The 108,857-nt window shown below is 39.5% G+C and overlaps 1 protein-coding gene across 1 annotated transcript; it reads left to right on the forward strand.

Annotated features, from left to right (window-relative positions):
- Nucleotides 1-13,931: 13,931 nt before the first annotated feature.
- On the forward strand, nucleotides 13,932-99,755 carry LOC121509045 (potassium voltage-gated channel subfamily H member 1-like). Its single transcript, XM_041786243.1, has 11 exons — nucleotides 13,932-14,033; nucleotides 27,522-27,645; nucleotides 27,719-27,825; nucleotides 31,547-31,675; nucleotides 31,950-32,068; nucleotides 41,270-41,662; nucleotides 55,756-56,185; nucleotides 67,414-67,613; nucleotides 67,834-68,086; nucleotides 79,404-79,600; nucleotides 97,434-99,755. The coding sequence occupies exons 1-11, from the start codon at nucleotides 13,961-13,963 to the stop codon at nucleotides 98,277-98,279; spliced, it is 2,871 nt and encodes a 956-aa protein (XP_041642177.1). The 5' UTR covers nucleotides 13,932-13,960; the 3' UTR covers nucleotides 98,280-99,755.
- The last annotated feature ends 9,102 nt before the right edge of the window (nucleotides 99,756-108,857 follow it).

The following is a 108,857-nucleotide window of genomic DNA, read 5'->3' on the forward strand; positions in this document are numbered from 1 at the left end:
TACTCTATTTGGTCATCTTTACTACTCTATTTGGTCCTTTATACTACTCTATTTGGTCCTTTTTACTACTCTATTTGGTCCTTTTTACTACTCTGTTTGGTCCATTTTACTACTCTATTTGGTCCTTTTTACTACTCTGTTTGGTCCATTTTACTACTCTATCTCATCCTTTTTACTACTCTATTTGGTCCTTTTTCTACTCTATTTGTCCTTTTTACTATTCTATTTGGTCCTTTTTTTTACCACTCTCTTTGGTCCTTTTTACTACTGTATTTGGTCCTTTTTTCTACTCTATTTGTCCTTTTTAACACTCTATTTGGTCCTTTTTACTAATCCATTTGGTCCTTTTTACTACCCTATTTGGTCCTTTTTCACTACTCTATTTGGTCCATTTTACTACTCTATTTGGTCCTTTTTCACTACTCTATTTGGTCCTTTTTTAACCACTCTATTCGGTCCTTTTTACTACTCTATTTGGTCCTTTTTCACTACTCTATTTTGTCCTTTTTTCTACTCTATTTGGTCCTTTTTACTACTCTATTTGGTCCTTTTTACTACTCTATTTGGTCTTTTTTTACTACTCTATTCGTTCCTTTTTACTTCTCTATTTGGTTCTTTTTACTACTCCATTTGGTCCTTTTTACTACTCTATTTGGTCCTTTTTACTACTCTATTTGTTCCTTTTTACTTCTCTATTTGGTTCTTTTTACTACTCTATATGGTCCTTTTTACTACTCTATTTGGTCCTTTTTCTATTCTATTTGTCCTTTTTACTATTCTATTTGGTTCTTTTTTTTACCACTCTCTTTGGTTCTTTTTACTACTGTATTTGGTCCTTTTTTCTACTCTATTTGTCCTTTTTATTACTCTATTTGTCCCTTTTTACTTTTCTTTTTGGTCCTTTGTACTACCGTATTTGGTCCTTTTTTACCATTCTCTTTGGTCCTTTTTACTACTTTCTTTGGTCCTTTTTACTACTCTATTTGGTCCTTTTTACTACTCTATTAGGTCCTTTTTTAACCACTCTATTTGGTCCTTTTTACTACACTATTTGGTCCTTTTTTCTACTCTATTTGGTCCTTTTTACTACTCTATTTGGTCCTTTTTCACTACTGTATTTGGTCCTTTTTACTACTCTATTTGGTCCTTTTTTACCACTCTATTTGGTCCTTTTTACTAGTCCATTTGGTCCTTTTTACTACTCTATTTGGTCCTTTTTCACTACTCTATTTGGTCCATTTTACTACTCTATTTGGTCCTTTTTCACTACTCTATTTGGTCCTTTTTTAACCACTCTATTCGGTCCTTTTTACTAGTCTATTTGGTCCTTTTTCACTACTCTATTTGGTCCATTTTACTACTCTATTTGGTCCTTTTTCACTACTCTATTTGGTCCTTTTTTAACCAATCTATTCGGTCCTTTTTACTACTCTTTTTGGTCCTTTTTCACTACTCTATTTGGTCCATTTTACTACTCTATTTGGTCCTTTTTCACTACTCTATTTGGTCCTTTTTTAACCACTCTTTTCGGTCCTTTTTACTACTTTATTTGGTCCTTTTTCACTACTCTATTTTGTCCTTTTTACTACTCTATTTGGTCCTTTTCCACCACTCTAATCCTTTTTACTACTCTATTTGGTCATCTTTACTACTCTATTTGGTCCTTTATACTACTCTATTTGGTCCTTTTTACTACTCTATTTGGTCCTTTTTACTACTCTGTTTGGTCCATTTTACTACTCTATTTGGTCTTTTTCACTACCCTATTTGTTCCTTTTTACTTCTCTATTTGGTTCTTTTTACTACTCTATTTGGTTCTTTTTACTACTCTATATGGTCCTTTATACTACTCTATTTGGTCCTTTTTACTACTTTATTTGGTCCTTTTTACTACTCTGTTTGGTCCATTTTACTACTCTATTTGGTCTTTTTCACTACCCTATTTGTTCCTTTTTACTTCTCTATTTGGTTCTTTTTACTACTCTATTTGGTTCTTTTTACTACTCTATATGGTCCTTTTTACTACTCTATTTGGTACTTTTTCTACTCTATTTGTCCTTTTTACTACTCTATTTGGTCCATTTTCTATTCTATTTGTCCTTTTTACTGTTCTATTTGGTCCTTATTTTTTTTTACCACTCACTTTGGTCCTCTTTACTACTGTATTTGGTCCTTTTTTCTACTCTATTTGTCCTTTTTATTACTTTATTTGGTCCTTTTTACTTTTCTATTTGGTCCTTTCTACTACCGTATTTGGTCCTTTTTTACCATTCTCTTCGGTTCTTTTTACTACTCTATTTGTTCCTTTTTACTACTCTATTTGGTCCTTTTTACTACTCTATTTGGTCCTTTTTACTTTTCTATTTGGTCCTTTCTACTACCGTATTTGGTCCTTTTTACCATTCTCTTTGGTCCTTTTTACTACTTTCTTTGGTCCTTTTTACTACTCTATTTGGTCCTTTTTACTACTCTATTTGGTCCTTTTTCTACTCTATTTGTCCTTTTTACTATTCTATTTGGTCCTTTTTTTTACCACTCTCTTTGGTCCTTTTTACTACTGTATTTGGTCCTTTTTTCTACTCTATTTGTCCTTTTTTAACCACTCTATTTGGTCCTTTTTACTAATCCATTTGGTCCTTTTTACTACCCTATTTGGTCCTTTTTCACTACTCTATTTGGTCCTTTTTACTACTGTATTTGGTCCTTTTTACTACTCTATTTGGTCCTTTTTTACCACTCTATTTGGTCCTTTTTACTAGTCCATTTGGTCCTTTTTACCACTCTCTTTGGTCCTTTTTACTACTGTATTTGGTCCTTTTTTCTACTCTATTTGTCCTTTTTAACACTCTATTTGGTCCTTTTTACTAATCCATTTGGTCCTTTTTACTACCCTATTTGGTCCTTTTTCACTACTCTATTTGGTCCATTTTACTACTCTATTTGGTCCTTTTTCACTACTCTATTTGGTCCTTTTTTAACCACTCTATTCGGTCCTTTTTACTACTCTATTTGGTCCTTTTTCACTACTCTATTTGGTCCATTTTACTACTCTATTTGGTCCTTTTTCACTACTCTATTTGGTCCTTTTTTAACCACTCTATTCGGTCCTTTTTACTAGTCTATTTGGTCCTTTTTACTACTTTATTTGGTCCTTTTTCACTACTCTATTTGGTCCTTTTTTAACCACTCTATTCGGTCCTTTTTACTAGTCTATTTTGTCCTTTTTACTACTCTATTTGGTCCTTTTCCACCACTCTAATCCTTTTTACTACTCTATTTGGTCATCTTTACTACTCTATTTGGTCCTTTATACTACTCTATTTGGTCCTTTTTACTACTCTATTTGGTCCTTTTTACTACTCTGTTTGGTCCATTTTACTACTCTATTTGGTCCTTTTTACTACTCTGTTTGGTCCATTTTACTACTCTATCTCATCCTTTTTACTACTCTATTTGGTCCTTTTTCTACTCTATTTGTCCTTTTTACTATTCTATTTGGTCCTTTTTTTTACCACTCTCTTTGGTCCTTTTTACTACTGTATTTGGTCCTTTTTTCTACTCTATTTGTCCTTTTTAACACTCTATTTGGTCCTTTTTACTAATCCATTTGGTCCTTTTTACTACCCTATTTGGTCCTTTTTCACTACTCTATTTGGTCCATTTTACTACTCTATTTGGTCCTTTTTCACTACTCTATTTTCTCTACTCTATTTGGTCCTTTTTCACTACTCTATTTTGTCCTTTTTTCTACTCTATTTGGTCCTTTGTACTACTCTATTTGGTCCTTTTTACTACTCTATTTGGTCTTTTTACTACTCTATTCGTTCCTTTTTACTTCTCTATTTGGTTCTTTTTACTACTCCATTTGGTCCTTTTTACTACTCTATTTGGTCCTTTTTACTACTCTATTTGTTCCTTTTTACTACTCTATATGGGTCTATTTACTACTATATATTGTCGTTTTTTCTAGTCTATTTTGTCCTTTTTCTATTCTATTTGTCCTTTTTACTATTCTATTTGGTCCTTTTTTTTACCACTCTCTTTGGTTCTTTTTACTACTGTATTATGTCCTTTTTTCTACTCTATTTGTCCTGTTTATAAATATATTTGTCCCTATTTACTTTTATTTTTGTTCCTTTGTAATAAAGTAATTGTTCCTTTATTACAATTCTCTTTGGTCCTTTTTACTACTTTCTTTGGTCCTTTTACCACTCTTTTTGTTCCTTTTTAATACTCTATTATTTCCTTTTTTAACCACTCTTTTTGGTCCTTTTTACTACTCTATTTGGTCCTTTTTTCTAATCTTTTTGGTCCTTTTTACTACTCTATTTGGTCCTTTTTCACTACTGTATTTGGTCCTTTTTACTACTGTATTTGGTCCTTTTTTCTACTCTATTTGTCCTTTTTAACACTCTATTTGGTCCTTTTTACTAATCCATTTGGTCCTTTTTACTACCCTATTTGGTCCATTTTACTACTCTATTTGGTCCTTTTTCACTACTCTATTTGGTCCTTTTTTAACCACTCTATTCGGTCCTTTTTACTACTCTATTTGGTCCTTTTTCACTACTCTATTTGGTCCATTTTACTACTCTATTTGGTCCTTTTTCACTACTCTATTTGGTCCTTTTTTAACCACTCTATTCGGTCCTTTTTACTACTCTATTTGGTCCTTTTTCACTACTCTATTTGGTCCATTTTACTACTCTATTTGGTCCTTTTTCACTACTCTATTTGGTCCTTTTTTAACCACTCTTTTCGGTCCTTTTTACTACTTTATTTGGTCCTTTTTCACTACTCTATTTTGTCCTTTTTACTACTCTATTTGGTCCTTTTCCACCACTCTAATCCTTTTTACTACTCTATTTGGTCATCTTTACTACTCTATTTGGTCCTTTATACTACTCTATTTGGTCCTTTTTACTACTCTATTTGGTCCTTTTTACTACTCTGTTTGGTCCATTTTACTACTCTATTTGGTCTTTTTCACTACCCTATTTGTTCCTTTTTACTTCTCTATTTGGTTCTTTTTACTACTCTATTTGGTTCTTTTTACTACTCTATATGGTCCTTTATACTACTCTATTTGGTCCTTTTTCTACTCTTATTTGGTCCTTTTACTACTCTGTTTGGTCCATTTTACTACTCTATTTGGTCTTTTTCACTACTATTTGTTCCTTTTTACTTCTCTATTTGGTTCTTTTTACTACTCTATTTGGTTCTTTTTACTACTCTATATGGTCCTTTTTACTACTCTATTTGGTACTTTTTCTACTCTATTTGTCCTTTTTACTACTCTATTTGGTCCATTTTCTATTCTATTTGTCCTTTTTACTGTTCTATTTGGTCCTTATTTTTTTTTACCACTCACTTTGGTCCTCTTTACTACTGTATTTGGTCCTTTTTTCTACTCTATTTGTCCTTTTTATTACTCTATTTGGTCCTTTTTACTTTTCTATTTGGTCCTTTCTACTACCGTATTTGGTCCTTTTTTACCATTCTCTTCGGTTCTTTTTACTACTCTATTTGTTCCTTTTTACTACTCTATTTGGTCCTTTTTTTACCACTCTCTTTGGTCCTTTTTACTACTGTATTTGGTCCTTTTTTCTACTCTATTTGTCCTTTTTAACACTCTATTTGGTCCTTTTTACTAGTCCATTTGGTCCTTTTTACTACCCTATTTGGTCCTTTTTCACTACTCTATTTGGTCCATTTTACTACTCTATTTGGTCCTTTTTCACTACTCTATTTGGTCCTTTTTTAACCACTCTATTCGGTCCTTTTTACTACTCTATTTGGTCCTTTTTCACTACTCTATTTGGTCCTTTTTCACTACTCTATTTTGTCCTTTTTTCTACTCTATTTGATCCTTTTTACTACTCTATTTGGTCCTTTTTACTACTCTATTTGGTCCTTTTTACTACTCTATTTGTTCCTTTTTACTTCTCTATTTGGTTCTTTTTACTACTCTATATGGTCCTTTTTACTACTCTATTTGGTCCATTTTCTATTCTATTTGTCCTTTTTACTATTCTATTTGGTCCTTTTTTTTACCACTCTCTTCGGTTCTTTTTACTACTGTATTTGGTCCTTTTTTCTACTCTATTTGTCCTTTTTAACACTCTATTTGTCCCTTTTTACTTTTCTTTTTGGTCCTTTGTACTATTCTATTTGGTTCTTTTTTTCCATTCTCTTTGGTCCTTTTTACTACTTTCTTTGGTCCTTTTTACTACTCTATTTGGTCCTTTTCCACCACTCTAATCCTTTTTACTACTCTATTTGTCCTTTTTACTACTCTATTAGGTCCTTTTTTAACCACTCTATTTGGTCCTTTTTACTACTCTATTTGGTCCTTTTTTCTACTCTATTTGGTCCTTTTTACTACTCTATTTGGTCCTTTTTACTACTGTATTTGGTCCTTTTTACTACTCTATTTGGTCCTTTTTTACCACTCTATTTGGTCCTTTTTACTAGTCCATTTGGTCCTTTTTACTATTCTATTTGGTCCTTTTTCACTACTCTATTTGGTCCATTTTACTGCTCTATTTGGTCCTTTTTCACTACTCTACTTGGTCCTTTTTTAACCACTCTATTCGGTCCTTTTTACTAGTCTATTTGGTCCTTTTTCACTTCTCTATTTGGTCCTTTTTTAACCACTCTATTCGGTCCTTTTTACCACTCTCTTTGGTCCTTTTTCACTACTCCATTTGGTCCATTTTACTACTCTATTTGGTCCTTTTTCACTACTCTATTTGGTCCTTTTTTAACCACTCTATTCGGTCCTTTTTACTACTCTATTTGGTCCTTTTTCACTACTCTATTTGGTCCTTTTTACTAGTCTATTTGGTCCTTTTTACTACTTTATTTGGTCCTTTTTCACTACTCTATTTTGTCCTTTTTACTACTCTATTTGGTCCTTTTCCACCACTCTAATCCTTTTTACTACTCTATTTGGTCATCTTTACTACTCTATTTGGTCCTTTATACTACTCTATTTGGTCCTTTTTACTTCTCTATTTGGTCCTTTTTACTACTCTGTTTGGTCCATTTTACTACTCTATTTGGTCTTTTTCACTACCCTATTTGTTCCTTTTTACTTCTCTATTTGGTTCTTTTTACTACTCTATTTGGTTCTTTTTACTACTCTATATGGTCCTTTTTACTACTCTATTTGGTCCATTTTCTATTCTATTTGTCCTTTTTACTATTCTATTTGGTCCTTATTTTTTTTTACCACTCTCTTTGGTCCTCTTTACTACTGTATTTGGTCCTTTTTTCTACTCTATTTGTCCTTTTTATTACTCTATTTGGTCCTTTTTACTTTTCTATTTGGTCCTTTGTACTACCGTATTTGGTCCTTTTTTACCATTCTCTTCGGTTCTTTTTACTACTCTATTTGTTCCTTTTTACTACTCTATTTGGTCCTTTTTCTACTCTATTTGTCCTTTTTACTTTTCTATTTGGTCCTTTGTACTACCGTATTTGGTCCTTTTTTACCATTCTCTTCGGTTCTTTTTACTACTCTATTTGTTCCTTTTTACTACTCTATTTGGTCCTTTTTCTACTCTATTTGTCCTTTTTACTTTTCTATTTGGTCCTTTGTACTACCGTATTTGGTCCTTTTTTACCATTCTCTTCGGTTCTTTTTACTACTCTATTTGTTCCTTTTTACTACTCTATTTGGTCCTTTTTTCTACTCTATTTGGTCCTTTTTACTACTCTATTTGGTCCTTTTTACTACTGTATTTGGTCCTTTTTACTACTCTATTTGGTCCTTTTTTACCACTCTATTTGGTCCTTTTTACTAGTCCATTTGGTCCTTTTTACTACTCTATTTGGTCCTTTTTCACTACTCTATTTGGTCCATTTTACTGCTCTATTTGGTCCTTTTTCACTACTCTATTTGGTCCTTTTTTAACCACTCTATTCAGTCCTTTTTACTAGTCTATTTGGTCCTTTTTCACTTCTCTATTTGGTCCTTTTTTAACCACTCTATTCGGTCCTTTTTACCACTCTCTTTGGTCCTTTTTCACTACTCCATTTGGTCCATTTTACTACTCTATTTGGTCCTTTTTCACTACTCTATTTGGTCCTTTTTTAACCACTCTATTCGGTCCTTTTTACTACTCTATTTGGTCCTTTTTCACTACTCTATTTGGTCCATTTTACTACTCTATTTGGTCCTTTTTCACTACTCTATTTGGTCCTTTTTTAACCACTCTATTCGGTCCTTTTTACTAGTCTATTTGGTCCTTTTTACTACTTTATTTGGTCCTTTTTCACTACTCTATTTTGTCCTTTTTACTACTCTATTTGGTCCTTTTCCACCACTCTAATCCTTTTTACTACTCTATTTGGTCATCTTTACTACTCTATTTGGTCCTTTATACTACTCTATTTGGTCCTTTTTACTTCTCTATTTGGTCCTTTTTACTACTCTGTTTGGTCCATTTTACTACTCTATTTGGTCTTTTTCACTACCCTATTTGTTCCTTTTTACTTCTCTATTTGGTTCTTTTTACTACTCTATTTGGTTCTTTTTACTACTCTATATGGTCCTTTTTACTACTCTATTTGGTCCATTTTCTATTCTATTTGTCCTTTTTACTATTCTATTTGGTCCTTATTTTTTTTTACCACTCTCTTTGGTCCTCTTTACTACTGTATTTGGTCCTTTTTTCTACTCTATTTGTCCTTTTTATTACTCTATTTGGTCCTTTTTACTTTTCTATTTGGTCCTTTGTACTACCGTATTTGGTCCTTTTTTACCATTCTCTTCGGTTCTTTTTACTACTCTATTTGTTCCTTTTTACTACTCTATTTGGTCCTTTTTCTACTCTATTTGTCCTTTTTACTTTTCTATTTGGTCCTTTGTACTACCGTATTTGGTCCTTTTTTACCATTCTCTTCGGTTCTTTTTACTACTCTATTTGTTCCTTTTTACTACTCTATTTGGTCCTTTTTCTACTCTATTTGTCCTTTTTACTTTTCTATTTGGTCCTTTGTACTACCGTATTTGGTCCTTTTTTACCATTCTCTTCGGTTCTTTTTACTACTCTATTTGTTCCTTTTTACTACTCTATTTGGTCCTTTTTCTACTCTATTTGTCCTTTTTACTACTCTATTAGGTCCTTTTTTTACCACTCTATCTGGTCCTTTTTACTACTCGATTTGGTCCTTTTTACTACTCTATTTGGTCCTTTTTACTACTTTATTTGGTCCTTTTTTACTACTCTTTTTCACTAATTTTCCTTCCATTTTCCCCATTTCTAACCCATTTTGGCCCCTTAAACCAATTTTTACTATTAGTCTTCCCTTAAAGTCTTGACGATTCCTCCTTTTTAATTTTCTAGCGTCATGTCTTATGCTCTTCATGGATTGGCTATGCAGTCTGACATTACTTTCCTCATTTGTAGTTCAGAGTGTCCATCCACTTAGTTCACATTATAAAGGTGACATATGAGTTTAAAGGCTATACCGTACTACAGCATAAATAAGATCTATTTTTTTTTGCTTTGATGAATGTTACTTTACCAGTAAATATAAATATGGTTATCACAGATCAGCTTTACAGAGGACCACCATTTTGCTGACCTCCACGGGCCCCTCCTTTGGCGGGGCCCCAGAAAGCTCTCGTACTTACCCATGAGACCTGTTTGACTTTTAGAGAAAACAGGACTTGCAAAGAAAAAAATCCCTCTGCTTCGTCTGCAGGGGGCGCCAGAAATGCACGAACTAGACGGTCCTCACAGAGCTTTCTGTTTTTAACAGTTGTGTCTGTTAAAACAGGAATCAGAGGTCTGCCCCAGTCTTTATCTCCAGATCAGACATTTTTCAAGCTTCAATAAATGAACAGAGATGGGATTGTTTTGATTATGGAATATTTTACAGTCTCAAAAATAAAAAAAATGACAACCCCTGTATGTTTCATGTTCAATTAAATACTCTCGAAAAACATTACAGAAACATTTCATGAAACAAACAAATAAATCAATAAATGAATAAATAAACAAGGAAATCAATAATAATAATTAAAGCCACACAGAACGTTTTATGGGACAAAACATCGTGTGAAATGTAAAACCATTTTGTAACATGCCACATGTGATGAAATAAAAAAAAGAATCATGTCTACAAAAAAATGTAATATAAGAAAAAAGAAAAAAAAAGAAATCCAAAAATATGTATTAACATGAACACCTTAAATGAAAAAGAAAAAAATGTAATAAAACATGATAAACATTAAAAAAAAATGCAAAAAAGACCAAAAAACAAAAAAACAAAATCAGTTAATGACTTGCACAAACATTGAATGACACAAAACATTTTAAATCAGGAAAAAAAAATTTGAACAAAATGCAAAATCACTGATGAACACAAAAACAGAAACAGGCAGAATACAGAAATACAACAAAGATCATACTTTTTACACATTTAATGGAATATAAGGACACCTGATGACATGCCTCAACATTTCCTTATTGCAGAAACATTTCATAAAATATGATAATCATTTCATAATCAATATTCGTTATCTGTTATTTATTATTATAAATCATGAAAAAAAGCATAAAAACTAGTGGAAAAACAACATTTAATGAAATGGGAAAAACAGCTGATGTAATCCAAAAACAATTAGGCCTTCAAAAATTAAATGAATTAAAAGAATAATAGTTTTTGAAACTCAAAAACTTATAAGGCAAACAACATTTTGTAAACAAGCAAAATAAATAACGCAAAAATATTTCATAGAACAAAACTTTTGTACACGACATATTCTATATATCTCAAACTTTTGGGTATTTACATCATATTTTCCACCTGACCTTCAGGGCCTCCATACATTTAAGATAAGGTCATTATCCTGCTGGACATGTGACCTGACGTCTGCAGGAAACCCCGTCTTTTATTTAAGGTGGAAAAATCTGATTTCTTGCACTCACTCGATACTGTTGAACATATGAGCCGCTCTTTAATATTTTTGTATTTCGCTATCCTGTAGTCCAGACGTTGATTTCCTCCAGACTCAGGTGTGAGACTCGCATACCTGTTGGTAAATTAAAGGGAACTGAGCCTTTAATGATCCCTGATTCAGTGATGTAATGACCGAGCACCACCAGAGATCTGTGCTGGGAAAGTGGCTCCACCTCTCTCTCTCTCTCCTGATTGTCCCTAGGTGTCTCTTTCTCTCTCTCTCTCTCTCTCTCTCTTGATTATCCCTAGGTGTCTCTCTTTCTCTCTTGATTATCCCTAGGTGTCTATCTCTCTCTCTCATCCTCTCTCTCTCACTTTCTCGATTGTCCCCAGGTGTCTCTGTCTCTCCCATCCCCTCTCTCTCTCTTGATTGTCCCTTGGTCTCTCTCTCTCTCCCATCCTTTCTCTCTCTCTCTTGATTTTCCCAAGGTGTCTAACTCTCTCTCCCATCCTCTCTCTCTCTATTGTCCCTAGGTGTCTCTCTCTCTTTCTTGATTGTACCTAGGTCTCTCTCTCTCTCCCATCCGGTCTCTCTCTCTCTTGATTTTCCCAAGGTGTCTTACTCTCTCTCCCATCCTCTCTCTCTCGATTGTCCCTAGGTGTCTCTCTCTCTTTCTTGATTGTCCCTAAGTCTCTCTCTCTCCCATCCGGTCTCTCTCTCTCTTGATTTTCCCAAGGTGTCTTACTCTCTCTCCCATCCTCTCTCTCTCTCAATTGTCCCTAGGTGTTTCTCTCTCTCCCTTCCTCTCTCTCTCTCTCTCTTGATTATCCCTAGGTGTCTCTCTCTTTTTCTTGATTTTCCTTTGGTGTCTCTCTCTCTTTGTTGATTGTCCCTAGGTGTTTCTCTCTCTCTCCCATCCTCTCTCTCTCGATTGTCCCTAGGTGTGTTACCCGCTATCCCATCCTCTATCTCTCTTTCTCTTGATTGTCCCTAGGTGTCTCTCTCTCTCTCTTGATTGTCCCTAGGTGTCTCTCTCTCTCCCATCCTCTCTCTCTCTTTCTTGATTGTCCCTAGGTGTCTCTCTCTCTCTCTTGATTGTCCCTAGGTGTCTTACTCGCTCTCCCATCCTCTATCTCTCTCTCTTGATTGTCCCTAGGTGTCTCTCTCTCCCATCCTCTCTCTCTCTCTCTCTAAATTAAAGGGAACTGAGCCTTTAATGATCCCTGATTCAGTGATGTAATGACCAAGCACCACCAGAGATCTGTGCTGGGAAAGTGGCTCCACCTCTCTCTCTCTCTCCTGATTGTCCCTAGGTGTCTCTTTCTCTCTCTCTCTCTCTCAATTATCCCTAGGTGTCTCTCTCTCTTTCTTGATTGTCCCTGGGTGTCTCTCTCTTTCTTGATTGTCCCTAGGTGTCTCTCTCGCTTTCTTGATTGTCCCTAGGTGTCTCTCTCTCTTTCTTGATTGTCCCTAGGTGTCTCTGTCTCTCTCTCTCTCCCATCCTCTCTCTCTCTCGATTGTCCCTAGGTGTCTTACTGGCTCTCCCATCCTCTATCTCTTTCTCTTGATTGTCCCTAGGTGTCTCTCTCTCTCTCTCCCATCCTCTCTCTCTCTTGATTGTCACTAGGTGTCTTACTCGCTCTCCCATCCTCTATCTCTCCCTCTCTTGATTGTCCCTAGGTGTCTCTCTCTCTCTCGATTGCCCCTAGGTGTCTCTCTCTCTCTCCTATCCTCTCTCTCTCGATTGTCCCTAGGTGTCTCTCTCTCTCTCATTCCCTCTCTCTCTTGATTGTCCCTAGGTGTCTCTCTCTCTCCCATCCTCTCTCTTTCTTGATTGTCCCTAGGTGTCTTTCTCTCTTTCTTGATTGTCCCTAGGTGTCTCTCTCTCTCCCATCCTCTCTCTCTCTTTCTTGATTGTACCTAGGTGTCTCACTTGCTTTCTTGATTGTCCCTAGGTGTCTTACTCGCTCTCCCATCCTCTATCTCTCTCTCTCGATTGTCCCTAGGTGTCTCTCTCTCCCATCCTCTCTCTCTCTCTAAATTAAAGGGAACTGAGCCTTTAATGATCCCTGATTCAGTGATGTAATGACCGAGCACCACCAGAGATCTGTGCTGGGAAAGTGGCTCCACCTCTCTCTCTCTCCTGATTGTCCCTAGGTGTCTCTTTCTCTCTCTCTCTCTCTCTCAATTATCCCTAGGTGTCTCTCTCTCTTTCTTGATTGTCCCTGGGTGTCTCTCTCTTTCTTGATTGTCTCTATGTGTCTCTCTCGCTTTCTTGATTGTCCCTAGGTGTCTCTCTCTCTTTCTTGATTGTCCCTAGGTGTCTCTCTCTCTCCCATCCTCTCTCTCTCTCGATTGTCCCTAGGTGTCTTACTCGCTCTCCCATCCTCTATCTCTCTTTCTCTTGATTGTCCCTAGGTGTCTCTCTCTCCCATCCTCTCTCTCTCTTGATTGTCCCTAGGTGTCTTACTCGCTCTCCCATCCTCTATCTCTCCCTCTCTTGATTGTCCCTAGGTGTCTCTCTCTCTCGATTGTCCCTAGGTGTCTCTCTCTCTCTCCTATCCTCTCTCTCTCGATTGTCCCTAGGTGTCTCTCTCTCTCTCTCATTCCCTCTCTCTCTTGATTGTCCCTAGGTGTCTCTCTCTCTCCCATCCTCTCTCTTTCTTGATTGTCCCTAGGTGTCTTTCTCTCTTTCTTGATTGTCCCTAGGTGTCTCTTTCTCTTTCTTGATTGTCCCTAGGTGTCTTACTCGCTCTCCCATCCTCTATCTCTCTCTCTCTTGATTGTCCCTAGGTCTCTCTCTCTCTCCCATCCTCTCTCTCTCCCAGCTTGATCGAAGCTCTCTCGACCAGTCAGCCTCACCGTGGCTCATCTCGGAGCTCGTGCTGCAACCATCTGCCAATAACGATCCTGCTGAGAGAGCGCGCGCAGAGAGAGAGAGAGGGGGAGAGAGAGCTGGTAGTCTACGGCGCGCGGGGCTCGTGCAGCATCAGATATGTGAGCGGCGGGAAACGGCTCTGCCTCGCGCTGCAGGAGGACGGCAGGATGGCGGGAGGACGGCGGGGTCTCGTGGCCCCTCAGAACACTTTCCTGGAGAACATCGTCCGCCGGTCCAACGGTAGGATCCGGTTCCGTCTGGGTTTAAAACCGTCAGAGTCTGTTTCTGATGTGGAACGGCTCGTGGCTGTGTCCGGCTGTCTCACCGTTAGAAAGCTCCTCTGTGATTGGCTCCTTCATTTCAGAAAACCTGCACGTGTGTTTTTCCTCGTTGTTAGGTTTTTAGGCTAACTCCTCCACCCTAAGCTAACAGCATCTGTCTTTACTTCAGCATGTTTGTTAGCCATGAGGGTTACCTGGTTTATTTAAAGCCTAGCAGCCACAGTTACCTTTATTTAAATACATTTACTCTGTTAGAAGCTTTTTAAACAGTCACCTGAGTTTATTTAAAGCCTAGCAGCCACAGTTACCTTTATTTAAATACATTAACACTGTTAGAAGCTTTTTAAACAGTCACCTGGTTTATTTAAAGCCTAGCAGCCACAGATACCTTTATTTTAATACATTAACACTGTTAGAAGCTTTTTAAACAGTCACCTGGGTTTATTTAAAGCCTAGCAGCCACAGTTACCCTTATTTAAATACATTTACTCCGTTAGAAGCTTTTCAAAGAGTCACCTGGGTTTATTAAAGCCTAGCAGCCACAGTTACCTTTATTTAAATACATTTACTCCATTAGAAGCTTTTTAAAGAGTCACCTGGTTTATTTAAAGCCTAGCAGCCACAGTTACCTTTATTTGAATACATTAACACTGTTAGAAGCTTTTTAAAGAGTCACCTGGGTTTATTAAAGCCTAGCAGCCACAGTTACCTTTATTTAAATACTTTAAAACTGTTAGAAGCTTTTTAAACAGTCACCTAGGTTTATTTAAAGCCTAGCAGCCACAGATACCTTTATTTAAATACATTAACACTGTTAGAAGCTTTTTAAAGAGTCACCTGGGTTTATTAAAGCCTAGCAGCCACAGTTACCTTTATTTAAATACATTTACTCCTTTAGAAGCTTTTTAAACAGTCACCTGACTTTATTTAAAGCCTAGCAGCCACAGTTACCTTTATTTAAAGACATTAACACTGTTAGAAGCTTTTTAAACAGTCACCTGAGTTTATTTAAAGCCTAGCAGCCACAGATACCTTTATTTAAATACATTAACACTGTTAGAAGCTTTTTAAACAGTCACCTGGGTTTATTTAAAGCCTAGCAGCCACAGTTACCTTTATTTAAATATATTTACTCCATTAGAAGCTTTTTAAACAGTCACCTGGGTTTATTTAAAGCCTAGCAGCCACAGTTACCTTTATTTAAATACATTAACACTGTTAGAAGCTTTTTAAAGAGTCACCTGGGTTTATTAAAGCCTAGCAGCCACAGTTACCTTTATTTAAATACATTTACTCCGTTAGAAGCTTTTTAAACAGTCACCTGACTTTATTTAAAGCCTAGCAGCCACAGTTACCTTTATTTAAAGACATTAACACTGTTAGAAGCTTTTTAAACAGTCACCTGAGTTTATTTAAAGCCTAGCAGCCACAGATACCTTTATTTTAATACATTAACACTGTTAGAAGCTTTTTAAACAGTCACCTGAGTTTATTTAAAGCCTAGCAGCCACAGTTACCTTTATTTAAATACATTTACTCCATTAGAAGCTTTTTAAAGAGTCACCTGGTTTATTTAAAGCCTAGCAGCTACAGTTACCTTTATTTAAATACATTTACTCCGTTAGAAGCTTTTTAAACAGTCACCTGGTTTATTTAAAGCCTAGCAGCCACAGTTACCTTTATTTAAATACATTTACTCCGTTAGAAGCTTTTTAAACAGTCACCTGGGTTTATTTAAAGCCTAGCAGCCACAGATACCTTTATTTAAATACATTAACACTGTTAGAAGCTTTCTAAACAGTCACCTGGGTTTATTTAAAGCCTAGCAGCCACAGTTACCTTTATTTAAATACATTAACACTGTTAGAAGCTTTCTAAACAGTCACCTGGGTTTATTTAAAGCCTAGCAGCCACAGTGTCCTTTATTTTACTACATTTACACTGTTAGAAGCTTTTTAAACAGTCACCTGGGTTTATTTAAAGCCTAGCAGCCACAGTTACCTTTATTTAAATACATTAACACTGTTAGAAGCTTTTTAAAGAGTCACCTGGGTTTATTAAAGCCTAGCAGCCACAGTTACCTTTATTTAAATACATTTACTCCGTTAGAAGCTTTTTAAACAGTCACCTGACTTTATTTAAAGCCTAGCAGCCACAGTTACCTTTATTTAAATACATTAACACTGTTAGAAGCTTTCTAAACAGTCACCTGAGTTTATTTAAAGCCTAGCAGCCACAGATACCTTTATTTTAATACATTAACACTGTTAGAAGCTTTTTAAACAGTCACCTGAGTTTATTTAAAGCCTAGCAGCCACAGTTACCTTTATTTAAATACATTTACTCCATTAGAAGCTTTTTAAAGAGTCACCTGGTTTATTTAAAGCCTAGCAGCCACAGTTACCTTTATTTAAATACATTTACTCCGTTAGAAGCTTTTTAAACAGTCACCTGGTTTATTTAAAGCCTAGCAGCCACAGTTACCTTTATTTAAATACATTTACTCCGTTAGAAGCTTTTTAAACAGTCACCTGGGTTTATTTAAAGCCTAGCAGCCACAGATACCTTTATTTAAATACATTAACACTGTTAGAAGCTTTCTAAACAGTCACCTGGGTTTATTTAAAGCCTAGCAGCCACAGTTACCTTTATTTAAATACATTAACACTGTTAGAAGCTTTCTAAACAGTCACCTGGGTTTATTTAAAGCCTAGCAGCCACAGTTTCCTTTATTTTAATACATTAACACTGTTAGAAGCTTTTTAAACAGTCACCTGGGTTTATTTAAAGCCTAGCAGCCACAGATACCTTTATTTAAATACATTAACACTGTTAGAAGCTTTTTAAACAGTCACCTGGGTTTATTTAAAGCCTAGCAGCCACAGTTTCCTTTATTTAAATACATTAACACTGTTAGAAGCTTTTTAAACAGTCACCTGGGTTTATTTAAAGCCTAGCAGCCACAGATACCTTTCTTTAAATACATTTAACACTGTTAGAAGCTTTTAAACAGTCACCTGAGTTTATTTAAAGCCTAGCAGCCACAGATACCTTTATTTAAATACATTAACACTGTTAGAAGCTTTCTAAACAGTCACCTGGGTTTATTTAAAGCCTAGCAGCCACAGTTACCTTTATTTAAATACATTAACACTGTTAGAAGCTTTCTAAACAGTCACCTGGGTTTATTTAAAGCCTAGCAGCCACAGTTTCCTTTATTTTAATACATTAACACTGTTAGAAGCTTTTTAAACAGTCACCTGGGTTTATTTAAAGCCTAGCAGCCACAGTTACCTTTATTTAAATACATTAACACTGTTAGAAGCTTTCTAAACAGTCACCTGGGTTTATTTAAAGCCTAGCAGCCACAGTTTCCTTTATTTTAATACATTAACACTGTTAGAAGCTTTTTAAACAGTCACCTGGGTTTATTTAAAGCCTAGCAGCCACAGATACCTTTATTTAAATACATTAACACTGTTAGAAGCTTTTTAAACAGTCACCTGGGTTTATTTAAAGCCTAGCAGCCACAGTTTCCTTTATTTAAATACATTAACACTGTTAGAAGCTTTTTAAACAGTCACCTGGGTTTATTTAAAGCCTAGCAGCCACAGTTTCCTTTATTTAAATACATTAACACTGTTAGAAGCTTTTTAAACAGTCACCTGGGTTTATTTAAAGTCTAGCAGCCACAGTTACCTTTATTTAAATACATTAACACTGTTAGAAGCTTTTTAAACAGTCACCTGGGTTTATTTAAAGCCTAGCAGCCACAGTTTCCTTTATTTAAATACATTAACACTGTTAGAAGCTTTTTAAACAGTCACCTGGGTTTATTTAAAGCCTAGCAGCCACAGATACCTTTATTTAAATACATTAACACTGTTAGAAGCTTTTTAAACAGTCACCTGGGTTTATTTAAAGCCTAGCAGCCACAGTTTCCTTTATTTAAATACATTAACACTGTTAGAAGCTTTTTAAACAGTCACCTGGGTTTATTTAAAGCCTAGCAGCCACAGATACCTTTATTTAAATACATTAACACTGTTAGAAGCTTTTTAAACAGTCACCTGGGTTTATTTAAAGCCTAGCAGCCACAGTTTCCTTTATTTAAATACATTAACACTGTTAGAAGCTTTTTAAACAGTCACCTGGGTTTATTTAAAGTCTAGCAGCCACAGTTACCTTTATTTAAATACATTAACACTGTTAGAAGCTTTTTAAACAGTCACCTGGGTTTATTTAAAGTCTAGCAGCCACAGTTACCTTTATTTAAATACATTAACACTGTTAGAAGCTTTTTAAAGAGTCACCTGGGTTTATTAAAGCCTAGCAGCCACAGTTACCTTTATTTAAATACATTAACACTGTTAGAAGCTTTTTAAACAGTCACCTGGGTTTATTTAAAGTCTAGCAGCTACAGTTACCTTTATTTAAATACATTAACACTGTTAGAAGCTTTTTAAACAGTCACCTGGGTTTATTTAAAGCCTAGCAGCCACAGTTACCTTTATTTAAATACATTAACACTGTTAGAAGCTTTCTAAACAGTCACCTGGGTTTATTTAAAGCCTAGCAGCCACAGTTACCTTTATTTAAATACATTAACACTGTTAGAAGCTTTCTAAACAGTCACCTGGGTTTATTTAAAGTCTAGCAGCCACAGTTACCTACCTTTATTGAAACACTGTTAGAAGTTTTGTTAATGGACTATAGCTTCATGTAGGTACGGGGATCATTTAAAGTGCTGGTAAGGAGATTTGGACCAATAAAATGAACAGTGAAACTTCTTTATAACCTTAAACGACAAACAAGACCATTAATGACAAGACGGACTAGGTTATGTTTTATACTTTTATTATAAACAAGCTCAGCAGCAGTTTTATCCAGAATATTTGTGATTTTAGCCATAATGTCAGAACCATCGAAGGAAGACTGCACAAGTTTCCTTGGTGATAATATTTGCTGATGTAAACTAAACTTTAATAATATCGAATTTTTTTTTATCAACAAAGAAGGTTTATTCATGATCTTAAGGAAAAGGACTACACTACCCACAATCCTTGAGTGTCAAAGCAATCTCTCTGATTGGTGGAGCCCGATGTTACCATTTGGCTGTCGGAGGTTGATGATGACTGTACACATTGTACCACTCGGGGTTCCTGTGGATCCTTGAAGAGTCTTGATTAGGGCTGGGCAATCAATCGAAAATTAGATTAAATCCCAGTATGGCCTGTTTCAATTTTTAAATCGCAGAATGTGCAATATTTCATTGACCTGAAATTCTAGTCAAAATACCAGTTTTAATTTCTTTTTTGCTGCAGAGATGTCATGCATGACATATCATGCAATCATTCAGGTGCCCTTTTTTTTAGAAAAGTCTGCAAAATATCCTACCTTCTTCATTTCTGTACTTTTTTCTTATTAAATATGAGAATGACAAAAACCCTTCGATGCAACAATTCATATCCAGTTTGCAACGGGAGTCAAACTCATCAGAATTAGGTTTTTTCAAAGCCGGGTTGTAGAACTCGATCACAGCAGGTGATTCTGGATTCAGGTTTAACAGGGTCACCTTTTTAACCATAAACTGTCAACCTTGTTTCACCGGAAATAAAATATGAAAAAAATTTTAACACTGATGATAAACGATTTTAACATTTTAAAAGTTAAAAGATAAGTTTAAAGGCTCAGAATCAGAGAAAAGCAAATTTGTTAGTTCAAAATGGTCAAAACATGACACTGATATTGCAATATGTTTTTTTTTAAATCAAATATATTAGAAAGTCAAAATCTTGAGTTTAAAAGGTCAAAATATGAAATAAAATTTGTAATCATGAAATTAAAAGTCAAAATATGATTCAGAATTCTAAATTGTGAGTCTAAAAGGTCAAACTATGGGATTATGAAGTCAAAGTTTGGAGTTGAAAATATGAGGTAAAATGCAAAATAACTGGTTAAAAAGGTCAAAATAGGACATAAAATATAGAATTATCAATCTTAAAGCTTAAAATATTGTATGAGAAGTCAAAATTATGAGTTGAAATTCTCAAAGTATGAAATAACAGGTAAAAATCCTAAATTTAAGTCCTAATTGTGAGATGCAGTGTTGATTTTGTCAACTAAACCTTTCTTTCAATGACTAAAACTAGACTAAAGGACCAGACATACTCGGGCGGAATGGACTCCATGGAGGTCTGCATGGACTCAAAGCGGACGTCCGCAAGGCCCGTGCTTGCAAGCTCAATTTTTACGACCACGCGGACTCTGCTCCGCGTACTGGTGTCACACAAAACACTGCTCGGCATGTATTTTCACATCGACCCGCATTAAATGTGACACCGACCTGCATTTTGTTCCTCTGTGCAGCGTTGACGGGTGAGCGGTGACACCCAGAGTGGAGAAGGAGTGGGGCTAGGCACCCAACTAGATCATCTAACTTTTTACGTGTCAAAAAATACTTCAATGCTTCCGTATCATTCGGAAGTATTAAAAATGTTTTTCTATGTCAATACTTTGCATGGCCTTCACCAACATGGCATACTCCCCTTGTCTCTTGTGGCATTTTAAGGCCATACATACCAGCGTCTGTTAATTTTATTGCTTTGCAAAGCCAGCAGGCTTCGGCAGTGAAGGACGCCATGACAAAAAAATGTAAACATTTTGAGTTTTTGTCGACTAAACCTAGACTAAAATGATTTGAGTTTTCGTTGACTAAAACTAGACTAAAATGTTTTGAGTTTTCGTTGACTTAAACTAGACTAAAACTAAAAAGGGAGGAAATGACTAAAACTTGACTAAAACTAAAATACATTTCATTTAAAGACTAAAATTAAGGCTAAAATTAAAAAATGCTGCCAAATTTTACACTGAATCACACCCTGTTTACATTTATGCAGATGAGCGTCTTCAACATGTGTGAGTATCTTTGATTATTGTAAAGTCTTAGTTTTTTTTTTTTTAAAGATTGATTTTTGGGCTTTGTCATGCCTTTATTTGACAGATGAAGGATAGTGGATAGATTCGGAGACATGGAAGAGAGTGGGGAGAGACATGCGGTAAAGGGCCACAGGCCGGGTTTGAACCCAGGCTGCCCGTGTACATGGGTAGCACCTTAAACCACTCGACCATCTGCGCTCCGTAAAGTCTTAGTTTTAACACGGTTGTATAAAAGAAAAGGAATTTGTAAATTTCAGATGTCGTGTATTAAAATCAACATGATAGTTTTACCTTATCACCATTGAAGAGATTATATACAGATGAAACTAGAATATTCCAGAAGATTCTCTGAAGTCTATTGAAGCTTAATACTAACTTTAAAGGGTAATTCCCCCCAAAATGAGAGAATACAACCCCCCCATCAGATCCCCATCAGACTGCACACAGGTAAAAAAAAGGTAATTCTGTTGTTTGTCCATCATTCGTTGAGTTTTTTCTTTTCTTGCTTTGTGTTTCTGCTCCATTAACTGGTTTTCTTTTCACCTTTTCAGTTTGGACATTATCACATAGACAGACAGGTACAGACCGCTGTTTCCACCTCCTGTTGTCTACATGTTTCCCTCCCCATCCAGTGTTTGAGTATACGTGCTCTCCTACAGCTTTACTGCTTCATAATAATCCTGTGAGAAATACTTTCAAGCTGTGTGCTTTATAGATCATCTACAGTTAACTTTATGATGTTTGGCTCTGGATCTTCTTTGGCTTTTTGAACAGGTTTCTAGGTGCTACAAGTCTTTGTAGAAAAAGTAGAATATCCCTTTTAAACTGTAAACGACCAGGGCTAAGGGAGAGTCCTTTTCTGGATATTATGAGCCCTTAATGAATTAAAGTTTTTCCTAAGGCCCTGATTTATGCATGGCTGCAGTTTGTGGACCAAACCAGAAGTCAGCATGGAATGGGTTTGATAAAGATGGGTTTTGGGGTTTTTGCTGAAAATGGACCTATGGTCTTATTTGACCCAAGGTTGCCTTTACCAACCTTTACACTCTTTTATCATTGCTGCTGTGGTTGAATCAGTCAGGTAGAGCAATCATAGCTGCTTATAGCAGTAACATACAAAAATATATTTAAAAACAGGACAAAAGCTTATAAAACACTGCATTACCGTTCTCACGTCTGAACGCTGGCAAACCCCACAAGTAAGGTGACCAAATTTAGAGGAGAGAAAGTTTGAGGATTTGACAGAAAAATGAAATGTGATACCCTAAATACTCACTAATGTGCATACCGCTAACTAAGAGGAGGAGCAGTATTTGTGTTCGTCCCAAACCGCCATGGTTTGGTGCAGGCAGTCACATGACCAAAAGAGAAACACACAAGGCCTCCATGCAGTATCCACACATTAATCCAGGGGGCGCTAATGCTCCTGTCCACTAAGAGCAAGTAAAACTATTGAAAGTGACAAAATTAGAAAAAATACAGGTCCATTTTTAGTCATTTATTTAGTAATCATCTTGTACTGAATATCACTGCTCAAACACAGCTCACTCTACTTTTTAACAGTACCAGTGAATCTGAAAACTTTAGAATATCAGGAAAGAGCTCAATTTTTCAGTGATTTAACTCAAAAAGTTAAACTTCCATATATTCTAGATTCATCACACGGAGAGTGAAAATTTTCAAGACTTTTTTATTTTCATTCTGATGATTACGGCTTTCATGAAAAAAGAAATCTACCATCTTAGAATATTAATAAACACTGAGTAAAAGGTGTTTATAATACTAAAGCTATGTTTATTTATTTTTTATTTACTAAGTCAGGGCTCCTTTTACATGAATTACTGCATGAGAGTTTTAAAGGATGACATCATGATGACATCATCAAGACAAGATGGAATGTTTTATAAACTTTACAGGATGATATTTTCAAAGGCAGAGGAAGGAATGTAGGTGAAGCTGGGATAATTGGAGCCTTTTTCTCTTCCCCTTTTTGCAGAATAGTAGGCCATAATTGGCAACTCTTGTAGAAGTGGGCGGGACTGGCGAGTTCTCCAAAGGTTGCCACTAAAGGACAGTCAGCCTAAGGGGGAGACTGTTGCTATATCTGTGATCTAATGATGATAGGGAGATGAAGAACGCTGAATTTTGTGACTAACTTGTCTTTTACGCCTGTAATGAAGCCTGCATGTGGAGGGAGTCAGTGAATGTTTTATAGACGTCTGTGAGGTCAGCAGTGATAGTGTTTGTGTGAACTGAAGTCTGAAGGTGTTCTCTTCCCCTTTGTGTGTGATGAATCCAGAATAAATGTTTAAAAATGCACATTTCTGAGATGCACTAGCACTTCAGATTAAATCCTATATTGATGGATTTGTATTATTCCGTAACTGTAAGTGTATTTATCGTAGACAGCTCCATAGTTCAGTGGCAGGTATTTTCATCATTAACAGCTGGAGGCTGACGGTCCCAGGCACAGACAACACCTCCAATGGTACCAGCTGGCTCCACTGATAGGAGATGTTGCTAGAAAACCTGAGGATTGTGGGTAGTCATATACATATTTCCTACATATTCCAGGGTCAGAAAGCTGGGGGTGAGTCTACCTTGGATGGTTAGGACGTCATGGCGAATAATCAAATCCACTCTAGAGGAAATAAACGTTACCCCTCCCTCAGAAACCACGCTGCTCAGCTCTGTTTCCTCCTGATGTCTTCTTCAGCCGTGTGGAGCTCAGATTCAGTCATGACCCCATAAATGGTCTCACATTAAGGACAAACTACCAGAGTAATTAGGGCATCTCCTAATGATGCCTCTGACCCCTGACCTCCCCTCTGGCGCCACCATCAGGCCTGTGTGGTGTAATGAACGGTGCAGCCTCTTGGGGCAGCCAGCAGCCCGTTAAAGTTTCAGCCTGACTTCACTCTTTATAATCTGGTTAATTGGGGTGAATTAGGCAGAGCTGTAAATGTCAGCTTCATTAATCCAGTTGATTTTTACACTGAATTAAACAGACGCCCGACAGCAGCTGATCCAACATCTACGAGCTGACGGCCACTTAGAGATGAATCTGTGTGTGCTGATATTAAGAGGAGGGGTGTGGCAGTTCACAGACGCCACGGTACCTCAGTTTAATGGTCACGGTTCAAAACGGGTTCAGTTCTACTGAGAAAAAGCAGCAAACAGTGGTGGATGAATACTTCCAGGTCTGTCTTATTGATTATGTTGACCTGTTACACCTCTATCTACCTGTGATAGCTGCTACGGTCTGTCTGAGAGGGGGCATTAGAGGGTAACTAAAGCCCAGAGCTCCAGCTGAGGGTCTGAGGGCTGCTTCTTACAGCTATTGTCAAAACCAATCAAGGCAGACTTACCACCAGCCACCTGAGGGAGAAACCAGGACAGATGGTTATAGAGAAGACACCTTTCCATGTGTTTTATTCCTGATCTTCTTTGAGTGCAAAACTTCCACACAGAATCCAGAGCTGCCACTCAAACAGGGCTGGGCAATCAATCGCAAATTAGATTAAATTGCAATATAGCATTATGCAATATTCAAATCACTGACAGTGCAATATTTCTTTAACCTGAAACGTGTCAAAATACCAGTTTGATACAATCTGTTTTTTCTTTTTTTATGCTTTATACCAGTGTTACTCAACCCTGCTCAACCAAAGAGCCAAACTGTTGAAAAATACCTTTGCAAGAGCCACAATCTAAGAGGTGAAAAGTGGTAAAAACAGCTTGAGGTAGCAATAAAAATAAGTTAAAGGTGGCAAAAATGGTAAAAAGCAGCAAAAATGGGTGAAAAGGGGCAAAAATGGGGAGTAAAAGTGAAATAAAGGTCAGAAAGTAGCAAAAATGGGTGAGAAGTGACAAAAATGAGTTACAGTTGGCATAAACTGGTACGAAAGTGGCAAAACCGTGAAAAAAACTGAGTGAAATGTGACTAAAATGGGCAAAAAGCAGACAAGATTGGCTAAAATAGACAACTAGGAAAAAAGTGGTATTTAATGAAAATAAGTAGCTTAAATGGGAAAAAATGCAGAGAAAAAAGGTGAAAAGGGGCAAAAAATGGGATGGAAGTGGCAAAAACGGGTAAAAAGTTGTAACAAAGTGTGAAAATGGGCCCAAAAAGTAGGGAAAAAGTGGTATTCAATGGCAAAAGGTGTCTTAAATGGGTGAAAAGTGAAGAAATGGCTGAAAAAGTGCAAAATAGTTTCCATTTTTTAAGGTTTTGTGGGGGAATAATTTTTAAAATGAAGACATAAAAGAGCCACACGCTGAGTATCACTGCTTCATACATTATTAAAACCTTCAAGTTTTTTATTTCATTTTATTTTTTACAAAAATCTTACTTTTCTTGCTCATGTGTTTATTTTTCTTCATCAAAATGAGAAGAATATGAGAAATGATCATCCCCTTCAAGAGAGCAACTGATATCAGATTAGCTTTAGTAGCCAAAATCACAGAAAGATATTTTTTCTACATTTAGCCCTAGTTTAAGCTCATCTAATATTGTACTTGTTATAATACAGAATGATTTCTTGCTCATGTTTGTTAAGCAACAGAAAAACTGAAGAACCTAAATAATCGCATTTCAAATTGCAATATTGTAGGAAAAAAATTGCAATTCAATTATTTTTGCGAATCGTTCAGCCCTAGTGTAGAACTTGTTGAATAGATTTGAAATGAATGAAAGGATAGAGAGGCAGTGACTGTAAATCTGTAAACGGAGCATCCTCATCTCGTCCATCCCTGACGTTCCTCTCGGTGTGTTTGGTCTCACTCCGCCTCTCTTGTCGTGACTGTGCTGTGTGCATTTGTGGTTCTGATAACAAATCTCAACCCCTAACTACAGGACATTAAACTGTCTCATGGATTTTTTATGGTGCAGTAACATTGTTGAAGTCCTCCGAGGGTTTTTTTTTTTTTTTTTTTGCAGCTGTTGGAGCCTGCAGGCTGGGACCAGACTCACGCTTTGTTTGAAAGATGGATGCAAAAGTGTGAAATATTCAGGACGTAGTCGCTGACTTTAACAGTGGAAGCTTTAGTGATGTTATAGTTTAACTGTAGGAAATCAAACAGAGTCTGTTTTAGGAATCAGGCGTGTTCACTGTTTATAGAATTATTCACAGCTGCATGACAACGGCACCCTTCATCACACACTCTTCTATTATTAGATATGGTTTATGTGGTGCAATTAAAATAACATCGATACTACCACAATTAAAATAGAAGTCAAAGGCACCCAATAGTAGAGAAGCTCTTACAGGAAACAGGTAGAGGATGAACTAACCAATAGGAAGCAGGCAGAGGATGGACCAGCCAATAGGAAACAGGCAGAGGATGGACCAGCCAATAGGAAACAGGTAGAGAGAGGATGGACCAGCCAATAGGAAACAGGTAAAGGATGGACCAGCCAATAGGAAACAGGTAGAGGATGGACCAGCCAATAGGAAACAATAAAAAAAGGCACAAAAATGGAATAAAAGTGGCTAAAAGAAGTGGCAGTAAGGAGGAAACAAGTGATATTTGATGGCAAAGGTTAGCTTAAATGGGCCAAAAGTGGTGAAAAAATAGTGAAGAGGGGCAAAAATGGTTTGAAAGTGGCAAAAATGTGGCATTAAATGAGAGAAAAGTGACTTAAATGGGCAAAAAGCAGTCAAGAGTGGCAAAAAAGGGCAAGGAAATGAGAACCAAGTGGAATTTAATGGCAAAAGGTAGTTTAAATGGGCCAAAAGTGGTGAAAAAATAGTGAAAAGGGGCAAAAATTGGGGGAAAACGTGTGAAAAAGCATCAGCAAAAATGGGCAAAAAAGCAGGAAAAATGTATTTAATGGCAAAGGTAGTTTAATTGGGTGAAAACTGGCAAAAATGGTAAAAAGCGCAACAATGGGGAAAATGGGACAATGAAGTTTGACAATTAAAGTGTTCTGTATAAGTCTGGGAAACAAACTGATTACTGTGACTAACTTCTGAGGTCAAAGTTTCCCTTTTTAAGGTTTTCTGGGGAATATTATTTCAGATAAGACATAAAAGAGCCACAGATAATCACAGAAGGGCCATATGTGGCTCCAGAGCCAGTCGTTGAGTATCACTGCTCTAGCTGTTTCTTATTGGTCGGTTCATCAGAGAGTCTAAGAGCAGAAATACGTTTGGATGTTTGTGCACAGAGATAAAACAAAGAGAGTTGGAGGAAAGGGAGTTAGAGCAGAAAGGCAGGTTTTAAAGTCTGAGCCTTAAATCAAAAAGTCATAATCTGAAAATGTTCAGATGTGCTAAACTATAAAAATATTTCACTGAAAACATGAAAAATTCTAACATATTCCAACCACAGAGGCAGACGTAGAGACAGACATGGAGGAAACGAGTGTCTGATATTTCAGATGTCAGAGATGAATGAATAAAGCTGATGGTCACTGGGCAGTCCTCTCATGCACAGAGTGTAGTGATGGTGCATTTGTGGTCCCATGATGCCGAGCAGACTCCAACCCTCCCGTTTCTGTGCTCAGATACCAACTTCGTCCTGGGGAACGCTCAGATCGTGGACTGGCCCATCGTCTACAGCAACGATGGGTTCTGCAAACTCTCCGGATACCATCGAGCCGAGGTCATGCAGAAGAGCAGCACCTGCAGGTTTGAAAACATGGATAAAAACACCTGATTGGCCCCGGAGCAGTAAGATCTGATGAATATGTTCTTCCTGCAGCTTCATGTATGGAGAGCTGACGGACAAAGAGACCAGCGAGAAGGTTCGCCAGACCTTCGAGAACTACGAGATGAACTCCTTTGAGATCCTGATGTACAAGAAGAACAGTGAGTAGTTGGGTTTTTCACAGTTCTGCATGATCAGGACCTTCAGTACCCTCAGCTGGAGGTGCTGGTCCTTTATTTGAAGCAAGCTTGTGTTAGAGACAGGCCTTAGTAGTGGAGTCAAAATAAATTTGTAAGAGAATTACTGCCACAAATGTGCACCACAGTCTGCAAGAGCCTTGTCAAATAATTTCTTTATTTTCATGTCTCCAGCATTTACTTTCACATCCACATATACATTCAGCGGTATTTGCTCATATATACCTGCAGGGTCATACTGTAAGTGTACTTCCTCATATCCCTACCTTAATGCCTACTCTTTCTCCATTCTCTTGCCTTTATTTTCCAGTAGATCAGCTGAGCTAATGCTATTGAGCTTAAAAATATGGAGCTCTGATTTTTGATCCGTATCGCCCAGCCCTACTGTCAGCACTCCTGCAGTCATTCTAATGTAGTTTAGTAAATTTCTCTTTAACCTGTACAGTATAGAATCAGTCCTGATGACTGTCATACAAATTTTAACCCTTCATGTTCCAAAGCTGCGACTGCCTCTCAGGGAGAACAATGACTTACTAACACGTAAACATTTAAAGGTCACATATTTTACCCCTTTAAGGGTGTTTTCACACCTGAAAGTCTGGACCAAGGTCTGTGTTTTTGTTACATTGTCTACATTTGGTTCGGTCTGTTTGGGTTTCACACTGTCATTATTGCAAACAGACTAACAGACTTTACATGACGTACCTACGTGATATCGTCATCAACTACGTGGTTTGCGTGTCTCTGTAGTTTACATTAATTGGTCATTTGGCTGGCGGGCATCTGATGTCAACACGTTGAAAAACGCGAGTCTTGAATGTTGTAAACAATGAATGAAATGGTCATTCCTACCACCATATTATTGTTGGTTTTCTACTACCAAAAGTGACAACTTGAAGAGCTGTAAATAAGGCTGGTGTGAGTTAGTCTTATGAGTTTTATCATTAGACAACAACTTTATCGTCGTCGATAGGAAAGGAGAAGAAAGTATGCAATCCTGCGAAGCCATTGCAACACCGACTCAGGAGAGAAGGTATGTGTTGTAAAACTCTTAAAAAGATGAGCTGTCAGTAGTGAGGTATAACTTTATCTACAATTTTATGAAATTTTCCATGATTGGACCATCTCCATTTAACATAATTACAGACACTTCTACTGTGTCCGGGAGGTGATGGGTTTTTCTGATTCTTGGGGGGATTGTGGACAGGCCTGGGGCACATTTTTTTTTTTGCGTTTGCATTTTTGCATAATATTTGACCTTTAAAGTTCTCAGATGCAGATGTAAAATCAGGTAGTAATCCTATTTAATAATCCTAATCTCAGCTTCAATCAGAATAATCCTGATTAAGATTTTTTACTAGAATAGAGCAGCTCTAAGTGATGCTTTCTCTCTGCTCTTCATCTCAGCGTTGATCGCCCGTCTCTGCCGTCACAGAGGCGTCAGCCTGACGGTGTGACTGCTGTTTCTGTCCTAACTTCGTTTTCTTCTCCTCTATTAAAAATTTCATGTATTTTTAAAACTCCTGTTCCTGAACGTATCAAAACTGTGGACAACCTTAGCAGCGACCACATCCCACATGGTTATATAAGCTCTTAATTTTAGAAAATACTGTACGTCACTTTCTGTGCGTTTGAAGTGTTTGACCTGGATACCCAAAAACCCAGAAACCCCGAGTCCTGCAGACCTGGAGACCCAGATCAAGTCTGTGATCGGGGACACAGCTGACTGTGGGCGTTCTTCCAGAGACGGAGCCAGCTCGTTATGAATCAGCATTTTCTCTCATTCACTGCAGCTTCTCTTAATGTTTCACATGCATCTCAGTGTCCTTGTGTTTGTCTAACTAAAGCATCTCCAGCATGAATATCAAACAGCAGCTGCTGCTCTAAATCATCAGTATTCTCAGCTCACTCTTAAAACATTATCCAAACCGCCCACTGTACCAGCAGAACTGGAGGAAGTAGCTGAAATGAAGCATGCTGTTGTCTCTACTGCTGTTATTTTCATACTTTACATAAAGTATTCTAATTTGACTTTACTGTAAGCCCACTTTCATTTGTAAGAATGACTTTTTACTTCACTTCTGCATAAAAAGACACCGCTGCTTCTGTGATGAACGGACGAGTGAGGATTAAACGGTGGTACAAACACTCCTGCCACAGCTACAGAGTTTACAGCATCTACGCTGCTGGTTGGACTGACACAGATTAGCCCAGTGAGCCTTTGATGCTAACTGCTAATTAGCCTATGAAGACTGGTGTTGCTGCAGTGTTTTACCTTCTTTATTGCACAGCTTGCATGTATGGATAGATAAATTGATAGATGCATGAATGATGGATGGATGGATAAATAGATATATTGGATGGATGGATGGATGATGGATGGGTGGATGAATAAATATATTGGATGGATGGATGATGGATGGATGAATGAATTTATGGATGATGGATGAATGGATGGATGCATGGATGGATGGATGGATGCATGGATGGATGATGGATGAATGGATGGATGCATGGATGGATGGATGGATGCATGGATGGATGATGGATGGGTGGATGGATGGATGGCATAGTGAAGGATATGCTGAAGTTTTATAGCGTATTCTTCGTTCAGTGTTTTGGTTATAGTAGGAGGTTTTAAGTGCAGCCTGACTCTAACTCTCTGTGTGCTGCCATGAAAGGTGTTATGTCAGACCCTCGGGAGAAGTTCTAGTCTCAGCGGGACACTCGGACTTGCAGACACGTGTCATTTCCTTTCCTTATTAACAAGTTAACAGTTCTGAGCTGTCAGCAGAGAGAAACACACAGATCCACAGCTGGAAACAAACCAGAGATGACACGTTCAACACCCCCAACACCTTGTATGTTACTGCAGACAGAGGTCATCATTTTAAACAGCCAAAAATACAGATTAAATGGAGAAAGTCCTGGTTTTAGTAAGTCAAACCAAAGACTGAAACCCTCCATTAATGAAGAACATGGACCTGTTTATGGTCAAAATAAAACCTGATCTAATACTGAGCCTGTTAGAGCCAAAGAACAGCTGACTCACTGCAGCGCTATAGGACAGATTTATGCTGGGATTCCTTAACAACCAACAGGCATAAAGGTACTAAAATAACTCTGAATTACGCTGATTTACTGGAGTATGTAAAGCAGTCCTGGATCCTTTCTCTGCTCATCAGAGGTGACAGAAGTTCCTCTAAACATCCAAACATCTCAGTAGAGATGAAACTGATGGGAAATCTCACGTCTCTGAGCACTGGACCCTCCTTTTTTTTAACGTTTTAGGTCCATGACAAAGACAGAACTGTACAAAACTCTCACTGTCCTTACTCAGATTGTACAGTAATAGTAGTATGCAGCTACAGGACCTTTTAAAGGTTGTTTATAACATCATGAGGGAGAAAAGCTGTTAAAGAGGCACTGCTATCAGCTACAGACACAGGAGGATAAACCCTAGCTGATTGTGGCTACACATATTCAATCTTATGTCTCACTTTTAGCAGACAATGATCGGTTCCTGGTGAGCTGGGGTTTGTATCTAACTTACTCAAGGACCTAAAGTTAGTAACGTCTCATCTCCAAAGTTTAACCAATATTTCTACGTTTGTGATTAAGCTGCAGACGTTAAAGTCACATGTAGCCCCATCATTGGTTAAACTCCCCCCTTTTTGTGTTTCAGGGATGCCAGTTTGGTTCTTCGTGAAAATTGCACCGATCAGGAACGAGCAGGACAAAGTCGTCCTCTTTCTCTGCACCTTCAGTGACATCACGGCCTTCAAGCAGCCAATCGAGGACGACTCTTCCAAAGGTGGGAGGGAGAAAACGTCAGCTTTTACTTAAACCACTAACGGGGCTACACACAGAACAACAGACTTGTCTTCTGTTGGCTTATAAATGATTTTTTTACTGCTGTTTTTTTTGTCAAAATTGATCTACAATCGTAGACTTTATTTAAAACTTACACTGCGTCCCAACTTTAATGGGACTGGGGTTGTATAAGGCTGCCTACATGCTCAGTCTCTCGGTGTTTTATACATTCCTGTCCATCAGTCTGCTGACTCTCTTCTCTCTCGGGTTGCCAGGTTGGGGTAAATTTGCCCGTCTGACTCGGGCGTTGACAAGCAGTCGAGGAGTTCTTCAGCAGCTCGCTCCGGCTGTGCAGAAAGGAGAAAACGTCCACAAACACTCTCGACTAGCAGAGGTAAGGACTCAGATCTCAATCATATTTATTTATTTTAACTGATTTTATTTATGGGAACTGTTAGGGATGGCGAGCAAAGGCAGGAGTCAAAAGTCACCATGAATTCCTCTATTTCAGCGTTCCTCAATGTAGTGAGAGTGTGTACGAGTAGGAACAGTGTAAGGGGTAGGAATTAGAGGACGGACCGGATGTGTGGATATACAATGAAAGGTGTCAATAAAGGTTCAGACAAAGGCTATGCACGTCTCCCGTCCTGCTCCTCATAGAAAGCCCGAATACAACATACTACACTCAACCCTGCTCCACCAAAGAGCCAAAGTGTTGAAAAATGCCTTTGCAAGAGCCACAATGCAAGTGGCAAAAACTAACTAAAGTGGCTATAATAATAAGTGCAAAGTGGCAAATAATGGTCAAACAGCGGCAACAAGGGGCAAAGTAGGAATACAATGGCAAATAGTGAGTGAAAAGTGGAAAAACAGGGAGAAAAAGTGGCAGAATAGGGCAGTAAGTGGCAAAAATGGGTGAGAAGCTACCAAAAAATGAGTTAGAGGTGGCAAAAAAATGGTCAAAATGCAGCAAAAATGTGGCGAAGAATGAGTGTAAAAGTGACTGAAATTGGCAAATATGTGGGAAAAATTTTTAAAAAGCAGCAAAAACATGGCAAAAAAAGGTGTTAAAGTGACTAAAATTGGCAAATATGTGCGAAAAGAGCCAACAAACAGCAAAAACATGGCAAAAAATGAGTGTAAAAGTGACTAAAATTGGCAAAAATGTGGGAAAATGGTCAAAAAGCAGCAAAGAGTGGCAAGAATGCTGAAAACAGTGGCATTTAATGGCAAAATGCAGCTTAAATGGGCAAAAATTGGCAAAAAAGGGAAAATTGCAAATAGCAAAAGCAGGGTAAAAGGGGCAAAAAACTAGTAGCAAAAATGGGATTGAAGTAGTAAAAATGGGCAAAAGTGATGCCAAAAATGGACTTAAAGCAGTAAAGATCGATTAAAAGTAGCAAAAAAAAAAAAAAAAAAAGGCAAAAAAATTGCAAATAAGGGAAATGGAAATGTACAGATTAAAAAATAAAAGTTGAAAATTAAAGCCAGCTGTATAAATGTGGGGATTCAAACTGATTAATGTGACTTGCAATGGATATTTTCTGAGGTTAAAGTTTTCCTTTATTTAAGGTTTTCTGGGGGAATAGTATTCAAATTAAGAAATAAAAGAGCCACAAATCTTCACTAAGGAGCCACGTGAGGCTCCAGAGCCATGCGTTGAGTATCACTGCTCTAATTAGATTGATTAAACCTCCATTAGTGACAGAATCAGTGCACAGGAGAGGATAACAGCCGTCATGAACTACACACAAACTCCTGAACAAACATGTTTCCGATGCTTTGTGCAAGTTAGATTTTAACACTGCCGTGTGGTGGCAAAAACTCGAGAAGGACCCAAATGCAGATCTAGCAAAAAACTAACTTAATCAACAAAATAAAAAAAAAAATTTAATAACAAAACTTGACGACTGAATCCAACTAAAGGGTAAAAATACATGGGGGGTTTCACAAGGAGTGATGTTGGGGGGGGCGTACGACTATCTGAAACACTGAACCTAAAACACAGGGAGTGATTACAGACAGAGAGACAGGTGTGACCAACCAGACACAGGTGTGACAATCACAGTGGAGGGAAACTCAGACAGGAAGAAAAGTGGAATCACACACAAGGGAAGGCAACTCTTCAAAACAGGAAACTCAAACACAGGTAGGCACGAGGATTAACAAAATAAAACACTAATAAAGTCAACAACACGACAAACGTTCCCTTTCAGAGGCTTAAAAACAGGATGTTTCCCAGTATTGTGGGGCTTGTATTTTCTTGCTTAAACAGGTTCACTGTTGTCTGAATGCTAAATCATATCTAGGGTTGAATAGCTGCTATAGTGAAGGAAAATGTCCTCTGCTTTTAAACTCTCTCTCGTCACAAACAAACCAATGGTTTTATGTGAGAGCAGCAGGAAGCCCCTTCAGGTGTGCTCACCTGCATCCATCAGAAAGCTTTAGAAGGTTTCTGCTCTCCGTCTGAACCTGCTGTATAATAGATGAGGGCGCTCTCTCTGAGCCGTTTTAATGGTGTTTGTACAGGCAGAGCGATAGGAGCTGAAAAACGAAGAACATGAACGTCTATGAGAGAATCAGCAGCTCCGCTCTGCCTGAGTGTTCAGACAGATGGAAGCTCTGGTGAAGTCTACCTCTGCTCTCAGACCGTTACGACGTCCTGCTGTTAAAGAGAAAGAGCCGGTCTACATTATAGATGAGAGCGAGTCATTCACACTGTAGCTCTGGGTCCAAACTCTGCTTTAACAACCAGACTCATATCAGAACGCTCAGTCCCTCCTCCGACTCTAACAAACATCCCAGACATCGTCTCTGTGGTCTACATGCTGATGAGGATGAACAGGGGTGGATCAGTGTTAATTCTAGTCTTTAAATTAGATGCATTTTAGTTTTAGTCACATTTTAATCATTTCTATCCTTTTTAGTTTCAGTCTAGTTTAAGTCGACAAAAGCTCAAACATTTTAGTCTGTCAGTCTAGTTTTAGTCATCACAGATCTATTTTTGTTGGTCTCAGTCTAGTTTAGTCATCACAGATCTATTTTTGTTGGTCTCAGTCTAGTTTAGTCATCACAGATCTATTTTTGTTGGTCTCAGTCTAGTTTAGTCATCACAGATCTATTTTTGTTGGTCTTAGTCTAGTTTAGTCATCACAGATCTATTTTTGTTGGTCTCAGTCTAGTTGTAGTCATCACAGATCTATTTCTGTTAGTCTCAGTCTAGTTTAGTCATCACAGATCTATTTTTGTTGGTCTTAGTCTAGTTTAGTCATCACAGATCTATTTTTGTTGGTCTCAGTCTAGTTTTAGTCATCACAGATCTATTTTTGTTGGTCTCAGTCTAGTTTAGTCATCACAGATCTATTTTTGTTGGTCTCAGTCTAGTTTAGTCATCACAGATCTATTTTTGTTGGTCTCAGTCTAGTTGTAGTCATCACAGATCTATTTTTGTTGGTCTCAGTCTAGTTTAGTCATCACAGATCTATTTTTGTTGGTCTCAGTCTAGTTTAGTCATCACAGATCTATTTCTGTTAGTCTCAGTCTAGTTTAGTCATCACAGATCTATTTTTGTTGGTCTCAGTCTAGTTTAGTCATCACAGATCTATTTTTGTTGGTCTCAGTCTAGTTTTAGTCATCACAGATCTATTTTTGTTGGTCTCAGTCTAGTTTAGTCATCACAGATCTATTTTTGTTGGTCTCAGTCTAGTTTTAGTCATCACAGATCTATTTTTGTTGGTCTCAGTCTAGTTTAGTCATCACAGATCTATTTTTGTTGGTCTCAGTCTAGTTTAGTCATCACAGATCTATTTTTGTTGGTCTCAGTCTAGTTTAGTCATCACAGATCTATTTTTGTTGGTCTCAGTCTAGTTTTAGTCATCACAGATCTATTTTTGTTGGTCTCAGTCTAGTTTAGTCATCACAGATCTATTTTTGTTGGTCTCAGTCTAGTTTAGTCATCACAGATCTATTTTTGTTGGTCTCAGTCTAGTTTAGTCATCACAGATCTATTTTTGTTGGTCTCAGTCTAGTTTAGTCATCACAGATCTATTTTTGTTGGTCTCAGTCTAGTTTTAGTCATCACAGATCTATTTCTGTTAGTCTCAGTCTAGTTTAGTCATCACAGATCTATTTCTGTTAGTCTCAGTCTAGTTTAGTCATCACAGATCTATTTTTGTTGGTCTTAGTCTAGTTTTAGTCATCACAGATCTATTTTTGTTGGTCTCAGTCTAGTTTAGTCATCACAGATCTATTTTTGTTGGTCTTAGTCTAGTTTTAGTCATCACAGATCTATTTTTGTTGGTCTCAGTCTAGTTGTAGTCATCACAGATCTATTTTTGTTGGTCTCAGTCTAGTTGTAGTCATCACAGATCTATTTCTGTTAGTCTCAGTCTAGTTTAGTCATCACAGATCTATTTTTGTTGGTCTCAGTCTAGTTTTAGTCATCACAGATCTATTTTTGTTGGTCTCAGTCTAGTTTTAGTCATCACAGATCTATTTCTGTTAGTCTCAGTCTAGTTTAGTCATCACAGATCTATTTTTGTTGGTCTCAGTCTAGTTTAGTCATCACAGATCTATTTTTGTTGGTCTCAGTCTAGTTTAGTCATCACAGATCTATTTTTGTTAGTCTCAGTCTAGTTTAGTCATCACAGATCTATTTCTGTTAGTCTCAGTCTAGTTTAGTCATCACAGATCTATTTTTGTTGGTCTCAGTCTAGTTTAGTCATCACAGATCTATTTTTGTTAGTCTCAGTCTAGTTTAGTCATCACAGATCTATTTTTGTTGGTCTCAGTCTAGTTTAGTCATCACAGATCTATTTTTGTTGGTCTTAGTCTAGTTTAGTCATCACAGATCTATTTTTGTTGGTCTCAGTCTAGTTTTAGTCATCACAGATCTATTTTTGTTGGTCTCAGTCTAGTTTAGTCATCACAGATCTATTTTTGTAAGTCTAGTTTTAGTCATCACAGATCTATTTTTGTAAGTCTAGTTTTAGTCATCACAGATCTATTTTTGTTAGTCTCAGTCTAGTTTAGTCATCACAGATCTATTTTTGTAAGTCTAGTTTTAGTCATCACAGATCTATTTTTGTAAGTCTAGTTTTAGTCATCACAGATCTGTTTTTGTTAGTCTCAGTCTAGTTTTAGTCATCACAGATCTATTTTTGTTGGTCTCAGTCTAGTTTTAGTCATCACAGATCTATTTTTGTTGGTCTCAGTCTAGTTTAGTCATCACAGATCTATTTTTGTTAGTCTCAGTCTAGTTTTAGTCATCACAGATCTATTTTTGTTAGTCTAGTTTTAGTCATCACAGATCTATTTTTGTTGGTCTCAGTCTAGTTTTAGTCATCACAGATCTATTTTTGTTAGTCTAGTTTTAGTCATCACAGATCTATTTTTGTTGGTCTTAGTCTAGTTTAGTCATCACAGATCTGTTTTTGTTAGTGTCAGTCTAGTTGTAGTCATCACAGATCTATTTTTGTTAGTCTCAGTCTAGTTTTAGTCATCACAGATCTATTTTTGTTGGTCTCAGTCTAGTTGTAGTCATCACAGATCTATTTTTGTTGGTCTCAGTCTAGTTTAGTCATCACAGATCTATTTTTGTTGGTCTTAGTCTAGTTTAGTCATCACAGATCTATTTTTGTTGGTCTCAGTCTAGTTTTAGTCATCACAGATCTATTTTTGTTGGTCTCAGTCTAGTTTTAGTCATCACAGATCTATTTTTGTTGGTCTCAGTCTAGTTGTAGTCATCACAGATCTATTTTTGTTGGTCTCAGTCTAGTTTAGTCATCACAGATCTATTTTTGTTGGTCTTAGTCTAGTTTAGTCATCACAGATCTATTTTTGTTGGTCTCAGTCTAGTTTAGTCATCACAGATCTATTTTTGTTAGTCTAGTTTTAGTCATCACAGATCTATTTTTGTTAGTCTCAGTCTAGTTTAGTCATCACAGATCTATTTTTGTTGGTCTTAGTCTAGTTTAGTCATCACAGATCTATTTTTGTTGGTCTCAGTCTAGTTTTAGTCATCACAGATCTATTTTTGTTGGTCTCAGTCTAGTTTTAGTCATCACAGATCTATTTTTGTTGGTCTCAGTCTAGTTTAGTCATCACAGATCTATTTTTGTTGGTCTTAGTCTAGTTTAGTCATCACAGATCTATTTTTGTTGGTCTTAGTCTAGTTTTAGTCATCACAGATCTATTTTTGTTGGTCTTAGTCTAGTTTTAGTCATCACAGATCTATTTTTGTTGGTCTTAGTCTAGTTTTAGTCATCACAGATCTATTTTTGTTGGTCTTAGTCTAGTTTTAGTCATCACAGATCTATTTTTGTTGGTCTTAGTCTAGTTTTAGTCATCACAGATCTATTTTTGTTGGTCTTAGTCTAGTTTTAGTCATCACAGATCTATTTTTGTTGGTCTCAGTCTAGTTTAGTCATCACAGATCTATTTTTGTTGGTCTTAGTCTAGTTTTAGTCATCACAGATCTATTTTTGTTGGTCTCAGTCTAGTTTAGTCATCACAGATCTATTTTTGTTAGTCTCAGTCTAGTTTTAGTCATCACAGATCTATTTTTGTTAGTCTAGTTTTAGTCATCACAGATCTATTTTTGTTAGTCTCAGTCTAGTTTAGTCATCACAGATCTATTTTTGTTGGTCTCATGCTAGTTTTAGTCATCACAGATCTATTTTTGTTAGTCTCAGTCTAGTTTTAGTCATCACAGATCTATTTTTGTTAGTCTAGTTTTAGTCATCACAGATCTATTTTTGTTAGTCTCAGTCTAGTTTTAGTCATCACAGATCTATTTTTGTTAGTCTCAGTCTAGTTTTAGTCATCACAGATCTATTTTTGTTAGTCTCAGTCTAGTTTTAGTCATCACAGATCTATTTTTGTTAGTCTCAGTCTAGTTTTAGTCATCACAGATCTATTTTTGTTAGTCTTAGTCTAGTTTTAGTCATCACAGATCTATTTTTGTTAGTCTCAGTCTAGTTTTAGTCATCACAGATCTAGTTTTGTTAGTCTCAGTCTAGTTTTAGTCATCACAGATCTATTTTTGTTAGTCTTTATCTAGTTTTTTTCATGGACAAGTAGGCTGTTGAACATTTTTATTCATTTTAGATGACAAAGATAACAAAGTTAACACTTTGGTGAATTAGCCTCGAGCTAAGAGGCTAGCGGTGCCTCTTTAACAGCTTTTCTCCCTCATGTTGTCATCAACATGCTTTTAAAGAACAGGCTGATACTCTAGCTGATTATCTAGGGGGGTCCTGGTCCTGGTTAGACTGGGTTGAGAGCTGAGGCTGGATGGAATGTTTTATGAACTTCAAATGATGACATCATCACAGGCAGAGGATGGAATGTTTGTGAAGCTGGGGCTGTTGGCCCTTTTCCCTGTGTTTTTCCATATCCATGTCCGGCTCTCAGGACTTCTCATTGGAGCAAATCTTGCCCCGGACTCAATCTGAGTTTGACACCCTGGATTAGAACATAAATCTCCCTAACTTACCATGTTTTCATTTTATATTTATCTTATTTTGTGCAGATATTTTTATAAAAATGGGTCAATTGTATCATTTGAAATCATTTAGAAATATTCTTTATTCTTTGGAAGGTATCTGGCGACCCCCTGTCAGTGTTTCATGACCCCCAGGGGGTCCAGAACCCTGAGTTGAGAACCATTGCTTAACTGTTACTGGTCCTTGATTCCCATCCCTAGATATTAACGTCAGAATTATGACTTCAAAGTTGACATCCTGCTCTTAACTGAGTCTTATTTGGTCAGTGTTTCTAATCCTCTCCTGAGCTCGAGCTTTTACTTTGAGGAAACAGAAACGTGGTTCTTTGTGCCGACGATGAGGAGCTGAAGAGAAGAGTACAGCCTTTAAATCACAGATAGGGTTATTTCTAATGCACATTCTAAATCTAACGGGGGCACAGGACTTAAGATGTTCTGTCTCTCCTGTGAAAGCCGCCCACAGTTCTGCAGAGCTCTCTTTAAAGGACTGCTGATACACCCTCAGGAACCTCTATCAAGTCCGGGTATCCCCTTTGGAGGAAGATTTGGATGACCATGACCTGGCTGAACAAGAACCAACGCTGACATCAGAGCGCTGCTGTAGAGTGAGGACACTCCTGGTGCCTCGTCATCTCCCTCCCTCCCAGATCCTCGTCCATGTTAAACACGGAGACTAATGGAGACCTCCTGGCTCCTCTGCATCCTTTAAACCGGTCTCTTCTTCAGTGTTTGTGGGTTCAGAAATCCCTGCTTTGATACGTAGGGTTTCAGGAGCGTGAGCAGTGTTTCCATCACAAACACAGAGCTGTGAATGACCAGAAATCAGAGAATCAAATAAACATGATTCAGATTTACAGAAAGTCTCTCCTTTAGAAACGTTTCCTGGTCCTTCTGTTTCCATCCTGTCGGCTATAATCTGATGGAGGTTCATCTTCTTCCTCTGCCAGCGGCGACTCAGATAAAGGAGAGCAGACTTTAAGAGCAGCATGGAAACCAGGATAACTCTATCTACTATTATCACATTCTGACTGATGTTAAACAGATTACAGTGTTATTTTCTGACTGACTGACTCTCAGAGGCTTCTGATGATTTTATTAAAACACCAGCAACAGTCTTAAGACGTAAAATCGTGTGAACCTCCTCCTGTTTCTTCCTGATTTAAAGTCTGACACGGTTATTTGAAGGTGCTGAAAGCTTCACGTGGAGATTCACGGAGAACAGCTGGGCCGTTTGTTTGCTTGTGGATATTTGTGGTCCCCATGCTGACGTGATGAGGACTTTTATTCTGAGACAGTAGAGCCTGTAAACGTGGCGGACGGTTTAACAGGTTTGGCTCACTCTCACAGGTGATGGAAAGGTTCAAAGTCAAAGAAGAATAGTATAAAAATGCACTTTAAACTCTAGGGTGATTCAAAATCCATTCAAATGATTCATGATTTACAACCCCGGTTCCAAAAAAGTTGGGACTCTATAAAATATAAATAAAAAACAGAAATCAATGCGTAAATCTCATAAACCCACATTTGGTTCACAATAGAACAGAGAGAACAGATCAGATGTTAGACTGAGACATGGTTCAGGCTTTAGTATGAACAGAGGACCAGGTCCAGAACCGTCCTGGTGTTGGTTCAGGCTTTATCATGAACAGAGGACCAGGTCCAGAACCGTCCTGGTGTTGGTTCAGGCTTTATTATGAACAGAGGAGCAGGTCCAGAACCGTCCTGGTGTTGGTTCAGGCTTTATTATGAACAGAGGACCAGGTCCAGAACCGTCCTGGTGTTGGTTCAGGCTTTATTATGAACAGAGGACCAGGTCCAGAACCGTCCTGGTCTTAGTTCAGGCTTTATTATGAACAGAGGACCAGGTTCCGAACCGTCCTGGTATTGGTCCAGGCTGTGCAGAGGTCGTGATGAGATTCTCTGCTGTAATTTTGTGACTAATCGCCCAATCAGCAGCAGTCAGATCAGAGCTGGCGACCCTGATTGGTTCGTTATCAGACTCACTGATGAGCTTTTCTCTCTCAGCCTTTTTCAGGTTTAAAACCTTTATCTTTATACCCGTTGATTCATTTTGATGCTTTTTCACCACAGGTCCTTCAGCTGGGCTCCGACATCCTTCCTCAGTACAAACAGGAGACGCCGAAGACGCCGCCTCACATCATCTTGCACTACTGTCTCTTTAAGACCACATGGGACTGGGTCATCCTCATCCTGACCTTCTACACTGCCATCATGGTTCCCTACAACGTCTCCTTTAAGACCAAGCAGAACAACGTCACCTGGCTGGTGGTGGACAGCATCGTGGACGTCATCTTCCTCGTCGACATCGTCCTCAACTTCCACACCACCTTCGTCGGCCCGGCGGGCGAGGTCATCTCCGACCCCAAACTCATCCGCATGAACTACGTCAAGACCTGGTTCGTCATCGACCTGCTGTCCTGCCTGCCGTATGATGTCATCAACGCCTTCGAGAACGTGGACGAGGTCAGTGGGCATGAGCAGGTTTTACATTCACTAGAGATTATCACCACCTTGTGTTAATAATGAGAAGCAAATCTGATTTTTATGCTTCATTCTGTTAATAAACTGTTATTATAGCGCCCCCTATAGGGAACAATTCAGTGACAGACAAGAACAACTGCAAATGTGAAGCAATAAGCCCAGAATGAAAGACCAATACAGGGCCTGAAATTCCTCCCTTGATTCTGGGGGGTCTTTATTATAATTACCAAGTAGTTAACTTGTAATTGTAGAGTCAGAGATGCTAACAACAACAACACTGGATCAAGCCATGATAGCTAATGTTGCTAATGTTAGCAGAGACGCTAACAACAACACGGGATCAAGCCATGATAGCTGATGTTGCTAATGTTAGCAGAGACGCTAACAACAACACTGGATCAAGCCATGATAGCTGATGTTGCTAATGTTAGCAGAGACACTAACAACAACACGGGATCAAGCCATGATAGCTGATGTTGCTAATGTTAGCAAAGACGCTAACAACACAGGATCAAGCCATGATAGCTGATGTTGCTAATGTTAGCAGAGACACTAACAACAACACTGGATCAAGCCATGATAGCTGATGTTGCTAATGTTAGCAGAGAAGCTAACAACAACACGGGATCAAGCCATGATAGCTGATGTTGCTAATGTTAGCAGAGACGCTAACAACAACACTGGATCAAGCCATGATAGCTAATGTTGCTAATGTTAGCAGAGACACTAACAACAACACGGGATCAAGCCATGATAGCTAATGTTGCTAATGTTAGCAGAGACGCTAACAACAACACTGGATCAAGCCATGATAGCTGATGTTGCTAATGTTAGCAAAGACGCTAACAACACAGGATCAAGCCATGATAGCTGATGTTGCTAATGTTAGCAGAGAAGCTAACAACAACACTGGATCAAGCCATGATAGCTAATGTTGCTAATATTAGCAGAGACGCTAACAACAACACAGGATCAAGCCATGATAGCTAATGTTGCTAATATTAGCAGAGACGCTAACAACAACACTGGATCAAGCCATGATAGCTGATGTTGCTAATGTTAGCAGAGACGCTAACAACAACACTGGATCAAGCAATGTTCATACCACTGTTCAGCTGCTTCAGGACAGTTTTTTTTCTAGCTTATTTAGATGAATAGTGGCAACAAGAAGTTGCAAAAATTGGCACAGAATATGGAAAAAAAGGGTATTTAGTTGCAAAAGGAGGCTTAAATGGGCAAAATGTGGCAAAAAAAAGCATGTAAAGGAGCAATGATTAAGAAAAAGGTGGCAAAATGAAGGGGCAAATATTTGGGAAAATAGGAAACAAGTGGTATTTATTGGCAAAAAGTAGCTTAAATGGGCAAAAAGTAGCAAAAAAAAATGGTGAAGTGGAGCAAAAATGGGGGGAAAAGTGGCAGAATGAAGAGGCAAAAATTTGGGGGAAAAAAATGAAACAAGTGGTATTTAATGGCACAAGGTAGCTTATTTAGATGAGTTGTGGCAAAAAGAAGTTGCAAAAATGGGCAAAAAGGAAATGGGGGGTATTTAATGGCTAAAGGTAGCTTAAATGGGCAAAAGGTGGCAAAAAAATTGTATAAAAGGGAAAAAATTGTATACAAGTAGCAAAAATGGGGAAACAGTGGCACAAAGAAGTTGCAAAATGGCCAAAAAAGTAGGAAAAAAAGGGATGCTTAATGGCAAAAGATAGTTAAGAGGCCAAAAATGGTTAAAGTGGTAAAAAAGTTTTGCTTTGTTTAAGGTTTTTCTGGGGGATAATCTTTCCAATGAAGACGTGAAAGAGCCACGCGTTGAGTATCGCTGTTCTAAGGTGTAAAATAAAATAAAGCCCCGCTGCTTCAGTCTTAGTCGTCTGAGGCTGGAGTCAGGTTTACAGACATGTACTGGTCTCTGTGACTCTACCTGCTTCTATACTGGTGAGAAAATCGACCGTATACCTCCACTAACCCGCCGCTCCCTGTGAGGAGAAACGTCTTACTCAGCAGATCCCGTGTTCCTGTCCGGTCATACGCGCCCCCCGTTGGCGTTCACTCAGCTGAGCCATGAAATTAAACAGGATGTGGATGCTGAGAGCGATCAGGATGATGGAGTAGACTGTTTTACATTCAGCCAACGACGACCATGAAATGACTTCCTATAGGAGCGCAGAGAGAGAAAGGTCGAGAAGGAGCTGGGCTGATCTGCTGACACGTCTAAACCTAAACCTAAACCGCCGTTCTGTTTTTATTCATAGACGAGAGAAAGCAGAGGAGGGAATCCCTTTAGAGCAGAATAATCCTGTTTATCTTCAGCCCTGGGCACCTGAGGAGTACTGATCTGATTAAAGACACCTGGATCCTCCTTTCCTTTACTGTTAGTCCTAATTATAACATGATAGTGTCAGGAGGTCAGCGGGGTCAGGGTCTCAGATAAAGTGGTACCCTCAGGATAAAGAGAAATTTGTTTTTTTAAAGTTCAGTCCTCATAAAAAGGCCTAAGGTGCTCCTGGATCCTGGATGAAACATAGGGATGAAGGTTAAAACCTGCTTCTATAAGGACCTGAGTCAGCATTTTTCAAAACCCCCAAATCAATAGATGCATACTTTAGTAACAGTGTGCAGGAAATTGATTTATTTCTTTAAATATTCAGACAGAAAACACTCATAAGTTTTATTACAGTGCACAAATGTAATAGCCCAGTTTGAGGGCTCGCCACGGCCACACGTTTTAACGAATGAAAAACATTTTTATAACTATTAACCATCAATATCTCTTCAACCTACAAACCAAAGTACAAGTGGACTGGATAAAACCCTGAGGAGGAGTTTGAACAACTACGACCGCTGGAACAGGCCAGAAATAGCCTAGTTTTAGCTCATTTATTCTAAATGACAGATGCTCTGTTAGAGATAGAGTGTCGGCCCAGGAGGCTTTTTTGTAGATCTCCCTACGCCGCATCTACCCACCAAATCTCATAAATCTACCACAAAGTCAGAGGAAGGGCTTTAATATCAACATGCATCTTCCACACATAAATAATAAAGGCCTCAAACGTCCTTCTGATGATGGAAAATAACAAGAAAAACTCTCAGATAGAATAAGCTCGGTGCTAGGACCCTAATTATATCTGCCAAACAGAATAACACAGGTTGGCGTTCGGTGCAGCGTTTCTGCCGCAGAAACAGAAATCCAAACTGACCAAAAACCCAAAAAGAGTCTCGTGGAGGCGAACGCGACACCGCTGAGCTCTGAGTGTTTTTCAGAGGACACTGGGTCGTCACATGAGACGGACACAAACAAAACCAGACCAGAGGCACCGCTGCAGCGAGGGTCAGCGCCAGCCGGCCTCAGAGCCTGCCCTTCATGGGAGATCACGCCGCCGAGTGACGTCACCGAGGATCTGTCTGCTAGAGGAGTACGATCAGAGCAATAAGAGGAGGAGGATCTAGATTAACCTGGAAAAAGGTTCAGAGCTTCAGGGAGATCTGCGTCTGATTTAAAGACCAAAAACAAACTGAAATCAGACACTTTCAGCAGTGAAAGGCTTTAGAAACGTGCCGCTCCCTGAGGAGCTTCTGCTCCACCAGCAGTGTTGATCCTTGAGGAGAAACAAACGCGTGGGATGCATTTTTATTTCTGAGTTACTGCAGCCAGAAATGAGAGCAGAGGAGGAGGAGTGAGGAAGATCTCTGCAGAAACGAAGAGTTAATGTTCATCATGATGGTGTTTATCTCAGTCAGTCTGATTCTGAGCTGTACCAACTTTAACGTTATCCCTGCTTTCATTTCTGCGTAGTTTGTGCATTTCCAACACAGCCTCTATTATTATTACTATTATTATTATTATCATTATTATTACTTTAATCATTATTATTATTAACTATTTATTCTTACTATTATTATTACTATTATTATTATCATTATTATTACTATTATCATTATTATAACTATTATTATTATTATTTCTATTATTATTATTATTATTACTATTATTACTATTGTTATTGTTATAATCATTACTGTTATTATTATTATTTCTATTATTATTATTATTATTATTACTATTATTACTATTGTTATTGTTATAATCATTACTGTTATTATTATTATTATTATTATTTCTATTATTATTATTATTATTATTACTATTATTACTATTGTTATTGTTATAATCATTACTGTCATTATTATTATTATTATTATTTCTATTATTATTATTATTATTATTACTATTATTACTATTGTTATTGTTATAATCATTACTGTTATTATTATTATTTCTATTATTATTATTACTATTGTTATTGTTATAATCATTACTGTTATTATTATTATTTCTATTATTATTATTATTATTATTACTATTTTTATTATTGCTATTTTTATTATTATTATTATTATTATTATTATTATTATTATTTCTATTATTATTGTTATTATTTTATCAATATTATTATTATTATTTATATTATTATTTCTTTTATTATTATTATTATTATTATTATTATTATTATTATTATTATTTCTATTATTATTATTATTATTATTACTATTATTACTATTGTTATTGTTATAATCATTACTGTCATTATTATTATTATTATTATTTCTATTATTATTATTATTATTATTACTATTATTACTATTGTTATTGTTATAATCATTACTGTCATTATTATTATTATTATTATTATTATTATTACTATTATTACTATTGTTATTGTTATAATCATTACTGTCATTATTATTATTATTATTATTTCTATTATTATTATTATTATTATTACTATTATTACTATTGTTATTGTTATAATCATTACTGTTATTATTATTATTTCTATTATTATTATTATTATTATTACTATTATTACTATTGTTATTGTTATAATCATTACTGTTATTATTATTATTTCTATTATTATTATTATTATTATTACTATTATTACTATTGTTATTGTTATAATCATTACTGTTATTATTATTATTATTATTATTATTGTTATTATTCTTTTTTTTTATTAGAAAAAAGGAAAAAGTCACACTAACATGAACCCTTTGAGGTCCTTTGGCTATTTTTCCATTTTGTTAATTTTCTTCTGTAAAAATAAACCACTCAGAAAATGTTTACCATGCTCATGTTTGATATGACCTTTTTTGCATGACCTCAGCTTGATGAGATGAAAACTATATTCTTTAAGTTTAATTTACTGTATTAGATATAGGGCCTCCAAACATTCAACACCTCACAAAAATGGATTTTTAATTTTTTTATTTAAAACAATATGTCGTCAGAACTTAAAATATGCTGAAATTATGAAAAAATACCAGTGCCAGTCCTGTACAGCATGTTTCCCTATGGGTAACATTCATTTTTATATCATATTAAAATGATTATATTTCCTGTTTCACTCAGCCTATCGACATCAAACAAAAACTGAAAGAAACCTTAAAGATCACTCTTTCCACTTGAAGTAATTGCAGTGCAAAACGTGGCCTTGTTTTCATGCTTTTATGTGACTAAAGAAGGGGTGGACCCTAAGAGTTAAATGACATAAATACCACCCTGCAGAGATGCTGATTAGCACAGGATTAGTTTTACCTGTGGACCTTACCACTTTTCTGCCACTTGTGATCTATTTTGCCACCTTTTTGCCAATTTTTGCCTACTGTTACCTTTGTTTGACCACTTTTTTGCCCAAATTTGCCTTTTCTGAATCCCTTCTAACCATGTCTACCACCTTTTTACAACATGTAACCTTTCTAGGCCACTTGTAACCTATTCTTGCCACTATTTTGGCTCTTTCAATGCATTTTTGGTCATTTCAACCCATTGTTTGGCCACTTTTTTTTCTTTCTTTTTTCTTAACCCATTTCTGACTTTGTTTTGCCACCTTTTGCCCATTTTTTCCATCTCCATGATCCCCCAGTTGGCTGGGCCCAGAAAGCTCTCCCCTCATAGTCCACCTTGACTGTAACGTTATAAAAAGTCTATTTTGTACCGATTTAAATATGGTGTGCCCAGAGATTTTGGCGTTACCTTTGGTGTGCCTTGGGCGCCAGAAGTTTGTAAACCACTTCTCTACCGTATACTTGTCCCTTATTGTTAAATTTGAAGTTTTATGGTTGGTAACCTGAAAGAATCCTGCAGGTTGTAAAAATGTGGAGGGGAGAATAAAATGCATGAGGCCTTTCCAGTGACCAAAGTGGCCCGGCCTTGCTTGAAGGTGATCAGAAAGTCACTCAGCTTTGCACCCCTTTAATCCTGATGCTGGGAGGCAGATGGCCGAGCAGTCAGGTAACGCCACATGTACAGGAGGTGGCGGTGCGAGTGGGCGGCGAGTTTGAAGTCCGACTTTGGCTCCATTCCTCTCTCTGTCCCTGATTCCTGCACTAGCCTGTCCTCTCCAAAGGTGAACCGCTCCTCTAGAAAGCTTAATGCTGGTAACCTCCCCTCCATCAGAGCTCTAACAGAGGGAGAGAGCCTGAAACATGTATGAAACATGTATGAAACCTGTTTGAAACATGTTTGAAGCACACATTAAAGATGTATGAAAGCAGAGCCATCCTCTCCAACATCTGTCTCTTCACTGCAGCCTCTCTTCAGACCACTCAGACGCCTCTTCATCTCCTCTCATCAACACCACTGTTTCCTCACCGGGAAATCTCCCACAATGCACTGCTGCTCCATTAGCAGCCTTCTGCGGCGCCGTGACCGGGGGGAGAATCATGAAAAGGTTGATTTCACTCTGACGGGCTGCAGCGAGTGGTTAAATCCCCGACACTTCATCTCCCTTCACTCAATGACTTTGTTTTCGCTCGTCTCTACGGAGGCCCTCAGGGGACAGATTTAATTAATTTGTCTTTGTCTTCCTGTGATCACGACAGAATTATCAAATGATTGTGACATAACAAGCTTCGTTAAGACAAAGATAATTATTCTGAGATGAGGAGACGTCCTGATAGGATGCTGAAACACCATCAGAGATCTACATATAAAGCCCTGAGATGTTTCACACTTTTATTCATTTATAAATCAACCGTGGCAAAAAAAAAAAAAACTCTTTAATTTCAAAGTGAAACAGATTTCTACAAAGAAATGCCAATAAAATACAAATCTGTGATGTAAAGTCAGTGCCTGCATAAATATTCACCCCCTTTAAAAATGTGGTCCTGCTAGCTTGTTCTGAAAACCGTGCTCTCTGTGCACTCTAGTTTAGCACAAAAATCATCATGTTACACATCAAATTAAACAGAAGAAGCTCAGCTACGAGCCCAAACAAACCATTTTTTTACCTACACCACAAACAACTCAAAAAGAAATCAAATCAATGACAGCATATCAAAGTAGCTGTAGCGCAATGTAGCCAGGCACTTCCGCCCCCTACAGGATGGAGCCTGGTACTGCAGGGAAGCTTAAATGGGCGAGAAGTGGCAAAAAGGGCAAAAAAAATGCAAAAAGCAGGATTAAAGTGTCAAAAAGGGAGGAGAGTGAAAAAAGAAGTGGCAAAAATGGGCTTGAATTTGCAAACACTGGGAGAAAAGTGAAAAAAAGGTCAGAAAGTGGCAAAATGGGTGAAAAGTGGCAAAACGAGAATTTCAGGTGGCATAAATGGTCAAAAATGGCAAAAAAATTGAGAAAAATGAGTGAAAAGTGATTCAAATGGGCAAAAATAAAATAAGGCAGTGGCATAAATGAGCAAAAAGCATCAAAGAGTGGTAAAATGGGAAAGGCAGCTTAAATGGGTGAAAAGTGGCCAAAAGATAAAGAGTGTCAGGTGGCACAAATGCTCAAAAGTGGCAAATCAAAGAGTATCAAGTGGCATAAATAGTCCAAAAGTGGCAAAAAAAGAGATTCAGGTGGCAAAAATAGTCTAAAAGTGGCAAAACACGAGTTTCAGGTGGCAAAAATGGTCCAAAAGTGGCAAAAAAAGGAGTGTCAGGTGGCAAAAATGGTCCAAAAGTGGCAAATGAAAGAGTATCAGGTGGCGAAAATGGTCCAAAGTGGCAAAAAAAAGAGTTTCAGGTGGCAAAAATAGTCTGAAAGTGGCTTAACAAGAATTTCAGGTGGCAAAAATGGTCCAAAGTGGCAGAACAGTGGAGAAAAATGATTGAAAAGGGATTCAAATGGGCAAAAATAAAAAGAAGATGGCAAAAATGAGCAAAACGCATCAAAGAGTGGTAAAATGGGAAATTAGTGGCATTTAATCGCAAAAGGCAGCTAAATGGGTGAAAGTGGCAATAAAAGGGGAAAAAAATTGCAAGAAGCAGGATAAAAGTGTCGAAAATGGGCAGTAAATATGGAATTTAAGCAGCGAAAAATTGCAAATAAGGGCAATGGACATATGCAGACAAAAATAGAGGCTGACAAAGCTACTGAATAAATGTGGGAGACAAACTGATTAATATGACTTGTAATGGATAGTTTCTGAGGTAAAATTTTCCTTTTTAAGGTTTTCTGGGGGAGTAATATTTCAGAATAAGGCATAAAAGAGCCACATGTTGAGTTTGACTGCCTTAAGCCGTCGTTTATACTTCTAGACTCAAATATAAATAATGAAACGTAGTTGAATGAACTACCCACATCTGCTTTAGCTGCTTCCTAAGTCTGCAGGAGGAGCTGAGTCAGAGTTTTAGGGCTGGAGGTCGACTGAGAGGATGTGGAGATGGAATGTTGGGATATTTAGACATTTTGAATGAGTTAGAATTGTGGGAATTAAAACTTTCTTTCCAACACTCCTAGCATCATAACATTCTGATTCTGGTGATGGACACCCCTAGGAAATGTATCTGAGATTTCCACGCTCATGTTTGCCGGTGAGCTCGCTAACGTCACAGGATGAAGATAAAGTCGCTGTCCTCTCCTCGTCAGCTGTCAGGTTTTCTTGTATTTTAGCGATGGTCTTGGTTCCTTTTTATTCTCCATCTTCGTGACGTGGATGCTGATGAGGACGCTGAGTCAGAGGTGTTTATGTAATCTGACGTGCAGATGTTTTTTTCTGCTCCGGTCAATCAATTAAAAGCATTTACAAAATAAAAGCATCGATCAAAGTTTCCACTCTGCTGACAAACTGATCTGAAAGCGACGCTGTCAGAGACTGGTTAGAGAGGATTTTCTCTGTTTTTAAACCACTCTGGCTCTACAGCGAACCGTTTAAAGGGACAGGAGATTTACAAAAACATCTTTAGTCCTATTATATACACTCAAGTTCCAAAAAAGTTGGGACGATGTGTGCACTGAATAAAAACAAGAGAGATCTTTTTTTTTTTTCTCTTTTTGTTAACCACTGTATCCATCCTCTTTTCTTTGTCATCCCTGTAAATGTCTGGAGACTAAAACTGTTGAGGAGTTGAAAGTTGAACTCTTTCACTCTTGCTTGGCGTACGTTTTAAGCTGCTCAGTAGTGAAGGTTTATGTTAGGGATGATTGATTTTAAAAAATAATATAATTACGATTATATGCGATTACTTTTAGGTTCCTCATCTTAACCCCCTAAGACCCTGCGTCCACGTATGAGGACATTACATTTTGGCTTTCCTACATTATAGCGATCATTTCTGGTGTTAGAATTGATGTCATAATTGTCCAAAATGTTTGTTCAAGTTTAAAGTATTTTCTTGAAATGCTTGGATAATCTGCCGTTTGGATATTTTTTGGGAATTTGCTTGGAAGTTATTAAAGTATTTTTTATGGAAATTAAGAGGATACGCTTGTTTATTTTGGAGAGTTTCACGGCTCTGAATTTATTTTAAATTTTTAATACATTTTCACGGGCGTATGGGGAAATTATTACCAAATTTTGGGGGAGTTGATTGGGAATTTGGGGTTCATGATTGTCCTTTGAAATTTTCAGCATTTTTCCTAGAAAACTTTAGGGCAGGGGTCATCAGGTACATCTGCACAAGGGCCGGATTTAGCCTCAACAGAAACTCTGGGGGCTGGACTTTCAAATACACAAAGATTAAAGAAATGTTTGATATTATTTTAGGCATTACCAGTAGGGGTGAGTATTGGCAAGAAGCTCACGATACAATACGCATCACGATTCTTGGGTCACAATATAATAGTATCACGATATATCAGGATATCACGATATTGTGATATATTGCGATATTCTACACAGTTAACTGAGAAAAATATAGAGATTATGTATATGTAAATCACACAAAACGTTGGTGGTCTTCCTGCTATATTTCACGGCAGCAAGACAGAGCGTGCAAATGGCATTTCCTGTCTTTAACTCGCTGTTTGTGCTCACACCAACGTGTGAGCAAGTCGTATTTTACTAACAACTCAGCTAAAATATGAATTTTTATTTTTTACCAAAAAATCGATATTAAGAGTTGAAGTATCGTTATTGTATCGGATGTCAAAGTATCGCGATATATTGCTGTATCGATATTTTTTCATAGCTCCAGTTACCAGTGAGATCTATCCCTGTTATCTATAACGCAGCAGGCCTGACACCAGAATAGGCCGGACCCCTGAAAATCCCAGAGAATGGGCCCTCCCCACCTGTCAGTTAGCACCAATATTAACCCATTTATGGCACTTTTAACCCTTTTTTTGATACTTTTGCCCCCTTTTGCCTCTTTAAAACAATTGTTGCAAGATTTTAACCCCATTTAAACCACTTTTGATGCATGTTTTACCCCCTTTGTGACACTCATCAATTTTTGCCACTTCTATTTTTGCCACTTTTTAACCCCTTTTCATGACATTTTTCCCACAATTTTTGCAACTTTAAAAACAATTTTCCCACTTTTAACCCATTGTTGATACTTTTTGCCTCTTGAACCCAATTTTTGAAAGATTTTAACCCAATTTAAAACACTTTTGATGCATGTTTTATTCTCTTTGTGACACTCTTATCAATTTTTTCCACTTTTCTATTTTTGCCACTTTTTAACCCCTTTTCAGTACTTTTTTCATTTTTTTTGCAACTTTAAAAACAATTTTTCCCCCTTTTAACCCATTGTTGATACTTTTTGGCCATTGTTGCCTCTTTAACACAATTTTTAAAAGATTTTAACCCCCCTTAAACCACTTTTCCTGCATGTTTTATCCCCTTTGTGCCACTCTTTTATCAATTTTTCCATTTTTAACCCCTTTTCATTACTTTCTTGCCTTTTTTCCTTTGACCATTTTTTTTTTGCCACATTTTAACCTCTTTTCACCACTTTACCTGGTCATTTTTGCAGCACCTCTGCCAACCTTAACCCTTTTTAAAATACTTACTAATAATGACAGTAAATCTCTGAAAAAATAGATCAAATGTTCAGTCATTCTAAAACTATTTCAATGTTATTTTTTGTGGGATGGATTTAACAGCTGCAGACTTTTAAAGCCAAAAGATACTCTTAAAATCTTCTTTTCCTCCTTTTCTGAATTTAATGATCTTTCAGGGGCCGGACAGGAAGCTTTGGGGGGCCTGACATGGCCCCCGGGCCACCAGTTGATGATCAGTGCTTTAGGGGATTTGGGTTATTTCCATCATTTTCATGAAAATTTTGAAGAATGTTTTTGAAAAATTCTAGAATTTGCCAATAAACTTAAAGGGGGAATTACTTTAATGTTTGGGACGTTTGCTTGCAATTTTTAGGAATTTGCATGGAATTTTGGGGGGAAATTTTTATTTAAGTTTTCAGGCTTTATGAGGAATTTTCACTGACAGATTTGGGAACTAAAGAAATATTTGGGTACTTTTCCTGAGATACTTTAAAAATATGTTTAAGAATTTTCAAAGACTTTTTTTGAAAATATGGAATTTTTCAGAGTTTTGGAAAGGAACATTTCCAAAAAATTCTTGTTCAAAGACAAGACTGATATTTTAACGTATCAGACCATATTTAACACAAATAAGTGGGAGAAAATAAAACTTATTTCCAAACAAAGGCTGCGGTCTCAGGAGGTTATGTATTATTCAACAAACAAACAATAAATCATTCATTATTATAACTAATGCAGTGCTGGATAAATTAAACTAGGAGGAAAGATTTGGAAAAAAAAAAATCTATTGTAAATTTGACATTGATTGCTATACTGAAGGGATGAGGGATATTTTTTTATTTTGAATAAGAAATTATTTACACGAACCAGAAAAGTAGGATTTATCAAACTATTTAGGAAAAACTCAGTTGTTTATATGCACCATTTGTAGAGCATGAAACTTCTGTTGCCAAAGTTATTTCAAATCGGTATTTTGACACATTTCAGGGTAATATTACACTGTGCGATTTAAAAATTACAGCAGGCCAAATTGCGATTCAATCTGATTTGCAATCAATTGCCCAGCCCTGGTTTCTGTTGTCGTATTTGGTTTTTTTTCAAAGAGAGACTATAACAGACCAGTCCAGGCCCCGCCCTCTTTTACTGTGAAGCCATGCTGTCGTGACTTGTGCTGAATGTGCGATCAGCAGGGACGCCCCTGATAAAGACCTGGTCTGGATAGATGCATATGTCGCTCCAGTATTAATGCTCACAGATGTGCAGGTGACCCACGCCATGGGCACTGACAGGTCGTTTCCACCCAGCAGTTGGGTTCAGTCCGGTACGGCACTAACCCATAGACCGGCAGCGGCGTGTGCCTGGACCGGCACTTCTCCCCGCTTCGTTTCAGATACGCTGCAGGTCTACTGTCAGCGCCGGCCGCTGTCAAACCTCGTAAATTCACTGTCATTATAGACCGGCAGCGGCGTGTGCCTGGACCGGCACTTCTCCCCGCTTCGTTTCAGATACGCTGCAGGTCTACTGTCAGCGCCGGCCGCTGTCAAACCTCGTAAATTCACTGTCATTCAGAAAGCACCAACCATGGAAGTCACAAGCGTAGAACATCTGGTTCTTTCAAAATAAAACACAATGCACGGACTCCCGATAGTAAATCATCACTATATCAACATCACATCTCATCCTGCAGCGAGAGCAAAGGGTCACCGAGAGGTCAGTGGGTCACAGAGCTACAGTGGCTCCATTGACGAGGAAAAGTTCATTTTTGGGGATATTTTGTCAAAGAATTTTACATAAAACCACAGATCCTTTAAGCAAACATGAACCTTTTAACTTCCTAATGTACTCACCCAATGTAAAAAGCAATAATATCATGGACTTATACTGGAGAGGATGATAAATTAACCCCAAAATGTAAAATAGTCTGCTATTGACACGCTATTCCTGCGTGAACTCGCAGTTCTCCCGTGATATCTTCCTGCTGATCAGGGCTGGCGTGCCGCGGCACAGCACTCTAGACTCGCTTCCAGGGGGCAAGGTCTCTCGCCTTTCGGTTGGAGCAAATCCGTGGCGCTTCGGTGCACGGCGCACACGCTGTATATGGAAATTCAGGGTAATATCTGCTGAAAGTGGGGATACTTGGACTGGACAGAGACCCATTCTGTGTCCTGGACTGTAGACATTGATATGTGGTCATAAATCAGGTTATCTAGGAAAATGAAGACCTGATTTTAAGACCACAAAGCAGAGTCTGAAGGCTCACATCAGCCCGGTTCATCAGTGATAGAAGTGAAAGTGAATTAATGTCAAAGCTTTGTAATTATGAAGCTTTAGATCAGCTGGTTCTCTGTTTTCCAAGATTTAATTTGCTTCTTTTTGAATGACACTGATTAAGGCAGAAGCAGAATAAAGGAGGAGCTGGGGTGGAGGAGGGTTGCAGAATGTGACCTGCAGAGGGAGCAGCAAAGCCAGGCTGATGCCGTTTAAATATGCCAGCATGAGTTCCGAAAAAACAACAAAGTTAAGAGTTTGAACATTAAATATCTTGTCTTTGAGCTGTTTTCAGCTGGTTTTGGGTTAAAAAAGATTTAGGATTGACTGTATTCTGTTTTTAATCACATTTCAAACGAAGGCCCAAAGTTTGAGGGGTTTATGAAATAGGATACGTGTTTAAAAATCCCAAATACTGGCTGTTTGGGGCTTCTACTTTTATGGCCACTGTATCAAAGAGGCCAATAAAATGTAGTTTTTACCAGACATATCAAAGTTTCATATTTTAGAGTCATGATGGTCTGGAATATAAGTTAAAGGTCATTTCTTCACTTCTCTCTCTGCTCCTCATCTTCCTCCTCAGGGCATCAGCAGCCTCTTCAGCTCACTCAAAGTGGTCCGTCTGCTGCGTCTGGGTCGGGTCGCCAGGAAGCTGGACCACTACATTGAGTACGGGGCGGCGGTGCTGGTCTTACTGGTGTGCGTGTTCGGCTTGGCGGCTCACTGGCTGGCTTGCATCTGGTACAGCATCGGGGACTACGAGGTGATCGACGAGGACACCAACAGCGTACGCATGGACAGCTGGCTGTTCCTGCTCGGTGAGACCGTGGGGACGCCATACAGGTTCAATGCCACTGGCTCGGGACGCTGGGAGGGTGGGCCCAGCAAGGACTCTGTCTACATCACGTCGCTGTACTTCACCATGACCAGTCTGACCTCCATCGGCTTTGGGAACATCGCGCCCAACACGGACGGCGAGAAGATCTTTGCTGTGGCCATGATGATGATTGGATGTGAGTTAAACTTACACAAAAACACCATACACCATTTTACCAGCTAGAACGGCATAGTCAGCAACTTTTGGAAAAGTGGGTGGAGCTGGGGAGGACACTCACTCCTCCCCAGCTCCACCCACTTTTCCAGAAGTTGTCAACAAAGGACAGCAAACACGAGGGAAAGACTGTTGGTATATCTGTTTTCTAATGAGAGAGAGATGACATTTTTGATATCTGGTCTGTTTTGGTTTGAAGAAGGATACCAGTCATGCATAATTGGGGGCGGGGCTTATATGACTACATGCCAGCATGTTGTTGCTGTCTGTCAGGAGAAGACCCACCTCAGCTCTGCTTCTTTGTCTGTTGCTAGGTTACTTTATCTATTTATTGTAAGTGACAGAGCACATCAGTGAACCTTAAAAGGTCTAAAAATGCTGAAGTATCAATGCCAGGCCAGTAGTTGGTGGTGTGACTTTGTGGCAAATGGCTAAAATGCCAACGTTTGTGTTGAGGTACGATGAGTTGGAGTGGGGATAAAGTGGAGTGCATGCTAACGGCAAGGATGGAATATTAAATAGGTGTCAAAGGATGACATAATCTTCAAGGAGAGAGAATGATTGTTTTAAACATTTCTTTGGATGACATCATCTTCAAAGACAAGGATGGAATATTTTATATGTTTTTTATGATGATATCATCAAAAGTAGAGGACGGATTATTTTATGGAATTAAAGGATGACATCATCACAGAACGGAATGTTTAATTGACTTAAAACCATGACCTCATCTTCAAAGACAGAGGACAGGATGCCTTGCATGTTTAAAAGGATGACATCATCAAAGGCAGAGGACAGATGGTGGAAGACACATCTTCATATACAAAGGACAGAATTTTTATGAGCTGCAAAGGATGACATCATCTTCAAAGGCAAGGATGGAATGTTTCATACTTTTCAAAGGATGACATCATCTTCAAAGGCAAGGATGGAATGTTTCATACTTTTCAAAGGATGACATCATCTTCAAAGACAAGGATGGAATGTTTCATACTTTTCAAAGGATGGCATCATCTTCAAAGACAAGGATGGAATGTTTTAATGATTTCAAAGGATGACATCATCAAAGGCAGAGGGTGAAATGTTTGTGAAGCTGCAGATGTATTGGGCTTTCTTCCTCCATTACTGGTGAACAGTTGGCCATAGATGGACCAGAGGAATCGTGTATTGCAAGTATGAAACAGAGACATGCTCTTTTCCAAATGTTGGGGTTTTTATAGTCACCCAAAATGCAGTTTTCATGTAAACATTCAGCCAAGACGCCATAAAAGTTTTCCAGTTTTTGCTTGAAATTCTACGTAACATGATCGTGTACAGCAGGAGCTATGATTAAGCATCCAGTAATGTAACCTTTTCTCCCAAAGCAAAGACATCCTCCTTCTGTGAACCTCCCCAGAAGTACAAGGAAACACCTTGTCTCTCTTGGCCTCTTCTAGAATGTTCTCCATGCTTCATCACGCCACTGCCGCCCATGTCAGCCTTGTTCATGTCACGAGTGACCCCGGGGAGGGCGAGGGGTTATGGAGTAGTGATGTGTTGAGTCAAATGGGAAAGGAAATCTGTTAGAGCACTGAATTTTTAGACTTTAGATATCGATATTTGGCATCAGGAATTCGATAAGTGTATCCCACCAGTCAGCACGCCAGTATATTGTCGTATCGATGATACGTCCCAGCGTTATTCCACAACAACATAAAAGTCAGCAAATACCAAACTAAAACTCACGTGGCCTCTCCATGTTATTCAATTTAATGAAATAATAATTTATAAGAATACTTAGGAATTAAAAAATGGCGACAAAAGAAAGTTGACTTCGTCCTCTATCTGTCTCCTCTCTGAACGTGATTTCCCACAATCCCTCAGTACATAAACAAAGGAGTCAGCCGGCCTGTCAATAATTTATTGATGGGGGACTCGGCTGTCTCATATTTAGAGATCAGATCAAACTGGCTCTCTGCACATCAGGCACATCAGCTTTTATTATTACTGCGATTATTGCATGAGTAGAAGAAGAAATGCAGTTTAATTTAGGTGATTAACAAACTAATGCAGGGATTACACTGATCAATGAGACCGTCAGAGGCTGGTCGTGTTTAAATCCTCTATTTGATGGTTCAGTAAATCTGCAGAATATTCCAGGACAGAGCTCAGAGCTCGGTCTCCTCCTCTCACTTTTTGGTCCTGGATGTAGACCAGACTCAGCGTAAACCACTGAGGTCCTGCAGCCTGAGGAGATGCATGCATTTCATTCATGGTGAATGTCAAAGCAAAGATGCAAACATCAGCCAATCCTTAAAAGCTGCAATTTTAAAACAAAACACAAAAAAAGGCTATCTGGACCAAAACCAGACTGATGATGAACCCTGGAGCAGGACCAGACTGATGATGAACCCTGGAGCAGGACCAGACTGATGATGAACCCTGGAGCAGGACCAGACCCATGATGAACGCTGGAGCAGGACCAGACCCATGATGAACCCTGGAGCAGGACCAGACTGATGATGAACCCTGGAGCAGGACCAGACCCATGATGAACGCTGGAGCAGGACCAGACCCATGATGAACCCTGGAGCAGGACCAGACTGATGATGAACCCTGGAGCAGGACCAGACCCATGATGAACCCTGGAGCAGGACCAGACTGATGATGAACCCTGGAGCAGGACCAGACCCATGATGAACCCTGGAGCAGGACCAGACTGATGATGAACGCTGGAGCAGGACCAGACCCATGATGAACCCTGGAGCAGGACCAGACTGATGATGAACCCTGGAGCAGGACCAGACCCATGATGAACCCTGGAGCAGGACCAGACTGATGATGAACCCTGGAGCAGGACCAGACCCATGATGAACCCTGGAGCAGGACCAGACTGATGATGAACCCTGGAGCAGGACCAGACCCATGATGAACCCTGGAGCAGGACCAGACCCATGATGAACGCTGGAGCAGGACCAGACCCATGATGAACCCTGGAGCAGGACCAGACTGATGATGAACCCTGGAGCAGGACCAGACCCATGATGAACCCTGGAGCAGGACCAGACTGATGATGAACCCTGGAGCAGGACCAGACCCATGATGAACCCTGGAGCAGGACCAGACTGATGATGAACCCTGGAGCAGGACCAGACCCATGATGAACCCTGGAGCAGGACCAGACCCATGATGAACGCTGGAGCAGGACCAGACTCATGATGAACACTTGAGCAGGACCAGACCCATGATGAACCCTGGAGCAGGACCAGACCCATGATGAACGCTGGAGCAGGACCAGACTCATGATGAACACTTGAGCAGGACCAGACCCATGATGAACCCTGGAGCAGGACCAGACCCATGATGAACCCTGGAGCAGGACCAGACCCATGATGAACGCTGGAGCAGGACCAGACCCATGATTAACGCTGGAGCAGGACCAGACCCATGATGAACATTGGAGCAGGACCAGACCCATAATGAACCCTGGAGCAGGACCAGACCCATGATGAACGCTGGAGCAGGACCAGACCCATGATGAACCCTGGAGCAGGACCAGACCCATGATGAACCCTGGAGCAGGACCAGACCCATGATGAACGCTGGAGCAGGACCAGACCCATGATGAACCCTGGAGCAGGACCAGACCCATGATGAACGCTGGAGCAGGACCAGACTGATGATGAACCCTGGAGCAGGACCAGACCCATGATGAACCCTGGAGCAGGACCAGACTGATGATGAACACTTGAGCAGGACCAGACCCATGATGAACCCTGGAGCAGGACCAGACTGATGATGAACCCTGGAGCAGGACCAGACCCATGATGAACCCTGGAGCAGGACCAGACCCATGATGAACCCTGGAGCAGGACCAGACCCATGATGAACCCTGGAGCAGGACCAGACTGATGATGAACACTTGAGCAGGACCAGACCCATGATGAACCCTGGAGCAGGACCAGACTGATGATGAACCCTGGAGCAGGACCAGACCCATGATGAACGCTGGAGCAGGACCAGACTGATGATGAACCCTGGAGCAGGACCAGACCCATGATGAACCCTGGAGCAGGACCAGACCCATGATGAACCCTGGAGCAGGACCAGACCCATGATGAACCCTGTTTGAGTAACAATGAAATCATCAGTCTCTGCTGGTGATGAACTTCTGTTCTGTTCAGTAGAAACCTGTTTTTTCCAGGCCTCTTTGTTGCATGTGAAGAGGATTCAGGTGTCAGACTTTTATTTGGTCGTTATCTGAAACTCTGAAGCTCTGAAGCTCCGTCTGCAGCCATAGTTTGGCAGTTTTTAAGCAGTAACAAACAAAAGCCATCCTGGGCCGTGGGTCTCAGACAAACTCTAACTTTCTTTTGGTTGTTCTTGTAGATATTTATTCCTCAGTCATTCGAGGACATCCTGTGGAGTCAGACGACTGTGTAATCTCTATTTACAGAGAAACGATCCGCAGAAAGCGTTCTGGTTTCTACGTGTAGTCAGAGCAGTGTTAGCGTGGTGTAAGAAGAATTTACAATACTGTGGATGAGTTCGTTTAAAAGTCAGCCGTTTAGAGGCGCAGGTGACCTAGTGGTCTAAAGCAGGGGTTCTCAACCTTTTCAACCCGTGACCCCCAAAATAAAGGTGCCAGAGACCAGGGACCCCCACTGGACCTGACGGTGGTTGAACAGCCAGGAACATTCTAGAGTAGTCATGTGGAGACAGGAGCGCTCATTAGGGGGGATAAAGGGGAGAGCTTTGTGGGGCCCAGCTGAGCTGGGGGCCCACAGAGGTCAGCAGAATCAAAGTTAAGCTGTGAAATCCATTATTATATTTGACCTGGAAAAATAACCACTCTTATCAATGAAACAAATCTCTTTTTTTAATCATTCGTGTAGTATATATCCATCTTAAAAATGTAAATTTATTTTGTTAAAAAATTGAATAAAAATGGGTTAATAATGGCAAAAAATTGTGAAAAATGTGGTGAAATTGGATCTTAAAAGTAGCGGAAGAATGGCAAAAAAATTGCTGAAAAAAGGCAAAAATGGTTTACAGTAGCAAAAATGGACATCAATAGTGGTAAAATGAAACTAAAAAGTGGCTGAAAAGGCTTTTAATTGGCAAAAATGGGTGGAAAGCTGGTGAAATGGGAAGAAAATTCGATACAAACTGGCAAAATAGTGCTAACTGAGAAAGAAAAAAGGGCAGAGATCAGTCAAACTGGCAAAAATGGGCATATCAGATGCAGGTTAAAATGGGAAAAATTGGGCATAAAAGTGGTAAAATGGGTTAATAGTGGCAACATTTGGGTTATGTGGCAAGAATTGGTTTAGAAGTGGCAAAAACAGGCAGAAAAAAGTGTTGGAAAGGGTTTAAAATGGCAAAAATAGGTGTTAATATTTGTGGAAAAAAATGATGAAAACTGGCTAAAATTTGGAAAAATTGGTGTAAGGTGGCAACAGTTCAAAAATTATTCTTAGTTTTTTTTAGGGAATCTGGAGACCTCGCTTAGTGTCTCCTGACCCCCATGGGAGTCCCAACCCCAAGGTTGAGAAACCAGTGGTTTAAGGTGCGCCCCATGTACGCAGTCCACCCGGGTCCAAATCCGGCCTGTGGCACTTTCCCCAAAAAAGCCCCAAAATAAATCTTTTTTAAAAAGTCAGCCATTTAGAGTAAAAGCAAAAGAGGAACAAGTCTGTACTTCTGAGAATCCAGAAACCCTTCTGTTTCTAGGGAAACGCCATGAAACAGGAAGTGGAAGCAGCTTCAGGACATCTACCCACCTGTCACTGTGTTTAAACAGACTTAAAGCTGAGGCGGTTCATTTTTAGAACTCATTTATTCATATTTCTGTTCAGATTTAAGATTTTGATCAAAGAAATCAAAGACTGGCGTGAACCTCCAGACGAACCTAACGCGCCAAACCAGTCTCTGTCATCGTCTACCCGCTGATGAACCTGGATTTGTACTGTAGTTGTTCTGTACATATATGTGCCTAGACTGCCCTCATGTAGACCCTCCTCAGTGAAACCTGGATCTGACGGGGTCATGGATGGACCTCTGTTGGTCCTTCTATCCTGGTGAAGCTCGTTCACATTCAGGGATTTATGAAGGTTCCTGTGATCCACACAGACAGACAGACGGACGGATGGACGGGCGTTCTCTCCGTTGTTTCCTCATCGACGTGATGCGGTCTGACACGTTCCGGCCTGGTTTCTTACTGAAATATTAACCGTACTGTCAGATCGGCTGCACTCACGTCCTCCCCGCTGTCTGCACACATGGAGCAGCTCAGCGGGACGGCTGATTCAGCCCAAACTGACTGATCCTGCAGCTCTGCACAGACAGATTGGAACGCCGGTGTCTGAGCCTGGGAGCAGCCCGACGACTTCAGCGTTAAATGAGCCGTCAGCTGTCGACAGTAGATACACAACTCCACCTCTGAATATTTAACTCCTCTTACTCTGCCGGCAGATTTAGAGGCCCTGCAGAGTTCAGTGGTGTTCTGTGAGCTGTCTGCTTTAATAATACCAGTCCGTCTGTCTGTCTGCAGCCCGTGAAAGCTGGGACAGACCCGGACGCTGGTGCTCCAGCCAGCCACTTTAGAAACACATGAACCTCTGCGGAGAATGAACGCTTCGCTGTCATGGCCTTCTGTGTAGATTCAGGTCTGTTCAAACCTACGGTGTATGCTTTAACATGGATTTACCATGGAGACTAAATCAGGCTCTAGCCCAGCGATGCTCAGCGTGTGGCTCATCTGTGGCTCTTTTATGTCTTCATTTGAAATATTATTCCCCCAGAAAACCTCAAAAAGGAAGTGATGGCCTCAGATATTTTCCATTTGAAGTAATATTAATCAGATTGTTTCCCACTCCTACACGGTAGGCTTTCATTTGTCAACCTTTATTTTTTGTCTGCATATTTCCATTGCCCTTGTTTACAATTTTTTGCTACTTATATTACATTTTTACTGATTTTATCCCATTTTTGCCACTTCTTTTTGTCACTCCCACCCTTTCTTGACACTTTTATCCTGCTTTTTACAGTTTTTTTGCCACTTCTCCCACATTTAAGCTAACTTTTGCAATAAAATGCCACTTTTTGCCCATTTTCCCACCTTGTTGCTGCTTTTTTCCCCATTTTTCTACCTTTTTGCTGATTTTTGCCCCTTCTAGTCACTTTTCACTCATTTTTCTCCATGTTTTTGCCACTTTTTGACCATTTTTACCTCATTTTTTGCCACTTTTCACCCATTTGTATCACTTCTATTCTGCCTTTTGCAATTTTTTGCCTCTTTTTGCCACATTTTTTTGCCACTTCTCGCCAATTCAAGCTGCCTTTTGCAACTGACTTCCACTTTTTGCCCATTTTACCGCCTTTGTGATAATTTTTGCCTTTTTAAGTCCATTTTCCTCCGTTTTTTGCCATGTTTTTGCCACATTTTAACCCTTTTTTCCACCTGTAACTCAGTTTTTGCTCATTCTTCACCAACTTTTGCCACTTTCTGACCTTTTTGCCACTTTTTTCTCAGTGTTTACCACATTTTGACCATTTTTGCCACATTTTTTGTCCCTTTTCACCCATTCTTGAATCTTTTATTCTGCTTTTTACAGTTTTTGCCACTTCTCCCACATTTCAGCTGCTTTTGAAACAAAATGCCACTTTTTGCCCATGTTCCTGCCTTGTTGCTGCTTTTTTCGCCATTTTTCTACCTTTTTGCTGATTTTTGCCCATTCTGGTCACTTTTCATTTATTTTTCTCCACATTTTTAACACTTTTTGACCATTTTTACCAAACTCATTTTTTGTCACTTCTCGCCCAGTTTTACCACTTCTTCTCCCTTTTTTCTCCACTTTTCTCTCAGTGTTTACCACTTTTTGACCATTTTTGCCACATTTTTCATCAACATTTGTATCACTTTTTTCTTGCTTTATGCAATTTTTTGCCTCTTTTTGCCTTTTTTGCCACTTCTCGCCAATTCAAGCAGCGTTTTGCAATGGACTTCCACTTTTTGCCCATTTTTCACACCTTTTTGATCATTTTTGCCTACTGAAGTCTGTTTCCCCCCCCATTTTTTGTCATATTTTTGCCACATTTGAACCCTTTTTGCCACCTATAACTCATTTTTTGGTCATTCTTCACCAACTTTTGCCAGTTTCTGCCCTTTTTTGCCACTTTTCTCATTTTTAATGTATTATAATTATTATAATAATTATTATGATTTTCTCACATTTAATGTATTATACTTGGCACCTTGCACCACTTAGATTGTGGCTCTTGCAGATGTATTTTGTTTGGCTCTTTGGTTGAGCAGGGTTGACTAACACTGCTCTAGCCCATGAAAATACTTCAGAATTTTTTCACAAATGCAAAAACACACTCCTGAATTTCCAGAACTCTTTAGGGATAGTTGTATGTGTTAATACAAATTGATTTGTACACCGAGCAGGTGCATTTCTACAGGTGGTCTCAGTCTGATTTAGGAGTATTTGAGAGGGGTGTGATTACTACGGTGCTCCAGTATGGGGTACCTGGCAGTGAGTGGAGTCATAGAGTGAATCCTAAACGTCTCCTGACTCTTCAAACACCAGTATATCCATGCAGCATGGGTCCATTTCATCAGTGGTTCTCAACTGCTGTGGCTGAGCCAGGTCTCTGTGTGTTACTGCTAACGTTAGCAACACGCTGTAAACCATCTTCACACCGTTTACCCACCGCCACTGAGATCAGTCTGAGATAGTAAGGGCTCTGTCTTAGACATTTCCCTGTTTGTTTTCTTAACTTCAGTCTTGTTGACTTGCAGCACTTCTAACCTGTTTATCTGGATTTCTCTGGATGTAATTCCTTCCTCCAGGATCGTCCCTGCTTCCTCGCCGTCGTGTCGAGCAGCAGTGGAGCTCCTGAAATGAGAGCAGCAGTCTCAGAGCGTTCAGTGAAAATAAACTCCTAACCCAGTTTAACTTCCTGTTTGTGAGGGTTCAGCGCTGACAGTTTGTCCCTGTGGGGCTCCCGTAGAGGCTCTGCTCTGAGGTTTTTCAGTGGGTGCAGTGCATTCTGGGTAACCCTTTCAGTTTCTGGTTTAGATTCATGAGGAACTCTGAGTGCCTATTACCCATCAGACTCAAAAAGGCTGAGAGCTGCTGGAGGCCGATGTTGAAACGGTTGCCATGGCAACCAGCATCCTGGATAAGAGTTTGGGTCGTTACCATGGTGAGGGAGTATGAGTGTTGTTATGCTGGCGGTGACTTCAGGACAGAAATAACTGATCCATTTACACAGACACCATCCCCAACAGAGAGAGGTTTTCAGGATCTCTGAAGTGTCACACTGAGATCAGGGAGGCTCCGCCTCCATCGTCATCATCACCATCATCATCATCATCATCACCTAAATGGGCAAACTGGGCCTCAGATGGTCTGGTGCGTAGCCTGACTAAAGCCTGACTTTAACTTCTGGGTCAGAGTATTTGGTGCTTGAGACAGCACTGGCATGATTATATGCAGAAGTATAACCCAGGCTTGGCTCTGTTTGAGAACTGTCACTGTAAACACGACCCAGGAAAACCGTTACTCTTGTGGAGGGCTTCCAGACGTCTGCTGCCCGTACCACAGCATGTAGCTGCCAAACTCGGAGCAGCAGAGGTGGACCTAAACCACTGCAGCTCCTCTTCACAACCATGTAGGATGTTACCTCACTATATCAGCTCATAACATGACGTACTGGATCAAATCTAATCCTATTGCATCATTTCCTATCATATCCTACCATTTCCTATATTATAATGTTACACACTGTCTCATAATGTAACGTTTCCTATTGTATTGCAACAAAACGTACTGTATCGTATCATAACATGATGAAATGTATCAGATTATTGTATTTAGTATCATACGGTAATGTAATGTGCTGAATCATATTATAACATAACATTCTATACCATATCATATTGTAACATATTGTTGTAGTGTATCCCACCATACAGTAATGTAACATAATGTATCACATCATAACAAAACATATCATTTAATATCATAAAATATTGTCTTGGATCATAGCGTAACGTCCTGGACGTATTTTAACCTAATGAAATGTATCCTAATAACGTTTGTACTGTAACATAACGTGCTGTATCATATTGTAATGTAACATGCTGTATCATATCATGTCATAATGTACTGTATAGAATAGTAGCCTACTGTATCCTATAGTATTGGATCATATCATAACGTTCTGTATCATATTTTAACATAACATACTGCACCGTAATAATGATATCCTTTGCATCGTAACATATTGTATCATATCGTAACGTTACATGCTTTATCTTATTTAAACATAACATACAGTATTGTAGCCTATTGTCATGTAACATACTGTACTGAATTGTATCCTGTTGTATTGCAACATATTGTAACATAAGGTACCATAGCATAAGGTGCTGTATGGTAACATTACTTATTATATTGTATCAGAAGATAACATACTGTTCTGTATTCTATTGTATCCAGTTGTAACATAACACCCTGTATCTTATCCTATCGAGCCGTATCCAAACGTACGGTATCATATCATGTCGTGACACATCATAACATAACGTAATGCAGGGTAGTGTATCATATCATAACACTCTGTACTGTATTGTTTCATCATGTCGTTTTGTAACGTTCCATGCCCTACCCTACAATATTGAAACACACTGTATTATATCATATTGTAACGTGACGTAACATTACGTAATGCAGGGTAGTGTATCATATCATAGATTCTAACGCACAGATTGTAACCTACAGATTGTAACATACAGATCGTAACGTACAGATCCTATTGCACTGATTTTAACGTACTGTATTGTATCATCATATAGAATTATAACATTCCGTGCCCTACTCTACCGTATTTAAATACACTGTATCGTATCATAAAGTACCGGGATGTAGGTTTTTAGATTTTACCAATATCCAAGATGTTGATATTTACAAATGAATTTGAGCTGCTACAGTTACTGATACAGATTTATGTATCATTTATGAAGCAGCGACGATACGGCTGATATTTACAGCTGATAAACCTTTTATAGATATCTGCAGGAATGTTTGGCCAGTACTGGAATCACACTGATAATATCCCACATCCCTAGTTTATCCTAATTCTCCACATTCCCTCTGGACCAGTCTTGTACTCAGATTGTTGCTTCCTTCCTGTCCACAGCGCTGCTCTACGCCACCATCTTCGGTAATGTCACCACCATCTTCCAGCAGATGTACGCCAACACCAACCGCTACCATGAGATGCTCAACAGCGTCAGAGACTTCCTCAAACTCTACCAGGTCCCTAAAGGTCTGAGCGAGCGCGTCATGGACTACATCGTGTCCACCTGGTCCATGTCCAGAGGCATCGACACCGACAAGGTAACGCCTCATCCAATCAGAGCGTCACAAAGTCGAAGCCGGGTGTGTGAAGTTTGTTGCCATGCTTTTTTGTTAGTTTTTGGTATTTTTTGGTAAAAATAGAAGTCTTAGGCACCCAGTCTGGTGATTTCTGGTTGATAGTTTTCCAAAGCCTCCTTTCTAAACTAGCGATCATTAAAACAGCAGACCGTATCGATTAACCCGTGTCTGACCTCTGCAGGTGCTGCAGATTTGTCCAAAGGACATGCGTGCAGACATCTGCGTCCACCTGAACAGGAAGGTCTTTAAGGAGCACCCGGCGTTCAGACTGGCCAGTGACGGCTGCCTGCGAGCGCTCGCCATGGAGTTCCAGACGGTCCACAGCGCGCCGGGGGACCTCATCTTCCACGCCGGAGAGAGCGTGGACAGCCTCTGCTTTGTGGTGTCGGGGTCGCTGGAGGTCATCCAGGACGACGAGGTGGTGGCCATTCTAGGTGAGCTGATCCTGGTTCAGGTGTTCAGATACTCTCTGATAATCCTCATGTTTTTGTAAAGATTAGAGTTCTAAATGTAGTAACCTTCAGTCGAGGTTTAAGCAAAATCTACAGGAGGAAGAGAGAGGATAAGGTTAAAGGTGTGTTAGCTGTGCTGGACCCTCTCTGGTTTCTCAGACAGCGGGTGTAAGATGCTGGCAGCCTGTTTTCTATTTCCTCTGTCCGCTGATTGACACTCCTGATGATGCCGTCATCTATTAATGTGATTGTCTGACGTTTCCTGAGGCTGAACTTCCCCTCACAGACCGTCATGAGACTTAGACGTAGCTCCGTCCTGCTGCACAGGGCTTCACATGAGCTCTGTTTCTCACCTGTATCCTGTCATATCCTGTCATATCCTGTCATATCCTGTCATATTGTAACGTACTGTATCAAATCTCCTAGTCTCTTGTCTCCATCCCCTGACTTAGACTTTTCAATCACCTTTTCTCTGAGTTTCTCTGTGTTCTTTTGTCTTCATGGTGTAATGGTAGCCAGGAATACTGATGAACCAGTGACTGGACCTTCCAGACTCAGGTGTCTTCATCCTCCAATCACTGAGACACATTCACTGACCTCAGCTGATCCTCATTCACTAACTGTGAGACTACCAGCACCAACTGTCTGGACCTCTGTTGAACTAGCTCAGTCACTTATTTTACATCACAGATTTTTATTTAATTGACATTACTTTTTAGAAATCTGTTTCGCTTTGACAGTAAAGAGGGTTTTTTTCTCGTTTTTTGTCAAAAAGTCAAATTATATCAACCATGATCGATAAATAAAATCAATAAAAGGGTAAAACATCCTATAGGGTGAGAAGTCGCTGTATATAAGGCATGTGAGCCGTTGAGCAGCGCTTAAACACACACCCCCATGGATTGGCTGGGCCACACTGCAGGCTTTTGAGGAAGAATTGCACCCAAATCGCTGTCATTGCAGTAAGCATGTAACTCACAAAGACTGGCGCTAACAGCCAGGTAGAGTTAGAGTGAGGGGTAGACTGCAGTGATGAATTAAAACCACAGATGTGGCGAGCTGGAGTTATTCTTCCACTCGTCACGGCTGAAATCCACCCGATTTGGCTGGTTGTGGGCGTAAATGCAAGACCTGCTGCTGTATTATTCTGACTAATACTCTCTGGAGCCACGGCTTACTCATCCCATCCTGTTTTCCCAAAAGAAAAGAGTCCAGACTCACTGTGGATACTCCAGTACCCAGGTATCCTGAGCCGGCGTGTCTGCTATGTGTCCAAAACATGGAGGAGACGTATTCTAAACCAGCGTTACTCAGCCCTGCTCAACAACAGAGCCAAACTGTTGAAAAATAGCTTTGCAAGAGCCACAATCTAAGTGGTGAAAGGTGACAGAAATGGGTTAAAGTGGCAATAAGAGTAAGTTAAAGGTGGCAAAATAGTCAAAAAGCAGCAAAAAGGGTGAAAAGGGGCAAAAGTGGCATAAAATGCCAAATACTGGGTGAAAAATGACAGGAATGGGGGAGAAAATACAATACAATACAATACAATAACTTTATTTATCCCCAAAGGGAAATTCAATCGTGTCTGGGAGTCTCATCTGTTTACTGTAGAATTATACAGTCTAATAGCTAATGGTATGAAAGATCCTCTAAATCTTTCTGTCCTGCAGCGCAGGGATAGGAGCGTCCACCACCGTTGTTTCTTTGCTCACTGAGGGAGATATGAAGTGGATGATCCATGTCTCTCAGAATGGCCTCCACCTTGCTCAGTGCGCGTCTCTCCTCCTCATCCTCCATTGAGTTCAGCTTGATTCCGACCACAGAGCCAGCTTTTTTAACCAGTTTGTTCAGACGCCTTGCATCCTTGTATTTTCCACTGCCTCCCCAGCAGACTGCAGCATAAAACAGAACACTTGCCACCACAGACTGATAAAACATCTGCAGCATCTTACTGCAGATGTCTATTGATTGGAGCCTTCTCAGGCAAAAGAGGCGGCTCTGCCCCTTTTTGTAGATGTAGTCTACGTTTTTAGACCAGTCCAACTTATTATCCAGGTGTACACCTAAATATTTATACGATGTCACCACCTCGATGTCCACGCCACAAGTGTTCACTGGCCGAAGAGGGGGTTTGGATCTGCAGACATCTATGATCATTTCCTTTGTCTTTGAGGTGTTGAGTAGGAGGCAGTTTTTGTGACTCCAGTCACTGAAGGCACTTATCAGATCCCTGTATTCAGCTTCATGTCCATTTCTGATACACGCCACAATAGCAGTGTCATCCGAGTATTTCTGGATGTGGCAGGACTCAGTGTTGTATTTGATAAAAAAAAGGGCAAAAAGAAAGGCAGAAAGTGGCAAAATTTGGGTGAGATGGTCAAAGAGTGGTGAAAACATGACAAAAAAAGAGCGAAAAGTGACTGAAATGGACAAAAGGCAGCAAAGAGTGGCAAAAATTTGGGAAAAAAGTGTCATTTAATGGCAAAAAGCAGGTTAAATGGGTGAAAAGTGGGGGGGAAATGCAAATAGTAAAAAGTAGGATAAAAGGGTCAAAACCTGGACAAAAATGGGCAAAAAGTGTCAAAAAGAAGTGACAAAAGTGGGCTTAAAGCAGTAAAAATTGATTAAAAATGGCAAAAAAAATGCAAATAAGGGCAATGGAAATATACAAATTTAAAAGTTGACACTTAAAGTCTACTGTGTAAGTGTGGGAAACAAACTGATTAATGTGACTTGCAATGGATAATTTCTGAGGTCAACGTTTCCCTTTATTTAAGGTTTTCTGGGGGAATATTATTTCAAATTAAGACATAAAAGAGCCACAGGTTGAATATCACTGGTCTAGACGATGGTGGAGACTGAGCCACTGAGACTAAGCCATAGGAGCAGCGTTACTCAACCCTGCTCAGGCAAAGAGCCAACTGTTGAAAGATTACTTTGCAAGAGCCACAATCTAAGTGGAAAAAGGTGACAAAAAACAGCTTGAAGAAGCAATAAAAATAAGTAAAAGGTGGCAAAAAGCAGGAAAAATGGGTGAAAAGGGGCAAAAATGAGGAGAAAAAAGTGTAAAAAAGGGTCAGAAAGTAGCAAAAATGGGTGAGAAGTGGTAGAAATGAGTGGCAAAAAATGGTCCAAAATTGGCCAAAACGTCAAAAAATGAGTGAAATGTGACTAAAATAGGCAAAAAGCAGTCAAGAGTGGCTAAAATCACCACAGCCTACAGTCTTTATTAAACCACCCCTTACACTCATCCTTCCCCTAACTTAGTTTGTCCTTGTCTTATCTATTTCTTGTAAAGCCTCCTTGGGTTTCTTGAAAGGCGCTATATAAATTCAAGATATTATTATTATTATTATTATTATTATTATTATGAAATGGGCAAAAATGGGAAAAAAAGTGGTATCAATGGCAAAAGGCAGCTTAATTGGAGGAAAAGTGGCAAAGAATCGTGAAAAAGGGCAAAAACTCGGATAGAAGTGGCAAAATTGGAAAAACGTGGCAAAAATGGGCAAAAAAAAGGCAAAAGGGGTATTTAATGGCATAAGGTAGCTTAAATAGGCTAAAAATTATGAAAAAGGGCATAATGTTATAAAAGTTGCAAAAATGGGGTAGAAAATTGGGAAAAAAAGGGTATTTAATGGCTAAAGCAGCTCAAATGGTCAAAAATTGTCATAAAAAGGGCAAAAATGGGGTAGAAAATGGGGGAAAGTGGTATTTAATGGCAAAAGGTAGCTATACTGGGGAAATTGGCAAAAAAAATGGGAAAAGGGCAAAAGTGGGATAAAAGTGGCAAAAAAGTGGGGAAAAATGGGTAAAAATATAGGAAAAAATGTGGTATGTAATGGCTAAAGCTGTCTTTAATTAATGTGAAAAAGGGCAAAAAAGATTCTCCTTTTAAGGTTTTCTGGGGGAATAATATTTCAAATGAAGACATAAAAGAGCCACAGGTTGAGTATGACTGTTCTAAACAACGGTGGAGACTGAGCCACTGAGACTAAGCCGTAGGCGTGTCATGTCGGTGACATGTCTTTACCCGGGTTTAGCGGGGCTTAAATCATTCGGAGTGCAGGCCAGCGGGACTCTGGGGAGAGGAATCATGCTTCAGCACAGCTGAAGGGTAACTGGCCAGAGTGCATCCTAAAAAACTACCTTTAAAGAGCAGATTTCTCTGCAGCCATCTTCTATCCACCCTGTGCTGCTCCAAATATCGTTCCAACACTCCTACATGTTCCTGCTAATCTCTATAAAATCAGACTGTGATTCCAGCGTTCTGCAGTCATAAGAACTCGGCTCATTTCTGCAGAATCTTCTGGATTTGTCCCTCTCCTCTCCTACGTTTGGGAGCTCTGATGAAATGTCAGAGTTTTAAATGTCGGATTAACAACACGTTTTTTCCCTCCTCAGTGCGGGGGAAACACCTGAGCTAGCTGAGAAAATAAAAACCCAGCGATCCCTGCAGAGGATCAGAACAAAAGACGCTGCGCTGGTTCCTCTGCTCATCACAACACAAACGTGTCTGCTATTTCCGTCGGCGTGCGTAGGAATTAAGCTCCAGGGCTTTCATTAGCAGAGCAGCACTTTCTGCATAAAGAACTGTTTTGTTTTTTAACACGCTGACGGGTGGAGGCAGCGTTCACAGGTTCAGAAACAAACGGAGAGGAGGATGGAGGAGGGAGGAGGGAGGAGGGAGGCTGAGCTAACAGCTGGCACAGTCTTTATTCAGATCCACATTCACAGATCTTTAACCGTTTACGGGTCCGCTGCAGCGTCCCTGCTAAGATTTAATCAGGTTTCTCTCTGTAGAGCTGGCTGATTAAAAACACCTGAATCCACCTGAACTCTGATTACAACATTCTTTTCTGTGCCCTGCTCCTTTTTAACCCGTCTGTATCTGTGAATATTTAACAATGCTAAAGACCGACCCTAGTCTCTGCTCTGATCACAGGTCCACTGAAATGTGTTTGATATGAATATATACATTTAGAGTCCTCTAGACTCTAGGCTCAGTCCTAGACCCCTCTAGACTCTGGTCTCAGTCCTAGACCCCTCTAGACTCTGGTCTCAGTCCTAGACTCCTCTAGACTTTGGTCTCAGTCCCAGACTCCTCTAGACTCTGGTCTCAGTCCTAGACTCCTCTATACTCTGGTCTCAGTCCTAGACTCCTCTAGACCCTGATCTCAGTCCTAGACCCCTCTAGACTCTGGTCTCAGTCCTAGACTCCTCTAGACTTTGGTCTCAGTCCCAGACTCCTCTAGACTCTGGTCTCAGTCCTAGACTCCTCTAGACTCTGGTCTCAGTCCTAGACTCCTCTAGACCCTGGTCTCAGTCCTAGACTCCTCTAGACTCTGGTCTCAGTCCCAGACTCCTCTAGACTTTGGTCTCAGTCTGAGACTCCTCGAGACTCTGGTCTCAGTCCTAGACTCCTCTAGACTTTGGTCTCAGTCCCAGACTCCTCTAGACTCTGGTCTCAGTCCTAGACTCCTCTAGACTCTGGTCTCAGTCCTAGACTCCTCTAGACTTTGGTCTCAGTCTGATACTCCTCTAGACTCTGGTCTCAGTCCTAGACTCCTCTAGACTTTGGTCTCAGTCCCAGACTCCTCTAGACTCTGGTCTCAGTCCTAGACTCCTCTAGACTTTGGTCTCAGTCCCAGACTCCTCTAGACTCTGGTCTCAGTCCTAGACTCCTCTAGACTCTGGTCTCAGTCCTAGACTCCTCTAGACTCTGGTCTCAGTCCCAGACTCCTCTAGACTCTGGTCTCAGTCCTAGACTCCTCTAGACTCTGGTCTCAGTCCTAGACTCCTCTAGACCCTGGTCTCAGTCCTAGACTCCTCTAGACTCTGGTCTCAGTCCTAGACTCCTCTAGACTTTGGTCTCAGTCTGATACTCCTCTAGACTCTGGTCTCAGTCCTAGACTCCTCTAGACTTTGGTCTCAGTCCCAGACTCCTCTAGACTCTGGTCTCAGTCCTAGACTCCTCTAGACTTTGGTCTCAGTCCTAGACTCCTCTAGACTCTGGGCTTAGTCCTAGACTCCTCTAGACTTTGGTCTCAGTCCTAGACTCCTCTAGACTCTGGTCTCAGTCTGATAGTCCTCTAGACTCTGGTCTCAGTCCTAGACTCCTCTAGACTCTGGTCTCAGTCTGATACTCCTCTAGACTCTGGTCTCAGTCCTAGACTCCTCTAGACTTTGGTCTTAGTCCTAGACTCCTCTAGACTCTGGTCTCAGTCCTAGACTCCTCTAGACTTTGGTCTCAGTCCCAGACTCCTCTAGACTCTGGTCTCAGTCCTAGACTCCTCTAGACTCTGGTCTCAGTCCTAGACTCCTCTAGACTCTGGTCTCAGTCCCAGACTCCTCTAGACTCTGGTCTGAGTCTGATACTCCTCTAGACTCTGGTCTCAGTCTAGACTCCTCTAGACTCTGGTCTCAGTCTGATACTCCTCTAGACTCTGGTCTCAGTCCTAGACTCCTCTAGACTTTGGTCTTAGTCCTAGACTCCTCTAGACTCTGGTCTCAGTCCTAGACTCCTCTAGACTCTGGTCTGAGTCTGATACTCCTCTAGACTCTGGTCTCAGTCCTAGACTCCTCTAGACTCTGGTCTCAGTCCTAGACTCCTCTAGACTCTGGTCTCAGTCCTAGACTCCTCTAGACTCTGGTCTCAGTCCTAGACTCCTCTAGACTCTGGTCTCAGTCCTAGACTCCTCTAGACTCTGGGCTTAGTCCTAGACTCCTCTAGACTTTGGTCTCAGTCCTAGACTCCTCTAGACTCTGGTCTCAGTCTGATACTCCTCTAGACTCTGGTCTCAGTCCTAGACTCCTCTAGACTCTGGGCTTAGTCCTAGACTCCTCTAGACTTTGGTCTCAGTCCTAGACTCCTCTAGACTCTGGGCTTAGTCCTAGACTCCTCTAGACTTTGGTCTCAGTCCTAGACTCCTCTAGACTCTGGTCTGAGTCTGATACTCCTCTAGACTCTGGTCTCAGTCCTAGACTCCTCTAGACTTTGGTCTTAGTCCTAGACTCCTCTAGACTCTGGTCTCAGTCCTAGACTCCTCTAGACTTTGGTCTCAGTCCCAGACTCCTCTAGACTCTGGTCTCAGTCCTAGACTCCTCTAGACTCTGGTCTCAGTCCTAGACTCCTCTAGACTCTGGTCTCAGTCCCAGACTCCTCTAGACTCTGGTCTGAGTCTGATACTCCTCTAGACTCTGGTCTCAGTCTAGACTCCTCTAGACTCTGGTCTCAGTCTGATACTCCTCTAGACTCTGGTCTCAGTCCTAGACTCCTCTAGACTTTGGTCTTAGTCCTAGACTCCTCTAGACTCTGGTCTCAGTCCTAGACTCCTCTAGACTCTGGTCTGAGTCTGATACTCCTCTAGACTCTGGTCTCAGTCCTAGACTCCTCTAGACTCTGGTCTCAGTCCTAGACTCCTCTAGACTCTGGTCTCAGTCCTAGACTCCTCTAGACTCTGGTCTCAGTCCCAGACTCCTCTAGACTCTGGTCTCAGTCTGATACTCCTCAAGACTCTGGTCTCAGTCCTAGACTCCTCTAGACTTTGGTCTCAGTCTGATACTCCTCAAGACTCTGGTCTGAGTCTGATACTCCTCTAGACTCTGGTCTCAGTCCTAGACTCCTCTACACTTTGGTCTCAGTCTGATACTCCTCTAGACTTTGGTCTCAGTCCTAGACTCCTCTAGACTCTGGTCTCTCTTCATCAGTCTAGACCTGTAGCAGGAGGTTTTCAGGACTCAGTCATCAGTGTTCTGGATCTTCTCCTCTCCAGGTAGACCAGTCCACCTGTGGTGAATCTCTGTTCTGGGTCAGGGACCAGAGCTGGTGGATGTAGAAATGTCAGGTTCCTGCTGCTCATATAACCTGATGAAAACTCCACTACTGAGGAATATAAGTGAATAATCTAACTCAGGGATCAGATCAGCATCAGCAGATACTCAAAGCCCAGGTATTGATCCGGGTTTAAAAACCTGGATCGGTTCTTCTCTCTCTGCTGAGACTCAGAGTGAAACCCTGACGTGTCGACCTTTTCCAGCTTTAATTTTTCTCCTTAAATTTCCAGAGAAAGAGCAGAAGAGGGGTTTTATCATGGGCCTGCAGCAGCTCCACTTCCTCTCAGGATAAATATTTAGACTTTCACAGCTCATCCATCTGAGCTGAACTCCTCCTCCCACACTTTCACATCTCTTTAGAAACTATTTAAAGAGCGCTCACCTCGGCTTCACTTCCTCCTCTCACCGTGAGACTGATGTTATGTCACGGCAGCTGTAGTCGGAGCGTTTTCACGGCTTCATTAAAGACAGAATCCATCATCCTGAGAGGCAGAGGTCTCAGCGTTTACAGTAAACCAGAGACCTTCTGACTCCATCATTATTAAATTCAGAAAATCACCACCAAACCTGGAGCTGCTTCCTCATGGTTCCATCAGTGGACGGTCAAAGTAGTGGATCAGAAAGACAGACGGGTTCCTGTAGTGAGTTCAGTCTGACTATCCACACCCAGACCTGCTGGATCCAGAATCCTTTAAATAGAACCTGTCTGACAGGGATGTAAAAGATCTCCAACACATCATGAACCATCTAAAGAAGATCAGATGAGGAACAAAGTCACTGACATCTATCAGTCTGAAAGGGTTACAGAGACATTTGTCAGGCTTTGGGACTCCAGCAAACCATGCTGAGAGCCATTACCCACAAACGAAGAAAACTGTGAACAGTGGTGGACCTTCTCAGGAGTGGCCGGCCTCCCAACATGACTCCAAGAGAACATGGATGACTCATCCAGGAGGTCCCAGAAGAACCCAGAACCACATCTAAAGACCTGCAGGCCTCACTGGCTCAGTTAGTGGGACAACATTCCTCCACAGTGATGAGAAAGACTCACTGACAGTCAATAAGTCATCAGGAAGGAGGGCCATACCTTCTCACAGTCCTGTAGATGTGGACTGGAGGGCTTTATTGATCCAGTGAAGCTGATGTCCATCTGTTTCCAGTCATTAGCTGATTGATGGCTGCCCTAAACAGAGCTAGTTTAACTCAGCGCTGGTCTTGAGCTACTCAGAGATGATTGAAGTAAAGAGTGAATCTTCTCCCTATCCTCCATGTTCATAAATAAACTCACATGTAGGTCACTCTGTTTTAAAGCAGCATCCTCTCCTGAAGCTCAGAGTGAATCTGGATGTCTGTCAGCAGCCGTCTGTGGATCTGTCTGATGGTTTCTGTCAGTCTGAACATCATTTCAGGAATTAGCTTCAAGCTAAAGCTAAAGAGCAGAGCAATCAGCCGACTGGGAAAACCACAGAAACACTCAAGTTTAACCTCTTTACATTTGACTGAGCTGCTAACAGAATTTAGAGTCTCTTCTGTTTCACTCTAAAATCACTGATCTTGTAGAACAGCTGATTTATTCATCCCCTTTAAGAGTTAAGCTAATTTAGTCCCTACAGAGACAAACCTTCCCACAGTTTTATAGAGAAATGACATTTTATTTATTAATTATTGTTTTTTATGTCTCCATGAAAATAAGTTGAGATATGAATATCATTTCAGTGGATAGCTTCTCTTTGGTTACTACTGCTTTAAATTAAGAAAATGCCTTTTGCCTTTTTTAATCCTCTGTACTTTAGACAGCTAATCATTAAAAGAAGACACTACATTGTTTTAAACAATACTGGGGGCCTTGACTGGCCTGTGTACAAAAGGAAAGGTTGGATTGTTTGATGGGCTTTTATCATATTTTATCATATTTTAAAGCCAATTAAATACATCTAAAGCCTAATTTTCAGGATGACATCATTTTTCTTAAGCCTATTAAGGACTTCAAAGGATGATGTCATATTTCTATAGCCTATTAAAGACATCAAAGGATGACATCATCTTTCTATAGCTTATTAAAGACATCAAAGGATGACATCATCTTTCTATAGCCTATTAAAGACATCAAAGGATGACATCATCTTTCTATAGCCTATTAAAGACATCAAAGGATGACATCATCTTTCTATAGCCTATTAAAGACTTCAAAGGATGATGTCATCTTTCTATAGCCTATTAAAAACTTCAAAGGCTGACATCATCTTTCTATAACCTATTAAGGACTTCAAAGGATGACGTCATCTTTCTATAGAATGACATCATCTTTCTGTAGCCTATTAAGGAATTCAAAGGATGACATCATCACTCTATCGCCTATTAAAGACTTCAAAGGATGACATCATCTTTTTGTAGCCTATTAAGGACATCAAAGGATGACATATTTCTATAGCCTATTAAAGACTTCAAAGGATGACATCATCTTTCTATAGCCTCTTTCAACTTCAAAGGATGACATCAAAGGCAGAGGGAGAATGTTGGTGAAGCTGGGGCCTTTTTCCCTCCATTTTTGTGAAATCGTAGCCCGTAGTTGACAAGTTGCCAACAAAGGACAGTCAAGATAAGGAGAATATTGTTGGTATAGATGTGTTCTAATAATGATGGAGAGATATGACTTTATAAGACTTTTGATTATTTTAAAAAGACACTATTATTTTTTTAAACACATGGAAACACATTTTTCTACATGGAAACACATTTTCCTCCAATGCCCACCCACTCCTCGTTTTCTTTTTCTCCTTCTGTTAAATGGCCATTAAGCACAAAGGATCATTTGAGATGAAATCCTAACCTGGAAAAAATTAATCACCCTGCATCCAGTCCTTGTTTGGTTGTGTTTACAGGGTTCCCAATAACCTGGAAAGTCTTGAATTTTATCAAATAAATATTTCTTGAAGTCCTCCCTTGAACTCATCTTTGTTACCATGTGGACAAAGAAGTGTGCTCCATGATCTGTACCAGTTAAGTCTTGTCCTTCCTCAAGTGTTGCAGCGAACTATTAACCATCTACTGAAATGTACCTAAACAGTAGCATAGCTTTCTGCACAACCAGAACCATATCCCCAATCAGTTATTTTTGGTCATCTGAGGAAGGCAGGTAGTATTAATTCTTACTAATACACCAGTCTGGATTTCTTCAATGGTCTGAATGCCTTGGCTGTATTTTTTCAGAGACTTGATGTTCCATCCATGTGTCTTAATTCAACATCCTTTCACAAAAACAGTTTTAACTGCTTCTCCCACAGTGACTGACGAGCACAGAACAGGTCAAAGTTGTTTGGTTCTGCTGTGATTGTTACTGACTGACTGACTGAAAAAGCAGATGTACTCATTAAGGAACGGTATCTGTTGTGTTGATGTTTTGTAAATCTGATAACCCCAGTAACCTGGTTTGTCTGTTTTTTTGTGTTTCTTTCTCTGTGTACAGGTAAAGGTGATGTGTTCGGTGACGTGTTCTGGAAGGAGATGACGCTGGCTCAGTCGTGTGCTAATGTTCGAGCGCTGACATACTGCGACCTCCACATCATCAAACGAGACGAGCTACAGAAGGTTCTAGAGTTCTACTCAGCCTTCGCGAACCACTTCGCCCGAAACCTGTTGCTGACCTACAACCTGAGGAAAAGGGTGAGTTCTCAACTCTGTAAACATATTTTATTATTAAAGTCATTCACATCTGTTACCATGGCTTGGTTTCTCTACATGCTGATAAGAATGAAAAGAAGACAGTTAGCATCAAGCTAAGAGGCTAGTGGTGCATCTTTAACAGCTTTTCTCCCTCGTGTTGTTATAAACATGCTTTAAAAAGACACTGATATACAATTTATCTAATGCTGGTAACTGCTGGTTAGATTAAAATGCCAACAAGGTGGTCTATGGTGCATTCCAGTTAATCTCGGAACTCATCCCCAACTCCGACATCTGAGTTCTGAAACAAATGGAATGCAGCACTAGACTGGCCTGCATGCATAAGGCAAGGATGGAATGTTTTTGGAGCTTTAAAGCATAACATCATCCTAAATGCCAGGGATGGATTTTTTATAAGCTTCAAAGAAGGACAACTTTTTTAAAGGCAAGGATATAATGTTTTATAAACTCTGATGACATCAGAGATTAAAGTATGACATCATCAAAGGCAGGGGGTGGAATGTTCATGAAGCTGGGGATGTTGGGGCCTTTTTCCCTCCATTTTTGCCAAATCATAGGGGAACCCTCACTCCTTCTCCCATCTTTTCCAAAAATTGCCAAAAAAGGGAAAGACTTTTTGTATATCTGTGTTTCAATAATGAAGTGAATGAACTGCTAGTTAGGAGCCTATTGTTTCAACCACTTTTACAAAGGTTGCCAACTAAGGACAGCCAACATAAGGGAAAGATTGTTGGTGTGAAAGTGTTCTCATTATAAAATAAAGAGGTACCACTTGGTATTTGGGCTGAATGATGAATAAAAATTTAATTGAAATCATAGTAAAGTCAAAATACTCATAATTTGACAATCCTGGTTTCTGTGCTGTCTGAACAGGTATAAAACCCTGTGAATGCGCTGTCTGAACAGGTATAAATCCCTGTGAATGCGCTGTCTGAACAGGTATAAATCCCTGTGAATGCGCTGTCTGAACAGGTATAAATCCCTGTGAATGCACTGTCTGAACAGGTATAAAGCCCTGTGAATGTGCTGTCTGAACAGGTATAAATCCCTGTGAATGTGCTGTCTAAACAGGTATAAATCCCCGTTCTGTCTGAACAGGTATAAATCCCTGTGAATGTGCTGTCTGAACAGGTATAAATCCCTGTGAATGTGTTGTCTGAACAGGTATAAATCCCTGTGAATGTGCTGTCCGAACAGGTATAAATCCCTGTGAATGCGCTGTCTGAACAGGTATAAATCCCTGTGAATGTGCTGTCTGAACAGGTATAGATCTCTGTGAATGTGCTGTCTGAACAGGTATAAATCCCTGTGAATGTGTTGTCTGAACAGGTATAAATCCCTGTCTGTCTGAACAGGTATAAATACCTGTGAATGTGCTGTCTGAACAGGTATAAATCCCTGTGAATGTGCTGTCTGAACAGGTATAAATCCCTGTGAATGTGCTGTCCGATCAGGTATAAATCCCTGTGAATGTGCTGTCTGAACAGGTATAAATCCCTGTGAATGTGCTGTCTGAACAGGTATAAATCCCTGTGAATGTGTTGTCTGAACAGGTATAAATCCCTGTGAATGCGCTGTCTGAACAGGTATAAATCCCTGTGAATGTGCTGTCTGAACAGGTATAAATCCCTGTGAATGCTCTGTCTGAACAGGTATAAATCCCTGTGAATGTGCTGTCTGAACAGGTATAAAACCCTTTGAATGTGCTGTCTGAACAGGTATAAATCCCTGTGAATGCGCTGTCTGAACAGGTATAAATCCCTGTGAATGCGCTGTCTGAACAGGTATAAATCCCTGTGAATGTGCTGTCTGAACAGGTATAAATCCCTGTGAATGCGCTGTCTGAACAGGTATAAATCCCTGTGAATGTGCTGTCTGAACAGGTATAAATCCCTGTGAATGCGCTGTCTGGACAGGTATAAATCCTTGTGAATGTGCTGTCTGAACAGGTATAAATCCCTGTGAACGTGTTGTCTGAACAGGTATAAATCCCTGTGAATGCGCTGTCTGAACAGGTATAAATCCCTGTGAATGCACTGTCTGAACAGGTATAAATCCCTGTGAATGTGTTGTCTGAACAGGTATAAATCCCTGTCTGTCTGAACAGGTATAAATCCCTGTGAATGTCCTGTCTGAATAGGTATAAATCCCTGTGAATGTGCTGTCTGAACAGGTATAAATCCCTGTGAATGCGCTGTCTTAACAGGTATAAATCCCTGTGAATGCGCTGTCTGAACAGGTATAAATCCCTGTGAATGTGCTGTCTGAACAGGTACAAATCCCTGTGAATGCACTGTCTGAACAGGTATAAATCCCTGTGAATGTGTTGTCTGAACAGGTATAAATCCCTGTCTGTCTGAACAGGTATAAATCCCTGTGAATGTGCTGTCCGAACAGGTATAAATTCCTGTGAATGTCCTGTCTGAAAAGGTATAAATCCCTGTGAATGCGCTGTCTGAACAGGTATAAAACCCTGTGAATGCACTGTCTGAACAGGTATAAATCCCTGTGAATGCGCTGTCTGAACAGGTATAAATCCCTGTGAATGCACTGTCTGAACAGGTATAAAACCCTGTGAATGCGCTGTCTGAACAGGTATAAATCCCTGTGAATGCGCTGTCTGAACAGGTATAAATCCCTGTGAATGTGCTGTCTGAACAGGTATAAATCCCTGTGAATGTGCTGTCTGGACAGGTATAAATCCTTGTGAATGTGCTGTCTGAACAGGTATAAATCCCTGTGAACGTGTTGTCTGAACAGGTATAAATCCCTGTGAATGCGCTGTCTGAACAGGTATAAATCCCTGTGAATGCACTGTCTGAACAGGTATAAATCCCTGTGAATGTGTTGTCTGAACAGGTATAAATCCCTGTCTGTCTGAACAGGTATAAATCCCTGTGAATGTCCTGTCTGAATAGGTATAAATCCCTGTGAATGTGCTGTCTGAACAGGTATAAATCCCTGTGAATGCGCTGTCTTAACAGGTATAAATCCCTGTGAATGCGCTGTCTGAACAGGTATAAATCCCTGTGAATGTGCTGTCTGAACAGGTACAAATCCCTGTGAATGCACTGTCTGAACAGGTATAAATCCCTGTGAATGTGTTGTCTGAACAGGTATAAATCCCTGTCTGTCTGAACAGGTATAAATCCCTGTGAATGTGCTGTCTGAACAGGTATAAATCCCGGTGAATGTGCTGTCTGAACAGGTATAAATTCCTGTGAATGTCCTGTCTGAAAAGGTATAAATCCCTGTGAATGCGCTGTCTGAACAGGTATAAAACCCTGTGAATGCACTGTCTGAACAGGTATAAATCCCTGTGAATGCGCTGTCTGAACAGGTATAAATCCCTGTGAATGCACTGTCTGAACAGGTATAAAACCCTGTGAATGCGCTGTCTGAACAGGTATAAATCCCTGTGAATGTGCTGTCTGAACAGGTATAAATCCCTGTGAATGTGCTGTCTGAACAGGTATAAATCCCCGTTCTGTCTGAACAGGGTGATAGGGATGTTTGTCCTCCATGTTTGTTTCTACAGAGGAAAATGAAGCTTTGAGGAAATCAGTGAAACCGTGCTCAGCTCTAACCAGACCAGGCAGCAGCAGAGGGTGTCAGCGTTGTGTTGTCTGCTTCTCACATAAGCAGCTTTGTTGTCACCCACGCTGTTGTCTCACCTGACATCACACCTGCTGTGTGGGAGGACGATGACGGAGCGCCGAGTTCACACCTTGGCTGAGGCTGTACGCTCAGTTTAACCCAGAAGCACACAACGAACGCACAAAAGAAGCACACATCTGCGTCAGCTGTGTGAAGTAGAGCTGGGCGACTTGACCTGGAATTATGTCCTGGTATTTTTTCTTTTGACTGCAGTGATGGTATTAAACCTCAGTGTGCTGAAGCCCCAGACAGACAGTTTTACTATACTCCTATGTGCTGACACTGCTCTGAATACAGGCCTCAGTATGAGCTGGCACCATAAATCACTCAGTTATAGGATGATTTTATTTCCTAGCACAGTGGTTCTCAACCTTTTCAGCCTGTGACCCCCAACATAAAGGTGCCGGAGATCAGGGACCCCCACTGTAGCTGAAGGTGGTTGAACAGCCAGGAACATTCTAGAATAGTTATGTGGAGACAAGACCGTCCATAAGGGGGATGAATGGGGAGCTTCCTGGAGCCCAGCCAAACTGGATATCCATATTTCATATTTAACCTGAAAAAATAACAACTTTTATCAAAGAAAAATATTTTTTTAATCATTTGAGTAGTTAATAGCCTTCTCAAAAATGTAAATTCCCTTTGTCAAAAAAAAGAATCAAAATGTTTTAAAAATTGCTACAATGGGTTAATAATGGCAAAAAGAAAAGGTGGTGAAATTGGATTTTAACAATAGCAGAAATGGGTTAGAGGTGGCAAAAAATTGATAAAAATGGCAAAAATGGGTTAAAGTGGCAAAAATGGGCATAAATAGTGGTAAAAGGGAGTTAAAAAAGTGTCTGGAATGGCTTAAAATAAGCAAAAAATGGGTGGAAATTTGGTGAAATGGGATGAAAAATTGATATAAACTAGCAACAAAGGTTAACTGAGAAAGAAAAAATAGGCAGATATTGGCAGAAACTGGTTCAACTAGCAAAAATGGACATATCAAATAGTGAAATGTGGTCAAAATGGGAAAAAAAATGGGCGTAAAAAGTAGGAAAAGGGGTTAATAGTGGCAATAATGGGTCAACAGAGGCAACATTAAGCTTAAGAGGCAAGAACTGGTTCAGAAATGGCAAAAACAGGCAGAAAAAACAATGGTGGAAAGAGTTAAAACTGACAAAAATAGGTGTTAAATGGAAAAAAAATGTTAAAATTGGTGGGGAAAATGATGAAATGGGGTAAAAAAAACATAATTTGTGTACAGTGGCAACAGTGTAATTAAAAATATATTCTTAGTGGGTTTTTTTAGAGAATGGAGAGACCCCCTCTCAGTGTCCTGCGACTCCCAAGGGGGTCCCAACCCCCAGGTTGAGAACCACTGCCCTAGCAAACCTGCCTGAGAGGTTGAGCTGTCATTGGCATCAGTTTCGCCTTATTTGTGCGATAAAACTGAACAAGTTTAAACCCATGAGACTGCACGGATCCGTTCCACTGTGGATGTTATTGATGCTTTTTTACGGCCCGTCACTAACGTCGATGGATCATTTCTCCATGTGACAGTGGATCGCAGCGTCTTATTGGATCGTCTGAAGCCTCTGGGTTTTTACAGCCATGCTGCTGGGTGGTTTGCCCTCTAACTGGTAGAACCCACACTGTCCAGTCAGACACGGTTAACGCTGAGATACTGTAAATACAGAATATAAGGATCAGGACTGGGCCCTCTGTTACTGGCCATCTATGTTAGGGATGTTATGAGGTAGATATATCGGCAAATAGAGAGCACATAAAAGTACTCACCCCCTCAGATGTTTTACACTTTTATTGATTTTATAAATTCAATAATGGTCGATCAACAAAGAAGGAATCAGAAGTACTGAAAAAACGTACAAACAGGAAAGAATCAAAGGTATGAATTTAATAAATGATACCTTAGAACAGAGGTGTCCAACTCAGTCACAGCAGGGCCAGATTCTGAATTCAGGCCTAACCTGAGGGCCCAACAGGGTCAAGATTTAACCATTAACCATCAACCTTATTTTCATTAGTGATGAATTATTGGGACAGAAAAACTTAACACTGATAATAAATGGTTCTGAGATTTTAAAAAGTCAAAATGACTAGTCTAAAGAATCAAATTCAGAGATAAACTGACATTTAAAGTCAAAATATTGTTTTAAAAAGGTTAATATATGAGGTAGAAACTTAAAACCCTGATTTTTAAAAGTCATAACATAAATAAAGATCCAAATCACAAGTTTTAATGGTAAAAATAAGATAAAATTCAAAATCATAAGTTTTAAAAGTCAGATTATAAAATAAAAGTCAAAATCATGAGTTTTATAGGTCAAAATATGAGATGAATTTGAAATTGTGAGTTTTAAAAGTCAAAAAAGAGATACAATTCAAAATAATCTGTTTTAAGGGTCAAAATATGAGACAAAATATTTAAATTTGAGTCTAAAAGGTCAAAATGTTGGACTTAAAGTCAAATTAGGAGTTGAAAGGGTAAAAACGTGAGATAAAATTCAAAAGCATGAGTTTAAAGGTTAAGATATGACTTGAAATTTTAAATTGTGAATTTAAAAAGTTGAAATTTGAGATGAAAAAGTCAAAATTATGAATTGAAAATATGAACTAAAAACACAAATGTATTACCCCATGCTCCTGACTTTAAATCTGGTTATTTCTGCTCTTTACTTTTTCTAATTTTATGACTTCAAGATATTTTAAACCATCATGGTTCAAGTTAACTTTAATTCTGCAGTAAATCTGCAGAGCTCATATCGCTGTTATAATGAAAATATGATATGACCTTGTGGGCCGGGTGTAACTGTACCACGGGCTGGATTTGGTCCCCGGGCCTTGAGTTTGGCACCCCTGCATTACAATAAAACAAGAATTAGAGGTTTTTTAGTCTTTATTTCTTCCTCTGAGCAGGAGCAGGTCTGACTGATCCTGTGACCTCTGAGAGGTCGATTTAATAAAACCTTTTATTGATCAGCAGCTCTGATCAATGTACTGATTTACTGATTTCATCAGAGATCCATTCAGTCACACAGCGGAGCTCCTGGTCATGTCAGAGGAACGTAAATCCCCCCATGGTTCTAGATTCAGGAGGTCAGAGAGAAACTCTGGTTTAAAGAGAGATCAGATACTAACACACCAGAGAGGACATTAAAAACTCAGATCAACTCTAGGTTGGACAGATTGTTCATTTATTTATTTTATTTTACTTCATTTCACCAGGAGAACCTCAGTGAGATCAATAATCTCATTTACAAGAGTGTCCAGGCCAACGCAGGCAGCAGCACCATGAGAGTTAGAGCCATGAAAAATAACAGTTATAGACACGATGGAGGAAATCCTGAGTCACAGAGCTCACAGTCATCAGCCAGAAACATCTAAAACCTTAAAGCATCATCCTCCAACACCTTCAGTCTACTTTAAAAGATTTAAAGAGACCGGCTCCCAAGACAACAAGTCAGTCTCTTCTAACAAACACACTGAATTTTATTTATTTTATTTATTTATTTATTTGTTTATTTATTATTTTATTTTATTTTATCTTATTATTCTTTATTTTTATTTCTTTTTTTTTGTCTTATTGTTTTATCTAATTAATCAGATTGATTTCATTAGACATTGATTATTTGTGGGATTATTTAATATGCAGGTTGTAATGTGTGTTAATGTGATAATGTGTAAGGTAATCAGTCTCTTCCAAACAAACACACTGAATTTTACTTATATATTTTCATTTCATTTATTTATTTTTTCATTCTTTATTTTTATTTGTATTATTTTTTAGTCTTATTGTTATCTAATTAATCAGATTTACTTCATTATACAGTGGTTATATGTGGAATTATTTAATATGTACATTTATATTATGTGTAAATATTAAATGCATTTTTATTTTTTACACTGCTCTGGCAGTAACTGATCTGTTCGTGCCAAAAAAGCAAATTGAAATTGAAAATTGAACTTAGTCCGTTATAATAAACACAGCATTGATCACAGTAAACACAGAAGTAGCAGTTTTTAGCCCCGGTACAGTGAAGCTTCCCTGGAGGAGCAGACTCAAGTTAACAGCCTTCTATAGATCATATATGATGGTGAGATTATTTAGATTTATTTAGATTTATTTAGAAAGTTTAGTGAGAAAATTCTACATCATGGACCTTTCAGATACTCCAGAAAAATATTCAGTAATAAGTCAAAGTAAATAGAACGGTTAATTTAAATATGTGAACATAGAAATATGAATTTCACAAAAACAGAAAATGTTAAGAAATAAAAAAGAAACTTCTTCAGTGTTAACAAATGTTAATGTTTTAGGTTTTTGGATATCTGTTCTTTGTTTACCTGCAGAGCTGTGAAATAAAATCAGTCTCTCTTTTTTTTAGACAGTTTTAACATTGAAATCCGTCAGGATTGTTTATTGCTAACAGAAGCCAAATATTTGGTTCTACAGAGTTTTAGTAATGTAAATAAAATAAATAAAAGCAGTAATGTAAGCTCTGTTAGACCACTTTAAGGCCGTACTGTTATATGTGGGTCTTTGTATAATATTGTATAATATTAATGTTTATTTTTATTATACCCAGACTTGATGTTGACTCTTATATCTGCATCAACCTGCCAGGGATGACGGAGGAAATGAGCCTCTGGCTACAACCTGGTACATTTACAAGTCCATGTTCAGTAGCTCTTAGGAGTCCACGATCACACCGGTGTGATTTCATCATGTGCTACTTTTGTCACATGACAGCATGAAAACAAAGCCACATTTGCATTGCAGCCACTTTGTGTGGAAAAAATGATTTTTAAGCTTTGTTTCAGTTTTTGTTTGGTGTTGATAGGCAGAGTAAAACAGGAAATATGGTCATTTTAATTTGATATAAAAAGTCATGTTAAACATAGGGGACAGCGGACCATGCTGTACAGAACTGGCACTGGTATGTTTTCATTAGCATATTTTAATTTCTTTTTAAAAATGACAATATATTGTTTTAAATAACAATGTTTAAAAATCAATTTTTTTTGGGGGGGGGGGGGCGTTTGGAGGCTCTATATCTAATACAGTAAATTAAACTTAAAAATATAGTTTTCATTTTATAAAGTTGAGGTCGTGCTGAGAAAGATAATACCAAACACGAGCATGTTACACATTTTCTGAGTGGTTTATTTTTCAAAAGAAAATTAACAAAATGGCACAATAGCCAGAGGACCTCTAAGGGTTAATGTGCTCTGTATCCTACCATAAATAAATAAATAAATATAATTCTGAAGTACTGAGGGTTGAACAGAAATTACCCACTGCTAAATTGTTGAGGCTCTACTTGGGAATAAAAACAGGAACCTCTAAAAAGAGGAAGAGATCTTCAGAAAGTCTGACCTGAAACTAGAAACCAGAAACACCTGACCACAGCTGAAAGTCCACTCACTTTCACGTCTGCTTTCAATACACGCTAAATTTATCCCTGATCATGGTCCACCTGTAGTTTTAGTCAGGACAGAACGGCCCAGGTCTCCTGATTGTGATAGCAAACAGGCTTCAGCATGGTTGGGTTTTTCTAGAATAATATCAGAGTTTGAGATTTCTGTATTATAACATCAACCTTTCCAAATCAGCCTTTCTTTAGATTAAACTTTAACTCTGAAATCAGTCTTATTTTCACTTAGCCCTTTAAAATCATTTTAACTGGTATGCTTTGAAAAATCTGGGAGCAGAAAGGTCAGATATTTGTGTAAAAATGTACGAGGGAAGCTGTGAAAGTTAAGGGTATTATAATAAACTAAAAATGAACTATTCGTACTTCACATCTTCCCACCACTGCTGCCATATAACTTCTTTAAATTCGATAAAATACCATTTCCTTCCTTCCACAGTAAATCCACATCTTCAGCACAGTAAAGCTCCTTCCTGGCAGTGGAATCACGTGGAGATGCACTTCACAACATCCCACAGTCAGTGAACGCCTCACAGCTAACATGGCCTGACTGGCTCCAGATCAGTCTGTCTGCTGTCACGCTCCGATCAAACGCCACCATTCAGGCACCGACGGCGAGTCAGGTCACATTTGTCTCTGAAACAACATCAGACGACTCAAGTGTTGGAAAAAACAAAGAAAATGAGGTTAACAGACCATTACAGCCGAGCACAGATCAAGATAGACGATGGGAAAAGAACCGATCTAGACTCATTGATCTGAAGGGATTTAAGTCTGAGAGCTGAAGATGAGGAGGAGAGAAGGCCTGCCACTGTTCTACATACCAACAACCCTGTATGCTGACTGTCCTTTTCTAAAGTTTTCAGCTATGGCCGACTATTTAACAAAATGGGAGGGGAAAAGGCCCCGACACCCCAGCCTCTCCAACATCCCACCCTTGGCTTGGAAGATGATGTCATCAGAGCTTATAAAACATTACATTTTCTGCCTTTGATGATGATGTCTTCAAAGTATTGAAAACATTCCACCCTTGCCTTTGAAGATGATGTCTTCAAAGTATTGAAAACATTCCACCCTTCCCCTCAAAGATGATGTCTTCAAAGCGTTAAAAACATTCCACCCTTGCCTTTGAAAATGATGTCTTCAAAGCGTTGAAAACATTCCACCCTTGCCTTTGAAGATGATGTCTTCAAAGCATTGAAAACATTCCACCCTTCCCCTCAAAGATGATGTCTTCAAAGCATTGAAAATATTCCACCCTTGCCTTTGAAGATGATGTCTTCAAAGCATTGAAAACATTCCACCCTTGCCTTTAAAGATGATGACTTCAAAGTGTTAAAAGAATTCCACCCTTGTCTTTGAAGATGATGTCTTCAAAGTGTTAAAAACATTCCACCCTTGCCTTTGAAGATGATGTCTTCAAAGCATTGAAAACATTCCACCCTTGCCCTTGAAGATGATGTCTTCAAAGCATTGAAAACATCCCACCCTTGCCTTTAAAGTATATGTCTTCAAAGTTTTGAAAATCTTCCACCCTTGCCATTGAAGATGATGTCTTCAAAGCATTGAAAATATTCCACCCTTGCCTTTAAAGATGATGACTTCAAAGTGTTAAAAAAATTCCACCCTTGTCTTTGAAGATGATGTCTTCAAAGCATTGAAAGCATTCCACCCTTGCCTTTGAAGATGATGTTTTCAAAGCATTGAAAACATTCCACCCTTGCCTTTGAAGATGATGTCTTCAAAGCATTGAAAACATTCCACCCTTGCCTTTGAAGATGATGTCTTCAAAGCATTGAAAACATTCCACCCTTGCCTTTAAGGATGATGTCTTCAAAGTATTGAAAACATTCCACCCTTGCCTTTGAAGATGATGTCTTCAAAGTATTGAAAACATTCCACCCTTCCCCTCAAAGATGATGTCTTCAAAGCGTTAAAAACATTCCACCCTTGCCTTTGAAGATGATGTCTTCAAAGCATTGAAAACATTCCACCCTTGCCTTTGAAGATGATGTCTTCAAAGCATTGAAAACATTCCACCCTTGCCCTTGAAGATGATGTCTTCAAAGCATTGAAAACATCCCACCCTTGCCTTTAAAGTATATGTCTTCAAAGTTTTGAAAATATTCCACCCTTGCCATTGAAGATGATGTCTTCAAAGCATTGAAAATATTCCACCCTTGCCTTTAAAGATGATGACTTCAAAGTGTTAGAAAAATTCCACCCTTGTCTTTGAAGATGATGTCTTCAAAGCATTGAAAACATTCCACCCTTGCCTTTGAAGATGATGTCTTCAAAGCATTGAAAACATTCCACCCTTGCCTTTGAAGATGATGTCTTCAAAGCATTGAAAACATTCCACCCTTGCCTTTAAGGATGATGTCTTCAAAGCATTGAAAACATTCCACCCTTGCCTTTAAAAATGATGTCTTCAAAGCATTGAAAACATTCCACCCTTGCCTTTAAAGATGATGTCTTCAAAGCATTGAAAACATTCCACCCTTGCCTTTAAAGATGATGTCTTCAAAGCATTGAAAACATTCCACCCTTGCCTTTAAAGATGATGACTTCAAAGTGTTAAAAAAATTCCACCCTTGTCTTTAAAGATGATGTCTTCAAAGCATTGAAAACATTCCACCCTTGCCTTTAAAGATGATGACTTCAAAGTTTTAAAAATATTCCACCCTTGCCTTTGAAGATGATGTCTTCAAAGCATTGAAAACATTCCACCCTTGCCTTTAAAGATGATGACTTCAAAGTGTTAAAAGAATTCCACCCTTGTCTTTGAAGATGATGTCTTCAAAGTGTTAAAAACATTCCACCCTTGCCTTTGAAGATGATGTCTTCAAAGCATTGAAAACATTCCACCCTTGCCCTTGAAGATGATGTCTTCAAAGCATTGAAAACATCCCACCCTTGCCTTTAAAGTATATGTCTTCAAAGTTTTGAAAATCTTCCACCCTTGCCATTGAAGATGATGTCTTCAAAGCATTGAAAATATTCCACCCTTGCCTTTAAAGATGATGACTTCAAAGTGTTAAAAAAATTCCACCCTTGTCTTTGAAGATGATGTCTTCAAAGCATTGAAAGCATTCCACCCTTGCCTTTGAAGATGATGTTTTCAAAGCATTGAAAACATTCCACCCTTGCCTTTGAAGATGATGTCTTCAAAGCATTGAAAACATTCCACCCTTGCCTTTGAAGATGATGTCTTCAAAGCATTGAAAACATTCCACCCTTGCCTTTAAGGATGATGTCTTCAAAGCATTGAAAACATTCCACCCTTGCCTTTAAAAATGATGTCTTCAAAGCATTGAAAACATTCCACCCTTGCCTTTAAAGATGATGTCTTCAAAGCATTGAAAACATTCCACCCTTACCATTGAAGATATTGGCTTCAAAATGTTGAAACATTTCACCCTTGCCATTGAAGAGGATGTCTTCAAAGTGTAAAAATATTCCATCCTTACCTTTCAAGATGATGTCTTCAAAGAGCTAAAAACATTTCACCCTTGCCTTTGAGGGTCTTTAGATGTGGTTCTGGGTTCTTCTGGGACCTCCTGGATGAGTCGTCCATGTTCTCTTGGAGTCGTGTCGGTAGGCCGACCTCTCCTGGGAAGGTTCATCACTGTTCACAGTTTTCTCCGTTTGTGGGTAATGGCTCTCAGCGTGGTTGGCTGGAGTCCCAAAGCCTTAGAAATGTCTTTGTAACCCTTCCAGACTGATGGATGTCAGTGACTCTGTTTCTTATCTGATCTTGAATTCCTCTAGATGGGTCCATGATGTGTTGCTTTCTGAGATCTTGTGGCTAATTGATTTTGAAGACCCTACCAGTCATAAGCTATTGTGGGATCTCCTTCTCTGAGACAATGAGAGAGTAAATTAGCCAATCAGCATCTCCAGAATCAACCATTCTGCTTTAACTTAGTGGTGGTGAATCCCTCCCTCCTTCTACAAACATGTTCTCTTCTTGCTCCATTAAACCAACATGGCGGTGGCCTTACGTCTATGATTATGCAGCCTGTGGTTTTAAATGAAGCTTAAACTTTACCCCTATTGTTTCTGTTCAGACTCCCCTGTAAGACAAAAGCGAGCGTTTGAAGCCCTGATGTTGGTGATCAGCTGCTCTCGCTCTCTCTGCTGGTTAGTCTCTCAGCCCCTCGCTCTCTCAGCTGTAAATCGATGTGAAAGCCATCGTGTCCTGTTCTGCTTGGCTGTGCAATAATGAAGGCGAGAAGAGAAACGACCTGCCGAGGCAGCTCTCACCTCCAAACCCGCCAACTGCAGCGGAGAGCCGCCTCACATCTCGCTCAGCAGCAGATGAACCGACGACTGTGGGAGACTCTTAATCCTGGGTCAGAACCAAAACACCGATTTGGGTCAAAGCGGACAAAACTCTGCTGATTAATTCACTTTGTTTGAAAGTTTCTCTGAGACAGGCTGAGGAAAAAACAACATTTTTAAAGGCTTCTTTATGTTGACAGGATGGGGTAGGGACTCAGGCTTTACCCTCCCCCGCTGATTTCCAGAGTCCCGTCACTCCTTCAAACAGAGAAAGTATTGTGGTTCCCCTACAACAGGGGTCCAGACTGTTCCACTGAGGGCCCAACAGAAATATATCCAGATGTTAGGGCCACTTTAATAGGGGCCAAATTCTGAATTTAGGCCCAACCTGAGGGCTGAACAGGGTCAATATTTTAACTGTCAACCTCATTTTCACCAGTGATAAATTATGGGGGAAAAAAACGTAGCACTGATAATAAATGATTCTGAGATTTTAAAAAGTCAAAATGACTAGTCTAAAGAATCAAATTCAAAGATAAAAGACAAAATAATTTGTTTAAAAGGTCAAAACACTAACATTTAACGTCAAAATAATGTTTTTAAAAGATTAATATATGAGGTAGAAACTTAAAACCCTGATTTTTAAAAGTCGTAATATTAGATAAAAATCCAGATAACAAGTTTTAACGGTAAAAATACAAGATAGAATTCAAAATCATGAGTTTTAAAAGTTAGATTATAAAATTCAAAATCATGTCTCTAAAATTTAAAAAAATAACTGAAATAAATGTCAAAATGATGAGGGTTAAAGGTCAATCTATGTGATAAATTCGAAACTGTGAGTTTTAAGAGATACAATTCAAAATAATCTGATTTAACGGTCAAAGTATGAGACAAAATATTTAAATCTGTGTCTAATAGGTCAAAATTAGGAGTTGAAAAGGTAAAAACATGAGAAAATTCAAAAGCATGAGTTTAAAGGTCATGATATGACTTTAAATTTTAAATTGTGAATTAAAAAAGTTGAAATTTGAGATGAAAAAGTTAAAATGAATTAAAAATTGACTTTAAATCTAATTATTTCTGCTCTTTACTTTTTCTTATTTTATGACTTAAATATATTTTAAACCATCATGGTTCAAGTTAACTTTTATTCTGCAGTAAATTTGCAGAGCTCATACTGCTGTTATAACAAAAATATGATTTGACCTTGTGGGCCGGGTGTAACTGTACCACAGGCCGGATTTGGCCCCCGGGCCTTGAGTTTGACGCCGCTGTGCTAAATGCTGTTTGATAGGTGACAAGTTAAATAGACGGTCATTTCCAGGTTTTTAGGGACACCATTCAGATTTCAGGGCATCCTACTGAGCCTTAGCTACCACTGGCTCCGCCCCTGGAATATTATTGGTGCTGCTATTTGCTGTTGTAACCTATCAGGGAGTTAGAAAACAAGCTGTTATTTTTTGAATGCCGATATTTTTAACATGTCTCAGTTAAGTCACAAGAAAACACATCATATCAATTCTTCTTGTCAAAATGTTTGTTTACAGAATTCGCATGGTAGTGCCACCTTGTGCTGAAACTATGAAGTATAATTCAGTTAGGCACAAGCTCAAACGTGGCCAAATTTCCACTTCTGTGGTCCTGCACATGAAATGAGGTGAACAGAAGCTGTTTTTCGTGCAGCTTTGAGGTGAAGGTGAGGGATCGTTGTTCTTTCCCTGTAGAGTTTGTGTTCACGCTCTGATTTATAGTGTTTGTCTCAGGGGAACATTAACAGTTCTCTCACGTCTCTGTTCTCATCTCATCTGAGAGCTCTCTGATAGACCCGTCCGCCGCTGCCGCCTCATCCACACCAGCCAATTTCAGCCGGTCAGGAGCTCATTGATTGGCTGCTGGTGCAACATACTGATGACATGGCCGCTCCTCTCTGTCGCTCTGACACGCCACGACTCTGCTGTCAGAGGTCAGCGCCCCCCCGACGTTAATGCTTGTTACAGAAGTTCATGTGATTATTTTACAGCCGGCTCAGCTGTAACTTTACCTTCACTTCCTGTACCACCTGCAGCCTCAGCAGTGAGAGGTGATCACACCTGGACAGCCTCGCCTCGTCAGCTAACGATCCCTCAGTCAGACATTTCACATGTGAACGTGGTGATAAAGAGCTGAGTTTATGCAGAGATGGTCAGAATTTACAAAACTTCCTGATCATTGGTGTAAAAAAGGAGCAAAGCTTTACAAAGACAGGTGTGTGTGTGTGTGTGTGGGGGGGTGGGGGGGGGGGGGGGTCACGTTTGGTCCAGGTATGCTTCCACTTCATTTGGTCAGTGTGAACACAGGACTACCAGACCCAGATGTGCTCTGATAAGGATCTTTATCCCCTCATTTAGAATTAGAAAACTGATATAACAGCGCCTATAGGTGTATTCATCCCTTTGGATGTTTAACACTTTTATTGATTTTATAAATCAATCATGGAAACTGGAAAATAAATATTCTCTAAGCCGTAGTTCTCGGTCAGACTGAATAAGATTGTCCTGCAGGATTCATTTTCCTCTCTACATTTACAAGCCTTCCAGGGCCGGCTGCTGAGAAGCATCCCCACAGTGTGATGTTGCTGAGAAGCATCCCCACAGCACGATGCTGCCACCAGCGTGCTACACAGTAGGAATTAGGGCTGAACAATTTGCCAAAATTATCTAATTGCAATTTTTTCCTGCAATATTGCAATTTGAAATGCGATTATTATTTAGAAAAAAAATATCCCTCTGTGATTTTGGCTACTAAATCTTATTGAAAATGAAATAAAAAAGATACTTGAAGGTTTTAATAATGAAGCAGTGATACTCAACGTGTGGCTCTTTTATGTCTTCATTTTAATTATTCCCCCACAAAACCTTAAAAAAGGGAAACTTTTTTGCACTTTTTCACCCATTTCTTCACTTTTCACCCATGTAAGCTACCTTTTGCCATTGAATACCACGGTTTTTCCAACTTTTTTGCCCATTTTTGCCTATTAGGACTATCTTTTGCCATTTAATACTACTTTTTCCCTACATTTTTGGCCCTGTTTTTATACTTTTTGCAACTTTTTACCCATTTTCTGCCACTTTTATCCCATTTTTGCCCCTTTTCACCCTTTTTCTCTGCATTTTCACCCATTTAAGCTACTTATTGTCATTAAATACCACTTTTTCCTAGTTTTTGTCTATTTTAGCCAACCTTGACTGCTTTTTGCCCATTTTAGTCATTTTCACTCAGTTTTTTCAGTTTTGCCACTTTTGTACCAGTTTATGCCAACTGTAACTCATTTTTTGTCACTTCTCACCCATTTTTGCTACTTTCTGACCTTTTTTTCACTTTTACTCCCCATTTTTGCCCCTTTTCACCCATTTTTGTTGCTTTTGACCATTTTGCCACCTTTAAATTCTTTTAATTGCTACCTCAAGCTGTTTTTGCCACTTTACACCTCTTAGATTGTGGCTCTTGCAAAGGTATTTTTCAACAAAATGGCTCTTTGGTTGAGCAGGGTTGAGTAACACTGGTATAAAGTATAAAAAAAGAATAAAAAAGTTGTATCAAACTGGTATTTTGACACGTTTCAGGTTCAAGAAATATTGCACTGTCTGTGATTTAAAAATTGCGGCATGCCATATTGCGATTCAATCTAATTTGCGATTAATTGCCCAGCCCTAGTGGGGATGGTGTGTTTGTGGTGATGTCAGTGTTTGGCGTCTTGTCTGATGATCTAAAAGCTCCATTCTGGTCTCATCAGACCAAAGAACTTTCTTCCTCTTGGCCATGGAGTCTCCCACAGCTCAGTCCTTAAACCGACTTTAAAGTGTCGAGTTGGCTGATGTAAGTCTGATGGTCTAGCCTAAAACTCCATTGACTTACTTGGTCATGTGGCCAATATTCACAGCTGATATCTTTTTAAAGCCAGAATATTGGCTGTAAATATCAGAAATGTTCATACAACCTTCTGGGGCCGGCTGCTGAGAAGCATCCCCTCAGCATGATGCTGCCACAGTGGGGATGGTGTGTTTGTGGTGATGTCAGTGTTGGCTGTCTTGTCTGATCAGCTCCATGAAACGTCACATAGATGCAGTATTCATGAAAAAGGAGACCCGACCAAGTACTGAGAGATAAATGAGCAGAATTTACCAGAAGGTCGTTTCTGCATCATAAATCCTTTCTTGGACTGATGTTTGTGATAGAGGGTTTTTGATTTTTGTGAGTTGAACTGTTGAGATTAAAGCCAGAGAGTCTGAAATATTTCATTTTGTGTGAGATAAATCTAGAATAAATAGCAGTCTCACTTCTTGAATGAAATCACAGTGAAGAGTAACTCTTAAATGACGCTGTATTGCTGTAGGGGTGAAACCGCCTCAGCCTGTTGGTTAATTGTCCTCTGGTTTCCTCTCTTGTTGCAGATCGTCTTCAGGAAGATCAGTGATGTGAAGCGTGAGGAGGAGGAGATGCTGAAGAGGAAGAACGAGGCTCCTCTGAACCTCCCTCCGGATCACCCGGTCAGACGACTCTTCCAGCGTTTCCGGCAGCAGAGGGAGGCTCGCCTCGCCTCCGAGCGTGTCGCTCAGGTTGGCGGTGACGTGGAGAAAGGTGTCGTTCACCTGGAGCAGGCCAGAAGCCCGGAGGTCCTGGCCTCCACCAGTATCGTTATGGTAACAGAGAGTCCAGCCACGCCCCCTACCTCCACATCTACTGCTTCCTCTTCTACCAGGACGTCCAGCAGGGTCATGCTGCACGCTCCCGCCACGCAAAACGGAAACCTGGTTGGCTGCAAATCAGCAGAACCCCCGAAAGCTAAAGGCTGGGGTCGCTTTAAGGAATCGGTCGTGAAGGCCGAGTCCTGGAGCAGCGTCTCCAAGGCCGAGTCCATGGAGACGCTCCCCGATAGGACTAAATCTCAGGACGAGATGTCCCTCAAGAAAACGGACTCCTGTGACAGCGGAATCACAAAAAGCGACCTCCGTCTGGACAATGTGGGCGGGGCTAGAACGCCACAGGAGCAAAGCCCGGTCCAGTCCGAGGAGAAGAGGGTCTTCTGTCCGATTCCAGAGCAGAGCCTGCAAGCGTCTTTCCTGGAGCTGAAACAAGAGCTGAGAGGAGACATCAGGTCTCTGAACAGCCGTATGGAAGCGCTGGAGGCTCAGCTGGCTGAGATGCTGCGGCTTCTCAAGTCCAGGAAGTCTTCTGGATCGTTCTTTGAGATCTCCAGGCCCCCCTCTCCGGACTCTGATAAGGACAGCTTCTCCTAAACTGGAAACACGGGGAGAAGAGCTGGACTCGTTCAGATTTCTAGTGTCAGAGAGGAGCTTCTGACCGCAGTGTGGTCCAGGACGATATCATAGCTAAAGCACTTTGACTACGTAGCATCAGTCCAGGAGACCGATGTGAATCTAAATGAGAGGGCTGATTTTTACTCTGACCAGAGACTACAGAGCAAAACATGGCAGTCACTGAGGCACCTTTGGTCCTCCTGAAGGTTTGGAGCCTTCAGACCTTCGTATGATATCGGCAATAATCAAAGATGGCTTTAACGTCGCTGTTCTTACAGGACTCTGGCACTGTGATGACAGGAAGTGTGTTAGGATTTGATTTGGTGGGTTTGCTTGGTCCAGTCATTAGTGTATGCACTGGTTTAGAAGAGCCAGGGTTGTTTATGGAGTCCATGAAGGTTCTCAGTAATTCCAGAGTTCCGATAGGAGTCAGAGACGATCCCGTTGATGATGCTAGTCTGTGTGATTGGGGAAATAACGACCAAGTTTGATGGTTTTGGTGTAAGAGTCTAACTCACCAGACTTCAGTGCTCTTTACTCCAAGAACCTGGATTAGGGATTCATGCAGACTAACCACTGTGGTTCCAGACTTTAGGAGAAGTCTGATGTTGGGGATTGGTAGCATTTTTATATCTGGTATGAATAGAGAAGATGAAATGCAGTGAGGTAAAAATGAGGCGCCAAATGTGTCCGATGTTGATGTTTCGTTCCAGCCAGACGACGGGTTAAGACACAATTATGTTCCCGAAATGATACAAGCAAATCTGCAAGTTTGAACAAAACAATAGTCTATTCTCATTTACAAAGCTGCAAGAAAGTATTTCCCCTTCCTGATTTCTTTTTTTTTTTTTTTTTTTGGCTTATTCTCATGCTTAAATGTTCCAGATCATCAAACTAGTTTAATTTTAGAAGGTGATACTCAATGCGTGGCTCTTTTATTATTTTTTGTTTCAATCACTATTCCCCCAGAAAACCTTAAAAAAGGGAAACTTTGACCTGACCTGACTCAGTCTGTTTCCAGCACTTACACAGCTAATTGTCAACCTTTTTTGTCTGTATATTTCTATTGCTAATGCAATTTCTAATGCAATTTTTGTTCACCTTTTTTCCCCACTTTTAATCCATTTTTTTAACTTCTTTTTTTTGCCATTTTTCCCCCATTTATGCTGCTCTTTGTCATTAAATGCCTCTTTTTCTCATTTCTGCAACTTTTCTGCTTTGTACCCATTTAAGTCACTTTGTCTTAATTTTTGCTTCGTTTTGCCGCTTTTTGATCATTTTTGCCACCTATAACAAATTCACTGCACCACCCATTTTTTCCACCTTTTCTCTCAATTTTTTCCTCTGTTCACAAGTGTTAATTTCGGCGACTAAAACTATGACTAAAACCTTTTTTTCCATGACAAGAACTAGGCTAAAACTAACAAAAATAGATCTGTGATGACTAAAACTAGACTGAGACTAACAAAAATAGATCTGTGATGACTATAACTAGACTGAGACTAACAAAAATAGATCTGTGATGACTAAAACTAGACTGAGACTAACAAAAATAGATCTGTGATGACTAAAACTAGACTAAGACTAACAAAAATAGATCTGTGATGACTAAAACTAGACTGAGACTAACAAAAATAGATCTGTGATGACTAAAACTAGTCTAAAATGTAATGTAGTTTTCGTCAGACATTCTAAATCTGTGATATTTCTCCACTGTGGGTAAATCTGTCAAATACAATACATCTGTATCTATTCTGTCTCTCAGCTGTAGAAAGCAGGGACCCCAGGTTTAGCAGAGTGACTAAAAGTAAAGACTAAAATGTGAGGACCTTCATGGACTAAAACTGAAAAGGGTAGAAATGACTAAAATGTGACTAAAACTAAAATGCATTTCATTTAAAGACTTAGACTAAGTTAAAATAGCTGCCAAAATTAACGCTGCTGTTCACTCAGTTTTGCCACTTTTTTTGTCACTTTTTGACCATTTTTGCCACCTTTAACTTATCTTATTGCCACTTTAACCCTTTTTTGCCACGTTTCACCACTTAGATTGTGGCTGAGCGGGGTTGACTAACACTGCTTTAGACAGAGATAACCTGATAAATACAAATGTCAGTTTTAAACGATGATAACACATCATGGAACCATCTAAAGAAATTCAAGAACCGATGAGACACAAAGTCACTTACGTATATCAGTCTGAGAGCCATTACCCACAAACGGAGAAAACTGTGACCAGTGGAGAACCTTCCCAGGAGTGGCCGGCCTACCAACATGACTCCAAGATAACATGGACGACTCATCCAGGAGGTCCCAGAAGAACCCAGAACCACATCTAAAGACCTGCAGGCCTCACTGGCTCAGTTAAGGTCAGAGTTCATGATTCAACAATCAGAAAGAGACTGGGCAACAATGGCATTATGGGAGAGTTCCAAGACCAAAACCACTGCTGAGCAAGAAGACTGAATGAAAACTATTCTGCAGAGAAGAGTGGGACAACATTCCTCCACAGTGATGAGAAAGACTCACTGACAGTTATCACAAACGCCAAGGATGTAACATCCAGTTATTAAGGTTAGGGGATGACTGTTTCACACAGGACCAGGTAAAACCCTTCTTCAGGCTTTTGTAACAAAAATATGTGCCCCTGGTCTGTCCACAATCCCCCAAGAATCAGAAAAATCCCCCCCCCCCTCCACCTTTCAGAAAATATGTGCTGAAACAAGCCGTTCTCAGATTTTCCCCTTATGATGTCATGTGGGGACTTAGCCCCGCCCCCAGGTTTAGTTGGCCCTCCCTACTTGGAAGAAAGATCCTTCCTCCTCTCCTGATCTCAGCAGAGCCACATCCATTAAGCCACATCCATTTCCTGAGAGGGGCGTGGTCAGGGGTGGAGTCAGACAGCCCAGGGCTGAAACAGAGGGGTTTTAGACACGTAGAAATCCAATACTGGAGTGTTTTCACAGCAACAAACTTCACAGGCAGGTTTTAGGGACCTCTGAGACTGATATAAACTTATCTTATAGGGGACAATTATGACCTTTAATAAGTGAAATCATCATTTAAACACTGGCTTTAGTATTTTCTCAGGTTATCTCTGTCTGATATCAACATTAGTGATCCAAGCATTTAAATATGAAAGCATAGTAAATAGTAGAAAGCTGTCCTATCCCGTCTGAAGACTTGAGCTGTGACGTGTCAACCATGGTGACCATGCGGCGCCTCTTTCCTGATAATCAGAGAAAGCATTTCCTGACAGGAGAATATCTGAGGTGTGTGTTTGTTTGTATCTTGTGTATCCCGTGTAGCTGTGATATAATAATGCGTCATAATATGCAATTATTGCCATGTTTGCTGTTTGTACTGAGCTGGGAGGTTGTTGGCGTCTGTCAGCGCCACCGGCGTCCACACTGATGCACTTTGGTTGTCTGTTGTCTCTGCATGACGCTGGTGTCTGTCTCATTTTTTAAAGAAAGACTGAACTCACACTGACTCTGCCTCGCTGCTTACACCTGAAGGACTAAACGTCGCTACTTTCTGCTGTGGCTCACGTGTGTGTAACGACCACCGTCCGTGCATGAAGAGCACCTCGATGTTTCAATGGTACGACGTCTTTATCAATATCACGTATGCACTGTTCTGGAACATTCTCATTGGGGAAAATCTCCAGAAAAACTCGTAATAACCACTGATATATTCTTATTTCTGTTCCTCACTATGAAGAATAAAACTGTATCAGCACTGAGTATTTATAAAAAATACATGAAACAATAAATGATTTTATACTTTCTACTTCAGCTTGGTTTTCATTTTTATTTCACATCAGCAATTTCACTGCTCTTTAAGAATCCTGCTTTAAATGATGGAACAATGCAAAGCTGCACACCAGATCTATTAAGCTTCTAAAACCAGTAACTACAGAGCTTTAACCAGTAACTACAGAGCTTTAACCAGTAACTACAGAGCTTTAACCAGTAACTACAGAGCTTTAACCAGTAACTACAGAGCTTTAACCAGTAACTACAGAGCTTTAACCAGTAACTACAGAGCTTTAACCAGTAACTACAGAGCTTTAACCAGTAACTACAGAGCTTTAACCTGTAACTACAGAGCTTTAACCAGTAACTACAGACCTTTAACCCATAACTACAGAGCTTTAACCAGTAACTACAGACCTTTAACCCATAACTACAGAGCTTTAACCAGTAACTACAGACCTTTAACCCATAACTACAGAGCTTTAACCAGTAACTACAGACCTTTAACCCATAACTACAGAGCTTTAACCCATAACTACAGAGCTTTAACCAGTAACTACAGAGCTTTGACCCGTAACTACAGAGCTTTAACCCGTAACTACAGAGCTTTAACCAGTAACTACAGACCTTTAACCCATAACTACAGAGCTTTAACCCGTAACTACAGAGCTTTAACCCGTAACTACAGAGCTTTAACCAGTAACTACAGACCTTTAACCCATAACTACAGAGCTTTAACCCGTAACTACAGAGCTTTAACCAGTAACTACAGAGCTTTGACCCATAACTACAGAGCTTTAACCAGTAACTACAGAGCTTTGACCCGTAACTACAGAGCTTTAACCCGTAACTACAGAGCTTTAACCAGTAACTACAGAGCTTTAACCAGTAACTACAGAGCTTTAACCAGTAACTACAGAGCTTTAACCAGTAACTACAGAGCTTTAACCAGTAACTACAGAGCTTTAACCAGTAACTACAGAGCTTTAACCAGTAACTACAGAGCTTTAACCAGTAACTACAGACCTTTAACCCATAACTACAGAGCTTTAACCCGTAACTACAGAGCTTTAACCCGTAACTACAGAGCTTTAACCAGTAACTACAGACCTTTAACCCATAACTACAGAGCTTTAACCCATAACTACAGAGCTTTAACCAGTAACTACAGAGCTTTGACCCATAACTACAGAGCTTTAACCAGTAACTACAGAGCTTTGACCCATAACTACAGACCTTTAACCCGTAACTACAGACCTTTAACCCGTAACTACAGAGCTTTGACCTGGGTTAGTTCAGTAGTAGTTCATGCTAACAGCAAATATTTGGACAGCATCCTTTCTTCCATCCTTCTTCTCTCCTCAACATTGTTTTCCAGCGCCCCCTCTGGGATTCTGAGGTGTTCCCAGGCCAGATGGGATATGTAATCCCTCCAGCGAGTTCTGGGTCCACCCCGGGTTCTCCTCTCACTGCCTGGAAGACCTCCACAGAGAAGTGATCCTGATTAGACAAAAGCAGCAGCGGTTCTTTGCTGAGATCTGTCCCAATGTCCGAGCTCCTCCCCATCTCTAAGGCTGAGCCCAGAGGAGTCTGAGCAGTCTCATTTAGACCGTTATGACCCATGATCTCATTCTTTTGGTCATTACCCAGAGTTCATGATCATAGCTGAGGGTTGGCACAAAGATCGACTGATAAACTGAGAGTTTTACCTTCTGGTTCAGCTCCCTCTTCACCACAGGGGTCCAGTACATCTCCAAATTCTGCTCCGATCCACCCGTCCATCTCTCGGTCTGTTCTACCCTTACTGTGAATAAGACCCAGAGGTACTTGAACTCCTTCACTTGGGGCAAAGACTCTCTCCCCACCTGGATAGAGCAATCCACCAGTCCCTGTCCTTGTACTTGATGGTGCTTATTATCAGACCAGCCTTTCTTTTTCAATAGATTTTTAGAATTTTAATACCAGAATGGGTCAATAATCATCTCTGTAGAGCAGTGATACTCAACACATGGCTCTGGAGCCACATGTGGCTTTTTTATGTCTTAATCTGAAATATTCTTCCCCCAGAAACCCTTAAAAAAGGGAAACTTTAACATCACAAAGTATCCATTGTATGTCCCATTAATCGGTTTGTTTCCCACACTCTTACAGTAGCTTTAATTGTCGACTTTGTCAACCTTATTTTTATTCGGTATATTTCAGTTGCCCTCCTTTCCATTACTACACCTTTTTTCATTTTTATTCCCTTTTTACAGCCTTTAACCTATTTTTGCCAACTCTTTTTGACTCTTTTCGCCCATTTTCCACACTATTATCCTTACTTTTTGCACACTTTCCCCACTATTATCCTGCTTTTTGCCCATTTTCGCCACTATTATCCTGCTTTGTGCACATTTTCGTCCCTTTCATCCTGCTTTTTGCCCATTTTCGCCAATTTTATCCTGCTTTTCACCCATTTTCAGCCCTTTCATCCTGCTTTTCACCCATTTTCCCAGCTATTATCCTGCTTTTCACCCATTTTCGTCCCTTTCATCCTGCTTTTCACCCATTTTCCAAGCTATTATCCTGCTTTTCGTACATTTTCAGCCCTTTCATCCTGCTTTTCACCCATTTTCCCAGCTATTATCCTGCTTTTCACCCATTTTCAGCCCTTTCATCCTGCTTTTCACCCATTTTCCCAGCTATTATCCTGCTTTTCACCCATTTTCAGCCCTTTCATCCTGCTTTTCACCCATTTTCCAAGCTATTATCCTGCTTTTCGTACATTTTCACCACTATTATCCTGCTTTTTGCACACTTTTGCCACTTTTATCCTGCTTTTCACCAATTTTCCTGCTATCATCCTGCTTTTCGCCCATTTTCGCCACTTTGATCCTGCTTTTTGCCCATTTTCAGCCCTTTCATCCTGCTTTTCACACATTTTCGCACTTTTATCCTGCTTTTCACCAATTTTCCTGCTATTATCCTGCTTTTCGCCCATTTTCGCCACTTTGATCCTGCTTTTCTGCCATTTTTTTCAACTTTTTTTCTCCCAATTTCTGCCACTTTATACCCATTTTTGCCATTTTATGCATATTTTTCCCCTGTCCACCCTTTTTGGCACTTTTTCACAATATTTGCCACCTTTAACTCATTCTAGGTGCCACTTTAACGCATTTTTCACCACTCAGATTGTGGCTCTTGCAAAGGCATTTTCAACAATGTGGCTTGTTGGTTTAGCAGGGTTAACACTGCTGTAGACTGTTTGGCTGCACTTGAGTGCATGCATCCAAGTGAATCAGCCTAGAGCTAAGAGGCTTGCGGGGCCTCTTTAACAGCTTTTCTCCCTCAACTTTTGTAAAAGTGGGTGGAGCTGGCGAGAAGCGAAACAGTTCCACCCACTTTTACAAAAAGTTGCTGACAAAGAAAGTCAGATTAAGGGCCAGATTGTCAGCGTCTGAGTTCTGGTAATGAGGTTGGCTCTGAGATAAATGATCCAGGTCTTCAACTGTTTCCTGTAAGGGCTAATAATGGCTCATTATTTATTCTGTTTGTATTGTTTGTTTCTAAACAGGCCTCTAAATAAATCCAGGTTTATTACTGCAGAGATGTGTACGTTTTAACTCCTGATTCTTGGTCTCATCTGAAACCCTGAACAGGAAATACTGGATATAAAATAGGGTAGAAATAAAAGAACATTCCGGTCGGGTTCCACGCTAACATTCCATGGAATATTTGAAATCTCTGCGTCTCCTCCTGGATGTTTTCCAACCCGACGGGGAATCCCTGAACCTCCCCCTCCACTGAAAATCCATCTGCAGAGCTGGCAGCTCCCTCTCTCCCCCCTCCTCCCCTGTTTTCCTCTCTCCTCCTCATTTGATGTTCTGCATTGCAGTGCCAGCCCCCCTCCTCCCCCCTCCTCCCCCTCCCTCAGGTTGCTCTCTGCAGCGGCGAACAAACAGCGGGGCGATCCTCTCACTGTGATACACATGCCTGCACAGACTCCCCCCTCCTCTCTCCCTCCTCACCCCCTCCTCTGCATCCCCAGCTCCTCTCTCTGGTGTCCTGATGCCACGGCGCCCTCTACAGACCGGACTGCAGACGCCAGCTCCTCTCTCTGGTGTCCTGATGCCACGGCGCCCTCTGCAGACCGGACTGCAGACGCCAGCTCCTCTCTCTGGTGTCCTGATGCCACGGCGCCCTCTGCAGACCGGACTGCAGACACCAGCTCCTCTGAACTCAACAGTGCGTGCTGACAGTTCGTCTGCAGAGCTGAGAGAAGAGCGAATAGAACATCAGACGATCGTGGTACGAGAAAATCAAGACTCTGATTTATTTAGTTTTAACTTTTCAGACCTAAAATCCAAAACGTTCCATTTAAATCCTTCCTAGAGCTGAAACAGTCGTGGTTTAAATAGAAAGAACTCATATGAAATATGCTGTTTTCTTCATGCAATTTATTTTTTTAGTTTTATTTTAAACTAATCAATAAATGCCACATATTTTAAAAAATAATGAATTAAATGTAGAAACCTCAGTCAGATCTCAAACTTTGAGGTCATATTTTTAATGTGGTTTTCGCTGTTTTTTTGCAATGTTTCTTTTTCTTTTTTAAAAATGTTTTTATTATTATGATGAATATTAATAATAATAAGAAAAACCCTTCAGCAGACACTTTATAAAAACCAAGAAGGTCAACGTGGGAGTCATCAAGGACCGAGAATTAAAACCCAGAATGACCTGGACCAGTCCAGACAACACAGGAAGCGTTTAAAATATCATTTTTCTTTTTTATTCTGATTATTGCTGGGTACCGGGGGTAGATATTCCTCTCTGTATTTATTTAAAATTAATACAAAATAAGTGTTTTTTGTTCCTGAATGGGGGGACAGGGTACACAACTGATTTTTTTCATTTTATTTTTTATCATAATTCTATTTTTAATTATTCCTTGTTTTATTAGTTTATCTGTGTACATGTCCTATATATGTATACTTCAATCATCAAATGAATTTTGATTTATTTAATTTGTTTTGTCCATGTTTGATTCAGTCATTCTTATCTTTAGTTTTACGTTAATAATTTATAGTTTATCTTAAATTATAATTTTGTCATTTTATTTTCAGTTGATGTTTTTATTTTTATCCCTTTTTTAATATCTTCACTGTTGATCTGTTTACATTTGTCATTATTGATCCTCCCTGTTTGTTTACTAACTGATCGGAACATTTTTATCTTTATTTTTTAGAGATTTGTTTTCTTTAATGGATGAAAAAAAACAAATCAGTGATTACCAATCACGAGCCAGAACAAAATACAAACTCAATAAAGCACAAACCAGATTATCACTAAATGTCCCAGTGATAAATGAATGAATGAATGAATGAATTAAATACATCTAATTAATTGATTAATTAATTAAATAAATAGATAAATAAATCGAATACATACATACATAAATTAAATAAATAGACGGATAAATAAATCAATCAAATAAATAAATACATACATAAATTAAATAAATAAATAGATGATAAATAAATTAACAAAGTTTGAATAGATTTTTATTCTTAAAGTGTTTATGATGGACGAAGTTAGTACAGACACTTTATTTACTCATTTATTCATTTCTGTTAGTAATGAGTCCAGGACAGGTGAGAGGCGTGTTGCAGGCATTACTAGTCAGCCACAGAGGTAAACAAATGTTTACGAGCAGATCTAGTTACCTGATTGTTCATTTATCCAAAATGACCTCTTTAACGTCTCTACATGAAGAAAAACAAACTTCAGATCTGTGTCTGAAGTTTGAAAGGAAGATTTGGTTCAAATTTGCACATTTTAAAATTTTCAGAAATGTTATTAATGAAAATTTAAACTTTTACAGAAAGACGACAGGTTTTTAGCTTACTTTACTGTCACACCCATCTGTGGTTTAGATCCACCTGGAAGAATAAAATGAGAAACACGCCCTCTAGTGGCGATGGAGAAGAAAAACGGTGACATGAGAATGACATTTGTGACCGAAGCCAGATAAAGTTCCTGCAAGTCGGCATTCCGGTGGTTGAGAAAAATGGATACAAAGTCGTTTTCTTCAAAATGATCATTTTTCTTTTTTTTTCTAATTTTATGCAAGTCCGACATTTAAACTACTCATTCGATGAAAAAAGTAACACAAATGAGATATTTAAAAGCGTTAATTTTGTGTTTAAAAATGCCCTCTTTTCGTAGTTTCTGCGGGGAGATTGAGGGGAGGGGAAAGCGAAACTGTTGGGTGATAATTGACCACTCAGTCTACCATTGTTCCCAGTTTTGCCCATTGAGATGGACAATAACAAACACCGCATGGCTCAAACGCCACCCCCCTCGGCACGTATACAGCTGTTTCTAGTTATCACCTTTAACAACAAGCCTCAAGATGCACCCTGCAGCCAAGAAAAGTAGAAGAGACGATGAAGAAGCAGCAAGAATTATCAACAGACTTGGGAAAACTTCAAGATCACTCGAAAGTGAAAGTTTGATGAAGGCGGATTTGCTATGGGAATATTTTGATGAGTGTCACCAGTCTGATTCAGAAGCTTGGTTTGGGTGGACTTTATGTAAATGTGGCTCTGTTGTTCACGCCCATTACCTGGCCTGCCTGAAGGTAGAAGTCCTGAAACTCTGAGCCTGGTTTTCTCAGAACAAACAGAAACCAGAAGTTAACATTCAAATGAGCATATCTTTGTACAATATGCTCAGATTAGGGTGGATGATACACTATTTGAAAGCTTGGAATCTACGCTTTCATATGATGTATCACACACCCTAATCTGAGCATATT

This window comes from Cheilinus undulatus, linkage group 4 (assembly GCF_018320785.1).
Source record: "Cheilinus undulatus linkage group 4, ASM1832078v1, whole genome shotgun sequence".
In the NCBI taxonomy this organism is placed as follows: Eukaryota; Metazoa; Chordata; class Actinopteri; order Labriformes; family Labridae; genus Cheilinus; species Cheilinus undulatus.

Coding starts and splice junctions, on each gene's coding strand:
- LOC121509045 (XM_041786243.1), top strand. CDS start 13,961: ATGGCGGGAGGACGGCGGGGTCTCGTGGCCCCTCAGAACACTTTCCTG. Junction 27,646..27,718: donor CAGAAGAGCAGCACCTGCAG/GTTTGAAAACAT, acceptor TTCTTCCTGCAG/CTTCATGTATGGAGAGCTGA. Junction 56,186..67,413: donor GGCCATGATGATGATTGGAT/GTGAGTTAAACT, acceptor TCCTGTCCACAG/CGCTGCTCTACGCCACCATC.